At 38.5% G+C, this 110,844-nt stretch overlaps 6 protein-coding genes across 11 annotated transcripts in view; 4 read left to right on the forward strand and 2 right to left on the reverse strand.

The window, feature by feature from the left end:
• The window catches only part of dlx1a (distal-less homeobox 1a), a 3,584-nt gene extending 1,368 nt beyond the window's left edge, over positions 1 to 2,216 (forward strand). For both annotated transcript variants that reach the window (XM_042495163.1, XM_042495164.1), the window contains exons 2-4: positions 1 to 538; positions 828 to 1,027; positions 1,423 to 2,216. The exon at positions 1 to 538 is cut by the window's left edge and continues 55 nt beyond it. In XM_042495163.1, the coding sequence (XP_042351097.1) occupies positions 229 to 538; positions 828 to 1,027; positions 1,423 to 1,674 (762 nt within the window). In that variant the 5' untranslated portion in view covers positions 1 to 228 and the 3' untranslated portion in view covers positions 1,675 to 2,216. The remainder of the gene's footprint in view (positions 539 to 827; positions 1,028 to 1,422) is intronic.
• A 6,486-nt stretch (positions 2,217 to 8,702) lies between these two features.
• On the reverse strand, positions 8,703 to 11,034 carry dlx2a (distal-less homeobox 2a). The gene is made up of 3 exons (XM_042495162.1): positions 10,542 to 11,034; positions 9,938 to 10,122; positions 8,703 to 9,750 (listed from the first exon to the last, which is right to left on the reverse strand). The coding sequence occupies exons 1-3, from the start codon at positions 10,858 to 10,860 to the stop codon at positions 9,424 to 9,426; spliced, it is 831 nt and encodes a 276-aa protein (XP_042351096.1). The 5' UTR covers positions 10,861 to 11,034; the 3' UTR covers positions 8,703 to 9,423.
• Positions 11,035 to 26,811: 15,777 nt separating this feature from the next.
• On the forward strand, positions 26,812 to 51,365 carry itga6a (integrin, alpha 6a). 3 transcript variants are annotated; one of them, XM_042494320.1, is made up of 26 exons: positions 26,812 to 27,059; positions 37,835 to 37,959; positions 38,055 to 38,134; positions 38,246 to 38,507; positions 38,670 to 38,801; positions 40,345 to 40,558; positions 40,772 to 40,965; positions 41,051 to 41,145; positions 42,720 to 42,847; positions 42,928 to 43,017; positions 43,103 to 43,164; positions 43,261 to 43,430; positions 43,932 to 44,075; positions 44,175 to 44,290; positions 44,681 to 44,843; positions 45,696 to 45,782; positions 45,868 to 45,947; positions 46,041 to 46,118; positions 46,210 to 46,312; positions 46,422 to 46,598; positions 47,678 to 47,767; positions 47,909 to 48,016; positions 48,103 to 48,201; positions 48,276 to 48,401; positions 49,453 to 49,580; positions 50,374 to 50,460. In XM_042494320.1, exons 1-25 carry the CDS (start codon positions 26,878 to 26,880, stop codon positions 49,558 to 49,560), a joined length of 3,213 nt encoding a protein of 1,070 aa, XP_042350254.1. In that variant the 5' UTR covers positions 26,812 to 26,877; the 3' UTR covers positions 49,561 to 49,580; positions 50,374 to 50,460. The 3 variants fall into 3 exon arrangements, with proteins under 3 accessions (XP_042350254.1, XP_042350252.1, XP_042350253.1); XM_042494318.1 differs by lacking the exon at positions 49,453 to 49,580 and having other exon boundaries at positions 50,374 to 51,365; XM_042494319.1 differs by lacking the exon at positions 49,453 to 49,580 and having other exon boundaries at positions 38,055 to 38,131; positions 50,374 to 51,365.
• Positions 51,366 to 53,695: 2,330 nt separating this feature from the next.
• nup62l (nucleoporin 62 like) lies at positions 53,696 to 57,370 on the reverse strand. Its single transcript, XM_042494312.1, has 3 exons — positions 56,796 to 57,370; positions 55,210 to 56,450; positions 53,696 to 54,133 (listed from the first exon to the last, which is right to left on the reverse strand). The coding sequence occupies exons 1-3, from the start codon at positions 57,085 to 57,087 to the stop codon at positions 53,975 to 53,977; spliced, it is 1,692 nt and encodes a 563-aa protein (XP_042350246.1). The 5' UTR covers positions 57,088 to 57,370; the 3' UTR covers positions 53,696 to 53,974.
• Positions 57,371 to 59,002: 1,632 nt separating this feature from the next.
• pdk1 (pyruvate dehydrogenase kinase, isozyme 1) lies at positions 59,003 to 65,115 on the forward strand. The gene is made up of 11 exons (XM_042494313.1): positions 59,003 to 59,364; positions 60,040 to 60,181; positions 60,272 to 60,343; positions 60,441 to 60,625; positions 61,253 to 61,348; positions 61,472 to 61,549; positions 62,590 to 62,654; positions 62,771 to 62,869; positions 62,985 to 63,095; positions 64,269 to 64,382; positions 64,490 to 65,115. The coding sequence occupies exons 1-11, from the start codon at positions 59,256 to 59,258 to the stop codon at positions 64,628 to 64,630; spliced, it is 1,212 nt and encodes a 403-aa protein (XP_042350247.1). The 5' UTR covers positions 59,003 to 59,255; the 3' UTR covers positions 64,631 to 65,115.
• Positions 65,116 to 74,655: 9,540 nt separating this feature from the next.
• Positions 74,656 to 104,351, forward strand: ppp1r9ala (protein phosphatase 1 regulatory subunit 9A-like A). 3 transcript variants are annotated; one of them, XM_042494257.1, is made up of 20 exons: positions 74,656 to 74,868; positions 75,943 to 78,024; positions 88,744 to 88,876; positions 89,216 to 89,336; positions 89,743 to 89,847; positions 90,654 to 90,789; positions 92,525 to 92,683; positions 92,825 to 92,878; positions 93,960 to 94,189; positions 94,422 to 94,518; positions 94,610 to 94,736; positions 94,895 to 95,046; positions 96,262 to 96,586; positions 96,673 to 96,730; positions 96,822 to 96,893; positions 97,593 to 97,794; positions 98,414 to 98,458; positions 100,216 to 100,332; positions 101,867 to 102,055; positions 103,090 to 104,351. In XM_042494257.1, the coding sequence occupies exons 2-20, from the start codon at positions 76,096 to 76,098 to the stop codon at positions 103,246 to 103,248; spliced, it is 4,410 nt and encodes a 1,469-aa protein (XP_042350191.1). In that variant the 5' UTR covers positions 74,656 to 74,868; positions 75,943 to 76,095; the 3' UTR covers positions 103,249 to 104,351. The 3 variants fall into 3 exon arrangements, with proteins under 3 accessions (XP_042350191.1, XP_042350193.1, XP_042350192.1); XM_042494258.1 differs by lacking the exon at positions 98,414 to 98,458 and having other exon boundaries at positions 74,657 to 74,868; XM_042494259.1 differs by lacking the exons at positions 98,414 to 98,458; positions 100,216 to 100,332.
• Positions 104,352 to 110,844: the final 6,493 nt, after the last annotated feature.

Here is a 110,844-nt window from a genome sequence, read left to right on the forward strand (position 1 = left end):
ACCAATCAGCGACAGTCTTTGATGAATATTCATGAGTCCGAGATTCAAACCTTTGAGCGAGTTTGTCTTGGTCCACAGCATCATACCTAGGACTTTTCACAGGCACAAACTACATTTTCTTATGAATGGAAAGAGAAAAAATCAGTTCGGCTTAAATTGGGACCCATCCTTCACTGAGATCATAGAAGGAAAACAACAAAAGCAAGACAAGGGGAACCGCCAGAAGAGATGACAATGACTACAATCCCAGAAAGTCTTAATAGCCCTGCCTCAGGAAAAACCGTTTTCATGGAGTTTGGACCCCCGAGTCAACAAATGTCGCCTTCCTCCATGTCTCACGGACACTATCCAATGCACTGTTTACATTCTGCAGGTCATACCCAGCACGACAGCTACAGTCCAGCTTCGTCGTTCCCCAGATCTTTGGGTTATCCATACGTAAACTCCGTCGGCAGCCATTCCACCAGTCCATATCTCAGCACAGTACAGACCTACCAAAACAGCTCGGCACTCACACAGACACGGTTAGAGGAGACAGGTAAGTGTGCAACAGCATCTTTGGATCTTGAAAAATGAACTTTCTGTGCTGGCACGGCTTTCATCTGTATACAGTCGTCGCTGCAGCGCAAAGACGACCCAGATGTTGGAATTAGGCTTGGTAATTATTTATTGCGTAACGCTATAAACAATGTATGCAATTAAGGGTAATTATACCTAAAGTACAGCCTGTAAAACTTGCGCTGGAGTATTCATAGCTGCGCAGCACCGTTGGCTTCAATTGCCTGCTCATTTTTTTCCTTCTCTTTGCTCTTTTCTGTTTCTCTCAGCGCCAGAAGCAGAGAAAAACACAGTGGTCGAAGGTGGAGAGGTTCGATTCAACGGCAAAGGAAAAAAGATTAGAAAACCAAGGACTATCTATTCCAGTTTACAACTTCAAGCTCTGAACAGGAGATTTCAACAAACTCAATATTTGGCGTTACCGGAGAGGGCTGAGCTCGCAGCATCGCTGGGTCTCACTCAGACACAGGCAAGTCCACGAGACACACGCACAAATAGCTTCACTCTGCAGCAGCACCGTTACATTTGTTTACACCTTTTTAATCTCATTTCTGTTTTTTCACAAAATGCATTATTTATATAATTGTCCTATTGCTACAATTATATGGAACATCAAACAATAATAATATGTTAAGCGTTTGACACCAAATCCAGGATTTGATTTTTTTTTCCCTCTGAATATACCCGGACAATAATGTGTTAATATCAATGACATTATAATATAATATCGTAATCAAGGGCAAGATATTAATATTCCATTTGTTTCTCTTTAATTTGTACAATGAAATCTGCTGCGTGCTTAATTCATTCATAACTCCCATTTAGAGAATTTTATAATCCAAACAATTTCCTTTATCTCTCCAGGTGAAGATTTGGTTTCAAAATAAACGCTCTAAATTCAAGAAACTGATGAAGCAAGGCGGTGGCACGATTGACACCAACGCTTTAGCTACCGGCCGTGGACTGTCGAGCGGCTCTCCCTCGGTGGCACCTGTCTGGAGTTCGCCGACCACCGTGAAGACTTCGGTGGGGACAACCGGATCTTACATTCCCAGCTACACCTCATGGTATCCAACCACACACCAAGAGTCTATGCAACAGTCACAGCTCATGTGAACAGAGACCTCAGCCCTCGACTCTGCCATGGCTCGTGTATCAGGATGGTGAAGGGGCCTCAGCGCGGCCCAGCACTGATAATACACAACAACAACAACAACAACAACAACCCCGGAGTTTGCTGCCGCGTGCCGCCAGCTGCAGTGGCCTCCCCATGACGGCACGCAGCGTGAAAGAAGGAGAAGAAGGAGGGCGCCCAGACTAAAAAGGCACGTAATGCGCCCAAGGGCAAGTCTGTGACAGTCAGCGGAAATCGTAGACAAATGGATCCTTTTTTGGCTGCTGTTTATCACTTTTGTGTCAGTTTCTATTTTTTTTTTTAAATCATATTTGTGTGAGTTATTCTGTTCATGAGAAAACACGTGTTTGTTTACACCAGATGTTAGGCCCAAAGTGACCGGAAATCAATCTGCATTAATTAAGAGTTAAAGGTCTATTAGGCCATAGGGGTGTTTCTTTAACCAAATAATGAGAATTAATAAACCATTATGCTTACAGCACATTCAACCACAGGGCATATTGTGCAAAGCCTCAAAACGCTACTATGTTGTTTATATGTGTTTGTTATTTAAGTTAAATTATTCAGACTATGTTTTCTGTTGAGGTCGGTCTGTGTTCATTTTGTAAGTGTGTTTTGAAATAACAACACTGTGTTGTTAATGCTGCACTAACGCAAGCAAAGCTTTTCTATGCCGTGCCCCGATGTTATGTGAAAAAAAGTAAAAGGCCTGACAATTTGCTGCTTTAGAAAAAAAAAAATCCCGAGGGTGAGCAGCTCATTTGTCACTGTATTTTGTACATAATTTTCAGATTTGTTTTTGTGCTGTACTGGATACGCTGTGAAACAGGGTTTTAGGCTTTCTGTATTCGTCGAGATGTGTTTAGTCAACATAGAAAATATTTAGTTTTGTATTGATCACTTTAATTTATTTATCTGTTTCTGAAGTTTATGTACATAATGTGCAAAGTTTCAAAAGCAGTAAAATAATGATTTAAATTATGTCAAGAAAGGTGTCTGATTCAACCACCTCCCCTACCCCTCCACTCCTCAGCCCTCCTCTCACGTGCAAAGAAAGGCTTCAGTATGGTGCAGGTTTAATGTGAGCTGACACAAAGCAGTATCATGTTGGTTATTGTAGCAGACACTGTGTGAGAGCGTTTGTGTGAGCTGCAAAAGGCTCGTCGCTTAGATTTATGGTCGTGTTTAGCATAAAGCCTACATGGGTTCCTGCTGCTGCCGCTCACTGGTTGCAGATGTTGTCAAACCTCTGGAGTGACTTAAGAATAAGAAATCTGACGTTGCATCTAAAAAAAAAATGCGTTAAACAAGACTTTCGATGCATCTGTGAAAATATAATTACCGCTTTATTTTACATAGGCTATTAACTGGAAAATACACAGATCTTAAACTTAAAAAAGGCAGAGACCACTGGCCAATATAAACTTCATCTTTTCTATCACCGCCATTAGCCGTCGCGTCGCGGCAGACCTTTCATTCAACAACATCGCTTATTTCTTTTCAGCTTTTCTTAAAGATAATCTTCCTTCTATTTGTCTTCCGACAATCCCCATTTTCTGCCCTGAATGGGAGAGATCAATTGTGTGTGTTAAGTGAATAATCGCGCCCGAGGCAGGTGCTGCAAAAAGACTGGATGAGCACGCGGGACACAGGGCGGATCAGATGGAGATCAGTGAAAGTGGAAAGTTCAAAGGCCCTCTTGTTAGGGCTTCACACTTTAGTCATTCGCTCTAGTTACGCAATCGTGCGCCTCTTTTAGATCGTAAAATGTGATCACATGCTAGTTTGGTTGGATATTTTTAAAAAAATTTTAAAGGCTTGCATTTTATTTATTATCATTTTTGGAAAATGACAATTGAAACATACTGTCCTTGACACAGGTGGAGTTGGCTGTTAATTTAAACTGCATAAACACGTGGTTACACATGGAGAAAATAATAATAATAATAATAATAATATTAATAATAATAATAATATTAATAATAATAATGTGACACAAAAGAACACCCAACAAAACAGAGAGTGAGGCAAAATATTCGAGAAAGCCATACAATGTATTTGAATCTGAAATGTTACTGTTTGTGCCTGAGAAGAAACATAGAATAAAAGAAAAATTCATTGTAAATGCGTGACTTGTAGCAATACTCGCTCTCCTCCAGCTGCAATGGCTCCATGAATATATACATGTTTTGCAATTATAATGACAAATTTGATGCAATTTGTGCGGTCTGCAGAGCATCCCTTTAAGAGGCGAGTCTATAGAGGTGCATCAAAAACCGAGCACTTAATTCTTTTCTAATTTGTTTCATGTTCCATTTTTTTTTCATTATCAAAAATGCAACCACAATTTATTATTCTTCTTCTTATTTATTATTATTATTATTATTATTATTACTACTACTATTATGTTGTGGATGTTGGCTTTTTTTATTCTTGCAAAACGAATCTGCTTCAGAGGAACTAAAAAGAAACAAAAAGAAATGCTCTGGCCTAGTTTATCTATTGTCTGCTCCTTGTATAACATTTCTGTAACATCCTTGACTATTGTTATTATAATACAAAGCTCAGAGCATACTCGGTCCTTTGTGAGAAATTCTACAGAAGTAAAATAGGCCTATGTATATTTCGATAGCATTAAGAAAGAATATGTATTGTGCTGCTGCTAGTGAACATAAATCTGTCTACCTAGCCGCAGAAAGGCGCAGCTGCACATCCAAGAGGGTCAGCGTTATTTCGCTGTATTCTCCCCTTGATTATACGAGCTGAGCCCATCAAACCCAGCATAATTACAGTAATTTCGCCCTTATTTATTCTAATGCAGTTTCCTATCTCTGAGGTAATTATGAGCATTTTTTTTCGCACGGAGGATCTTTCTGCGTTGACAAAAGAGATGGTGCTCTGAAAGAAATGTGCTGCTGCAATAGAAAAAAAAAATATAGCGAAATAGGTGAGCTGCCATTTCGTCACTGTTCCCTTAGACTTAGCCTATGTGTAAGGCTGGCAAATTGCTTGCAGGTGTACATCAGGGAGTTGTCAATGCGAAGAGGCTTCAAAATTAGCAAAGCACAATGTAAGAGTAATGAGAGCAGCGACTAGATTAAAGAACAACTTGTGTGTCTCCCCTTCCTTACATTTCCTTTCGGTGTGAACAGCTTTCTTTGCTTTGGGACTTTTTTTCCCCACAAAGCAGCACATTGAACACCGGAGACTTTTATTTTTAAAACCAAAGTTACGAGATGAAATAAGATTTTGCTCGTAAAGAATCAGTCTTTTAAATAGTTTTATATCATAAAAGAATATTCACAGATTTGCTGGCATGGAGGGAAAAAAGGATAAATTATGCCTGCAACGAGCCTGTTTCCTGTTTTTGCGCATCTCAAACGCATTCAGTCGTCGCGCTACAGTCAATGAACATTTAAGAAATAGATATTTAATACACACCTTTCGGCTTGAAATGAAGGGACAAGCTCCCTCTTAGGGTTTTGCAGGAATCAGCATGGAGGCAGATGAGCAGCAGCAGCAGCATCCTGCAGCAGACACAAGATAAGCGCTTAAATCCAACAAAATGTGTCCCATGTGCTGGTCTGAGCTATAGCAGCAGAGTTCAGAATATGACTGAAAATGTCTGCTTTATTTCCCCTCTTTATAGCTGATGGGGAAAAAAATGTAGATTATTAGCATAAATGTTTACTCCTCATTACGCTGATGACATTGTGCACTCGAGATCTTGGTAATCTTTGGGGGAAATTATGAGTAATTTTTTTAAAATTTAAAGCAGCAGTTACCATGCAATTCAGGCTAATTCTGCGTAGGCTCCACACGGATATAATTATCATCGAGTCAAGATGTTAGGCTAAAAACTATGCATTGATATTCCCCATTTATTATGTACATACAACTTTGACAATGTTGATGCTTGAAATAGCGGGAAATTGTCTTGTGTAAAAATAACACCCCATATTAGGACATCTAAAATTGCGAAGAATTATATAGTAATTGCAGGCTTTCAGATTTGAAAGCCAGAATGCTCAAACCAGAACAAATGTGGATGAAATTACACATCGGGGTATAAATTAGGATAGGGGGTATGGCATTTACAAGTTGCCTGGAGAAATGCAAAAGTATAAACCACAGCAGCTCTAATCCACGAAGGACGTCACATTAAGATCCAGAAAACATCCACAACCCACATCTATTATTATTATTATTGCAAAATCGATCAATATATTGTTCATACAGTGCTGATTACTTCACTGGCCTACCTTCATAAATAAAGGCACACATGAGTGAATAGTTAAAGGCAAACCAGCTGTATTGTCATCATACACTGTAAAAATACAACTTAAAAATGACAAGTGAAATTGCCTTGTTCTCTCTAAGTGTTAGCAACTTCAGTAAACCAAGTCAGTCTGACTTAACTTGATCATGACAGAGGATTTCGTCAATGATGAAGTTAGGAGATCTGCGAGTTCAGTTTTGTTAACATGGTAAAGAAAACACAAATGTGATTTACTAGTTTGAAACCAGAATACAGATCTATAGCTCAGTAAGCTTGGTTTACTGAAGTTGCTAGAACTTAGAAATATTTATTTAATTTAACTCGTCATTTTTAAAAGTTGCAACAGCTTAGCAAAGTTATGTAAATATAACTACATTTTAAGTAAAATTAACAATAAGGTAAATTAAACATAAATTAAGGCTAAGTTATATTTACTTACATTTTTCAAGGCAACCACTTTCTTAGATTTTTTTAACGTACAATCAACTTGTCAGATTTTACAGTGTATCATGCAGGCCTGTCATGATGCATGCATTTATACTATCTGCACTCTAACAGTATAGTCAAATCAAATCTACAAAGGTCATCACAAAGGTAGGCCATATACTGCCCTCTCTTCATGTAGATGTGTTGGAGCACAGCACAGACCTGCTGCACGCCTGAGATCTGATCCTGTCAGCTCCAGGGAGGAGGCTCCATCATGGAGATATAGCAACCGCTGACAAGCTACAGTCCTAATTATGTACAAGGAAACGATCCTACTTTATGGCCCGTGGTTGTTTGAAGGGAAGCGTGTGGGATAGACAGTGATGATCATGAATGAGAACTAAGTGATGGGACTGTGTATTATTAATACCCCCTCCCCTCTGCCCATCAAAATAGCTCTGATAAAATAGCTACAATAAAACAGACTTTCCTGGCAGCAATAAGTTGAGTTTTTGGACGTGTGCCTCTGTTTACCATTTAGCACACTCACTTTAAAATTTGATGAGTTGATCTGACTTCAAACAGTTTGGAAACCGATTGCCTTGAAAAGGGTAAGTAAATATAAACCTTTACATTATGTTTATCTATTTGTAAGGTTTACTTACATTTTTGATGTAATTATTTCATTTTGCAAAGTGAACTTACAAATGACAAGTGAAAATAACTTGTTCTTTCTAAGTGATGGTAGCTTTATCAAACCAAGTTAGTCTGACTTAACTGAACAGTTGTATAGTATTTGAAACTGATTGCATTTGATAAGTAAGCACAACAAAGAATTATTAGTTCATAGGATTATTTTCATTTTAACAAAATGCCATTCTTAGCATCTTAAGACAAGACCAGTGTTTGCATGAAACACACAAAATTATACAATCAAATTTTATATCCTTATAAAAAATCTTTATGGAATCAAAAGTATTCAGACTAAATATTTCTCTTTGATTTAAGATTTTTACAAGATTCTGTGTCAGTTCTTTTTTTTTTTAAATCACAAACAGATCACAAATCAATACTCAATCTAGCTTCAGCGAACTTGCAAAATACATAAAACGTCTGTTAAGTCACATGCATGGTTTACTTAAAACCTTAAGGTGCTGTTATATCAGTTTTATTTTTATAAAATTAAGATCAGCTTGTGAGTTTACAGTGCAGGCCCCATGAGCCACGTAAATAATGTAGGTCAATCTGCTCCTCTTCGGATATCAGATGCTTTACTTGTGAGACGTGAGAAATGTTTCCATGATGTTGTAGCTCCGGGCTGTCTTGGACCTAGTTCCTCTCTTTTTCTCTTGTTAGGCTGAGTTCATAAAACGTCTGGAAAGCGGCTCTCTGACTCCACAGAGTCTGAGGAGCTTGTGCTCATTCATACCCACCCTCATCTTCCCCTCTCGCACGCCAAGGCGTGTTGTTATGCTGCCTCCCCCCTCCACTGATCCTGCGCCCCGGGCCTCTGCCTCTGCCTCCGCCTGCCTGAATGAGCCCCGGTTCGGCTAATCACCCGCTGACGGAACCGGGTAAAATAACCCAGGACAGCTGAGGACTTACCTTAGCTTACTTGTCCACGTTTGTGATAGCACCTTCTAGTAATTAAAAACAGTATCGTGCTTAAGAAAAAGCTTTTAATCAGTAAAACGTTGGCTAGCGTTAAAAGTAAACGTCCGCCTAGCTTAAAGTTCAGCCGTCCTGACGAACTTAGCTAACGGCTAGCTCTCGTGGAGCAGGGTTGCCAAGCGACACAACTAGAGGTTAGCATAATATGCTAATTTTGTTAGCTACATGTGTGCATTTATCATGCAATTTTCAACGAGTTTCAGCCCCTTACAGCCAGATTACAGGTAACTATAGTTTAAATAAATCACTGTAACATGTTTGTGCCAGCCTGGTTCGACAAAATAAATGGGTGCGTTTCCCACAACAGGCTAAATTTGTTGTGTAGGTAAAGCTAACGTTACGCTAATATTTTACAAATAACAAAGTCATTTGATCTGGGAAGATCATACAGCTCTCAGCAAGCATCAGTTGTATTCTCGAAAAAAATGTTGCAATATTACAAAATAGCTTTAAAATAAAGTAGGATAAAATAACACAAAACCAGGTAAAATAAATGATGTGTTATTTTGGTCTTTGCAGAAGGAATAAGCTAACACAAATTAATCCCATTCATTCATTAAATAGCTGTTAGAAAAGAAAAAAAAAATACGTACGCACTGAAAACGATTTTGGAAAGAAAAGGAGGGATACATATTCACAGAGAACATTTTTATTTAAATAACGTCTGACCATATATGTGGAACATTGCTAAAATAAATAAGACAAAAATACAATTAAGTGTGATACAAGTAAATCAGAGGGTAGGACAATCAGTAGCTTACGGTGGTTAATGGATTTGCACCAATAGCCTAAAAAAAAGAGTCAATGCGACATAGGTTATCAAAAAAGCTGTGGTAAAATATTTACAAACGTGGATTCAGACACTTACCCCCCATGTGGGCCTATATTGAAATCAACTTAGGACATAAGGAATGGATAAAGGTACGCTGTTTTAACGCACAACAAAATGAGGTCATATTGAAAAAGGCACGATACAGTTAATAACTTGTGCTACATTTGATTTGTGACAGCTTGTCCTGCGATGAATGTTTTGTTTTTGCAGAAATGGCAAAAAAAGTGACGTCCGCGTAAAAGCAGGCTTGCGCCCAGGCTGTGATTGCTTTGGGTAATAGTGGTTCATTCATCCCTCGACATAAACAAAATAAATAAATACAAAAATAACTGTAGAAATCTGTGTCTACCATTTACCAGTGCGAATACTGGCAAGGTCCATGAGCCTGTCCGGCTCCATTAATTTCTCCTAGGTGCTTGCGTGTTAAGTTGACGCAAACACGAGGTCTGTAAAATGAAGGTATTGGCATTTTTTTCACCAGTATTGTCCGATTTAAACCCGATTTTTATGTTGTTGTTTGTTTCAGAATATCGTCCCAGCGCTTATGGCGGAGTTGTGGTGGTGCTGGATCAGAGGAGGCTGCAGATGCGTGGTAGAGTTCGTGGTTGAGTACCAGGAGTAGTTTGCCAAAAACGACGAGGGCGCAGTCGTGTTGGGAGGGCTGCTGCTCTGAGGTAAACTGGAGTTGACACTGTTCATTCTTTGAGTCTGTGGAAAGTCCCAGGCAGTAGTTGGCGGAGACGTGCAGGGGGGAGATTCACTAGAAGCAACATGTTGCTCGGGGGGGATTTCTCCACTTTTCCACAATTTCTTGAACTTTGAACGGCGGTTTTGGAACCAGATTTTGACCTGAGAGAGAAATGGATACAAGCAGAAAATTGATTAACATTATTTTCCTCTGGATACAAGCAGAAAATTGATTAACATTATTTTCCTCTGAAATCTCCGCATTTAAAAAATAAATTAAAAATATCTATTTTCACATAAGAGAGTGGATATTTGACATCGCATGAATCCATGTCTTAGATGCACCCACCTGTGTTTGCGTAAGGCCCAGCGACGCTGCCAGCTCGGCCCGCTCCGGTAGAGCCAAATACTGCGTCTTTTGAAACCTCCGTTGAAGTGCAGCCAGTTGGAAGCTGGAATAAATGGTTCGAGGTTTCCTAACCTTCTTTGGTTTTCCATTAACCATCCGGATTTCTGGCTCGCTCTCTTCTTTCTCTGAGGGAACATTCAAAAACAATTCACGTTATACATTAAGGATATTTCAGTTTTTAGCTGCATAGAGCTTTTACGCATTTTGCACGGTCATCTGCTTTGTATAAATATGTGTGCAACTTGTGATTAATTTGTTTTTTTTAAAAAAAATCCGTTTTGTGTATTATTAAGCCAATAGGGAAAAAAAATCAAAAGTATTTTTTTGCTTGAGATTTGTGTCTAAAAATTAACCGAACATCCACTATCAGTGTTTTGTGCGCGTCTGTGATAGACAAGCAGCCTGTGTGTCTAATAATTTAGGACCACATAACTATCTTATCAATTATGTTTTATACATGAATCAGCTCATACATTACAAGTTCAATCTCAAGCAAAAGCATTAAATTCATTGACATATATTTTAAAAGAAGGAGCCTTCTTACCTGTATCGGCTGGAGTAGGAGATGAGTTGGAGCCGTAGGAGCTGTATGCACCATAAGATGAGTTGAAACCGAGATCGTATGACTTTGCGTTGTATGGCACAGTGCTCGTGGCGTTGCCGTGATACTGGTAAGAGCCGAGTTGGCCAAATGGAGACCCTGCGCAATGGCCAGGCTGTTGGCTGTTGTAATAGCTGCTGTCCGTCGCCGTGGACACCGGCAGAGTTGGGGACTCCTGCGACTTGTGCAAGCTGTGGTAATTGCTTGAGGTAATCTGGTTCGAATGCATATCAGTATTTAAGTTCTCAAAAACCCCAGTCATCTTCGAGTTGGGAGCGCAGCAGCTTCGTATAAACCTATGCGCAAAAATCACAAAATTGTTGCGAAACTGCGAGCTGAAAACACGACTCAAATCTTGGACTGATGACACCTTTTCGTGAATCGAAACGCATCCCCCGTGTAAACTGTGGCAAAATCAGCGGAAGGTGTGGCCCTCTCTCTCTCAGTGGCCTGTGATTATCTGCTACGGTCGGTGGTGGGAGCGCATTTATGAGAGGGTGAGAGGGAGAGCTACTGTGTCTGAGGCAACCAATGAGTAAGGGCTGCACGACTGACTACTCCCCACCGCGTCCACCCTCCATTATTTGTGCAGGTCTGTCTGTCCCGGTTGTCTGCAGAGAGGTCTCCATCAAAAGCATCTCAAAAGAATCAGAGAAAGGTACCATGACTAAACCCGCAGGCCCAACAGGGTCTTTATCCTGCAGATTAAGTGTATGTTCCCCGTGCGCCATCGGCTATACATCTATAAAATGCACCTTCAACATATGGATAACATATTCCACACAGCAGCAAAAGGCACCATTAAATCACTGCCGCAATTAGTTTTCACTGGCATTGCGGTTAGCCCTCTTCATTTGAATTTCACGCTTGTCAGTAAAGCAGATTTATGCTCGTTTTTCAGTTAGTTTTGGTGGAACCACAGGAGTTTTTGCTGTACTTAGATCATTGCGTTTTTCTCTTAAACAAACCAAAGAAAACTAAGTGTAAATTAGGTTTTACCACACAGAGAAAGGGAGGGACACTGGGGGCAGGTCAAAGGGGGATCTAAATGTGTTGATACTAAATTAAACTCTGAGTTATGCTGAAGGTGGCGACTTCAGCAGATAGCAACAGCGTCCCCAAGTGTTAGAAATCTGACTTACAGCCATTTTCCCTTTTGCGTTTCCTTTTGTTTGTGTTAACTACACAACAGAAACTTGAACCTCTGTATAAATTACCTCCTCCTGTGTGTAGATGTTCAGATAACTGTGGCTCACCACCAGAACTTCACATGGTGTCCAAAATGGTAGTTGTATTGAAGTCCATGTGATAGAAGAGTTGTTTAGTGGCCTGTGTTTCACCGCCACAAGATGTCAGCATAGTTCCTTTTATCAATAAAGCTGAGTTAATCAATTTTCTGTAGTGGCACTGCATGTATTGGCCAGACTGATCTGCAAATATTGGACACTTGGAAGCCTGAGCAATCAAGCCTGGCTTGATTTCTTTAACAAACAACAAAAAAAAGACAAAAAAAAAAACAAAAAAACCTGTAAGAAGCCAATGAGCAACTCAACAAGAAATGGCCCAAAATTACCAAGAAATTAATTAAAAGTTGCCAGAAAATTACATGAAAATAAGCAGAAATAAATAAATAAAAGTTAAAGAACAAAAGAAAACATGAAAATTACATATAGTATTTTACACATAGTATTTTCTCAGGTTCTATAGGTTTTAATTCTTGAAAGGGGTCTGAAAACAGTACAGCAAAACTGATGTTGATCCAGGTATCTTTATGAAGCTCATCTGTCTGTTAGGAATATGTTGAAGTATGGTGACTTTGAGTGTTTTTGTTTGGTCCAGAATACTATACTTTTTTATATCTAAAATTATGTTTCAGAAAGAAAACAGATTTTTTTTAGCATTTTCTTAAGGTCATCTTCTTTTTTTTTTCTTTTTTTTCTTAATTTTCTTTTTTGTTGCTTTTTTTTAGGTAAATTTTTTGTATCTTTTAAGCAAGTTTTTGGTTTTTTTTTTTGTTGTTTTTTTTTTTTTTTTTTTACCATTTCTTTATAAGCTGACATACATGTCTTCTAACTGATTACTTAAGAGTGACAGGCATAATACAGAAAATATAGTTTAGCTTTTTTGTTTTTTTTTCACCTGCCAATCTACTGCTCCACACCAATGGGTGGCGGTAATGCACAAGGGAAGGGAGAAGGGAGTCACACTTCCCTTTCTGTTCCTCTTAAACTCAAATTAAATGGTAAAACTAGGCTGTACTGATCAAATCAATCATCAAATATAAACCAAAATTACATTACTGTGTTGCCTTTGCCTGATATCAAAAATAACTTATTCTAACTCTGTTTCCATTTTTTTTCAGCCAACTCAAATTTAATGGACAGGGTGGATTCAAAGTTCTGGACCCAGGCAAGTGCTCCCTATTTTACACTTAAAATGTCTTTAAAAACATATTTTACTTCAGTGTTTGTCTATAATAATATTTCGAAAATGTATGAACAAAAATTTGGTGCCATAACGTTACTGTTTTGTGTATTGTAAAAACGAAAGCTGAAAATACTGAGATCAAATTGTAAAACAAAACAGCACTGATGAAATATGAACCAATATAGTGATACTGTATTGCCTTTTCAGTGTCTCAGATATTTTATGAAATACATTAATTTTTCACTAGTAAACTGTAGATCTATAGAATATGATTTAACTATAATTCTTTTAATATTTGTTACAAACAAACCCACTGCCATATTGCTTCCTGTGGATTTTCTTTTGTTTTTTATAACATATATGTAAAATCAAGATGAATTCCAAAAATGCATACAGATACATAAAAGGAAAAAAACAACAACATATAAACACATAAAAAATAAATACAGAAAATGAAAAGACAAAAAACTAACCAAACAAACAAACAAACTAACCAAAATACATTACATTCATAATGCCATGGTTTGTGTTACATGCATGGTATTTTTTCATTAAAAAACTTACATTCCTTATAACCTTTTTGCTCTTAACCTCAGCTAACAGGGTGCTGTATTGCTGGAAATCATTAATAAGGTGCAGGGAAGTTGGCTTAATTTCTGACCATTTTTTAATGATAAAGAGTTTTCAAAAAATAAAAAGTTGCATGATATGTATTTATGCATTTGTTATTTGCCATCTTGTCTTGCCTAAAGTATAGCATTACATCAAGGATATGTATTGCAACATCCTATGTTTCTTTTTTAGAAATATGGCAACATCAGTCCAAAACATCCTGGTGTATATAATGTACAATACAACATACACTGAAAAAATAAATGACAAATACTGTCAAAAATCTCATTTATTATCAATATCTAGCCTGAATCTTTTTATCACAAGCTTTTCTGGAAAAATTCTGTGTAATACCATGAATGATACTTTCTTAAACTTGTCATTTATTCAGTATTTATCACAATTTTCATGCTTTTTCTCACTGTATATCATTAAAGTAGCTGAAGGGACAATAACATAACTTATTGAGTTTGTGATATTTTTTTTTAGATCACTTATTAATTATTATTATTATTATTAATATTTTTTCTGTGGGAAAAATGGCAAATCTCACATTATGTCCTCCATCACCCATCAGTAGGAGCATTGAAGCGCATTGCATTCTGGTAGTTGTAGGTTTTCTACCTCTTGACCAAAAGTGAATGCCATAGCTCAGTCTAGCTTCATAAAAGTCAACCTTTCCTGCAGCGAAACACCTCTTAAACAGAAAACTTTATACAACAGAATAATTATCCTTTTTGATCCATTTCATTGCACATTGTTGTTATTCTCTTTTATTCTGCCCATTTGTTATTGACGGCATGATGAGACCCCTATATCCAGTACAGGGAGGCTTCTATCTCCCCATTGTTTTCCTGAAAGGCAAGCAGTCCTCTCCCACCGTGGGCCAGTGGGGCTACATGTCACTGCTCATTAGTGGAGCACAGTCTCTGTATTCAGCTGCCGGGCATCAGAGCCAGAATGAGAAAAAAAAAAAAAAGATCCAGTCAGAGTCACGTAGAAGCAGGAAAGGACTCTAATTAAGTATTCTCATAGTTAACAATTGAAAATACTGTGAGCAATTATCTTCCATCAAGGTTTAGTTGATGAGGTGGTTCTCTGGTCATAAAATACAAAGCATTATTCATTTCAATAACTTTTAATACTCTTCAATATCGTTTGCACAGGCAAGTTTTCTTTCACTGGAACAAAGGGGCTTTTCTCAAAGCATATGTAACCCATGCCACATTGAGTACCTGTGTGTTTGTATGTTTGAGAGTAAAATATTGAGATATCTCACAGGGAAAATGAAGCTTCAAAGTTGATTGAAATCACAAGGACGTTGCTCTAGGGAATGCACAAGTCATCAGATTTTTAGATAGTGCTCAGGGAGGATTTCATAACATAGTTCCTCAATCTCAGAGCTCACAGTCATCATCAGGATGCGCCAAAACATTCATAGCAGCAGTGTGTTGACAGGGAAACATAGTTCTCATCATACCTTTTCTTTCAGACTTTCATGAAATAGATGGCTGTTGTTGCTACTTTAAGTTCTTGACGGTCACGCCCAGCTGGTTGATTATAATTTCGATCCTCTGCTGCAGAGCAGCTGGTGTAGTGGATCTTCCCAGTGTTCAGTGACATGAAAATGATGCCAAATGACAGGACACAGATGTAAGCGGCTTTTATCATGCATTCCAAATTCACATTTATACACAAGCTTCTCTTGACTTGGCCTGTAGCTCACCAGTCAGACAGCTTTATGTTCAGCTTCCTTTCTGCTTATCGCCTCATATTTGTTTATTCACATATGTATAAAAGGACAAAACATTGTACATAACAGAAACACTCCTCTTTGTCTTTTGCGCTGCTATCAATAATTTAACCTAATTTCACCCATTATTATTATTATTATTATATATTTGTTGGCTGCTAGAAAAAGTTGCCTCGCATTATTAGAGATGACCTAAAAAGGATCATTGCTTATTGTCAGTTTGATTTTAATTACTCAATTCAAAGTACTTGAAAGACACAATACTTGCTGACTATAATACATCTGTTGTATTTGTACATAGACTACAGCAGAGTTGAGACCGAGTTACAGTTTGGAAAGTCAAAATTAGTCTCCAGTTTTTGAACTTAAGTCCTTTGTCAAGTCTGACAAAACCCAAGTCCCAAAGCCAAACTTTGAGTTTCGAGTTCTAAACAAGTCATGATGTGCTATTCATTAATTGTAATGACATTTTAAAACTACAAAAATCTTAAAACAACGGTAGTATTATATTAATTTTTTTTCCTTTTGTGATTTTTGACCTGCACGCTTTGCATTCTGTGATTTATTTTTTTGTTTACTCCTGCATAATTTTTATACATGAACAAAATTATATTTGGTATAATTTTTTTGTCATCTGGCGCTCACTAATGTAACCTTAGTTCTTCATGGTTCTCACAACTGAATGGATTCTGTCAGACTGATTCAAACAAAGTGAAATAAGTGTTGACTTGATAGGAACGAATAGTGTTAACATAGGCTGGTTGAGGAAATTAAGGGAAATTACATTATCTGTGGCACAATTTTCATACTACATACTACATACATACTTTTAAATGTTTGGGTTTTGGGGAGGGCATCATTTTTTTAAAAGTCAAATGGCTTATGGCCATGTGAATCCACATTTCATTGAAGTTAAAGCCCGAGTTAGGTTGCAAATCTCAGTTGATTTTGTCAAGTGAAGTCTAGAGTCATCAACTTTGTCATGTGACTCGAGGTCACACCTGTGGATACAGTATATAAGTACTAATAGAGCAAACAATTCAGTCAAAGTTAGCAAACAAGCGAAATAAAGATTTCACACTCGTGTTGCAGACATTCTTGATATATAGGCTACAGTATATAGTAGACTCTATATAATTATGGCTTATTTCAGTCATCATCAGATTACAGCCCATACATAATTTCAGGCTCTGTGGTCCTATTCGAAAGGCTGTGAGAAAACATGTGATCTCATAAAAAGGCAACACTGGCTGTTATTGACATTTTGTCTTGAGGAATCAAAGTACACAGAACAGGAAGTCATTTTGAAAGATAACAACCCTGACATTCTCAGGAGTTATTGATCCTGAGCATCTGTTATCTTGTTTTTTGTGTGTGTTGCAGAAGCTCAAAAGGTGTCTTTTCAGTGACACACCATTTGCACACTGTGAGTTGAGGCCTTAGAGATGGTATCAAAAGTCAGAGTTCAATAGCAGAAATCAACATCAAGCACTTCATGACCACACCGTCTGTCTACAATGGCAATGACAGTGTTCAGTGCAAAAATTGCAGAACAATAAGCAATACAGAATCCAGAGGGGAGAGTAAACTCTTCCCACTTAGAACGGATCTTACACTGAATTTTGACCTATTTATCTATTTAGGTACAAACTGCTATCAGTTTCAGGACTGTGTGAAATCCTAAATAAACCTGAAGAGATGTTCAGTGTGATCTGCATAATTCATTATGTGCAGAACAATGATAATGATGATGAGGTTTTAATGGTCTTTGCAGGAAACAACACTTCCCAGAGATTTACTGCAAACGTTGTCCTGCAGCTTTTAGTTTTTAGAATGAAAGTCATGTTTGCTTGTGTTCTGTATGGAGGGAGGGTCTATGTGTGGGCGGCCGGACAGATCATGTTCACTTTCTGAGATTAGTGTATCTCAAAAATACAATGCAGGTTCAGAATGTGGATGTTTTTGGCATTTGGTGCCCCATATTTGACCCAGAATACTGACAAATTTTTAGACTTCTTGCTTTGTGAGAATAAGTAAAACAGACATCAGACTTATAAACCCCTCCAACTTTCACTTTTTGTTGTTCAGAAAAGGATTTATTGCCATGTAGGTTTTCACTTGCAAGGAAGTTGCTTTCTTTTCTTTTTTTTTTTTTGGTGCATAAACATACAGTAAACTTTTAAAGAGGAATAAAAACGGGAAAAATATTGCAACACTCAAGGACATAACTATAGAAAAGAAAAATTACAATAAAATATGACAAAGTTACTATAAAGAAGTAATTAACATAAATAATATAACAAAATATAACATTGTAAAATAATTGAATAGTTATTAAAGTTCACAGTTTATGGATTCATTATTTATTATACTTGTATTTATACTTACATTCATGCATCTTTTTTTCCCCAAAAAGTATGATGATGATTATACAAAAGTCAATCTTAATTTAAATGCTAGTTTTTAAAAGTAAATTTACAATAGTGTATTGCATGTAATTTTGCAACATATTTCCAGCAAGCTTAATTGAATTAGTATTTAACCTAAGCTATATACACCAATTGAAAGGGCATTCATTTTGGAAACTTAAAATATGCAAAAATACATGTAAAACATGTCATTACATTTATATTTTACATTTTAGTACAGTTTTCGATAAACTTATACAACTAAAGTGGTTTGAATTTTGCAAAGCTTGAAGCATGCTAATTTTGAATACATAAAATATACAAAATAACACATAATAATAGTCTAAATATATAAAAACGTGGCTATGGTAAATGGATGTAAGGTGTTTTTCATTATCTACTGTACTCGAGGTCAACAGGAGCAGTAATGGTTTCTCGCTCAGCAGAGTGATTTGGCTGTCGGTGGATTCTCTTCGCTGATCTCCTGCTGGGTCTATTGGAGCATTCATCACCTTGGCAACTCACCCTTTTAGTCAAATCACATTACTGCAAGTTTTTCAGCTTTGGCTTAAAAGTTTAAGTACCTCCATGAAATGCTTCCAAACAAACACAATGGGAGGTTTATCCATTGTTTTCAAAATGCTTTTAAGCATTAGAACCAGACACAGAGTCAGCAAATATGAGGTGTCTATACATCCACCTCATGTGCTTCTTGCAAACATGGAAATGATTTACCAAGTGTTTCTTGACCTCTCCGTCTCAAAGGTTGAGCCTGTATACTCATGTCCGCATGGCTGCAGACATGAGTGGGGTTGTTGGAACCTCTCGGCACAGTGTTCATGATTGAGCATGTGTTTCCTAAGAATTAGTCATGGTGGCTTTTCCTCTGAGGATAAGTTATTTTTAACAACAAAGGCTTTAATGACGAGCACGGGCAGAGAATAACAATTGAAAGGAAGTGTTTAGTTTTGAGCCGATAACAGATGTAAGGTTAGAGTTTGATGCTCCAAAATGGGACAGCCTGTTATGTTTGAATTATCCATAGTCCACCAACAAACTATATTTTACACAGCAATCTTTAATATACTCAGAAAAAGAAAGACTGAACATAATTGATCCATTGCTGATGTTGAAAAAAAAAAACCTTAAAGGCATAGTTCACCTCAAAATAACAATATACATATTTTCTCTCTTACCTATAGTGTTATATATCAGTCTATATTATTTTAGTGTGAGTTGCTGAGTGGTGGATGTATTGGAGATAGAGATGTTTGCCTTCTTTCCAATATAATGGAACTAGATGGCAGCATGTTGTGCTCAAAGCACAAAAAAAACAGCAATGTCTCTTTACAGAAATCATGACCCGGTTACTCAAGATAATCCAGAAACCTTGCTGTGAGCAGTTTCATGTTCGAACTATTCTTCTACTGAACTACACATACCAACCGTATCACCGCGCAGTCAATAGTTTCTACACAAAACTGCTAACGACAAGGTCTGTAGATTATCTTGAGTAACCAGGTCATGATTTCTGGAAGGAGACACTGTTGAGCCAAGTGCCATCTAGTTCCATTACATTGGAGAGAAGGTCACCATCTGTACGGCCGATATCTCCAACACTGTCCCTTTAATCCTAATGTTTATGCCTTTGAATGATTTCATGGTCATCAGCAGGTTGAAACAGGTCCACTATCTCTTATTCCTATGATGTAAACGTCAAAACAACCACTGAAATAATTCAAAGACTGCTTTGTGCCTAAAAAAAACCCTCTTACTATCATGAATATCTGATCATTTTAAAAGATTGAGGTAATGGTTTTCAATAAATAAGAAAGTCGCATCTTGATTTAATCCCCCTGCTGTATAACATAATTGTCATGACATGGTGATAATACACCCTACAGGAAATTCCTTCACACTCACACAAAAATGGGTTTGCACTTTGCAGGGCCAACAAAGGAATCTCCAGAATTCCCTGTGTCATCTGCACGGCCTGCCTGAGAAAGAATTCAGAAAGGTCTGCGAGGTCTCGCTCCCTTCATTGTTGATTCAGCGGCACACACCCCCACCCAGCACCCATAAATGGAAGCAGTCCTTTGTGCGAGGGGAGTGGAGCAGATTTACTGTGGATGGTCTCCCTACAAAGGACCACGGCACTGTCACAACAGGACCAGGATCAGCTGCTCCCTCTTTCACACAGTATGATTTAACGCCGTGCTTCACACAGCCACTGATGCAGACACAACTTCTGCTTTCACTCAGCATCCATGCACCTCAGCGGCAGAGCAGAGAGAGGGCTCGCTTCCTTATTTTTGAATACAGCCAACACTAATATGACTTAATTTGCACTTTCTTTTGCTTACAAAACACGATTTCTGGTCTTATTATTGTGCTGTAGTTCCGGAAGTCCAATATTTACCTCCTTATTGCTAGAGTTCCCTGACTGGTCCATGTATTTTAGACACAGCCCAGTTGCCAGAAAAAAAAATGTTGGCAATGTACATTTCTATAAACCATGAATACGTTACATTTGTACATTTCATATGTATCATATAAATGTTTCTAAAATCATCTATTTCTAATAACATGTATGTGAGCTTACTTTTTATCAGTGAGGTGGAGGAGATGGTGGATGGCATGACACCGAGGCAAGAGGCCTACCAAGTTGCAGACCACTGTTTGAGACCAACAAACAACAAATCTGGGTGTTTTTTAGCAAGAAATTGACAGCATTTTCATTGGAGATTGTGCCACCAAACCATTTTTAAGCAAGATATCGGTGGCCTTTTCAGCTTTTACTATGCTACTAAAATGCTTTTTTGAGACATAGGTGATGTTTCCAGCAGTGACTCTGCTGGCAAAACTGGATGTTTTTAGTATTTTCAGCAGTGATTGTGCCAACACACTGTTTTTTTTTTTTGAGACAGGCAGCATTTTCAGCCACAATTGTACCACCATAACTGGGTATTTTTGTTTTACAGAGACATCATTGGCATAGCAGCATCGATTGTGCCACCAATACTAGGTATTTTTTAGTAGGACACTGATGGCATTTCCATCAGTGATTGGGCCACCAAAAGTGAATGTCTTTTTAGAGACATTGCTGGTTTCCAGTGACAATTGTGCCACCAAAACAGTTTCTTTTTAGATATTGGCAGCATTTCCAGTGATGATTATGGCATGACTCTAAAACATGATCTTTACCTAATCTTAACCAAGTGGTTTTTGAACCTCAACACATTACACACAACTTTGTTGAAATGTCAAGTTTCAACCTGTCCACAACCTAATAACATACAAATGAAACATATCCGTGGTTTGCAGAAACATACAATGCCAATGTTTATTCTGACAATTGGGTTGTTTAGACCATGTCATCATAGATTTTTGTGTAGAGACAGAAAAGTAAAACTCTAACCTAAGATGTAGAAAAAAACAGCATGACATGTAATCAGTTTCACTTGCCTCTTATAAGTTTGGGCATTGACTTCAGTCTATCAGAAGTCCTTCATTTAAAGCAACAATAGCCATCTGTTTTAATTTTGCACTGTGATCATTAGTATGTTCTCTTGGCACACCAGCCACAAAAATTCCTAGGCCAACTGTGCATTTTGGGCATGCTCCCTTGTCTCTCCAGTAACTTTTGGGTTTGGTTTCCTCTACCAGTGTCTGTTATGTTGACTTCATTACTGTGAAACAGAAGAAGCTGGCCCTTCTGTCTCACCAGGCTTTGAGTTTCAGAGCTTTTAAAACTTAATCATTTCAGCATGAAGGTGGTAAATGAGTGAAATTCAGCCATTAACACTGGTACCACTCTCAGCAGCTTTAGGAAGGATGGCGTGAGTCGTCCAGATTGCATCAAAGATGTCAAATCCCCACAGCATGGCTAAATGAGCATGAAATGTGATCAAGCCTCTGTGTGCTGTAGAAATTTCATTATCAATAAGACTGGGCCTTAATTTAAGTATTACAGATGTCCTCCGCTTTAAGTAACAACATCCATCTGTTTGCATTGCATTGTAGTCATCACTATGATTTTATGCCCATGCCAGCTGTGCATATTGGGCATGTTTCCGTGCCTCTCTGATAACTTTGGGCTTTGGTTTCCTCCACCAGTCTCTGTTATGTTGACTTCATCGCTGTGAAACTCGAGGAGCTGACCCTCCTGTCTCACCAGATTTCAAAGCTTTTAAAATCTAATAATTTTAGCATGACGGTGGCAAATCGGTGAAATCCTATCAACAATAATTAAGCATTTATCTGTCAACCAAATCCAAACAAAACTTGTGTTCACATATGATATTAAAAGTTTGTACATTACAATGGCTGTAATTTCAGGGCTTTGTCCAACTATGAAACTCCCATCGCAGTAGCTAATGACATAAAATATTCTATTACTTTAAGTATACTTTTTTTTAGACAGACAAAGCCAATTGACAACATGCTGCTATTGTGAAAAATCAATTATTTAGTAAAATATGTTCAGGAAAGAGATTTTTTGTAATTAAAACATTTGACAATAAAATGTTTTAGTCAAAGCATTTCTTCCTAACTTTAAAGTTTAAAGCATACTGTGAAGAAGCCACTGTTGTTAATGTTATTAAGACTTATATAGCATGAGCAATATTTTATAGTAATCAAAGCTGTGGAATATCTTTGTAACAGCATTAGAAAAAGGCTCTGATTCTCTACCCACGAACGAAACTTAATATCTTCACCAGCAATTTGACCAGGGGGCCACACAGACCTTTCTCAAGTCATTTTGTTCGTACAAAAGTGCCGCTAATCTGTGAAGAAAGGCCTCGTCACCTGCAGGGGTCCACCTGTTTGACCTGCATCATCTCTCCGGTTTCTCTATTCCCACTGACCCGAGACAATATGAGGCTGGGCAGCCTCCCCTTCTCTCGCAGCTCGTGTTACACAACCACCCAGGGCAAAAGTGGACATGAAAGTGCTGTTTGTGTGGTTGGGTGAAACCAGGTAAAGGCACCTTTTGGCTCAAAGGGACACGCACAGACCGTACTCTGCAAGCAATTTAAGAAACTGAATGTTTGTTTTTTAGATTTGTTAATATAAGGTTATAGCACTAATAGGTATTTATACTTACTTACATTTGTCTTTTCTCCATACTGTCCTGATAAAAATAAATATAAATGTATTGCAAATTGGCCAAGGCTATATGTGCTATAGCATGCCTTATATGATCTGTGTCTGTCCTTGGGACGGGAATCACCAGAGGCCCCATGATCTGATATCACCAGAAAATTTGAACCACAACACAATATATGTTTTTTTGAAATTTTAATTGTTTTGCAATATGCTGATTATTACAGTGACATATATTGCAAAATTTTACCCTTTTTCAACTGCAATTTATTTTCCAAAAGGAAACTTTTTCAAAATCTGTTTTATCTATATAGTTAAAGTTCTGAGTCTGTTCATCTCTTTTCAGTCATTTTTATTGCAGCAAAGTATATCTAGCGGACTGAGAAAGCAGTTAATTTTATTGTTTTAGTAGACTACAAAAAGTTTACTTGGTATTTGCAATATTAATAGTTTATAGAATAAAAAAATGGTACTTGGGGTCCATGTATCAATACAATATTACCATGCAAAATATTGGAATACTATGGTGTATTGATTTGTTCCCAGTTGCATGAATGAGGCGACGTATCTTTATCAATGAAAGAGTTATTATTATCAGTAGTAGAAGAGGTCACTGGACTGAGTACGTCAGTGAAGAAGCTTGTGATGTGTTAAGATCTCAAGCATCTGTCACCAAACCCACAGCAACAGAGATGCCATTCACATATCTTACACCAGAAACACCCAAGTCATTTGCTGCAATTAGGAATGTGGTTAGGACCCTCAGCCGCTGCCTGCCTGCTTGCCAGCACACACACACACACACACACACACACACACACACACACACACACACACACACACACACACACACACAATGCCCACATTGTGTTGTGTTCTGCTAAGGGATTGTGGCCCAGTCTGGTTCAAACTTCACACCAGCATCAAACACGGACAGATACATTGATAAAAGTGAGCGGGCGATACAATGAAGCTGTTTTATGTTTCCTGCAGGTTTGGACGACAACAAAGCTGCCGGCTCGTATCACTGCTGCTGGTGGGTGGAAACATCAAACACCTTGTATGCTTTTCAGGAACTATGAAGGTGATCCTTAAAGAGAGTTTTTGGAGCCGCTTTGTAAAAGATTTTTTTTTAAAGGAACAGTTCACCCCTAAATTAAAAATGCATTTTTTTTCTTGTGCTATTTATAAATTTAGATTGTTTTAGTGTGAGTTGGATAGTGTTGGAGATATCGGCTATAGAGATGTCTGCATTTTTCAACATTTAAAGAACTCAACAGCAATGTCTCTTTCCAGAAATCATCATCCAGTTACTCAAAATAATCCATAGACCTCGTTGTAAGCAGCTTCATGGAGGAACTATTTTCTTTCTACCAAACTACAGTTACCAACCCTATCACCCAAGCCCCCAGGAAGGGTAATGACATAGTGGACAAACCATTGAATTAAAACCTCCGGATGAGTCACGTTATGCTGTTGGTCCCAAAAAGACTTTTTCCCATAGCCTTATAATGTGAAATAGACTTCTGTAAATCCGTGGATACATGGTTTTGAGCGTCACGACTCCCGAAAAATGGCTAGTTTCACTATCAGGTTTTGATCCATTTGTTGTAAAGTCTGTGGGGGAGAACTAGACCGGAAGTTGGCTGGCGAAAGTCTGGTGTTCTTGCTATATGGGTGTGGAAGATCTGAGTAATTTTATACCCAGGAAATCAATTTTTTTGGCTTCATGCACCATTTAGCTACTTTTACAGGAATGAACGGGGCCCCGCCTCTGATATTATAGCCAATTCTATTTATACATCTATCGTATCACCATGCATATGGAAGCGTGCATCTACTCATGGACAAGAAGCTCATGTTCATAACAGCGCAACAGTAATGGTGTCCTCCTCAGCTGAGTTGTAATGTTAGCTAGCTCAGTGGTGCTAGGTGAGCTAGCAGTAGATGCACGCTTCCTTCTCTGCAGTGATAGGGTTGGCAGGTGTAGTTTGGTAGATAAATAAATGTTTGTACACGAAACTGCTCATAACTAGGTCTGTGTATTATCTTGAGTAATGATTGAGTCATGATTTCTGGAAAGAGGCATTGCTCCTGAGTTTTAGTACTTTTTTTGCTGCTTTGAGCACCGCAGGCCCAGTGCCATCTGGTTCCATTATATTCAAGAGAAGGAAGATATCTCTAAGGCTGATATCTCTAACACTCAGAAACTCACACCTATACAATCTAGACTGATAAATAATGCTACGGGTAACAGGAAATATGTTTCTTTTTTTTGTTAACTTTCCCTTAAAATATGCATGAGCAATAAACATGACATCACCAAAACTACAAAGATAAGCTTTTGACATGAAATCAGTGTTTGGATGTCCTGAGGTGACTGAAGATCTCAGATGTGTTTCATTAACACAAACCCACAAAACCTTTTCTGTATAGTTATTACTTATTAATGAACATGGTCCATAGCAGGTGCTACTAATGAAAGGATGCATTAATATTTTATTATCTTTTTTTCTGCAATCAGCTGATTAGAATATATTGTCCATGTTGTAGTACAGTAAATCAAGGTTTTTCCAGTAAATTCCAACAGTTTCAAAGATAGTTCATCCTCTTAATGACCTGCAGCAGGTTGTCTCCTTGTCTGAATTTGGAAGGTTTGTTTGTCCAGCTGACTGAAACACTTGCTGTTTATCAGCCTCCACCCAACTGAAATAGCAAAACAAACGTTATTACAGTGTCCTTAGCTCTGTCATTTTTCACCTTATATATTACAGGTAAATTCTAAAAATACTGTATAAGAGATCATAGCCTTTATAGCAAAGGTTACTTGATATAATTCAGATTTTATAGGCCTATCATAGCTTAATTTCAGTGGTAAATATTACTGTGTTTTTGACTCTTTGCATAAGGCATTCAAAAGGGAAAAAAGAAAACTGGCCCACGAGTTTAAATTGTCATATATAGTTTGATATACTGGTTGATACTGGGTTGAGACTGGTTCTAATGTATCTCAACCATCTCTGGCAGCATTTGTAGGTAAAAAATCAGCAACTCTGGCATTTAAGAGAACAGTTTGTTTTATCTCCTGAGCTAGCAGAATTTTATATTGATACATGTATCTCATGTGCACAGAAGATTAGGGCTACATGTGAAAAAAATGTATTTTACTAATAAGTTAAAAGTCACAATTCTGCGTTAATCTCAGATTTATGATTTTAAATTCAGAAATCAAATATATTTTTCACATGTGTCCCTGATATTATTTCGTACACCTTTAAGCAGAAAATAATTTGATTGATAAATAAGTCAATGCATTTTAAAAGGCGCATTTCATATTTGTTTAAGTGTTTGAGCAAAATCAAACAAATACAAGTATATCATTCTGTCACCATGTCTGCTGATTGAATGACACCTTTAATGTCCCCAGTCAAAAGTTCTAAACCTATGACCTTTTCAGTAAAGCAAAGTGAGGATATGCAGTTGTGTTTTTGAATTATGATGTGTGATTTATTCTAATATGTTTTTTGTTTGTTTATTTGTAGGAGAATGACCTCAAGTTTTTAAAAGGTGTGTTAGAACTGTTTGTAGCTCCTCCCATAATCCAGATATATGCAAAAAGTATACCTCTATTCAGAATCAAAGTGGAGGGCTGAAACCTGTCATACAAGGATTAAATTATAGAAAACAACTAAATTCACTGCCTTTTTAAAGGCATGTAATCATAGCCCACCTCAAATTTAGATGATCCAAAACAAAAACAAAAACCTGACTGTCCTTTTTTTCTTTAACGGCTTCATATCAGTGGTGCTGTTCGCCCTGGTGACCGGAGGGGGCGCTGTGGAGCGCAGAGCCCGCCGGGTGAAGCTCCAGCAGCGGCCGCCTCCAGTCAAACGGCACCGGGCAGAGCGGAGAGGAGCAGCGGGGTCAGCGGCTCTTAACTTTGGACTACTACACACATCTGGACTGCGCTGCAATGCTGCTGCTGCAGGGAGGACCCTCTGCTGTTTATGCACTTTTATTTTTCCTCCTGGAGCCAACTTTGGTGGTCGCCTTCAACCTGGACACCAGTCATGTCATCAGGAAAGACGGAGAGCCGGGGAGCCTGTTCGGGTTTTCTCTGGCCATGCACCGGCAACTCAACCCAGATAAGCGCATGTGAGCGATATCTTTATTACTGTACACCTTTACTGCTCTGGTTGCTTTCATCTTTCATCTTTCATCTACTGTTTTATCAAAGTGCACCTGACGAGACAGGTTCAAGTCAGTGTTAACTTTTAACTATTAATATCCTGAATTTATTTCTGTCTAAAATAAGTTTATCCTGGGCAGGAAACACCTTGTAATTCGGGGGTGTTGCCTCTGCAATACTAATTAATTTATTTTCAGCCGTTGCTTGCGGTGTCAGGCATTGCTGCAACATATAAAAGTTACTGTAGGATCTATCTACCAAAGCCCTGTTGCTTGTCGTGTTTTGTTCTACTTGTCAATAGAAGTCTCCCTGTGGTGCTTTGAATATAAAACGGTGAGGAGCCTTAAAGACAACAAGTGCATAAACAATGGTTATCGCTGTGATGCAAATGTGGGTCACACTGTAGGGGCACTGAGAGGAGAGGTGTAATGTTGCATCTGTTGGTCGATCAATCAGTTATAATATATTGATAACTGGCTGATCATTGAAGATATTCTCTGGTGATATTTTGTGGATTTGAAGCTTAAATTCTTATATTGACTAAGGGACTGTTCATTATATATCAGAGGAGGGGGTTGGCTGGGGTATGACTTTCTTTTCTTTCTTTTTTAAAAAAATCTTCACACCAAATGTAAAAAAATCATGACCACCCCCTCTACCATTTTTAGAAAAATATTCACACCAAATGTATTGGAGCCAATGCAACAAGCAAATAGCACCGGGGTGAGATTTATCGCCGAAACAGACAGCTATTTTCTTAAGCAAAATGCAAGTCCTCCTTGAAAAAAATATGTGATGTGAAATTTGATGATTCTCGCTATGATAATTGGTGTTATTTTGTCAGTTATTAAAGAAAAAATAATATTTTAAACTTGACAGTGAGATTTGGGGTTCAGTGGGTATTTAAAATACAAAAACCAACAATTTTAAGTTGTATGTCCCTCCCCTAAGCCAAAATAAAAAAACACAGACCCCCCACAGTGCTGAAAATTTTTTTTGACTTGCTTCCCCTGTTTTGCATCACTTCCTACCCCCGTACACAAATATTCATAGACTGAAAATGAAATAGTTGCTATTTAAACTTTCAGTGTACGTGTTACATTTAGATTTTTCCTGTTATTTGCGGGGTGCTGTGTACAACTGTTAAAGTATGGACTAAGCAGGTGTATTTCCACACTGCGGTTTTACCAGTAAAGTGTGACTTATTAACAGTAATGACAACCTAATTGAATGTAGATGTCAAGCTGACTACTGCATCTTGTTCTCACATCAGTTCTCAGAAAGGTTTGCAGCTTGTGTCAAAATAAGAGTAAACACTAAACTGTTAAGTGTTTACTCAATGGAGCATTTCAGAGAATTTTATTTATATTACCGTGCATACACTACAGAAAAGATGTCCTTTGGCCAGGCCTGAGGATGCAGAGAAGTGTGAGTCAGTGTAGTGAGCCGGTTGGACACGCCACACAAAGTATAACAAAGTTAAAACAGGGGGAGGTAGGGGGGGGGGTGGGGGTGGCATGTCAAAGCCTGTGAGGCTGCATACAGGATCTACTGTGATATCCACCAGTAAGCAGGACCCTGCAGCAGCATGCTGAGAAACATAGATCGCGGATAAGAAGCCCTGATAACATGACTTGGAGAGATTTCCCAAAGATCACAGAGATTAGGCTTAACTTGTGGAATTTTATCTAACTAGTGTTTTGGCTATTGTGCAAAGACTCAGCTCATTGTATAGTGAATGTACTGGTCATGCAAACCATCTAAATATATGTTTTTTTTATAAGAATTTATTTATCCACAAAGAAGCTCGCATTTGAAAAAGGGGCATCTCTACATTTAGTGTAAAGAGAGTGAAAGCTATATTTGTTTGGCAAACAGAGGCTCGAAATGTGACACTGGCCTGATAGTTTGTTTTCAGCCAGTAAAAGTAAAAGGCGAGTGAAGATTCACCTCACTTATATGCTGACCTATATAGGAAGCTGCTCCAGTTTTAGCAAACATACCCCACAAAAATGTGTGCATGCAGAAGCTGTTTCTCATGAACACAGACAATCAGCATTATTGCATCTGTTTGGTTTTTTGGCATTTGATTAAGTTAAAACTCAAGATTTAAAAGTAATTGAAGGCACCATTGATTGTTTAATTGAAAGACTTTAAGCGGCGACAATGTTGATAGTAGTTTTTCAGGGAAAATGCTAAAAAATAATGTTGATTCTAACCTCTCAGATGTGACGATTTACTGCCTTTTTGGTCATATTTGATAGTAAACCAAATATTTTGGAATTTTGAACTTTGGTTTGGACAAAACAAGAACTCTGCAGGTGTCATGTTGGGCTCTGTGAATGGGCATTTATAACATTTTATAGGCTTAACAACACTAGCCTTACCTAAAGATAATTTTTTATTACTGTAACAAATCATTTGTTCTATAGAATATTAAAAAATTTGAAAAAAATGACTGTCACAAAGACCTAAGTGACACCATCAGATGCTCTTGTTGTCTGACCAATGGTCCCAAACTTAGAAATACTCAGTTTATGATCCCACTTGACAAAGAAAAGCAACAAATCCTCATGATTAAGAATCTTGAATTAGAGAAGGTTTGGTGCTTTTACTTAAAAAGTGGCTCCAATGATTAATAAATGATTATAAATCGCTTCCAATTAATCCCCTGTTTCTACCAGTTCTCTGACTTATGAATAAATAAGTAATTGTTTTAGCTCCACTGGCAATTAATTGCTTAAAAAACAACGTGGTAATATTATTTTTTTTCCATCATGAACCCTATTTTTACATGTTTTTGTGTCTAAGTGACTCAGGGAGACAACATGTCTTTTAAGTTGGTCTAGTAGTGAGCGATACTGCTGTAGCCACCAGCAGCAAAATGGATGGCAATGTAACCATTTGGGCAATAAGCACTGACAATGTATGTCCACTAAAAGTGGTTGTTTTAGTCACTGACAGACTCACATTGTCCATACAAGTATCTGCCAACATTATGAAAAAGTCTCAACCAGAGATAAATCTTTTTGCTAAATAGTAAGATCCATTTTGTTAAACTAGAAACAACCTTGAAATCGCCAATGCCAAACCCACAAGACTCCTTTTAAACGAACAGTAATGTGTATAGACAGCGTATTTTCACAGATAACTGGGTGATTTAAGGGTTACTTTCAACCAAGCCAGAGCTGGTGATTGTTGGAACAGTTAAAAGATGAACGCAGGCAGTTTTTCTGAGTTTTATTTTGTTGTCGACTTTGAGTGAAGTATGTTTTTTGATGTTAAAATTCATATTTTTATCTAAATGGAGTCTGGTTGGTTTGGCGATGATCTCAGGGCTGTTTCTGGTTAAACAAAAAGGATTTGAACCTTGTACATAAAGATCTGTCTCTGTAGGGATCCTTTCTATAAAATTGATAGACACTTTTAAAAAACTGAGACTATTTCGAGCCTTCACTTTTAGTGGACATACACTGATGGTGGGAAAATGCCTGAGGGATTGAAACCTATTTTGCAGCTGCATCTGCAGCGTTCTTGCTCAATATTGCACCATTCTCAAAAGTTGTTGTTCCCATGACTCACTTAAAAAACAAAAACATGAGAAAATAAGGTTCAGGTTGAAAAGTACCAACGTCAGCCTTTAACAACAAAATATATTGATAATGCAGTCAATCGTTAGTTGCAGCCCTTAATATGATTGTCTGCTTTGTTTTCCTCTCACATCCTGTTTGAAAACAAGGCAACTATAAAAAACTTAAAATTTCCTTTGTTGAAAACGCATTGTGTCTGTGTTACAGTATAGAAAATCTGCACGTTATTGTAACTGACAGCAGCTCCCTTTCCATGCTGGACTATGATCTCAGCTCCAGATCCTCATGTGACCCTGAGATTATCAGACAGACGAGTCAAGTGAAAGCTCAGCGGAGCACACAGAAGTCAGCAACAGCACCTTCCAACTTAAAGCTGAAACATGTTTCTGATGATCACTAGCAGCTGTAAAACTCTACTGGCTGTCACTGCGTACATTAATGTGATTGGAATAAATCATATGTGAAAAGAGGGGCGTAAAAATTTAATATGTTTGCAACCAGTGTGACTAGATAGATTAAATTCTTCTTATGGTAAACCCAAACTGGCCTTTCATCCCGTCAGAACTGAGAGCCAAATCTTCCCCACTTTACTGCAATTAAAAACAAATTAAAGTGATTTGTTAGTCATATTGTTTACAACCATTTATGAAACTCTCTCCATGTTGTTCCCCTAATGGGTTCATTAAAAGCACAACTTAGCTTCCTGCAGTGTTTATGATGTTATAACATATTTATTCTCTCTTTGGTTTATGATGAGCGGAAGAAACAAGGAGATTAATGTTTCAACATAAGACTGAACATAATGTGGCGTCTTGCAAAAAGGCAACTGGATGCCTTGGTCATGAATAATGTGTTGGTTAATGATGGAGGTTATAACATCCTCCGAATGAAACTAGAGAAAAAGGACATTTGACTGGACATGCACGGCCATCTGTGCATATGTAACCTGATAGATTTAACGCATCAGTGAATCATCAGTCGCAACATTCCTGTTGAACTTCACACTGAAGTTTTAAAGAGATTGTGTAGCCCAGAAAAGGGTTAATAAACAGTCAAAACAGGTGACTTATTGTTGGTTTAAATCTTAATTCTTTACTTGAAATTGATCTGAATCTGTATTGAATATTCATCTCTTCTGTAATGCATATCCAGCCAATCACAGGTCAGCACCAATCAAAGTGCGCACGTGTGTGTGTGTGTGTGTGTGTGTGTGTGTGTGTGTGTGTGTGACAGAGAGAGAGAGAGTGTGTAAACTGAAACAGTTAGAACAGCTGCAGTTGTCCTTGTGGCTTTGAGTGCACAGCTGTGAGAACACTGGACCACATCTGTTAACAAAGACCAGTGAGATCACTGTGTAAACCCACACCAGTCACTGTGTGTTCCCATTTACACCACACTGATAGACACGCTGCATGATGGGATGTTTCTAACAGTTGTAGTGCGTGCTGACTGTAAAGAATATAACCTGCAGCTTTAGTTGGGTCCCACTCTTGTCAGGACAACTTGATGTTCCCAGTATAATGTCTCTGATGTTTATCTGTAGCTACATCTCAAGCAAACATTGCATTGATTTCTGCTGCAGAATGCGAGATAAAATAAAAGAACTGAGTCTTTTTCCAAACCGAAAAACTAGTGTCTGCTAGATAGGCGTGTTGCATGTAAATGTCAATGTTAGCCTGCAGTTACTTGCTAAATTCTACAACTGTCACTTTCCAGAGTCGCTGTTGGTGGTGTTTTCCTTTACCTGTGTTACTGAATCTCCAGCAGTGTCCTACGTTAACACCTGTGAAATCTTAATAGGGCTGCAACTGTGCCCCTCGGAAACTGTTGACAGGACACCTCAAACAGCAAACAAGGTCAATTATGAATCTTTGTATCATAAATTTGGGATCCATAGATGTTGTAAAAAAAGCTTTTCAAAATCTGCGATGTCATCACAATGTGAGGTCTGTGAGACATGTCGGAACTCGTGGGCAGAGCAGGACAACTGGCAGGATGGTTGTGATGTTTTGACGATGTGTTAGGCGTGGGAGCCACCGCCTGGGATTTAAAAAGCAGCTGATAAGCGTTAGCAGCTAATCAAAAGAAGAAAAACAGCGGTTTTGTCAGCATATTGAGAAAACAATGTGGTCCGGCAGCTCCTTACCCTCTGAGCAGAGGAGAAGATCGGCGGCTCTGTGTCAGGGACTGTAAATGATTGTTATTGCCGTGTTATGCCGTTGTTACTGTTACGAAAGTGCTGCTGTCACTAGAGGCCAATGCTGTTGTGTTAAACATCTCTTGTGAAAGCTTGACAGGCCTCCTGTGCCGAGTTACAGGTGCTTATGGAAGATCAGACAGTGGCTGTTTTTAGGGAGGAGTTTAGCGAAGGGTCAAATATTTTCATTAAAGATGAATTTCTGATTATCTCAAGTATTCATTTTGTCAATAAGATGTCATTAAATAGTGTGAAATTCCTGTTGAAATATCCCAGCTGAAGATAATCTAGTCCAATAGCTTGTTCTGTCGTATTTGAAACCTGAAGATATTCTGTCTGCTATCATCTATCACACAGAGAGCACCAAATCCTGATACAAGAATCTGGAACCAGCAAATGTTTGGCATTACTGCTTAGAAAATTACTAAAATGATCTGTTGATCATCAAAATGTATACTGATTAGTTTTCTGTGGATCAACTAAATCAATTGCTGCTCTGAATCTAAAGCAATCCCACTGAATGTGTTGGTTTAACACTGAGGCTGTAGATTGCAGTGGAGTTGTGTTGGAAAATGTTATCTAAATGGTATCTAATATAAAATGATAACGTCGTCAGTGTGTCTAGTGTTCTGCAGTTCGTGCAGGGCTAAACCACCGTAGGTCAACAGCTGAAATGTCAAACTGAAGCTGTCCTTGCAGAGGCTCTTGTTTGTATTTGCATGTCACTGCTTTGTTTGAGGAGAAGGCTTGCAGTTTGGTCTTCAGTCTGACATCAGACCTCCTCGGGAGAGTCCTTGTTTAACAAATGAGGAGCCACGGGGCCGTGGTACAGATCAATGACTTACTGAGGGAAGTGAAGAGTCACAGGGAGAAAAAAAGGGTGGAGAGGATTTCCTCTCTGTTCTTTGAGAAATTTCCTTCACAGAAAATAGGCCGGTCAGCTCACATGCTATTGTGCAGCTTACCATTGTGACATGCGTTATGTGCTTTATCTTTTTTCACTCCAAATCACATTAAAGCAAATTTCATACAAAAGATGAAATTTCTTATTTCAGTATTTTTGGCAATAATGCTAATTATACTTAAGACGCAGCACACAGATTTTTTTTTTCTGTGTTGAAAAATTGATTTGCACTAAAGTGATTGATGAATCCATTTGTCTGAAGTTTTCAGGGGGTTACAGCTGACGTTTTCAGAAGTGGCAGAATAGTTATAAGTCTTTTGGCAAAAGCCCAAGTCAAGCTAAAATCTCAAGTCTCAATAAGTACATTGCAAGTCAGTTCAACGTCACATCTCAGAATTGTGTGTTGATAGTTAAGATAAATTTGAGTTGTTAAATAGCCATGACACACGGTCTCTTAATTTAATATACACTATGAAAATAGTCATAGTGTGTTGCTATGTTCTGTCATTTGTTTTATATAACAAGCCAGCTTTATACTTTAAAAAGTCACCTGGAGATGGTGTCTTTAACCAACTGATGGAGCTAAATTACATTTGCTTAATTAGCTAGCCAGCTACAGCTGATAAATCTGCCAGTTTTCATCTCGGCTGACAAATTTGGTGGTCACAAGCTGTAAATGGAAAGCCTGCTTATGTTACTTTCTGTCAGAAATGAAGGACCCATTGTTGAAAAATGACTTAGGAATTTAAGTGTTAAACATGTCTCAATTTTTATTGTAAAGTGCTCGAGTGCTGTTCAAGAATACCTGTTAATTTATTAATAGACTTTAAGTAGTTTAACACCCAAATAAAAGGACAATTTTCCCAGAAATAATTTCTTCTCCTCTCCAGTACCCCACTCAGCATGTTGGACAACCAGTGGCAACTTCTGTCGCTAGAGCAGCAAAGAAGTATTGACCTCTGGTAAAAAGTTTGATGTTAGCCATCAGCAAAATGTCAGCTTAGATAGTAAAAGACAGCTTTATGGCATTCATTCTCTGTATGTATTAATTCACGTTTTACAAAAGGGTTTAACAATAACCAAGCTCCATAAAAAATGATAGCACTTTTTATTTTTAAGTAACAATATTGGTTCTGTACTCTGTAATGGCTGGTGCTCAAGTCGAAATTGGTAGCAAGATCAAGATGTTGTAAAAAGTTCAAAGATTAAATACAAAACTATGAACCAAGTTGTGGAATAAACAGAAATGTTGTATATATGTTGTTTACAGAAGATGGTTTCACTTCATCACCAAGTTCAGTTACGTTTTCTTCTTTGAAGGAAATTCACAAATGATTTTCTGGTCTGACTTCTCTATGCAGGATGATCGCAGCTGCTGCTGACAGGAAGTCTGAGCAGTTTGGGTTTTCAGTCTCCATCTCACTAGCTTGACAGTGTGTAAAAGGTTACAAGTGCCGTCAGCAGGTTGTCAACGTGTGGAAAGTATCGAGATAAGCTCATGCAATACTTCATTTTACAGGTTCCAAATCTGTTGGTACAGGTCTCACTTTTATCCTAGAAGTCCCTAATAATCTTTATTTGAAGTAATGTTAAAGGACATACACAAAAAGGAGCACAATTGTGATTTCTTTGATTTTTGTCTGTATCACATGTTCTTTCTTTAGTTAAGTGCTGCTGATAATATCAATCTTCAAATTAGGATGTCGCTTAGGGGAGAAGCTGTGGTCACTGAACTATGACTGGACTGCTTCAAATTGTCTGCTTCACTGCTCCTTTGCCCGTGTGACAGGACAATAGTCTACTGTCCCGTACTGAAGGTTTGTTTCTTATCACTAAACACAACAGCTCTTTGTACACGACCAGCAGGCTGAACTTCCCAAATTATACTGCCTGTGAAATATGCAATATGTGCATTAGCCAAAAACATGTAGAGAAATAACTTTATGTGTATTATGTTGATATTTATTATTATTATTATTAAGTAATACTACCAGAGGGGACAAAAGACCAAACAACCAAATAACAGCGGCATTTTGCAGCTCCAGTGTGTGATTTTAGACATCATGCCGGTATTGTGTAGAAGTCTGTTTACCCGTCGATATGTTTTTTTCCTTTATCTAATCCTTATCCAAACCTTAGCCCTAACCCTGAACACCAATGTGGCCGCTACGCGTTAACAGACGGGAAACAATATTCAACGAGGGAACACTTTTTTATACAAGACTGGAAAGCAAAAAAGCTGTGACGGATTTAATGTTTAACACAACAGGTAGACGTCTAGTGTGTCACATAAAATACGCAACGGCAGCACTTTCTGAACAGTAACAATGACATAACATGGAATTAACAATCATTTTCCATCTATTTTATAAGACAGCTTGTCTCGTCCTCTGCCCAGAGGATAAGAACTCCTTGACCTTGTGGTTTTCCCAATTTGAGGACATTTAGAGCTGCTGTACTTTCTCTTCATCATCCATCAAACTGGGACTTTGTGAGCTAAACTTACAGATTTAGTCTGTCATCTGTCTGGTTTAAATATACCGCATTCAGTGACATCAACAGTTTTGACACTGCACTACACTACTATACTAAAAATGTGCTTGGAATAAGTATGTATAGTTTGTTTTGATTTTTAGTACTGCATCTCTCTCTTGGGTTTTGGCTTTTTCTGATGCTTAAGACCAAAGCCTGGTCTTTGACACACTGAATCGTGCCATTGACTGGAAGCACTTGGTAGGGTCTCATGCTTTCCTTCATATTCATCCAGGAGATCCTTCACTGTCTCATGGAGGAACTATTTGAGATATTGCAAGTCCTTTTTAAACCTCTTTGAAGATGATCCATATTTGTCCTTAAAATTGTCAACTATTTCTAATGTTATAATGACCGTGATAATGTAGAAAGACAGAAAACAGAGTGATAAAAAGAGGGATGTGGTGGTTTGATGTAACTTGATGTAACATGTTCGGCTATTGATTCATTAATTATAGCTACAATAACATTTAATATTGTGGAGATATTTGTAGCACAGCTATGTTGTAATTAAGTGGTAGACAAATGCTTATCTGAAACAGTAACCCCAGTATCAGCTCTGCAAGACAACAGTTGGACGATATGTTGCATCTTTTTTCTATGTAGACAGGAAATGCTATTGCTGATATATTCACTGCTGATCTGCTCACATGCATGTACTAAATATAACAAGCTGCTGCACTGATGGTGATGACAGGAAGCTAGAAACAAAAAGTAAATCTCTGTACTATCTCCGACATTGCCCAACCACATTCACTGGATTAGCGATGTAATGCTGTTTTTGTAACTAGATAGTTAGATCCACTCAGAGAGGATCTAATGGCAAATTTTTATAAGGCCTGGCAGCCATTCATCTCACATTATCCTAATTTTATAGCTGCAATTTTGCACAAATTTGAGATTTTTCTTCTTAAGGTGGGGTGGGATATCAGGATAATAATGTTTGTTAAATTTTAGGAACTGACGTTTTGTATTTTATTTAATCAAATTCTGTCATTTATGTATTTTTTTATTACACCAACCTGCCCAGGGACTACAGGCGGAAAATAGCAGCTCTGCTATAAGCTGAGTCAATGCATCTCTCCTTGTTTTATATAAGGTTAATGTTTTATTGTGCACTGTCCCTGTCTAAATAAAATTTCATTAAATTACATGTAGAGAACTGTAAACTGGATTTGATATTATAGTTATGTTTGGAGTTGAGTATTGCTGGATTGTGCAACAAATATAATATGGTTTGTACTTTACTTCTTTCTCACTCTCACTCTCCCTTTTTTCTTAAAAAAAGTATTTTATGTATTTATTCACTTGTTTTCTTTTGTGTTGGGAGGTGAGGGCAGGATGTGGGTGTTTGATCTGTTGTTTAGTAACTTTAAATGACACATTCACTGTTGCATCTGTTTTGCATATTGGACTACTAAACGACATCTGTATGTCTTTTTTTGTCTTAAGATAAAAAAAACCTTAAGAAATTAAATGTCAAAAAAAAAAAGTTTGATTATATGTTTCTTTTTTTAGGCTGTTGATTGGAGCCCCCAGAGCCAGAGCGTTGGGGAAACAGACAGCCAACATTACAGGAGGCCTTTATAAATGTGAAATCACTCAGACCAATGATTGTGAGCGCATTGAATTTGACAGTGAAGGTGAGTTATTTATCTGTCTGTCTGCACGCTGTACTGTTTCCAAAAGTCAGGATTGAATCTAAGTGCTTACATCTTTGTGTTACTAAATTTAAAAGAGGACGTACGTGTTGAGAACAAGGAGAATCAGTGGATGGGGGTGACAGTTCAGAGCCAGGGACCCGGGGGAAAGATTGTGGTGAGTCAAACCAAGCATCTGAACCATCGTTCACAGTAACCTTCATACATGGTGTTGTCTTTTCGGCTATCGACGTAGGAACTTTAACTCAGCTGTGTTTTGTAATTTCAGACTTGTGCTCATCGCTATCAGAGGCGCTTGTTTGTGAACACACCTCAGGAGTCCCGGGACATCACTGGGCGCTGTTATGTCCTGAGTCAGGACCTGTCCATCGACTCGTCCTCTGATGAGGACGGAGGTAACTGGAATTTCTGTGAGGGCAGAGCCAGAGGCCACGAGATGTTCGGATCCTGCCAGCAGGGTTTGGCTGCCACCTTCACCAAGGACTACCATTATGTGGTGTTCGGAGCACCAGGAGCTTACAACTGGAAAGGTCACCAGCTACACACACACACACACACACACACACACACACACACACACACACACACACACACACATTTACTCAGATAATCAAGTTTCTCATTCTGTTATAATAAGTAATGTGTTTTTTTGTTTTGTTTTTTTTTTTATGTGGAAATAAACATTTCTGCAGGCATTGTACGAGTGGAGCAGAAGAACAACACTTTGCTGGAGATGGGAATATATGATGATGGCCCATATGAAGTTGGAGATGAGCATCACTTGAACCCTGAACTTGTGCCTGTACCAGCCAATAGCTACCTCGGTGAGTGTTTACCTGCAAAACAAACGTAACTGTATTTGTCACTGTTGGTTCAACGATGCACTGCACTGTGGTTGCTAATAGAGTGCTATCATAGTGTTTTAATAATAAGCCTGACAAAAATGTTAACACATCACTTTTGTTTCTGCTCCCATTTTTACAGGTTTGAGTGAAAGATCTAAGACTTTGTATACACTCAACAGAATAGTTCTTTCAAATTTTGGTCCCAAATTTGTTAAAATCTGTGTTAGTGAGCACTTTCTTTTCCAAGATAATCCATCCACCTGACAGGTGTGGAATATCAAGTTGCTGATTAAACAGCATCTTAACTACACGTGTGACTTGGAATGGTCTTGAGAAAAGACCACTTTGAAATGTGCCATGTGATTCACAAATGTCACAAATGTCAAATTTGCAATGAAAATTTGAGAGAAATATATTTATTTTGTGCGTGCAAGTCTTAGATCTTTGACCTAAACCTGTGGAAAAAATGGGAGCCAAAACAAATTTATTTTTGTTTAGTATATTTTCTAGTCTTTCTTTGGGATTGGTCATTATTATGAGAAAATTTTCGTTAACCAGTAAAGACACAAGATTGGGGCGATCTTAACAGGTGTTAGTTACATAATTAAGTGCTGCATTGCTGGAACTAGGCCTGTCACAATAACTACTTTTATTGGATGATATACTGCTCCAGAAACAATTTCCATAAATGATGGTAATGCCATTGTAAGACCATTTCATGCCACCGATAAAACGATTAATATAGTAGCATAATAATACAACCTTGCAAAGACTGATGAAGAGGGAATATTCAGACTTTGGGGTTGTAATGAGAGAAATAGTCAATATCCTTTATAAATAAAACATAAATAAATGTTTATGCCAGCAAATTATGTCTCAGGATAGTTTTTTTTCCCGTGTTGGCTTAGGTGCTGTGAAAAACGTGACATCCCCATCCTGCTGTCTGTTCTGGCATCATTTGGCTAAAATTTTGGTGACATATTTTTGCCATGGCAGAATCATACAATGCATGGACATAAACCTGACACTTTTTGTTGACCTCGATGAGTCGATAACCTAATTATTGTGACAGGCCGAGCTGGACCTTAGCCATCATTAATGTCATTAGTTCCACCCGTGTGGTTGCTGTTATAACAATTTAAGTTTGTTGTTAAAAAGATCTTTGAATCTGGTTGATTTGGGAAAGATAGAAATACAAAAAAAGTTGTTTTTTTGATATGCAGTGTATGTAGAGGCTTTGAGAGATCTTGTCTTATCTTACTGGTTGTTCAGGGCAACTGCATGCAGATGGGAGAATATTATAAATCTGTGCAGGTGTTTTTCAGCCTCACTGAATCTCCTCACAGGCAGAAAAGGGCTGTGCAGAAGCATGTGGTTTCCTACATCCTCACAATGGGTGTCAGCACTGACAAAAAACATGGGAATTCCCTGTTTCACATTAGGGAGAAAAAGGGGTAAAAATGAACCTTTACCTCATTGTAAAATATGATATTTATGTCCAACAACATTTCTCACACTTTAGGATTCTCCCTCGATTCTGGACACAGCATCACCCACACACGTGGCCTGACGGTAGTGGCTGGAGCACCCCGAGCCAATCACAGTGGAGCGGTGGTCCTTCTGAGGAAGGAGAGCGAAGCCTCCGGCAGACTTTTGGTGGAGCACACTCTGCACGGGCCAGGACTCGCATCCTCATTTGGATACGACGTGGCTGTGGTTGACTTGAATGGTGATGGGTAGGAACATTTTTCTCCCATTTTACAAAGAATTTAATCCTATAACAGAAACATCTGCAAAGCTTTGGGATTTTAGGAAATTATCTGACTTTATTATAATGTTATCTTATCTGTTTCTAATGTATAACATGAATGTTTTTTCATCAATGGGCCTTCTTTATTTAGGAAGGTTATATTCTTTATACTTATATCTGTCTCCTTTCTTTGATCTAGATGGCAAGATGTAGTTGTAGGAGCCCCTCAGTTCTACATGAAGGAGGGAGATGTTGGAGGAGCTGTTTACGTCTACATCAACCAGGCAGGAAGGTGGGACAGAATCACTCCTATTCGTCTAAACGGGACCAAAGACTCGATGTTTGGACTGGCGGTAGAGAACATTGGAGACATCAATCAAGACTTATATGAAGGTAACCGAACTGTCTTTTTGTAGCTTTATTAATGTTTTCTCGATCAGTCTCTGTCTCTAAACTGTTTTTTTTTTTTTTCATGCAGATATTGCCGTAGGAGCACCTTATGATGACGGCGGTGCAGGAAAAGTCTACATTTATCATGGCTCTGCAGGAGGAATCAAAACCAGTCCTGCACAGGTTTGTTTTGTGGGGCTTTGTTTAAAGTGGCTTAATCTTTTTTTATATATTAATCATAGAGCGCTGCTCATATGTGAAAGGAGTTGGTCACACAGAAAGAATGATTATTTGACTCTGCTGTTCTCCTCAGCTTTATGGACCACATAGTGAGTTTCAAGTTGTTGTTTTGGTTTTCCAGCCCGAAATGTACTCTTTTGGTTTCAATTTTATTTATGACAATGCAGGAAACAGCAGCATAAAAACACAACGTGCAAACAGTGAATGCTGAAATGCATCAAACTAAATGTTAATCAAAGAACTGAAGAGACCTCATGGACAGCAGTGCCTCTCTCTGGATATATAAATAATGTAATATATCCACTTATCAGCAAAAAATCGATTGGAATATATGGAGAGTATGGCCAGACCTTTCTTGGCAACCTACCCATCTACCTAGCACACCCACCTCATCAACTACCACTACACCACTGCGCTGCAGCTCCTCAGAAAGGCCTTTTGAACCGGGCTGGAATACTTAACACTGGCACTCTTGTCTTTGAGAGCATTATGTTCAGTGTCATTGTGCTCATCAGTGCTGTTCTCAGCAGCAGCAGGCAGCTGTTTTCAGTGAGAAGCTCAAAAAAACAGCCGTGCACTACCTTCCCTGCACCAAAGAACAGACACATTTAGTGACTAGCAGGTGGAGCTCTAACAGCCAAAGAGAAAAATATTTCCCTCAGGAGTCGGTGGAGACTAAAAACAGCTAAAAGTAAAGTGAATGCTGCACTTACATTTTCTATTTGGCCAGAAGCATTACTCCAATTAAATGTAAAGGTTGCCCTGTAACTGCTGAATGTGTACAGTAAACAGTGATAACAATTGTTAAGACGTTTGCTGTATCAACTTTAAAGGGGCACACGACTGATTTTGCAGATAAAGAACAGTTTACTAGTAACGGGAGAACAAGTCAGCTGTGGCTCTGGAGGAGCTTTGTCAAGACTGAAAAAATAACTCACAGTGATGTCATAAAGGTTATCTCGATTTTGGCTTAGACTTCTCAACAGAAACCTTTCATTACGTGTCCCTGTGGAGTTTAAAGATTTGGCAGAGGAAATATGTATCATATTGTATACAGCTCATTTCTGCTGCCCTCAAGTGGCCTAAAACTGAAAATGAAAACTTTTGGGGCGGCCAGTTGCTCAGTTGGTAGAGTGGGTGCTCCATGTACAGAGGCTACGTCCTCACTGCCGCAGCTGCAGGTCTAATTCTGGCCTTGGCCCTTTGCTGCATGTCATCCCCCTCTCTCCCCCTTTCAGGCTTAAGCTGTCCTATCAAATAAAGTAAAAAAAAGCCCAAATAAACCTGAAAACTTTTAATTTGTTTATATAAAGCAACAATAAAGCATATCATTAATATCAATACATATTGCTCTGTAACCCAGTTACTTAAGTGCTTACTATCAAAAGTCTGTGACTCTTTTTGGCTCCTGCAACTAAAAAAACAACATTTCAATGTTGTTATTTAATGCATTAGCTGACTCAACCTAAGATTTTAAAGCTTTAAATTTGTCTTAAATTGTTCCTCCTATGTTACAGATTCTCTCAGGAAAAAAGCACAACATGCAACTCTTTGGATATTCTCTGGCGGGGAACATGGATCTGGACGGTAACTCCTATCCAGACATTGCTGTCGGCTCTTTGTCGGACACAGCTCTGATCTACCGGTAATTATTACACCTTAATTACGTTAATTTAAACCCAACTGATTTTTATCAGTAACTTCATTTAACAACTTTTCTTCCAGGGCACGGCCAGTCATTAGCATCAGGAGAGATGTCAAAATAACTCCACATGAAATTGACCTTACAATCAAAACATGTGGCAATAGCATTTGGTAGGTTTTCTAATATTTTCACGTTTCAACAGATCTCATAATCAAAACTGTTGCAATTATCTAAAAATCTGTGTCCTGTCCTTAGCCTCACTGTGGATGCGTGCTTCACCTACAAAGCAAACCCTGCATCTTACAACCCAAGACTAAGTAAGAGATATGGTTTCATTTTTTTTTTTTTTTTTTTTTTACAAATCCAACATTTGCTAAGTTGTTCAGTTACACGTGCCTCCCTTTTCACTGCAGCTGTTCGCTATTCTGTTGATGCGGATGGAGTTCGCAGGAAGCAGGGGCTGCCCTCCAGAGTGAGGTTCCTCAACAAAACACGCACTGAAACAGACTACCAGTTTAACGGCACCTTGGACCTCCGCGGCCAAAACCAGAAAACGTGCATTAAGATAGCAGCTGAACTAAAGGTGAAACATATCTGTCATATGTGAGATCTGTTTTCAGACACAATGATTTGTAGCTTAATTAATTAATAATAAAAACAGTCACTGAAATTAGCTCACATCCATTTTTGCTACAATTGCTGCAGTAAATGCGGGATAAATCATCATTGCATATGTCAAAAAAAAATTTAAATGACAGATGACATTTGCGAGTCAGTTTCTGCATCTATGAATTGACACTAAAAAAAAGTATTTCCTCGGGAATTACATATGAATATTTGTATTTTAAAATCTTTTCCACAACAATTTGAAGATAGTAGTCATGACTACTGATATCTTAAAATACTGAGTGAAGAGAGCCAGTCAGGGGCCAGTTTTGTTACAGACTGCAGTTAGTATTTAATAAAATGTCTGTGGGAAAGAATTGATTAATAACGAAACAGAGAAAGATTTCTCCTGTATTACTGAAAACATGTCGAAGTAAATATTCTGCTCAGTACTATGGTGGCTGTTTGTGATTTGCAGGACAACATCAAGGACAAGATGCGTAGCATTCCCATCGAGGTGTCTGCAGAAATTGTGGGTACTAAACGACAGAAGACGAAGAACAGCCTTCCTCAGCTCATGCCCATATTAGACTCCTCTCAACCAAGCAAAGATGTCTTTGAGGTCAATATTCAGACCACGACACTTATCATGAAGTTAATGGCGAACTTTTCACGGTGGAGAAAAGTTTGAATGTGGTTTTGTTATTTGTTTTTGCTGCAGGTCAACTTTGTAAAAGAGGGATGTGGAAGTGATAATGTTTGCCGGAGTAACCTGAAGATGGAGTACAAGTTATACTACAAACAAAGCAACCTAGACGTGTACTCCCCGTTACACACGTGAGTAAAAAGTGATCTTAAAACTGTCTTAAAAGTAGGTAAAAATCATTCATTTAGTCTGCGTTTTAAATATTTTAATATTAACATTCATTCTGCTTGTACATCCAGCTCACTGCTACAAAAACCCACTGATATGAAAGAATAGCCAGAAAACAAGCTCAGACAGGTCAACAGTAAGAAACCTGTGCAGCATATAACATCAGACAAGCCGAGTTTACAAACTAGAGCTAAAATATATAACTTACATTCACTGGAGACATGACTGTAATGATGCACTACGTGTATGTTGCTTTGCATGTGCTGGATGTGCAAGTGCTGGCTGAAAATTCCCCTTTTTTTTCCCGCACGATACCTAACCTGAAGTGAGTGGTTGTGTTTGTGTATTTGCAGCAAAAACAACATCCCTGTGTTCCATCTGAGTTACGAGAGGAAGGACTTGGCTGTGCATGTGACGGTTGACAACATGAACGCAGATGATGCTTATGAGGCAAAGCTGGTTGGGACTTTCCCAGATACACTGTCATATTCTGGAGTCCGCTCACATCAGACCACGGTAAACAAGACCAGATATAGAAAGAATATTTGAATATTTTACTAAAGAAAAAGTAATACTTCTGCAAAGACATTTAACTGAAGTACGAGTAAAATAAGTAAAATAAGTAAAATAATGACTGTTTTACTGTGTTACATTTATGAAAGGGAAAGTGGGACTGGAAGGAGGGCATGTGGATATGTTATTGAATTAAAATAAAACACATTTGAGCTACAAAAAGGTCATTAACATGTTGCCACACCAAAGAGCCCTTATATTCAAATCAACAAATGAATCCTTTTCCATAGACGGCATTTTGCTGCCTGTGTGTTCAACTGATTATTGATAGCCTCACCAGAATTAAACAGAAAACAAGACAAAACTCAGACAATTACACAAAAATGATCGACATTAGATGAGAAGTTTAATGACACTGCAGATAAAGTGAGTATTATTAGGATATATAACCTGACTTTTAACAGGAGAATAATTAATCACCAAGGAAGACAACAATAAGATTTAAAGTCAACAGAAACAGCAGCTGCAGCCTCAAACACACACATTATAGCAAAAAGAGAGATGCACAGTTTTTGCACATCATGTCATGCACAAACACACACACACACACACACCCACACACACACACACACACACACACACACAGAGACACATACAATGCTAGGCTGCTTAGAAAGTGTGTTGTTATGTTCACCTATCTGGATGTAATTCTGTGTTTTGAGCACCTTGAAGTCCTCCTTAATCTGCTCGAGGTTCAGCTGCTCAGCTCCTTTATTCTCAAAGGATAACATAACCAGTCCACTCAGCCTCTCTGTCCCAGTATAACCAGTTCACTTAACAATGTTTTATTTCCAGGCGGAAAAGCCGATCATCTGCACAGCCAATCAGAACGGCTCTCAAGCAGACTGTGAGCTGGGGAATCCTTTTAAGAGAGACTCAAAGGTACGGACTCGTTTCACATGTTCATGCTGACGCTTCGTTTGTGTCCTTCTATGTGAGAGATAATTTTATTTCTTTCTTGCACCAGGCTACATTTTACATCATCCTGAACACTGATGGTATGAGTCTTGACACCACAGAGACTGAAATCGACCTGCAGCTCCAGACGTAAATACTGCTGCTTTTTACTGCGTTTTGAGATAAGTTGCTATTATCATAATAAAATTCTAGCACTAAATTAATGATTTTTCTTTCTTTCAGAACTAGTGTGCAGGACGATCTTGCCCCTGTGAAAGTGAAGGTGAAAGTAATCATTGAACTGCCATTGTCGGTCAGTGGGTAAGTGTATTAAACCATAGTTTGGCTACAGATTAATATGCAGGGCCTCCAGCATAATGTGGAATAAAGATTTTTTACTTGTTTTCATCAGGGAGGCCAGCCCTAATCAGGTTTCTTTTGGAGGTGTTGTGAAGGGTGAAAGTGCCATGAAGACAGAAGAAGAGATTGGAAGTTTGATTGGATATACTTTCAGAGTAAGTTTATTCTTCTCATCTGCTTCTATATTTGATTTTTACATCACAGCTGCCATATAATTAAACAGACTTAGTCTATGAAATGGTAACATATTGCTTTCTCCTTCAGATAAACAACTTGTGGAAGTCTTTGAAGTCTTCTGTCAAAGCCTCACTTCACATTCAGTGGCCCAAATTCAACAAAGACGGTAAATGGCTTCTGTACTTGGTGAAGATCACCTCTACAGGACCGGAGAAAGTCCTCTGCTCTCCTGAGTCTGAGATCAACTCTCTCAAACACATCCAGGTAGTGTTTTTTAAACCTTTATTTTTATGTACGATATGAACTGTATGAGATATCCAGAGCAGATCTATGATTTAGAGTCTGAGCCGGGATTGTCTGCGCACGGCTCTCAACATGGAGGTAGCTGAGCCGACAGGTAGCAGCCAACAGTGCGAATAGCGTGATCAGTGCTAACAACCGACACGTTCTCATTTCGCTGCTTTGTCAGTTCTAATTATGATGCGGGAGGTAACCTCCAGTATCTGTTGTTGACGTTCCAGTTTCCGCTTGCTACACGCTTTGTGTCTTTTCAAGATACACTTCTGTTTTCACAGGAAATATACAGTTCTGCTGGCTAGATGCATACAGTCTTATCTTAAAAGAAACTTACAAAATAGATAAAATTCTTCTTTTTTTTCGTTTAGTTTCTCATGCAACAAAAAAGCAAATGTTTAGGTTCAGAAAAAAACATTGTGATTTGGTTAAACATTCACACAGGAAACAAACAGTGGGCTCTCAGGTGAAAGTCTGGGGTTTGTTGGACTCATTCACCCCCTCATCCAGCCCACCCTATAGGAACTTTGTCGCTCTTTTTATTTCTAGTTGGCAGCAGTGTTACAAAATGTCGCAGCCCGATGTCTATCATATCGCCATGAAAGGTGCCTCTGCTTTGGTGTCTAACGCTGACATCACTAACAAAGTGACGGTGTTTGAACAGCTTGGGAGTGAAAACAGGTTGACAGAGGTGATGGTGTTAACGTGGGGGGCACTGGAGGGTGGGAGTTCTGCTTCCTCACTGACAAAGTTCGACCACCTTAGGTCAGGATGGTGTTGTTAGTGGTAACCAACATATGACTGCAGTGCAGAGCGTTGGGGATGAGCTAGCTAGCGGGACAAAAACATAAAAACTCACTAACATGCACGCATGACTGAGCAGGCTTTCACAACAAAGAACAGAGATGTGGTTCTCACGGACATGGAAAACCAAGGAAAGTGTATTTTTATGCTATGATTGTCATATCTCTTTTCAAGAAAAATCTACATCGACCAAAAGAAGTCTGCTTAATTTTATTTTTAATTCATGTGTTAAAATGTACTTTCAGGAGTCCTCTGCATCCAGGAAAAAACGAGAACTTGGAGAAAGAAAAGCCGTTGGCAAAATGTCTTCACTGTCAGGCAAAAGAAAAGTTTTGGTGAGTCTTTGTGCATATTCACATTTTGTGAAATCTAAATAAATTCATTCACACAAGTACCTCACTTAAGTACAAATTTGAGGTACTTGTAAAGGATGTGTCTAAAAGTATATACTGATGTGATAACTCTCTCCCTCCCAGACGTGTGACAGTGAGATCAGATGCGTGGTGCTCAAGTGCCCCCTGCAGGGTTTGGACGGTACAGCAGTGGAACTGAGGTCTCGTCTCTGGAACTCGACCTTTATTGAGGTAACACATTTTCATCGTGTCCATGAGTCTCATCTGTGATCTGGTGTGACTGTTCCCCCCTGAGCTGCTGTTTCTGTTTTTCCCAGGACTACGCCTCTCTTTCAAACGTGCATATCATCGTGAAGGCCTCGCTCGTCCTCCACACTCAGGCTAAAAACATGATCCTGAGAACTCCTCACAGCGATGTAAGCAACTCTGCAGCCATCAAGGTATAATTCACGTTTCATTTTGTTCCTAACTCGTTTTTTTGTTGTTGCAGGTGATTGTGTCGGTGTCCCCTGAAGGTGCGGTAGCGCAGCACAGTGGAGTTCCCTGGTGGATCATACTGGTTGCTGTTCTTGCAGGCATCTTGATTTTGGCTTTGTTGGTGTATCTGCTGTGGAAGGTGAGATACAGGGATGTTTCACCTTTATGTCACCCACAAATAGTAATTTAGGATGAAGATAGGACAAAAAAACAGAAACTTAACTGAACCATTTATAGATATTAGGTCAGAAAAGGGTCTGTGAGCAGTAAAAAATATGAAAAAGTTGAAAAGATGACTTGAAAAATGAATTTATCCACCTTGTTTTCTAGTTTTATTCACTGGTTACAGGATTAAAAATAAGATTTTCATCTTTTTGTTCTTAAATATTATTATGATGACCTCGTTTTTTACGTGTTTTGGCTCTGGTAACGATAATCTCTGACATTTCTAGACTATTGGATATCAAGAAATGTTTTTGGCAACAAATAAAGGGAAAGTTTGCAGTTGTACATCTGTGATACAAAATATAATAGAGTGTGTTTATTTGTAGATCAGTCTGGAAGTTAGCATCATGATTCCCTCGACAAAAGCCTATGGGATTTTGGATTATTGCAGAAAATAAGCTCTGCAGCAATGAAACACATATGTTTTCTATACGTTTTGTTCAGCAAGATAATCTTCACAAATGAACACCACTTTTCAGATTTTTGAAACGTAAATGCAGTCGCCAGAAGTAAAAAGCTAACGTTGGGCTATAAACGAATTACACCATGGCCGCATGAGCTCAACGTCGCCACCACAACGAGGCGGTAAAGCCATGTTCAAAGTGATGACGTTCTGTAGTCTCATTTAGTCACTTGTTAGCTTTTTTTAAGACGTGTAAATATTTAAGGTACAGAACAGAGAAAATGCTTTGGTCATATGTCTAAAAAAAGAATAGATGAATTCATTCAGTTAGCGTAGGAGATACAATAATCTGTAGACAATCTGCAAATAAACAAGTAACATTTAGTTTTTTTGTCAGGTGATATTTGAGCATCAACGCTGGACTCTCCAGATAGAGAATTATTTTAGTGTTAATAAGATGATTTTTCTCTGGTGTTTCAGTGGAGGAAATCATAGCAGCTATTGACTGTTATTACTGATTTAGTTTGCCTTTAACACTTCGTCACCCTTGCCTCCCCCTCAGTGTGGTTTCTTCAAGAGAGCAACCAAAGACCAATACGATGCTGCGTATCACAAGGCAGAGATCCATGTTCAGCCCTCTGACAAAGACAAACTCTCTGCCGAGGCCTGATTTATTCTCTCTGAACAGGGGTAAAAACAAGCTGTCAGCATGGACTGTGACTTCTGCAGCGACTAACAAACTCACTTTGCAGCCAAATCAGCTGACTTTGTGCAGAGAACACATGATGTACACAAAAACCTTTCAGCATAAAATAAATACTGAGTTAACACAAGGTTTCTGATGTACGTTATGTGTCTCTGAGTTTTGCCAAGAAATTAATGCATTTTCTCACCAACAGGATTAATATTTTTACTTTTTTTATTGGCAGTCGTTCTGCTCTGCAGGTGCTTCTCGCTGACATCGCTTTTACCGCTTTGCTGTTTGAGACAAACCCATTAAAGGAATAGTTCATTGAAAAATGATATTTTTTTGCATGTCTATTACTTAAACCTGTGTTGCATTTAATTTGAGAGAAAAACTGAATTTCTTGGGGGTAGCTCACCTGGTAGGGTATAAACTCCCACGTAACAGTATTGTTGTCATTTTCAAACGCATGTGCTCGCCCAGGTTTACTACTCATCCGTGCATGACACTGTGTTTTAAATATTAAGGTTCAAACAAAAATGTATGTTTAAGAAGAAATGAGTGTACGTGGTTAAATGAGAATGAGATTTTTCTATAGTTTTCATCATGAAGTAAATGCAACACGGGGTGAGTAATTGATATACAAACTATCATTTGGGGTGTTAATTATTCCTTTAAAGACTGCAAAGCATGCTTAAAATCTCTGCACTTCTCTCTTCTTGTTTACACCGTGCATAAATATTTCTGACATTTATCAGTTTTTATAATGCATCATGTTTTTGAAATCTCCCCTCTCAGTGTGGATTCTTTAAACGCTCCAAACAAGAGGACAGCGTCCCTCGTTACCACGCAGTGCGGATAAAGAAGGAAACTCCTGAATATAAAGACGGGAAAGTCAAACTGGATCCTTTTGAAAAGAAGCAGTGGATGACAACTTGGATCGACGATGAAAGTTACTCATGACTTATGTTTCTGTTAAAATGATGTTTGCAAACAGGTATAACCTGATTTTATTTTTTTTTAAGTTTCAAGCCACAAACACACTGAACTTTTGTTTGTTTTTTAATTCATCATCAGTGATTCTCCTTATAAGGAATTAGTCGTATTCATGTCTTTGAATTTTTACACTGTATAGATGATGAAACGTTTTTTGTAAGTTTTGTATATATTTAAATACATCTGCACACTGTATATTTATTTTTTGATAAAAAATAATTTCATGCAGCCAAAGAGTTTTTTTTCAGTCACGTGCGTCTTCGATCAGTTTGACGAAAGGCAAAGTTTACTACTGTTTTTATGGAGTTGTACTGTCTTACTAAAAGCCGAAGGTCTATGCAAGCAAGGTACAGCTCAGTATCATGTGAATGTGAATCAGTCCAGTTTTTTTTAATGCTGTTGTATTTTTCTAGTTTCAGTACTTACCAACAAAAATGCTTCGGCCCTTTTTGGAATGACATTTAGGTACAATATCATCTTAAGGTGCACGTATGACCATAGCAGAGGTCGTTTCTCACTTCTGGTCCCTCAGTTCTTCATGTCTTCTCACTGTTGTGGCATTTAGGTAGCATCCACTGTACTGTAGGTCATCACTGAAGTCAGACTCTTTGCTTCGCGTGAGGAATCCAAAGGGAAGATGCAACTGAAATGTTTGTTTAACAGATTTAATTTGAAGTGAATGTTCAACTTTTTAAATTGTCAAGTATAATAAAATGCTTAAAAACTGATTGCTACTGTGGAATTTCATTACTATTGGAAATATACTCCTCCTATATAACAGTAATGACCTGGTTAGGACCATCCTGAGCTCAACATTGTGTTTTACTCTATAAGTCTGCACTCGGTTGACAGGACAAAATAAATGTAGGATTTTAAAGGAATCTTATTTAATTTTGTTGGTGGCACAATAGTTGTTATTAATATCCTTTAAAATCATACATTTAATTTATCCAGTCAACCAGATAATCACTAAAGGATGGATAAAAATTGTCTTTTGTAATATCGACATCAAAAGTATTTGTCATTTATTTTATGAATGCCTTGGTGTTGAATTACTTTGGATGGAAATTGAACAGTGCTTTAAAACACTGAAAGGCTTCAATTAGAAAAAATAAAATTTCGTATGATAAAAATGGACTTGATACTAAAAATATTGGGAATTCATTTTTTTAAATGGAAAATATTACATTCATGTATGAACTCAAAATAAACCCAAATACAAGAATTCAAAATAGAAATAGAAAATTACATCCAAACATTACATGTACTGACAGACAGCTAAGCTGAGAAAACACTGAACATTTGCTAATCGTCAAATATTTTTCTTTGATGTTTCGGTTGATACTCTTCTGTATGCATGTATACATATAAATTGTATAGAATTTGTCCTGCATGGTTTTGTCCTTGTCTTTTTGTCTTTCTTATGCTGTGTTTGCAGTGTCCTATCCCCTGTTTGTTACATAACTGAATTTTTAAATATGCTTTTTCAACTGGAAAAAAACGAATAAAAAAAGGAAGAAAGTATCAGTCTGCACTCTCTGATTTCACTATAATACATCCATGTAATACATCCATGACCCAAACACTTTCCACAACACAAAATCCAGTCGGGCCAATCAGTGATCCGCCCTGCAGCTAAAAACGTCGGCAGCCAATCAGGGACTGCGCTATAGCTGATGACGCAACACGGAAGCCGCTGCTTTCAAAACAAAACTAATATCAGGTGGCGCAGCAACAAGTGTTAACTTTAGCTTTAGAGGAGTAAACACAGCCATAATTTAAGTTATTGTAGAAATAGAGTCAATTACAACAATTAAAAAAACAAGAGGACACACTTGCAGAATGTCTCGGAGGAAAAGAGGTCGCCGTTTTTCTGACTGGATTTGGGATCTGATTTATTAACCGGCTCTGCTGGTGATGAAGATGTTGTCGACGAGGATTTCTTCACATACACCTGTGCAGGTGATGTACAATTGCACCTTGTTATATTCTCGAGAATCCTTTCTTACTTTGAGGTCTCAATGGTGGCGAGTATGTCCACTCCACCTGACAGAAAGACATTTATACACGTATTTATACACGTATTTATACACGTAGGAGTCATTCTGATAGATATTTGTACCTGACCGAATGACCTACTCTCCATTTAACTACATTTATACAGGAAGTGGTCCACTCTGGTAGATATTTGTCCCTTATACAATGAGCTGCCCCCATACATACAGGCTGTGGTCTTTTCTGAGACATTTATACCTGACAGAAAGACATACTCCACATTTAGCTACATTCATACAGAAGGTAGTCAATTCTGATAGATATTTGTTCCTGAGAGATTGACCTACTTGATATTCAACTACATTTATTAAGGTAGTAGCCCATTCTGATAGATATTCGTACCTGACAGAATGAAGTACTCCACGTCTCATCACATTTATACAGGTGGAAGTCCATTAGAATAGATATTTGTACTTGACAGAATGACCTACTTCACATTTACCCACATTTACCCAGATTGTGGTCTATGTGATAAATATTTGTACCTGACTGAATGACATACTCCGCATATGATTATATTTTAATAGGAGGCACTCCATTCTAGTAGACATTTGACAAAATAACCCGCTCCTTATTTATACAGCGATTAGTCCATTCTGGTAGATATTTATGCCTGAGAGACTGACCTATTGCACATTTAACTACATTTATAAAGGTAGTAGTCCTTGCCCCTGACAGAAATACCCACTGCACCTGAAAGAATGACCTAGTTTACATTTAAATACGTATATATACAGGCTGTGGTCTATTCTGACTAATATTTGTTCCTGAGAGACTGACCTACTTGATATTCAACTACATTTATAAATGCAGTCGTCCATTCTGATATTCGTACCTGACAGAATAAACTCCTCCTGTTGACAAACACTAACCAGCAGTCCTGCACATTATACACCTTAAACAATAACTCAACTGACTGTCGTTTCAGCTCCAAGAAAAAAATGCCATTTTCAATGTATATCTTTAAATGTTACTGAATGTGTACAAAAAAGGTCACTTCAGTGACTAAAACACTGGCACTAGAAGAAATGGCAGGAATGATTATTAATTATGAAATATAAAACACAGCCTTGATCCAGATGTTTATTTAATTATACTATTTAGAACAACCAGAGCATTTACATGGGAACAGATGATCAGTGTCACTTCTCTATATAAAAAGATTTTGCATTAAAAATATCAATCTTTATGCAATCAAATGAAAACAGCTGAAGGAAAAAAGCAAGTGAACAGGAGTTTTGATTCATGTTTTGGCTGCACATTCAACTCATCTCGACCCTTAAAAAGGACTTCCATCTTTACGAGTAGTGAAAAAAAAAACAAATTATGTCAACGTATTTATTTCAGATCAGTCAAATGTTAAACGAAAGGTTTTCTCCTGCTCCTTGCGCTGGTTGTCACACAGTTTGGACACTTCCTCCACTCGCCTCTGCAGAAGAACCGAGTTCTGATCGATCCACTGAAGTGAATCCATGTGGGTGTTGAGAATTTTACAGATCTGCTGAAGCTGAAAAAGAACAAAAAAAGACGCAGTTAATATAATTTTCAAAAATAAACACCAAAGCAACAAAACTGCGTCAAAAAAGGTTTAACTTTAATTTGGAAATTTGAATGTCTTACTGGGTAAACAAAATTCTAAGTTTCAAGTAAATATGCAATTTTTATTTTATTTCATTCACTTTTCTTATGTTATTTTATTTAACTAGTTTGTTCTAACTTTATTTGGGGCCTAATTGATCAAAGTGGGAATCTGATTTTGATTTCAAATATCCTTCACATAATAACGATGTCTGTCTTGATTAGAAATCTGATGGAAATGAACTTGAACCGTGATATTTTCTTTCCCCTGCCTTGTTTTTTTCTTTCTTTATTTGTTTATTTCATTTACATACTTTTTTTTTTAACCTATCCTTGCATCCTTCTGCCTAAACCTGCTAGTCTTTTGGCTTGTACTTTTATTAATTTTGTTGTGATTATCGCCAAAACAGGCTTGAAGTGAAGTTTCTGTAACTGTCTTTTTTGTAAATCTTCTGGCTGCCAAAAAAAAAAAAAATAAAAAAAAAAAAAAAGACATAAGATTTAACCCTTTGAAATCTGGAGCAACATCACTTTTCTGGTGCTGCGTTCAGGTGCCTTTCACAAGAATTTAAACCTTTAAACCCTAAGCGAAGTGGAGCAACTTCTTTAAAAAAACAAAAAACATAGTGAATAAAGGCAAAAAGCAACTTTGTGAGAAATTTTCCACAAATTGCAGGAAATTAGTAGGTTTAGAAAATTATTTCAAAAAGGCAAGGAAAAAAAAATCTAGGTAAAAATGATATTTATAATGATCAGAATTGCATGTTCAAAATTACATTATAAAATTATTATATTTTTTAAGAACACTCTCCAGGTCATCTCCTTGTATTTTTAAATTGTATTTGTTTATCAAATTTTCAGGCAATTTTCAACTACTTTTAACTCATTTCTTGTTAACTTTTGGGTAATTTCTTCTTCTGTTGCTCGTTGCCTTATTCCCATGTTTTAGAAAGAATTCAAGCGAATGTGCTCAGGTTTCAAAGGGTTAACTAGGTCTCCTCTTACTGGGTCGCTGGTATCTGCTGGACCGCTGGATGTGTTCAGGTGCTCGATGATCTCCTTCAGGTCCTGCGACATCCTCTTCAGCTGTGCGTCCACGTTCTCTGCAAGCTTGTACGTTCTTTCACGTTCCTCGTCGGCGTTCTGCATGTAGATGGTTCCGCTCTGCTCTTTCACCGACTCTTCAAGAGGGCACAGTAAGTCCTCCAGCTCCTTCTGCTGGGACAGGATGAAGTCCAGCTCCTGGTTTAGCCTCCTCTGGTCCAGCTTCACCTTCTCCATCTCTTTATGCAGCGCCGTGATCTTCTCGCCGTTCTCCACCAGCATGCGGTCCCAGGCGTTCACCTGAGTCGCCTGCTGGAGGAAATGTCTCTCCTGGTCCTCGAGCTCAAGACTCCACTTGTTGATGAGCCCCTCCAGCTGAGCGTAGGTCATCACCGGAGGAGCAGCGGTTGTAGTGAGCGTGGTGGCTGTAGATGTTGTTGTTGTACTTGTGCCGGATGACGGTTTGAGCCCCAGTGTGAAGCCTGTAGCTACGCCTGTTGTGGCAGCTGCAGCAGTGGCAGTGGAGGCCGGGGTGGAGGTGGAGGTGATGGTGGCTGCCCCCAGAGGTTTGAGCATGAAAGACAGGCCTCCGGCAGCTGCCGCGGTTGTCGCAGGAGCGGCAGTGCTTGCTGCTAAAGTTGGAGCTGCACCCAGAGTGAAGCCTGTAGCTGTTGTAGGTGCAGTGGCAGCAGCAGTGGCAGCAGCAGTGGCGGCAGCTGCAGTGATGGGTGCAGCAAAGAGAGACGGGCCCGGAGCTGCGGCTGCCTGGGTGGATGCAGGAGGAGCTGGGGTCGATGAGGGTTTAATCCCAAAGGTGAATCCCCCACCCTGAGCTGCTGGGGCTGCAGCAGCGGGAGCTGGCTGGGCCTGCGTGCCCAAGGTGAGGTTGGCTGGAGCACTGGTGCCGAAGCTGAAGCCTCCACCCGGCGCAGCAGTGGTGGCAGCTGCAGGGGCGACCGCGGTGGTCGCCTGGACTTTTGTTGCTCCGAAATTGAACCCTCCGAATGTGAGGCCTCCTGCTGCTGTGGTTGCTGTCACCGCGGCTGTTGGTGCTGCTGCAGGTTGGGCCTGAGATGCAGGTTGGGGTTGAGCTTGGGTCCCAAAGGTGAAGCCCCCTCCTGCGGGAGCGGCAGTGGTGGTCTGCGCAGACAAACTCGTGCCCAGGGTGAACCCTGACCCTGCAGCTGGAGCTGGTGTGGAGCCTGAAGACAAGGCAAAGTTATTTATAATGCACAAAGCCAACCAAAAGTGTTTTACAGATTACTCAAAGTTATAGCCGTAGTAATAGTTGTAGTCACAAAACATGCTGTCTTAAAATCCTTGAAACATTTTGAAATCCCAGAAATGTTCTAAAGTCCTATAAATGTCCTAAATTATAAAACTATGCCCTAAAATAACTGAAACATGTATGGGGCTGCTGCTGCTGGCCCCTGGACTCCTGTCATTTGAAAAAGTGGCCCCAAACAAAGCCAGTTGAGCTTCTGCTGTGTGGGGGTTTGGTTTTGAGTAGATGGATATAAAAGTAAGAAAGACCATGAAAGTCAGACCTGCTGCTGCTGTGGTCTGAGGAGCCGCGCTCAGGCCGAAGGAGGCGGTGGAGGTCCCAAAGGAGAAGCCTCCGCCGGCTGCGGTGGTCTTTGCCTGGGTGCCAAAGCTGAAGGAGTTGGTGGGGTTGGTGCCGGCGGTCGGCTGGGCTGAAGTGCCGAAAGAGAAGCCGCCTCCTGGAGCCGCCGGCGCGGTGCTAGCCATCCCGAAGCCCGTGGCAGGGGCCGCGGCGGTGGTCTTGGCTCCGAAAGAGAAGCCCGTGGAGGCTTGCCCAAAGTTAAACCCGCCGCTCATTTTCAGAAAGATAACGCAAAGTAAATGTTACAGAAAACGGCTACCTCTCAAAATGGTCACTTCCTCGCTTTTGGCGGGTCACAAACACGAGCTGATTCAACCGCCGTAACGTTAACAGGAAACAGTTACCCTCCCGCGGTGACACCTTAGCGGTTAATAAACTCAATCACAGGTTTGTTGACGTTATTTTGACCCAGACTGAGAACAGAAACTAACAAAACATCGTCACAAAAACGTGGCTCGCTGTCTCGCTCTTCTCCCAGCAGGCATCTCTGCGGACAACTAAAGGAAGTGACGACAGTTGGGGCCAAAACACGAGCAATGTTCGCCCTGAGTTTTGTCTCACAGCTCACAAATGCCGTCGATACAGCTATTGTCCAATCAGGAGCCTGATCAGACTCGATCTGAAATGTGATTGGTTAGGCTGGCTGCCTAGAAAGCAAACCTCAGGGAAAGCTTACCCAATTGTTATACAAAGAGTACCAAGTCTATGTCAAGATAATAACTTTCTGAAACCATTTAAGTTTTAAGTAGTAATATTGTTTTTGTCTGCTCACATCTGGCTGTCATTAAAAAATAAGAGTATACACAGGCAGTCTGGAGACTTACGTTTAAGACACTGTTAATTTTGTAACTAGTTTGGGTAAATATCAGATTCATAAATGTAAATGGAATAGATTTAGTTCTCCCTTTTTACTACACTTAGAAATAACTTTCCCAACTACTTCAAGTCGCTAAAACAAATGGGATATTTATATAGTAAAGCAAAAAAATTACATGTGTATCTAAGTCATTGCTCTTTTAATGTCTCCTGCACTGCTGTTTTGTGCCTCTATTTGTTCACCTGCTTGTTTCTCTTTTTTGTTGCCATTAAAAAATCCCCTTTCTCTTATGATTTTCCAGTATATAGCTACCTCTACTTTTCCCCCCTCATTTTTATATCTGACCATGTTGTAGCATTATTTTCAGCATCAATGCTAATCTCTATCTTCTGTATTTGTTTATGTATTCCCTGACTCGTTCTGCGCATTTTCTCATGTTAAATAAAGTTAGAAAAGATAATAACCTGTGAAAAATCGTGTGCCAACTCAAAAAAAGAAAAAGTACAGGACTACTTTGCACAAAACCCCACAAAATGACTTTATTTTAACTTTTCTGATACAAATGCCTGGCATATGCAAATTAAAAAGCTACAGGCCAACAGGGAAAACGATTCAAAATGTAAAAGACAAAGTACTTACAAAAGGATTGGTTATCTTAAAGTGAGGAAGTAAAGGATATTATTATTATTATTATTATTATTAATATCATTACTATGAGTAGTGGCAGTAGTGGTAGTAGTAGTACAACTTTTGTGTTCTTGATGGGTAAGGCAATGCAAGTTTATTTATGTAGCACATTTCAGCAACAAGGGAATTCAGTGCTCAACATAAAACATCGAGACATGGCTAAAAGAAACATCATAAAAGGACATTTAAATGCAGTTAAAAACGTAACTAAAGTGGTCGTGAATCAGAAACAAAAACACGCTAAAAAATTAGAGACAGGTATAAAATAGAATAATAAAAGTTACAGTGTTGTGTTAGAAATGAATAAATATTTAATTTAATAAAAATAAGCATTCACAAATGTATTTTTTCTGAAATAATGTACTCAATTTTTCTTTAAGATTATACATACTTTTTATAATAGCGTTAAAACATTTCACATCGTATTATTCTTTAACTTTATTTTATGTACTTTCTTTTTCCTTTTCATGTCTACATAAATGCTTAAATTGTAATTTACCATTGTTTAAAAATACTGATTAAAAATAATCAACAGACGGATATTTGCTCAACAAAGATCTGCTAACATCTCGACAAAGTATAAAGGTATTGGCGGATCATCTCTTGACGCCGCTGTGACTCTTTGGGTCAGCTAGCTGCACATTGAGTACCCGCACAATGTTCTTATCATGTTGACATTTATGCTTCTCAGCTATTTCCAATTAAAGTAAATTGCGACTTAGAAATATTTTACCGGTGACAATGGATACACACATTTTACCAAATAACTCAATAAAAGGACGTTAGTTTTACGATTTCACGAGCGAACTAGCACTGCCGTTAGCATTGAAGCTAATGTCAACATAGATTAGCTGGGGTTTAAACTAACTTCGCGTCACAATGAGGATTTTAAGGTTTCTGAGGAGCAGCGTGTCCGCAGGAAAAGAGATCGACTATTACTCCAAGTTTTCACCCTCTCCCCTGTCAATGAAGCAGTTTCTGGATTTTGGTAAGAGAGTACACTCAGTACAAACATCAAGGGACTCTGTGTCCACATTTGTTGCATTAAAAGCAGCTTTTTTTTGCCTCGCTTTTTTTTTTTTTTTGCTGATGATCATTCAATACAAAATCTTTTATTATTTATTTATTTATTTTTTTTAAAAAATTGTATCTACTTTTGTTATGTAAATATGAAATTCCAATGATTATATATATATATATATATATATATATATATATATATATATATATATATATATATATATATATATATATATATATACATATATATATAGACAGTTTCTGGCTGTGATAAATGCCATAATCTTGGAGATTTTTAAAGAAGACATGCCTTCCAAACCCGCACATTTGGAAGGCAAGTTTCTTTCAAAATTGGTGGTAAAAAAAAATAAAAATACAACAATTTAAAGTTTTATGTCCCTCCAATAAGCCCCATAAATAACAAACTGTCCTTTAAAAGTTGCATATCAGTTACTTATGAGCACTTCAATTTAATAGTGAACGACATAACAGCATAAAAATAATAATTGGGAGCATGGCAGTCCTTGGCCTCCGTACATCACCTAACCCAGATGACAGCACAGGCTGAAAATACAATGTGATAAATCATTGTTGTGACAACTTAAAAACTTCTGATCTTTCTGTTTGTGCTTGCACTCTTCAGGCTCAGAAAATGCATGTGAGAAAACGTCATTCGCCTTCCTGAGACAGGAGTTACCTGTGAGGTTGGCCAACATCATGAAAGAGATCAACTTGTTGCCAGACAACTTACTGCGGACCCCATCAGTGCGGCTGGTCCAGAGCTGGTATGCAGATTTTTTTTTCGCGTTTATCTCCTTCAGATTAAGTGAATATGAGTTGTAAATAGACAGTGATGATTTTTTTAACCTGTGCAGGTACATGCAGAGTTTTCAGGACATTCTTGAGTTCAAAGACAAAAATGCAGATGATGAGAAAGTCACATATGAGTAAGTAAATTAAAGCACTTTAGTTGTATTTCTTCTATTCATGATGATCTCTGGTTTGTTTTTCACACCTTGGCGTAACCGTTTTGTTTTTATGAAGTTTCACAGATGCCGTAATAAAGATCAGAAATCGCCACAATGATGTCATTCCCACCATGGCTCAGGGAGTTGTGGAGTATAAGGAGACGTACGGCACAGACCCGGTCGTCAGCCAAAATGTGCAGTATTTTCTCGATCGTTTCTACATGAGCAGGATATCCATCAGGATGTTGCTCAACCAGCACAGTGAGTACATCCTCGTCCACCTCATAAAAGATGACGACCTTCTGCCAGTCGTGAATAATATAATGTTACAACTAGTTGTACCTGTTTGGTGGTTGGAGGCTCTCCGCAGCAGAGTGCTCATTTTGCGATGATATTATGACATTTCAGTGTAGATTTGTCACAAGGAGCCAAGTTGCTCCTTTACACGTCACTGCCACGGTGAACCAGGAACCAACAGACCGCACTCAGAGACATTTTTAGATTGACCTTGAAATGCAATCTTTAAATAAATAAACTGTTTATTCAGGTGTGAGACGTTAACGGGCAAAGAGATATGAACCTGCCAAAACCTGGATGTTATAATTACTTTTTTTTTTCAAACAAAGTGATATTTAAAAGAGAGTTTCTGCTAAATGCCTGAGAATAAAACATATAGAGGACAAAAGGATGACATAATAATTAAAGAAAATTAGACTTTTTAATTAACAAAACATTTTCCAGCTCAGAAAACCAATTCCTGCAAAAAAAAAATCATCAGAGAGAACGTATTTTCAGGAAATAGTTCCCTGAAAATCACTAGTTGATAGTTAAATTAATTGATCAATCATTTAAAAAATGCACCGTTTATCACTGTTTGTTTAATTCCAGCTCTACTCTTCGGTGGGAAGGTGAAGTTGAACCCAGCTCATCCCAAACAGATCGGCAGTATTGATCCCAACTGTCGTGTCAGCGACGTCATCAGAGGTGAGGACGCAAACATTTTACGAGGAACACGGCAAACTCACTACAAAATGCGACAGATCCGCCGTTGTTCAAGTATTCAAGTGTTGTTCCTGTTCCTCCTGAAAACAAATCTCTTCCTTACAGATGCATATGAAAATGCACGAAACCTCTGCGACCGGTACTACATGAACTCTCCTGAGCTCGTACTGGAAGAGTTCAAAGGTAAATAGTTTGGATGTTAATCAGAAAATAAATACAAACAGTGACACAGACACTTTTATTATTTACAGAGTAAGCGTACATGCAGATTTTTATGCCGCACTTTCTGCCTTGGTTATGTTTCATAGATGGTTTTGACCTTTTGTAGTGGGGTTGTATGAGGTAATAATCCATAGTCAGTATGTTACATACAGTAGATGGCGGTCGGCACGCCACCAGTTTGGAGAAGCAGGCAGAATACTGCCACAGGAGCTGAGAAATGTGCAAGGTAAAGTTGTATTTAAATCCTGCTACATCTTTTGGAGTCAAAGGAGGCGTTTATGAGTCTCACAGCATGCTGTGGACGGCTGCAGCAACAAAACGTATTTTACCCGCCAACGAAAATTAGTGTCAGTCTTAAGTATGCTCTATATTCAGAGTATTTTTTCATACGGCCCTTTCTGACAGGACACTAAAGCAGTTATCTTTGTTCTCTTTAACGCCACCGGTCTCCATTGACAAACAATATTTTTTCTTCACAGAACACGGGAGCTGCTGGTCTGCTGCTGCCTCGATCAGTTCGTTTGTTTGTGTTGTGGGACTTCTGTGCTTTAAAGGCTAGTTCGGATTCACTGATGTCACATAATAACACAAACAAACACTGATCGACGCAGTGGTGGACCAGCAACTACGCGTTCTGTGAGGTAAAATTTATTTATTTTTCAATGGAGTCTGGTAGCTTTGAAGAGGTGAAAATATTTTAAATGTAGCGTACGCTTAAAACGAAATTGATTATTCAAGGTGGTTAAAATGTGTTTTGCTGCTGCCCCCGTCCACATCAGTCCAATGCTTAGTTTCGGTGGCGGTGCACCTGCCCACTTCTCTAAACTGGGGGCATACCAGCTGCCATCTACTGTAGCTAATATACACTGACTATGAGTACCTCACAAAATCCCACTTCAAAAAATCTGAACTTTCCCTTTAACAACAAACACTCAAACCATGAATTGCTTGATTCAAACACATCTGAATCTAAATTTGTGATAATCTGTTTGTCCCAACAGCCTCTCCCATCACTGTGGTCTATGTCCCATCTCATTTGTATCATATGGTGTTTGAACTTTTTAAGGTAGGATTTACTTTTTAATCTTTAGTTGAACACTTGGTTCACATAAAACATTTTTGGATGTTCTCATGTCGCCTTTCCCTCATGATAAACTGCCATATGTGCTTTCATTGTTGCAGAATGCCATGCGGGCCACCATGGAGTTATACGGCGATGCCATGGAGTATCCTCCTATCCACGCACAGGTCGCTCTGGGGATTGAAGATCTTACAGTTAAGGTAAAGATGCCGCACTCTCCACTCTTTACCAGAACGTACTGGTGTGGACTCACATACAAATTGAAAATAGAGTCATGGGATGAGGACGCTGTTCAGACCGTTTCTTCTTCTCCAGGTGAGCGATCGGGGAGGGGGCGTGCCGCTGCGTAAAATCGACAGGTTGTTCACCTACACGTACTCCACAGCTCCTCGACCCAGCCTGGACGGTGCCCGAGCTGCTCCTCTGGTCAGTGTCCCTGATGTGTTAACAGTTAGTGCGAATTCATGTGGATAAATGTACGCTCTCTAATTCGTACTTGACGCCACCGGAAGCTCAAAAAAAAACAAAACAAAAGAACAGTGACTTCCCCTGACATTTTACACTGTTCTTCAAACATAAGAATCAGTGATATAACAACAAGGCGCAGATCTTTTTCACTGCAGACATTTTGACTCGACATCATAGAAAAGCTCAGGTGGAACTAATAACATGTGACATAAAAACTATATAAAACTTGAAGATTTGGAAGAGGAATGTAGCACCCAATTTTTAATTTTTAATTTTTTTTTTAACTTTATTTCACCAGGCAAGTCCTTGAAAATAATTTCTTATTTATAACGGCAGCTTGCCAATAATGTAATCATTTCCTGAAAATGTGATAACATTTGCATTAGCCTGATTGAAAATCCAATAAAAAGCAATAATGTAAAAACCTGATTACTAAAGTAATTAAATGTCCTGACTGACATTGCAATAACTTGTCCACTTATGGTTCGAATCCAGCCTCGGACCTTTGCTGCATGTCTCCCCCTCTCTCTCTCTCCCCCTTTCACACTTACACTGTCCTGTCAATTAAAGGCAATAAAAGCCCCCCCAAAATGTTTTCAAAAAACAAACAAAAAAACAACTAATGATATCATTTTGACTCACAATTTTAAAAATTATGCCTTTTTTATTCTTTAAATTGTAATGTGTGCACGTGCAAAAGAAAATAGAATACTGTTATTGTCGCCTGAGGTTACTGACAGCATTGATATTTGACACATTGGTTTCATATTCGTATATGTGAACAGGGTTCCCACAGTCATGGAAAAACTGTAAAAGTCTTTGAATGTCACAGTCATGTTCTCCAGGCCTGTAAAAAGTCATAATCAGTTAAAATCATTTAATGTCTTGCAAAGATGGTGGAATTTTGTTGCCTGTAATGATGGCGTTACAGCTATTTTCTGTGGACAACCGGAGAGAGAAAGATAGATGTAAGCATTTCTGTTTGTTCCCTTGTGTTCATGTAATACGTACGTGTGTGTAACCATTTTTTCTGGCCCCAGACGAACTTTTCAGTCTGAACTTTAACACACATGACTTGTACTATTTGCTCTTTGCCATAAAACTGCTTTTTTAAAAATGATTTTCCTCCAGGCTGGTTACGGGTACGGCCTGCCCATCTCTCGACTCTATGCCCGCTACTTTCAAGGGGACCTGAAGCTGTACTCTCTGGAGGGTTATGGAACTGATGCTGTCATCTACATTCGGGTAATTGAGTTTTACATTAACAGTATGTGTATGTGTGTTTGTGTGGGTATATTATTTTTACTTTGTGTTTTCATTTCATTTTCTTGTGTTCATGTTCTCTCTGTTAGGCGCTCTCCACAGAGTCCATTGAGAGGCTCCCCGTGTACAACAAATCAGCCTGGAAACACTACAAGACAATCCATGAGGCGGACGACTGGTGCGTCCCGAGCAAAGAGCCAAAAGACATGACGACGTTTCGCAGTTTCTAGGTCCAAATGGTAGCCGTCCTCTAGCAACGTGTACAACAGTGGGGTTTGTGGATGAGTGTGTCTGTGTGTGTGAGATGACAATTAAGCAGTATAGATTTCCTTGTACAGAATGTTTAAAAAAAAGAATAACAAAAACAAATATTTAGTGCCATATGCTTCATATTGGTCAATAGTTTCGTTATGATGATTTTTGAGCGCAGCAGCTACAAGGATCTTTGGTTTTGTGAGTTTGGCGCCTCCTGTGGACAAAAGTGGTAGTGTTTCCATGAGCACCACCGCCTCACGCGGTAAAGATCGTGATGTTGCCAGCGTGTGCATTTGTTTTGGAAGGAAGAGTAAAAAAGACTTAGTTTATTTTTAATACTATTCTTTTTTTAAAGAGCTGTTTGCAGGATGAAGAGGGACGAGGTAATTTATCTGTGATGATTTAAGATTAATGGCTGTATTATGATGCTGAATGACTGACTAAGGCTGACTGCTGTTTACGCCCATGCTCTATCACTGGCGCTTTTATCTTTATTTTATTCTCGGTCAATTCTTATCAGGAGTCCTACACATTGATGTATTTGTGGGGCCCTGCAGCAATAACAACAGCCGCTGCGCATTAATTTTTATGCCTCTGCATCAGTGATAGCAGAGGCCGGAAGCATTATGTTTTTGGGATGTGCATCTGTGTGTCCGTACGTCCATCTGGCCCATTCTCATGAAGGCGATATCTCAAGAACACCTTTAGAGAATTTCATCACATTTAGCACATACATCCACTTGGACACAGGGATGAGCTGGTTAGATTTTGGTGGTCAAAGGTCAAAGTTCAAGGTCCCTGTGACCATCAGTCTCATCCATGTGAACACGATTACTCAAGAACACCTTTAGGGAATTCCCTGAAATTTGACACAAACGTTGGACTCAACGATGAGCTGATGAAAATTTGGTGTTTACAGGTCAAGGTCACGTTGACCTCATAAAACTTGTTTTTGGCCATAATTAAATAATTCATATACTTCAAATTTCACACCAATATAATACAGTATATAATGATAAAGTTCTGGGATTTTTTATGCAAGAGGTCAACTGTGACATCGTAATGTTGTGCAAAAACACTTTTCTGACCATTAGTCATCATAGCTCTGGAACAGAAAGGGAGACATTTGGTCAGATACTGAAATGGTGACACCAATCTTGGTGTCCGAGGGGAAGATGTGTGTGAAGCATCCATGTTTTCACAGACATGGATGTAAACTATATGTGCAACTTGACTGGTGCGTGGATGCATACAACAGTGTGGCTGTATTTCTAGTTTACTTTTGGAGCTGGACTGTTCGTTAGAAGTGCTGTTACAATATATAGTGTATATATATTATAATATATATATATATATATATATATATATATATATATATATATATATATATATATATATATATATATATATATATATATATATATATATAGTGTTTTATAATTCATTGCATCACACTCTCGGAGTGCAGAGCATACTCTGGCCATAGACAGAGTAGCAGAACAGCAGATGCAGTAAAAACGAAACGTAACTGTCCATTGCATTTGGTAGAAAGGTTAACTTTCACTCGCTTCTGCAGCAGCTGGTCCTCTCATACAATTATCCATCCCCCGACTCAAACTCCACAAATTAATCCTGAGGTGGAAAAGACCTCCAGAAGAATTACACCTGTGCTGCCTTCACAGACACACCAAAACCTTCATGTTTTCAGATGGGATACAAAATGAACTTCTTGTAGCTGCTTTAAAAAAACATTTTTCTGTCTTACTCATACTGGTACCTTTAGTGGGAAAAACCAGGACCAGGTTTCTGGAAGCCACCTCGCTGTTGAAAGTAAAGCAGAACCAATGTTGGATTTTTTAGGCTGATACTACTAGTAATGAGTTTTATTGGCCATATAACAAAACCATAACCTTTCAATGAGGATAATTGACACAAATAGTGACAACGTCCTGAGCTGACAGATCTACACAAACTACAGTGTGTAACCACTGTTTTTATATATCATTCATATTTTGGCATTTCTGTACTGCTCTATACTTGATTGTTTGATTATCACATTTCATGACGTCTTATCATCTTAAACTCTAACTGAGAATTTCTGCGTGGTTAAAGCATGAACTGTGTTTATATTGTTGACAGTTTGCTCCACTGGTTTACAGCTTTTTCTGAAATGCTTTGCTGCTTTTATTTCACTGTTACACTTCGTCTGTGTGCAGAGCTTCTTCGACTCCATGTCAAGTTGGATACTTTGCTAAAAAGGAAAACTTGTTACACAATTATTAGTCGCTGCCTGTTTTTAAATCTGTCAGAAGTTTCTGCTGATGAGTTTTAAAATGTTTCCATTTTGGGCATTTCTTCTTTAATTGGATGCTGTATAAAAGCACACATGATCAAAAAAGTGTTGATGTATTATGCAACATTGGAATAACTGAAATTCAGCATATACCAGAGAAAAATATGTAGATATGTGATATGTTTTAATGGATTGGTACCAAATTCAGTTTTCATCTTATTTCATCAGTTTATCTGCAAATAAGGGGCTGCAGATTTTAACAAGGTGTTTTCTCACGGGTAGCAGTATAAGAGTAAAATACATTTGGGTTGCTGTGGTTGTATTATTGAGACTCTTCCTGGTTAATAAGCTATAATCAATATTTTCCATGTCACACTGAAAGCAGTAACGCTGTATGGATCATGTTCAGTGAAAAATAAATATTTCAGACAGATAATTCTTATTTGCGTCGGTAATCTCTGTGAAAATGAAGGTGGGTAGAAATAATGATGGAAACTCAATAGTTATCATGCTACTTAAGGTGAAAGATTTCTGTGTTTAGGGCCGGTTATCGCTGCGTATTGTTTGAAAACGTATGATACCAGTGCCCTTATAGTGACCAACAGTATGTCTTTCGATAGCTATCGTGAATGGAAGCGTTCATGCGCACTCTTCCCCAACCAACTTATTTTTATGCACCCTCTTTACACTAAAAGGACAAAAAATACCAGGGTGAAAGAATTTATTGTCATTGTGAAAAAGAGAATGGTTGGCAGGCCACTCTGCACCCTGGGCTGTACTTTGAAAATCACTTAATTAGAGGCAGATGGTTTCAAACCACAACAGAATCAGCAAAGTACAACTAACATTTTATATGCTTGAAGGTTTACTTAGATACCCCCCCACTTTTTGATTATTTTGTTCTTTTAAAAGTTGTGTGGGCATGAGGATGCAAGCTGCTTTTGATTGTTAGCACTGGGACCAATATTTAAAATCCTGTACTTCTATCTGCCACTGGATGGCAGCATCCTCTCTGTAAAAGGAAAGACGAGGTGCATATCAGGGCAGAGTGTGATTCAACCCCTCATTCAGAACGAAAAAGGAGGATAACTCAGCCTCGACATTGATTTAAGAGATTGTTTAAGAATGTAACCAAAGCCTCAGTCTAAGACTGAAATATTTAGAATTCATTGTCATGAGCAAAAATGAACGCACGCTGTGCAGTTTCCCAGGAATGTTTTGCATCTTATACAGAACTCATTTTGGAAAAAGAAAATTGAACCACAGGACATTTTATACATTTTTAGTGCTGCATTGATACTGTTTCCTTTACCCGGAAATAGTTTTGATGGTTTACGACAAATGCTGTAACTAAAGGTTCATGTACTAGCTTTGTATTTTTCGTAAGTGGAACATGATTTTAAATTGTTTTTCCAGTTAGAATTTTCCAATAGAATACTTTCACATTTTGAAGGTGCACATCTTCATCTTTTTCCCTCAGCCAGCATTTACCCTCCCCATCACACCGTCTGCCCCTCTCTTGCTGAGATACGTAGTGAGGATGCAAGACTGAGCTCAGGCCAGGGCATGCATAACACAAAACACACATTCCTGTAACGCTGCATACCACCAACTCACAGCAGCAACAGACCAACGCATAACAATGTGTAAAGATGTCAACATGCACTGCAGTTCTTTGCTTCTACGCCTTTGTAATTGCAAAGAGAGCACACTACCCCCATTCTGGCTCACTGACACTGGCTACCTGTATGTCTCAAGATTCACCTTAAGATCCTCATGATCAAACCCCTTTATCACATGGCACCCTCTTATATATTTATTTTCCAAATTTTTGTTTAGATTGTCCGTGCAGTAAAATACAGCTTTTTACAGTCATATAATACAAAACATAACATTTACGCTTATATTTAGCGATAAATTGGTTTGATGTCTTCTGAAAACATGGACTAAAAGGCAATGAATAACTTGGCAAGAAATGTCCCACAAAGTGCAAGAATTTTGTAAAAGGTCACAAGAAATTGACCAGAAAATGTGTTGAAAAAAATGAAAGGGAATTACTGGGTATTATTAGAAAATTATCAAAAATTAAAAAAAAGGTTCAGATGTAAAGAAAACTATGTTTATTATTGTTATGATTATATATTTCAAATTATGTTACTGATTTTTTTTTTTCCATTTTAAACTCCTTTTTCTGGTCATTTTCTTTTCTTTCTTTTTTTACTTTGCTTTTTCACTTATTTTCAGGTAACCTTGTAACTTTTAACTAATTTCTTGCTAATTTTTGAGTCACGAGTTGTTAAGCTGCTCATTGCATTCTCCCCATGTTTTTAAAAGAAATCTAACCAATTTTCAAAGGGTTAACTGTAAAGCACTTTGGAACTGCTGTTTTGAAAAGTTATATATCAGTAAAGTTTATTATCAATATTGTTAAAGGTTCAAGTGGGTAATTTATATTTTTTCCATATGCATATAGTAAATGTGCAAATAATCTGGCATCCCAAAAAGACTAAAATTGCTATTCATTCTGAAAAACACTCCACTGACAGCTGCAATAATTAAAGATCGCACCATTTTCAGCAAGAAGGAGCTGCATCAGGTGTGGAGACAGTTTGGTCCTGTTAGTTGTGCTGGGCTGGACTGAGTTTGAGACATTGTCTCAAAGGTTCCACACTGACCTGCTCTTCACCTGCTCCTGTTTCCATTTGGTTTGACTTGTTCATTGGATGTTGTTTGAAGGGTTGCCATGGGGACCACTGGCTTGACTGCGGCGTGCCATGTTACCCCTGGGAGAAAGCCCACTGACTGTGTATATATGGCTTTTCAGACCCACAGTTGCTAGGAGATGATCCGGCAATCTGGAAATGGTAAACATACGGACACATGCAGCCCTTATGTGCACACACAGCATAATTTCAGATGCTGATGAGCATTTGGAAAGATATTTGTTAATGCTGGAACTCTTTTAATAAGTAAGCAAGTAAGCCTATAAATGGTCAGGGGTTCAGTGTATTTGTTTCTTCTTGTCAGATGACATATTTAAGGCCTGTTTTAACAGAGAGCAAAGTACAAATACCAGAGTCAAAGGAAATGATGATAAAATGGTGCACTCCATAATTGACAATGTTCAGATGTTTAGCTCCCAGTCTGAGAGCTCACATCCCCGCACAGAGCCAAATGTCAATGGATTAAAATTTTACAAATAAATTCAGAAGGCATTAGAAAGCCATAAGACACAGTGTAAACAAACATAAATTATGTACGTGTGAGTGGTTTTACAATGCTATATAAAGCATCATATATCAGATAACAAGTCTCAAAAGGAATGTTAGGGCAGATAAGTCCAGAGGAAATGCCGGAGGACTGGACCTTTTCCAGAGACGTCTCTCTGAATGTTTTAAAACACTCATTTACAGCTTTGATATGATGGGCTAAAGTCTCCCAAAACAAAGCCTTTTCATAATATACGTTCAAGAGAAGTCCGTATTTGAAGGTAAAAGGTAATGCTCTCGGGAAGCACACACTCAGTGTTAAGGGTTCAATATTTCATGTTTTGTGGAATTAAAAATGTAAAACGGGATTACACTGTAGGCAAATGACCATGCCTCCTAAATAGATCACCATCTGTTTAGGCCTTTTGCTGCAGTCTGGTTCATATTTATCAATAATTACATCCTTCTTTGCATTTTGTTACATCATTCTCCTCATGTTTAGTTTTATACATGGTCACTTAAAAGAGTATGTATAAAATAAAATAAAATAAAATAAAATAAAATAAAATACAATTAAATGGAACTTTATCTCAGGGAAAATTTCTGTGCAGCAGTTGCAATGCAAATTTAGAGAAGTGCAGATACAAAGTGTGCAATATGCAAGGACTAAAATAACATAGCAGAAAAGCAAATTATAGTGAAAATAAAATACAATCTATAGCAAATATAAACTAAATAGAAGACAAGCTAACAGTAAGGTACAAAATATAAGAACTAATAGTAATGTGCAAAATATCACCAAAAATAGCTAACAGTAAGGTACAAATAAGTGCAAACCAATACATAAAATATATACAATGACATAAACATGTTACCTCTCATAGATATAGTATAAATAGTATAGTATGAATGTAGTATGAATATAGAATTTATGAAGATTTGATCAAACCTAACAAAATGCATTTGTAAAATATATAAAAATGTACTTCAGTCTATGAGGTCTTTCATAATAATGACCTGATAAATGTGTTGTTAAAATTTGGATTTAAAATCGATGCAAAATTATCATCTTGTAAAAAATATTAGAATATTTAGTTGAGATCAGAGAATATCTGCTCCCACATGAACTGGCTGTTATTTCCAAGGTCGGTTTGATTGGATGATATTTTTGCAATGTAGGTTCTCAGCCCCCGAGGAAATCTGCCTTTATTTTCATTCAGTGTCTTTGCAAACGTTCTCAATGGAAACACCATCTCTACATTTTGTGAATTAAGCAGGCGCATACATATTGTAGGAGATGTCAGTTCTGCAAAATAAACGCTAACTTGCAAAGTATTGCTCTCTTGGGAGAAGGCCTGATTTTAAATACTGCTGCAATTAGCTTTGAGAGTTTTTGTGCATATTTACTTCAGGTCTGTGAAATCACTTTAAGAGATACTTGCAACATGATGAATTCTGCATTAAAATTTTATAATTAGAAAATGTCCCAAAACACTTTTGACAGCCAGAGCAAATGTATGCAGGATATATAGGCTCTCTGTTGATGACCTACTTTAATTGAGGCCAAATTTAGTGTTAATAGATTGAAAGCAGACCTTTACTGAATGAATATTGAGTCCCATGGCACAGTGACACATCTGCTGTGACTTCAGAAGTGAGGCTGCAGTCCCACTTCATAACCTGGAGAAATGCTACTGAGATTTTTATAGCGTGAGGAGATATTGGCTTGTTTAGTTATTATGCACAACAGAGCAAACTTTCAGAAGATATGAGGCCTGTATTATATTTTAGTGTATGAGCCATGCTAAACTAAAAAAAAACATGCTTGTGCTTGCACCATACTATCACCTAAAGGTACTCCAATGGATTTCTTTTCTGAATTTTCTCAAATTTGTACTTTTTTAAATGAAATATATCTCTTCAGTACCCCTAAAAATCACTGACATATCTGAGTAAGAGAAATCACTACACTTGTTGAGCTACACTTGTCCACGCTAAGGCCGTAGCCTGTAAGGGGTTTACAAGTAGACATCGTTGCATTTTAGCAAAAAAGTAATCCTCTCCCCAAAGTATGGAGCCTCATAATCAGCCTATCACCAGTAACTGCACCAGTGTGCCAAGTGATGGCCAGATTTTCCAGTCAGGGAGGGGCTAACATTTGGCACTGGGCTCCAGTGGACCCCCCACTGCCACTATCTCTGTACATAGTTTTACCCTGTTGACTCCAAGTTCCCATTATACCCCCTCTCCACCAAAATGAGTGTGTGTGTGTTTATTTTTTACATGAATAAACCCGCCAAGAATAGGCTATAGACTTCTTTCTCATTACCAGTAGAGCCGTGTACATGGCAATGCAGCAGATGAGTGTGCCTTTCTGTGTGTGGGTTTTTTTTTTTTTTTTGGTGTCACGTTCGACATCAACAGCCTGGATAGAGGCCTGTGAAAACTTTATGGTGGCTATTTCTTTATATAGCCATTATCGGTTACTTATTCAGTCTCCCTTTCTAACTCGGTGCAGACTAATTTGGATTGATATTTTAGGGTTGCTGGGATGGAGACGAACAGTAAATTGTGTTGGTATGTCATTACATCTCACCAGTTAAAGGACTAAAATTAACACATCCACCCAGGTGTTGTTTCCATCAATGACTATCAGAGCCAAAAAATACCCTAGACTAGTGCAGAGTGGATTATAACCATTCCTATTGCACTAAAAAGCCAGATATGAATGTTTTTTTTTTTTTTTTTTTTTGCACAGTGGAAAAATGGCTCTAAGTGCAGTGCACACAGAAGTTATGTAGCAGTTTCATTATACATATAGTCTATTTCAGTCACTAACTTTAGTTATTTGGGTGTAAACGTGATATAAGCCAACAATTAAATTTAATGGGATGAATAAGTGCCGTTGTAATGTTTTGTTTTACCATCAAGTGATTTCTTGCAGTGCATTCTGTGTGTCTTTCTGCTAAACCTTTAAAGTCTTAAGTCTAAGCCAAGATAACTGAGATGACATCACCAGTAGGGCCAAAGAAGACATTATGCAATTTTTAGTGTTGTATAAAGAGAGTAGTAGGCTATAGGCTTCCCTTCAATGCTTATATTTTATTGAAGCAGTGAAAACAGTGAAAACAGTGCATAGGCTAGGGTAATAGATTTTTTTTGGTCATAGAATAGAAAAAGTAAACACAATTTAAAGACATTTTCAAAAATACATATTTTTTGGTGTACACTTTTGATCGCATTACCTTATAGCAACACTGTACCATGATAGTAAAACATTTTAAAAAAGGGGACAATGTTAAAATCATAATAAGACCATATAGCTTACAATAATGTATGTATTCAAGATTATTTAAGTTGTCATGGCTAATTTGCAGAAATAAAAAAAAGATGACTGTCATGCCATAAAATACAAAAAAACATCATGTGGGATTCTATAATGGCACGATGCTTCAAGGCAACATTTGCATTATAGTAATTTTCAAATCAAACAATTAAACAATTAAAAATTAAACTTTACCCATCTATTATTGTGATTTTTTTTCTTTCAAGATTTAAAAAGACAGAAAAAGATGTTCCCGGACTATGTTTTTGGGGAGAGTTGATGGGGCTGAACCATGCAAGGAAGGCCTTGACAAAGAGACTCAACACAGCCTCCAGAAATTCATGTTACAATTTATACAGTGCTTGTAGTTTCCCTAGGGTCATGGCTATTTTTTAAGTATTGCGACATAATTGGGGATATATTGAGTGTAACCGGCAAAAAAATGGGCATGTTACCGTGACGCAACAGGGTACCATAGAGGGTTAAGAACAGATGTGGTGTATTATGCTCCGTTTTTTGAGGTTCTTATTTCGGTTAGGCAAGGAGGCCTCGAGGTCAAAGGTCTAGGGATGGTTAGGCCTGGAAGCCAAGTGTGCAGAATACTGGTACCAAGCTAAAAGTAACATGGGATGAGGCTCCTTTCATAAAAGGACATATTTGTGGGTTCTTGTGATTGATCACAGCAGGTGAGAAGTTGCTTTACTGACAAATGTATTGATGCCTGTACCTATATAAAAGACTTGCATGAGCTGTAAGATAGAGAGATTCGCATTGGTCCTGAATCCTCTCCCAGGCAGACCATGGTGCCTGGTGGATGCTGAACTTTGTTGTAATAAATTGATTATTATGCAACCAAGTCAGTGTCAGCAGAGGTTTCTTCATCTTCCACACATCATTGCTACTTAAGAAACAACTACACAGACTCCTTGCCATGTGTACAGTAGAACATTTTACAGCCCTGATTGCAACACGAGTTGTTTTTGTAGTCGAGGTGTGGACTGCTGCCCGTGCAGAGGTCTATAGGTGAGCTCCAACATTCAGTCAGCTCTTTCCCACGCCTTTCTCCTCCAGCTCCTCCAGCTCCTCATGTCTGTGTGCGGTGGAGAAATAAGGGAGGGCAGGGTGGAGCGGGGTGGTGGGTTACAGTCCTGGAATGTGCGCGCGCCGCCGATTCTCTCTGTTCTCGTCGGCCGCGGCGCGCGCCACAGACAGACTCGTGTGCGCGCGCAGCCCGCGACAGGTCTGGAAGTGCAAGGAGGAGGCAGGAAAACGCTGCTGGAGCGGGGAATGATGGCGGTGAGCGAGAAGAAGGGACAAGTTTGATACTGTTAAAACGGGACATTATGGGTCATCTTTCGGCAGCTAACACGATGAAGCAAGTGCGAGGTGAGAGGTTTACAAAGTTGTTTACCTTTGTGTGTGCGGAGCTGAACATTTTCAACGGCTCGTACTTGAAATGCCACAATGAATTGTTCAGACTGAGGCACTAACGCTGGGGCTGCGTTGAACTGTTGGCCCCGGTGAGTTTAACTTTGTTTCGCCTTTTTATCTGTCATCTGGCGTTACTAACAATGCTAACAACGTTTGGTCGGTTTAATTAAGTACAAGTGAAGTTCATAGTTTGTTAAAGTTACTTTCAAATCAAAACAATTTGGGTTTAACGTTAGCTAACGCCAGAAGTCAGACAACCAGTGAAATGAAACGGCTGTGCACGCTAACGTTTTAACTTACCAACAGGCAACGTTAATCCTTATTTACAAGTTTTTCATGTTGTTTTGGTGTCCGTACACGAACAGAAACGGTACTGAGCAAAGGTCTTAGACCACCGTAGATTTGTTGTTTTAGAAAATTTGTAATGGGGATAGATATTTATTTATTTCTCAGTCTCTTTTCGAGGTACAAACAAAGAATACAGAGAACATCTACAATGCATTAAAACACCCCAAAAGTCATAACAAAATGGTTTCTTTAGACTAAAGTCAATATTTAGTGTGAAGACTGGAATTGTACCATAACAAAAGGTACCTAAAACAATCAATATTGAACTTTGGACATTTCTCGAATGCAACTTGATGTAAATTCACCAGAAGATAAGTATTGTTAATCTCATATTATCTGCCCAAGAGAATTCAAGACATGCTAAGTGGAAAGGGAGATGACACTAGGTACTTGCAACTTTAGCCTGTTGAAGTTGTTTTATTCTGAAATGTTTCTGTTTTTAACACTGTACTGTACATATTTCCTGTCCTGTATGTTCTGGTTGTATTTTAGTAAAGCGACTCAGAGAAATAAATATTAACACTATAACCTGGCTAAAATAACAATGTTTAAGGAAGCCTAAGACTCTTTCACATTACTGTTATTATTTAGTAACTAATCTAATGGACCTGTGTTAGGCATAGTGAATAATTGTATGTGGTCTCTGTATTAACAGATTGTGCTATGCGTTTCTTTCTTTAGATGACTTTGCTGTGAGTGTTTAGTTAAGACAACTGTGCTCCAAAGAAGCTCCGCGGGACCCATGGCACCGCTTGTGTAAGGTTGAGGGATATCAGTTCACCAACAAACAATATCAGTCTCTTCAAATCTGGCTTCAATTACAAAAAAGCAAAAATGATCAAAACAGAAAACAAAGGAGGTGAAAGGACCCTGAGGAGCGCATCCCCTCACAGAAATGCATACAAGTCTGACTTCCACGCCATTAAGTGCTCCTTTGATGGGCCAAAGTCTGAGGGCGACTCCAGATCTTATGCAAATGGTTCCAGTGACACCCGCGAGGACTCAAGGGGAAGGCCTTTTGGGAACAGAGTGAACAAGATAAAGAACATATTCCTACAGATGGATGGTCAGCAACAGGAGTGCCAAGAGGCAAAAGTGACTTTAAAGCCTGATGTGTCCCCGGTGTCCCCACAAAAGGTGCAATTTCCAGTCAACTCTCACAGAAACAACCTCAACAGTGCCACAAGTCCAGAATCACACAATTTAGATAAAACACCCAAGGGGGAAGATGTTGAGATTGACAAAGTGGCTTTGGCAGAGAAGTTTTCTGTGACCAGAAAACTCTTTGAAAGGGGCATCAAAGAGCAGCCTGCAGCTGAAAAACAGTCTCCAAACAGAGTAGTAAATCGTTTGTCCCTTGGAAGTGCCTCTGATGAAGGGAAAAGCACAAGGAGAGTATCAGGATCCTCTGAGACCACTGTCAAATCCGAGAAAACCCCTACATCAACAGTTAAATGTCAACCGGACGAGAAGGCTGATAGCGAGAAAAAACATGTGTCTCGAGTGTCATTGAATGCAGGACCCATGTCAAAAAGGTTAGGGAATTACATGGCGCAGAATGACTCAGAAGACAACAACACAGCTGCTACAAAGGGAGGGATGGTGTCTGTTAAACAACACAGTACCACTGAACACTTACTGCCTTCCTCTCAAACAAGGGATGGTGTGCACAAATCTACTTCTCCTGTTAAAGAAGCCACTAACTCCGCCCCTGTGTCTGATACCACTAACAGAAATACATCCCAGACAGCATGTGTTAATAACAAATCGGCTTCTCTGGGATCAGGTGTTAAGTCAACATTCCCAGTTACCAATGCAGCATACAAGTCTCCAACAACTGATGCCACTCAGAAATCACCAGAGCAAACAACCCCAGTTAGCCACAAACTCTCCTCATCGTCTGACGATGGATTTAGTAGGACATCTGTTGGTGGGGATGAAGGCAAGCCACATAGTCCGCCCCCAAGGGATATGAAGCAGCCTCTCCCATCAGCTGGTGGGTTTCAGAACACCAACAGGGCTAAAAACCCAGAAAAAGCCAAGAGTAATGACAGTGTGGTTCATAGTTCTACCAGGGACAAGCCATCCAGCCAGACCTCATCACTGGACTCCAGGAAGGTGGGCATGGTACGGGCAGAACTGGTCGTGGTTCAGAATGAGTCCTCGGAGAGTGAGGAGAATGAGGATGAGAGTGTTGAAGATAATGTGTTTAAGGAACAGAAAGTGCAAAGGCCCAAAGATGACCTGCCAACAGACCTGAAAAGAGTCTCTCCACCAGAAAAACAAAACTGCAGCGCTGCTCGTCATGTCTTAGCGAGAGACGTCTCAAAAGAGACACACAGGATAGCAGAGACTGTGGGTGAAGGTAGAATCTTGGAGGACAACGAGCGATTTGGGTTGAAAAAGGAGAGACGGGAAGACAGTTCTGTTGTTAATCAAGATGGTGACGAAAATGGCGAGGAAGATGATGAGGTAGCAGAGGAGGATAATGAGCTGGAGGAGCAGGTGGGTCAGAGCATCCTGGATAGCGCCTCACCAGTGGTGTACGGGATTGAGAATGCAGCATTTGTGGATGACAGAGATGTAGACCAGGTCCTCAGGGAAGAAGAAGAAGAGGAGGAGGAGGAGGAAGAGGAAGAAGAGGAAGAGGAGGGAGATCAAATGTATAGGGATTATTACGACTGTTACGAGACCACCGGTCTGTCGGATGAGGAAGAGCCTCCCCCAAAGAGGAAAATCAAGTTCTCCACACACCCCATTCAGGTTAGTATCTTTTTATGTGTTGTTCAAATCTAAATTTCAAATTGCTTTATTAGAATGAAAAAAAATATGTTATTGCCAAAGCAGTTCAACAAGACAAAACCAAACAAAAAAAACATTTTAAACATATTACAAATATGTATTAAATTTACAGGTCCATCTTTTTCTCTGTATGTGTCTGTCTGTCTTTCTATACATACAGATCACCAAAGAAACAGTTAACAACAATATATTAGTTCAAAATCAGTAATAAAGTCAGTAAAATCAAGTAAAGTAGTAAATGAAAAGGCTGAGTGTGAGCTGTGAGGAGATGAATTCCAGCTGTTATGTGTTGTTGTGTCGGTTATCTTAGGCTGTGACATGCACTGACATATCTTGCTCTTCTATGGTGCTGACACTATTTTCACCAAGTAGGTTTTGCATTTTATTCTGGTCAGAGAGTGTATCAAAATCTTGGAGTTTACATTTCATTTTACATCAGAGCTGTTGCTGCTCAGCTCAAGCTCCTAAAAACATATGGCATTGCACCGTCATTATAAACCAAACCACTGTCTCACTGATTCAGCAACTGTCTGACCTAGGTGTTTCCCTGCAGACACTAGACAAATTAGTGGAGGCTGAGAATTAATGCTTTTGTGGGGTATGTTGACGTCACAGCTGCTGCACCGTATCATCATCCCAGTTCAGAAAATGTAAACTAGGGTTTATGTAATCTTGGTAACCAGGGAGGCAGGTGACAGCCTCATCACCCGGTGCAATAACCCTGTAAGAGGTCAGGAGAGAGAGAGAGGGGGGAGAAGATAGCAGGCAACATTGTTTGTGGTATTTTTGGAAATATATTGTTGACATTGCATAAGAGCTTGTGAAAGCGGGACCACAGCTGAATGAGGGCAGCAGTGAGGTAGAGACATTTGAAACTTTAGACTGTACAGTAAAAAAAATCCTGGCCACCCCTGAGTCACTGCACTGCATGGATATTTTTGCTCGTTCAGAGTGGTTCCCCTCTGGTAGTGAATCATGTGTTATACTCATGAGGGACTTTTCACTTCTCTCCAACATGGACATGAGGAATTCAGAGATCTTTATTCATCTATATGATCTTTTTTTTTTTAGCTAAGTCATCTTATTACAGCTGGGGAATTCCTTATTTTTAAGAACCCTTGATTTATAAGGATTTTGGCCTTTTTGAAAAGCAGAATGGGGCATAGTTTTTGTTCCTTTTCTCTGAAAGTCCCTCATGTTGTTAGTTTTTATTTGTGGAGGTCTAATATCTCTTTCATTGATGATAGAAGTCCAACAATTGAGTTAGTAGATTTGGGTGATTGATAGAATAACTAGTATTACAATTTACTGACTCTGGCTCTTGAATTGCGGTTGATGCTTTCATCCATAATCTAATCTCAGTTTAAGAGGTGCCAAATGCTCTGTGTACAACTAGCATCACCACTATAAATGCCGATTTGTTTTATTTCTTGAACAAATAGGTTTGAAGAAACAGACTGCAATATTGCAGTAAAGAAAACACCTATACTTTCAAATAATGGTAAACATGGTACATATTTGATGCATCTTCCAGCCACAGTTTTGTCCTCCAGTTATTGTCACACATGTGTTGTTGACATGGCTAGTGAAATTTTAAGGGGTGTGTTGGGGGTGGAGGTATTATCTACGACCATAGATATTCCTCAATCACCATATCTAAACAATATTTTGCCGAAGCAGGGAAAAACAAATCACACCAGTGCATTCCACATAGCTTGTGAACAGCTCAGTGTTTATCCAGGCCTTAAAATGCACTGTTATCTCAGGGTGTGGACCCCCCCCCATCCCAGTCATCCTGGCAGGGGGTCCTGGGAGAGGGGACCAGAAGCTGACCTGGAGTGGACACAAACAACAGTGTTCCTCTTCCACCCAATGTGGAGCCATGAACGAGATGAACACAGCTTTATAGTTCACAACAATATGTTCGACTCTGTCATCTCTGTGCAGCTTTTCACGTAGTCAGTACTCAGAGCTGAGTACGTAGTCAGTACTCAGAAACATTTATGCAAAACAGAAATAGCTGACACAAGGTTGTAATTGTTGATATGTGAGGGCTGGTTGAAAGACTCTAGCTGTATACAAATTTTTCATACTAAATTCATACTAAATATAGGGCTGAAATGAACTTTCATTATCATTTTCAAAATTGTATTATTACCCTTTGACCTGTTTCCTTTTAAGAACATAAAAAGAAGGGCAATGAGTAATTTTAAAAAAACTGACCCAAAATATTGGAAAGAAATTACCTGGAAAATTTGCGAAAAAAGAAAAGTAAAGAACAAAAACAAACAAGGAAATGACCTGAAAATAATAATTATAAATATCTTTGTTTTTTTTTAAAATTTTCTAATAATTTTCTTTGTAAGCTATTTATATCACTGCATGAATGAGTGCATGCAATGGACAGGGTGGAAAGAACACAGAGAGATTTCTCAAAATAATTACATGTGCTTGGATCAAGAACCATGGGGTCAAGATTGTGTGGTATGTGCGTTAGCTAATTAAGTTGCACAAATGTCCCTCGGCCAACCTTTCTACCTGTGGCCTGGGTAACAAAGCCCTCCTGCCAGCACTGCATCATACTCCACAGTCTGCTAGTCAGAGCTGGCACTGGGATAGAGCACACTCAAATCGCAGCTAACTGGGAGAGAGGAAGTGCTTTGTGCCCCTGGCTCACAACGGGATTAGGTCCCTACGTAACCCGAGTCTCCTTGATAGAGAGGAGGTGTCCTGTGTGGAATAAAGGTCCTCTTTGTGGGGAAAAGGAGATGTCCAGTTCCAACATGCATCAGGATTGAAAAGCAAACTTGGTTGAAAAGGGTTTTTCTATGGCAGTCAGTGATAGTTCATAGTTTACTCAGGTGCTTTTCACAAGCTATTTGGCCCTTTGTAACCTGAGCAAATTGGTTTCATTTCTTTAAAAAAAGGCAATGACCAACTTGTCAATAATTGTCTCAGATATTACAAGAAATTAGTGAAAGGGGACAAGAAATTACCTAAAAATGATTTTGCTTACTTTCAGTTAATTTTCCTATACCCGTTTTACTAATTTTTTGCTAATTTTTGGGCCATGTCTTGTGAAAATCCTTGTTGCTTTTTCCCATGTTTTTGAAAGAAACTGATTTCTCTGGTTCCAAGGGGTCATCATTCTAAAAGTGAGAGTCTTGTATCAAGCCAAATGTTGGATGTTTATGGTTGATAAATGCATTTTATGTACTTGGTATTAAGTTGAATTATAATGAAATACCTAAAATGCATAGCGTTAAAAAATAGATGACTACATGGTGTTGTTGAAAAAGCTCTGCAGTTATTTTCAGACGTGTTTTTTGAGAAGATTGTTCTGCATATACGGTAACAGACTCACACTTTAGTAGGGCATTGAAATGCTGCAATCCCATTGCTGCTGTGTCAGTGTATAAGTTTGCTATACCCTCTGGCTGTATGAGCAGTATAAATATTGCACCACTGCTCATACTGATTATATCTTTGGTGTTAGTGAGGAAGCTGTTTTCTCTATAACTGCAAATAAAAAACAGGCATGTAATGTTAGTGTGTCTCTGCATGTCCCTATGCGGAGAAACATTAAAACTAAAAATCATTTTTTAGCAATGTACTGGTTTGAACTCTCTTTCTCTGAATTCTCTAGTTTGAGAAAAAGCCAAGAGTTATTGAATCATTAACGCTCCCCGCTGTAGGCGTGTTATCTGCTTGGAGACAAAGCCTACACAGTCATTTTCAGGGTAGTTATGTGGAATCTTTAGAAATGTTGCTGTCCGGGTTTTGGAGCAGGAGGCACAAACCAGTTCACCCCTAAATGTCTAAAACCAGGATTTGCACCTGCTGCTTTGCCCCACCCTCGCAGAGTTACAGGAAATACCACCAGCAGTTATTGGTCAAGTGACCACATTATGCCCTCATGAACACATTGCACTGTATATAGTTACTGTCCACATTGGTCAATGTTCAGCTTGTTCTTTCGTCATTTTGGCTTCTCATATGCCTGCAGTAAAGCTGTCTTTAGTATCAGGAGACATGAAGGGCTTTTCACCTGTGTCAGGTAGAGTGCAGTTTGTAGACATTAAAGTGGAGCCAGACAACAAGAGTTTTAAGATGCCCTGTGGTACTGACTGCGGACATTTTTAAGGAGGGGATGGGCAGCATAGCACTCTACTGTGTTGTTATTAACATTACAGTGGGGGACAACCTCTCTGCTGCAATGTTAGTATAGGGGACAGCCCACTCTGTCTAAAACACTATGTAGACTTGAATGACGGAAATGAAACTGTGAATGGGGCTATTTACTTCACTGGATCAGAGTTGGCTGTAAGTTTAGTTAGGAGCTGCAGTGACAGTTTTGTTCGTGCTGAAGTTTAGTGCTCTTCGCAGCTAGCATTCGCTTAATAAATGCAGAATATACCTAAATGATAGCCCTTTTGAAGATGAACTACAACTCTAGCATTTGTGCACTGTGTATTGTACAGGCCCTGTACTGAAATCTAATCCGTTTTTTGCATCAACATGACTTTATCAACAACACACAAAAATGTATTTTTCCCTACGTGAATTGGATCTTTTCTCCACGCCTTTATATATGTTGGAAAGTTCATAACAGCAGGACAGAATCTTTGCCTCTTCTGAAAAGGGGCATACCCCTGATTTGGACTTTAGCCTCTGTAGCCAACCCATCCCACAGTGTTATGCTTTCCATTTCCTATCTGAAATGGGTATTCTGCTGGCCAGAGGAATGTGTCTGATGAGACTCCACCCTCATCCAACCAGCAGACAGGCCCTCCCCTTGTAGGATCTGAGTTTCCCCCAGCCACCTGGGCAAGTGGGTGACTATCCGACAAAATGGGGCGGAATACTAATGCAGTCGGCATAATGCTGTTCATTAAACAACTTGGCATGGGATGATTCTCGGGCTGATTGTGATTGCCTTAAACGCTTTCATTATGTGATTACAGACAAACACATTAGCAGATGCTGTGTGTTTTCACTGAAAGTTAGCGGTAATTGTGTGTTAAAGTTTTCAGCAACCCTTGCAGGACAAAAGTAGCTTTTGTAGGCCAGTTATATACAAACCTGTTTAACCTGTTTATGTTTGCATGCCTTTGGAAATGTGGTTCCATTATGACACTGTGCTCTTCTCAGACTCCACCTCTTCCTGCCTTTAGGTCACACGTTTATACTTAAAACATAAATATTGTTGTTTCAGTTGCAGTCAATCATTGTGAACTGCGCAAAGTGTTAATTACTCCGATGGCATGTATATAGGAAGTACTAGGTATCTTTTTTGTTCTTTTTCTGGTGTGTTTAAACAGGATCTAAAAACTGGGCCCCATGCCTCTTTGCCTAATTACTCTATGATCTGCGCCAGGCCGCCACCCCTGCCCCAGCTCACTCTCACAGCATGTTTTGATTTGTTGTCTTTTTGTCAGCCCGCTTACATTACCAGCTCCCCAGTCCAGTGGTCAGCCCTCGTTTTGCACTGGCGAGAGATTTCTCTGGTTTGCTTTTCCTCGCAGCTGCTGACTCATTTCCCACATTGGTATTCTGTTGTGGGAAGGGGTTTAAGTTTGGGTGTAGGCATGTGTACGTCTGTGCATGTGAGCACATGTAAAGAGGGCAGACCACTAAATGTGTTGAAGATGGATGAAAGGTATTGAAAGGAATGGAAATGTGAAGATGGCATTTGATCCACATCACAACCTCAGTAAACGCATTAATATATAAGAAAGAGAAATTGACATTTAAAAAAGATAGATACTTTGTTCTGCTTAAACTTGAATATGAATTGTTAATTGTTCGTTGGTCAGTCTGTCTGGTCAACAGTTGAGAGTAGGGATGTCCTGATCAGATTGAAAGGATTGGTATCAAGCCCGATCTGTGCATTTTTTACGTCCGCTGTCATACAGGCATCATAAATGATGAGCACGATTTGTGGCAGATATACAGGTTTTAATTTAATGCTGCTACTCCATTACTGGATTTCAGAGCAATTTCTGAAGACACATTTTAGTTTGTTTACTTTACTTCATAAAAAAACAAACGCGACATTAAGTGGAATTGTGATAATTGCCATATCACATCTTTTAGTGTGTTTACTTTTTATTTTATAAATATAAAATAAAAACTCCTAATGTACTGTTTGGATGCAGACATTTTTTCTTGTATTGCATTGTAGAACTATTAAACTGCCAAGCATATACACTGGATTGACTTGAATAACTTTGAATTACTTTAAGTGTGCATTGTGTAGCTGTATTATCCAGGTTAATACAAGTATTGGATTGGAATTTGTTATCGGCATATACTCAATATCAAATGAATTGGATCGGGATCAGGGGCAAAAAATACTTGATCGGGGCATTCCTTGTTGAATGTTTTGGTCTAGCAGGTGGTGGACTGGACATGTACTGAACAATAAGGGAAGATGTCTGTTTGGTCTCATGAATGGAGACAGTGATACTAGTGAGCTGTGTGTAAGGCTTGTTTGGGAGGGAGGCTAATAAAGAGATTGATTTCTGTCTTTCTTGCTGAGAAAACAGTGGTTGAGTGATTAAGTTCCAGCAAAGAGCAGAACAGTGTTTGAAAAAGGTCTGGGATTTCATGTCCACAGGAAAGTCAGACTTTGTAGTCCTGTGAAGGAGAGGGGAGAAGCCAGTCTGAACGGCTGCTGCTCAGCTAGTGCCGGGGCCAAGGATGTCATTCGTGCTTCCCTATATTCTATTAGCCTACATATTCAACCCTTGATTACTGAAGTCTAAGTAAAAAGTAGCTTTTTATCCTTAATGGAATTTCTGTCTGCTCTAGTTCTGTGAATCAATTTTTAATGGTCTAAATTAGAAGATGATAAGCTTTGTCAGTCTTATTAACAGAAACACTTTGAAGCTTGTTTTTCAGACATGCAAAATAAGTTTCAAGATGCAAGCAGGACAAAAACTCTCTTGAGTGGCTGGTTGGTTATTTTAGAAAGTCTGCAGTGCTCCTCTATGTTATATGCGCTGGCCTCGCCTTTGTGTGATAAAGATAACGCCTATCCACCACAATATATGGGTCACAGTCACAGATTGTAAACCTACGGCAAAAAGCTTGCTCAAGTATAAGAGTAGGGAGGAGAATTTAGACAGAGGAGGACTCACTTGGGTTGATGGAGGGTCGAGGCCCCATGAATAGCATTCCTGCCTGTACCACAGAGCTGCAGTAGTGTGCATAATCCACAAGTTTCTAATCTTCTTTCATTTGGTTTGGGAGGCTTCATGAGAGAGGTACCCGCAAGTGTACATGTATGCCTTGTTTCCAAGATAACACGATTTGATTCTGCTGTTTTAAATGTGTGTGAAAATCAGCAGGATGGTGTTTAACAGAAATAGCTCTAGTAATTCATGTTAACAAATTGAACAGACTTCAGTAAGGTATCGTGGAAATTTACTATCTGCACTGTTTTGGGCTAGTGTCCAAAGGCTACACAGTGAGGAGACAGAAAGACAGAGGGGAAAAAAGGATTGTTTGTGGTTAATTCCTCAAGTCTTGACATGCTGCAGGATCTAGACCTCAGACTCTGTTGCCCAGAGTGGAAATGTTTACTTGATTACATCATACATCCTCATGGCAAATGTCTCAATTCATCCTGTAGTAAATTGTCACCCTTTGTTGTTAGATTTATTTTGATTGTGTTAACCACAACCTGGGTTGGACTCTATATCATGAGAGCACAACTCAAACATTTGTCACAGATGCCCACTAGAATACAACATGCCAGCTGACAGCTCATTGTTTGTGAGTTTGTGAGCCTGTATCTGTGTTTTGGCATTTATTAAATACACCGTGTTTCCTGAGTATGGCTTTTGTTTACACATGACACGTGCTCTGTCTGTTAACCCTGAGTTTCACCAAAAACAAAATAATTCCACACTGATGATTTATTCCTGAGTAAATAATGTTACCCTCATCGTTTTTCTCTTGGCTGCTTGTCATCATCTGCCTTACACTGTGTGACAATGACACAGGCATTCAAAATAAAGGTGCATCTGAAAGAGGATGAAATGGATAGATTATAGATCACTTTGCATTGATAATACTGGATCACTGCTCATTTAATAGATATAATGATGTAGATCGATGGATCATTACACTCCTGGTAGGTGGGTAGGTAGGCAGGTATGTAGGTATGTGGGTAGGTAAATAGATATTCATTGTGTGCTCTACAGCAATCATCAGATAAATATACAGACAACTATAATAACACCAACAACAACACCAGAAGTAAAAAACATCAACACATTAAAGTGTTCCACATACAAGGTGCCGCATCCTTTCACACAGAGGTTCAATTAGTTTACACAGTTTGTTCACAGTTTGTGCAACAGAGCAATATTGGCAGGCACAAATGATCTGCGAGCCAGGTTGGTTCGGATGGCTGGCACCCTGTGCCGTCTGCCTGATGCTAACAGCTTGTATACACTAAACAGTGCTACAGCAATATACCGGTTTTAAGGTATACCATGATATCAAAGTTACCAATTATCATACAGTAAACATTTTTATATTGAAAAGAATGCAACTAGATGGAGAATCTCACTTTTATTTCAGTTATTTTCAAAAGGGCCACTTTTTACACATTAAAAATGGTTTCAAGTCTTAATTATAGTGATAAAACATTTGTTCAACCAAAAGTGATGTCTGAAAATCCTTTGCAGTGATGCCATTTGAGTCTAACCTTGACCATTATAAAATCCAAATTAAAATCCCAAATTCCAATTCAAAGTTTACGTCCTGTATTCATTGCCACTGTGAGGCTTGAATCTTTTCTATATATATATATATTCATCCCTTTCATAAAACAATATTCAATTGAATAGAATTAAGCTCAGCAAAAGTTTAATAGGAAGGTCTCTTTATTCATATTCTACCTGCTGCCTGTATCCTTTATTCTCATGCTTCTCGTTTTAATTTCCAAAAGGCAACTCTTCCACTTATACTCCATCCAACTAGTAAGCCTGCTGTTAAAAAAAAACTACAACTCATCCTCCAGTACGTACAGTGCAGTCAGGTCATGCTTGTTTTTAACTCCTGGACACTGATGCCAGCGTCCTCCTGCCACCATGACGACCATTAAAGTCATGACTCCACCCAGATTAACATTAATGATGACCAAGCAGGGGGTTTATGTTACAGACCCACTGTTGGGTTCATCCCCGTAATCAGGCATTAGCCCCTGATGCAGTCTGCAAAACTCTAATCTAAACAATGCTTTATATCTATTTACTAGTCTCTCACTCTGGCTCTTTTCTCCTTAGTCTGTTGGGACCATGTTAGGTCCAATGGACAAGAGCCTAACTAGAGCTAAAGCAGCTAGTTAAGTGACAGAAAATTAATTGACAACTTCAAAAAAAAAGAATTGATGAATAACGTTTTAAAATATGAAAATTTGCTGTATTTCTTAGTCCCTTTTTGTTACGTAAAATATGTTTGAGTATTGCCTCCTTGGCCTTTGGGCAACTGTACTGGTTAACTTTTTCACTATTATCTTCCTTTTGGTTGATATGATTACTCAAAAAAAGGGCAGACTAATCAATAATGAAAATAATTATATGTTGTATTCCTGGTGCTAACCTTGTCTTAACATTGAATAGGCTTTATACTCTTAATACACAGTAGTTACAGAGTCACAACAGATGGTCGTCCCCAGTCCATTTTATGCTGTAGTGCTCACTTTAGCTTTACCCCAGGAGTGTTTTTCAGAGTGGATTAGGAATGCCATTTCTGCTTGGTAGCATCAGTAGAGTACAAGGTAAATAGCACATAGTGTTGTTATATGTAATAACCCTTAAGGTTGGTGTTAAGTACTGGGCAATGCCCTTTGACTGAAGCTCAAGGGATTACTTATTTTCGTTGTATTGCTGTTTATGTTTTTTTTTTTACTCTGCTGCTGACAACACTTGTCGCCTCCGAGCATTGATCTTTGGTACATCCACTGCTCAGCTCTCCCCAGCTGTGCCCTACTTTCCACGCTGCTCATGTTCTGCTGTACTGTGTGTATGTGCTTTATAATTCCAACCAGAAAAAGGCCTCTGGGACATTTCCAGCGCTTTGTGAGGCCTGCCTGCAAAGTTCACAACTTCTTAAAATCTGATGAAAGTCCTCAAGAGTATGTCATGGGAATGCATCTTCTGCTTCAGTGTCGTCAACACATGATTTATATCTATTCAAAGGTGGCTGATAAAGTATTTATTAAAGATACAAAAGACCACCAAAAGTTGATGTTGCGGTCTATACAGTTAGAAAACTAAAGATCATTCAGTTTCTCAGTCTCTGTCAGACACAATTTTAAGAACAATGGAACAATGCAAGTGGTTCAAATTATCAAAGAGCTCTGCTGTCCCTCAGCAGCTGTTAAAGTGTGCTTCAGTTGTGTGCTGGCACTTTAATTTCCCTAGTAGCGCTACACAGTAAACGGTCCAAAGTATGAGTGTAATTCTCCCTCGCTCTGCAATTTCTCCCAAATGAAAAATGTGTCCTTGTTCAGCCTGCCAAGATAAAAAAGAAGTGAAAATAATATGCCTATGTCTGTGTAGATCCTGTAGGAGCCCCTCAACATAAATCTGTCTGATGATTAACTACTTGGGAAGGACATAAAGTGTGGTATACTGAAGCTATGCACTATTTTGATCAACACAGGTCTTCACTACCTTCTCCAATGAGGAATATGATCGCCGCAATGACGATGTGGATCCGGTCGCGGCATCTGCAGAATATGAGCTGGAGAAGAGAGTGGAGAAAATGGATGTGTTCCCTGTAGAGATTGAGAAAGGTGAGTGTCATAGCACTAAAGGTAAATTTCTACATGTCATGAGCAACTGTTCAGAATCATTTCATAAGGGGGGAAACCTGTTTTCATACAGCTGTGCACAGAGCACAGCCCTACAAAGGCAAACAGTTGTGACTTTGACTTGTGTATTCAAACAATTTAGCGCTCTGAGAAATGCTGTGTAGTCTAAACATTTACTGATTTTAATCCCTTTACAGAATCTTTATTATATCTTTATAAACCAGAGTGTCTCAAGCATTATGTGTAAATGAGCCTATTTAGATACAGTTCTTTCTACCCTAAAATCTAAAATCTCTAAAATCTTAATTTCCCTGCACTCAGGAGACAATGGGCTTGGCATCAGTATCATAGGAATGGGAGTGGGAGCTGACCAGGGTCTGGAGAAGCTGGGCATTTTTGTGAAAACCATAACAGAGCGAGGAGCAGCTGAGAATGATGGACGGTGAGTTCAATCATTAAAAACTTTTTTGCATAACCCTACATTTAAGTCTTGTTACAAAACAGTCACTTGTGATGTTTTGTTTACAACAGGACACATGGTACACACTCAGTGTACACACTGCACCACCACAACAGTTTTTAATGTTGCACTCTAGGAATTGCTCGTTCCCCCAGTCCCCAGTGACACACAAGACATAAATAATCTGATTTATTTATAACTGCATGAGGAAGCTAAAGAAAAAAGTCACTACTTGTATTTCCCAGGCATTTTTAGATTTGTTTCATTGCCAGCTGCTTTGAGCATACTGTTTTTTTTATCTTTATTACTATGCTGAAGGCGATGCATAACTGTTCTGTGAAAATGCTTCAAAATCTGTCCTTATAATAACCATCCTCTGTGTCCCTAGCATACAGGTGAATGACCAGATAGTCGAGGTGGATGGTATCAGTCTGGTGGGCGTCACCCAACTGTTTGCTGCAACAGTCCTGAAGAACACAAAAGGCACAGTGAGGTCAGCTCAGAGTCCTTCTTTTTGACCCCTAAAATCAACCTTATTGGAAAGATCTTGTTGGTGACAAGACTGAGCCACTGTTACAGGGTTTTCACACTCATGGAAACCTGAAAGATTTATGGAATTTCCCAATCAAGTTTTCCAGGCCTATAAAAGTCATGGAATTTGTAAAACACATTTAAAGTTTTGGAATTTTGTTGTGTTTAATGACATTGTTACAGCAGCCTTCCATGGATAACCCTCCATGTGATGTAACATAACAGCATTTAATTTTTCTGACGCTGTCGACGTAACAGAGCTCTAATATGCGTCAGTGTGTGACAGAGTTTATTTACCATCACAAAAGTTTCTTTGTTTTTTTCCTGTGTGTCATCTTCCCCTCCATTCATGCCAGTTTTCTAAAATTACAATTATGGACAAGTGGGGCAAGGAAAAAATATTATAGGTCCTTGAAAATTCCTGAAAAAATTTAGAAATTTTATCCATGAAAGAGTGAGAACCCTGCTGTTAGTACAACAAGAAATAGGTGGTAAACAGTTGGGTCTTTTTTTAACTCCAGTGAGTCCAAAAGCCATGAATGAATACTGAGAAATGAAAAGTGGAATAGGCAACACAACATACTGTAGCAAGGTAATGATTTGAAATGAAACGCCCACACATGAAGAGATCAAGCCTTAACTGCATCTTAGAATTTGCATTTTCCAGTAGCAAGTAAGCCATGACAGAAGCTGCTCTGAGTTGTTTTCAGGCAACATGTAAAATATCCTATTTTATGGCGCACTAATGCATGGCATTGTAAAAAACAGGTTCCTGATTGGTCGAGAGAAGCCAGGGACGCAAAGTGAGGTAGCCCGCCTCATAAGTGAGACACTAGAGCAGGAGAAGAACCAGCAGCAACAGCAACAACACCTGGATGATCCCTACGAACACTCTACGGAGGAGGTGAGTCAGCTGGTCAGGACTTCAAACAGAAAGTTCAGTCGGTGCTCAACCTTAATGCCATGTTCATGTCATATGTGATGGATGGTAGAAAAGGGAACAGTGAATCGTAAACCCCCAAATAAATATGTTTTTAACATTTACTGCATTAGTGATGTGTAAATATGGGGGTGGGGTAAAGGTATACACAATATTAACAGCATCAGTATCAGCAAATATTGGCTATTAAAATGAAATCTAGCAGTCAACAAACATGCTGAATTTGCTAATATCACAAAATGTGATGAGTGAACATGTACAAAACATAAACCCTAAGTTGAAGTATTTTTCTTATTTTTAGCATGGTATTTCATGTCTCCATCTGCTGGGGGGGCATCACAGTTACAGTATGCATAATATGTTATCAATTCCACTACAGAAGAGACCTGATGATCACTAAAATTATGTGGGGAAAATAGGGTATGTATTAATATTGTTATCGGGTATTGGCCAAGTGAGTTGTCATATTTTGGCATATTGGATCTTGTCAAAAAAATCCAGTATAGTGCATCCCAAATTGCTGTTATTGTCATAACAGGAAACAGACAAAACTGCATGTGACTGCTGCATGTGCACTGGTGCATTTACATGCATGTGTAAAGGCACCTATTTTATAGGCAGTGGGTAAGCATATTAGGTTATTTGACTAAATAATTTGTGAAATGATGCAACTGACAAAGAACCAGGTCTACCTAAAGCACTGATAGCATCAGATCAAATACAAACTACAAAGAATCTTCTTCAGTTACTGTAATAAAGCTTTTATACAGTCTTCTTTTTTGATCACTTTTTTATTAATAAGCCGACCCGATATGTGAGTTTCTAAAAAAAATGAGGGGACTAAAATAAGGAAACCATATTTTCAGTTTCAGCAGCCAAAAGCTAATGCCTGGCAACCACTGTTAAAAGTTAGTGTTGAGCCCTGCTTAATTGGCTGATGTAAGGTGTCTCATGTTTTTGTGTTTTTATGATCAAGTGCCCAGTTGAAAATATCTGAACATCCGGAAAAATTGGAGTTTTCCCATTTTAAATTATGACTTGGATGTTGATGTGAATGCTATTAACAAGTTGGACACTCATAATCAAGATGACTGTGACATGACATGAACACGGCATTGGTCCCCTTGCCACGCCCAGTCCAATCCCACTCAGCTGAACCAGGAAATGAGCAGCTGGCTGTGAGTAAGCCATGTGTCAACCATTCTGCTGTGTTGGGAGGTGTTCAGTCGACCGCCTCCTGTCTGCCAGAGTTGTGAAATGTTTGCTCTCTGAAGTTCAAGCAGCCACAAGCCCCTGTTTTACGACAGAGAGACTGGGAAGATAATACATGGGGGATTTACTGAAGCAAAGACTTAAAAGGAATGTTGCGTAACTTTCAGTGAGGAAGTGGACACCATCTTGAGTAGCTCTGTGGTTATGCAAAGTGCATGTAGGTGTGTTGACTGTCTTGTTATCTATTGAGAATATTGTTGTTCAGTTTTTTCAGTGTTGCAGATGTGCCACAGACATGTCGCCAAACTTCTGCAGTACCTTCCCGTGACCCAGCCCAGTGCTTATGATGTATTGATTAATGTGCCCTCCAGACTGTGGTGAACTGCGCTGCTGGGAGTGTTGTTGACACATGCCGAGTATGTCCGTGGGCATGCAGGGTGTGTCAGTTTTTGCAGTATGTGATGCTATGTGTGATGTCATATTTCAGGAGGAGCGCTATGAGGACGAGGACGGAGTGGATGAGAGGATTCTGTGCTCCAATTTCTCCCCAGGACAGAACGTAGAGCTGTTTGAGCTGCCTGATTCAGAAGCTTTGTTTATGCCGACCAACATGGACAGTTCTCAGATGGTCTTCAAGTTCAAAGAGGTATCACCCGAACCACAAAGTCTCATGTGTTTTAAAATAGATATCAAAGTTTCAGTATTCTGTTTAAACATCTAAACATTATGATTAACATATAAAAATGGGTGTAACCAAGTCTTCTGTTTTCCTATTTTTGTTCCTTAGCTGCAGCTCAAACACAGCATTGCCACAGCTGAAATTAATCAACTAAAGGAAAAGGTATGATGAAGATGAAATCAACATTTTCTTTTCTTTTTCTTTTTTTAAGATATTCACATAATATGAAATTAATATTCAGTACAGTAAATACAAATACATTATTGTACCATTAAATAAACATGCAACAGAAAAATGATTTTTTAATAAACTTTACAAGTTTCTTTTACACTGTCACATTTGACAAGTTGATATTACTAAAAACATCTAGAAAACTGATTGACTTGAAAAATGTAAGTAAATATAACTGTTTATCTAATTTATGTTTACTTTATATGTAACTGTTAAGTTTACTTCAAATTTAGTTACTGTTACTTAACGTTTCAAATGTTTCAAAGTTTTAGTAACTTTAGTAAACCAAGTTTACTGAGCTATATATCTGTATTCTGCTGGTTGCAAACTAGTCAGTCATATTTGTATATTCTTAAACATGTTAACAAAATAGAACTTGCAGATCTCCTAACTTCATCATTGGCTAAAGTTAAGTCAGACTAACTTGGTTTACTGAGGTTGCTAACACTTTGACAGAACTAGTTAAATCCACTTGTCATTCTTAAGTTGCAACAACAATTAAGTACAGCTAAATTTTAAGTGAACATAACAATTAGCTATTAACATAACTTAAGATTTGTATTTATATTTACTTTCATTTTTCATTGCTTTCCAAGATAATTCTTAGTAAGATCAACTTGTCAGATTTTACAGTGTATCAGTAATTATAAAGTTAGTTTTTTGAGAATGATGGTTTATACCAGCCTTTTTGTTTCTGAACTTTTAACTTTGATGTACTAACAATGAGCGATTAATATTCTGAAGATGCTTTTCGAAATTATCTTTTGATTGCCTCCTGGCAGGCTGCAAACTTTAAGTCTATAGAGAGGTCTGAAATGTTGATGCATTTGCAGTAGGTTATTGAAGAAAACCAGGTCAAACAACAATCAGACAGAATGTGTGAACTGGTTCTTTTAAATTACTGTTTAACACTACAAGTAACCCAGAAGCTGTCCCAGGCCAGTGGCCCACCTACAATTCATTTTACAGGTGGGCCACTGTTTCAAAACAACATGTCACCATCTCTTTACAGCTAAGGGTGTCCGAGGAGGACAGATCGTTGTGGGAAGCCAGAGAGTCTGCACTGGAGCAAAAGATTGACGATGGCAACGACAAAATCCTGAAGTTGGAAAGTTACTGGCTGGAAGCTCAGGAACTGTGTAAGACTGTGAATGAACAATTAGCTGAGACTCAGGCCCAACATGAGACTCTGGACAAGAAGTACAACAAGGCCAAGAAACTCCTCAAGGACTACCAGCAGAAGTAAGTTTATCTTGAGTAACACAATTCAGTGCTGTTGGATTTGTACATTTAAAAACAATACATTTTGACAAAAAAAAAATTTACAAAGAAATATTGTTAAAAAAAATATTGTTTAACTTCAAGCTCTGATTTAAGATTTTGTGGAATTTATGTAGTTATGTGATAATCACAAAAAACGTGTTTACAAGCTAAAGGGCTGATGGGAAACCAAATCTCCTTGTTTACTCCCCAGAGAGATAGACTTTGTGAAGAAAGAGGAGGAGCTGAAAAAAATTCTAGATGAAAAAGACAAGTGGTACAAGGACCAGCTGGAGAGCTTGCAGGACAGGGTAAGACCCCAGCTTAAGAAAAAAAATGCCTATACACAATAGCAGACTTGCTAGAGACACTGACATGACCTGAGTGTTGTTTTATCCACAGATATCTGTCCTGGAGTCCAGAGGGGCCTCAGGTGTGGAGCGCCAGGGTGGCCAGGACTCGGCAGCAGATGAGAGATTAATCGGACAAGAACCAGTAACCAACACACAATCAGTCGACTCACTACTAGGTACAAAGGGTTACTAGAATTAAAATGAATTTAATTGGAAGTCCACACTTTTATTGTGTGATCTGTAAATCATTCAACACATTGTAAACTCCAGTGACCCTGGTAAATCATTAAAACTATGCTTTATGACTTATTTGTTTTTTTTTTCTCCTGTGTAGAAGAAGACTGGAGTGAGTTGGTCCCTGAGACTGAACGCTTGGACACCAGTGCACACAGAGCGAAAGGCCTGCTGGCTCAGAAGGCCAAACGTCAGCCTCCATCTCGGACCAAACTGAAGGAAAGCCTCGCAGTGGCTTCAAGTCATTCTCAGGTCAGCCAGGAACAGCTGAACATGATACATTACTGTGTTGTATGAGCATGTAATTGGATTGAACAGTCCGCCACCTGAGGCCAGATGTAAGGTATGACATGAAACCTTAAACCCCATCCAGTCCCCTCATGCTCAAAATGCCATCTTGGAGGTGAAACTAATGGTGAGAAGAGCACTTACTAACTTGAGTAATATATAACTTTGTGTAGATGTGCTGACCAATCACAGTGAAAACATTCTGCAGTGATGGTATCTGACAATTTCACTGCCATATATTCTGTGGTTGTTTTGCTGTTGAGGCAGCACTTTTCCTAAACAACTGAATTGCCCGGAGATACTCGCAGCTGTTCTAGAATACAATAGGGAACATCCTTGAGTATCTTTTAAAAACAAAACAAACAAAAACAATAACGCACCAAGATGGCAGCGTATGTAGATGCAGCAGCCAGTAGCTCCTCAAATCCTTGCTACTTTTTTGCAGTATTTTGCTCTATTTTTCAAATTTTTTTCTACACCATGGCCCCCTCCTGCTGAGGCATAACTTTTGTATGATAGAGAAACACCTTTCAACATCAGGAAAAGTGATGTGGGGCTTGGGCTGAATGCAGCAGACTGTGAGAGGATCCCGACAACCGGCATACGCCGAGCGGCCAGTCAGGCCATAGGTCAGAAACCAAACTGAAAGGGAGGAGAGCCGGCATCAGGCTGACCCGACTTGGACCGGGAGCTGTTCCTCTACTAAGCCTTCTTCTGGCTAATGTCCGGTCGCAGGAGAATAAAGTGGATGAGATGTGATTGAGGCTCACTCAGCAACAGGAGATCAGGGACTGCTCTGCGCACATCTTCATAGAGACGTGGTTAACCCCTAACATCCTGGATCAAGCTGTTGCACTGGATGGGCGAACCTTATTGGGAGCCAGAAAGACACATAACTCTGATGCAAATTTAAAAAAATGCACTGCAGGAATTGAAAGATGCCACCAGCAGCAACATGCACGAACAGCCGGATAGAATCTTCATATTAGCTGCTGATTTTAAGTTTAAAAAATGACTAATAAATCCTTCCTACCTTCTACCTTCTTTATAATGTGTGTGACAAAAAAATACATGACTCAGACAATCAGGACTGGAGAGCTGAACTTTCTGTTATATAAATAAGCTTTTATCTCCTCTTCCTTGCATTGTGCTTCTGGATAATTAGCTTTGTCTCCACAGGAAACTGAAGAAGAGGAGGACCAGGAGGAGCAGGAATCTCCCAGGAGGAGGAGGTCTATCCAGGAGAGCCTCGCCCTCCCAGTGCCTGTCTGCTATCCTGGGAATTCACAGAGAGCTGATTCAGGAGAGACTAGAGATGGATCCAGGAGTAAGGCAGAGCTCACCAGCAGCCCGTCTTTGTCACCATCACAGGGAGACAGTATTGAAAGTGGTGGAAGTCCTTCTTTGTCCCCTCCCAAAGACACCTTGTCACCGCAGTCCCCCTCTGGATTCATGCGCAGTGCCAAAAAAAGGGAGTCCAAAGGGAAGGGCAAAGAGCTTAAAGGTATGTGAGACCAAAATGTGGTGGCTGTGAATTACAGTTGTTGCAGTTGTTGTTGAGTTGTTACTGAGTCTGTTGTGTCATTTCAGAGGAGCTAAATGAGGCCTCATCAGCAGGAAAATCTAAAAGACGATTCCCAGACTTTGGGTAAGTCTCCATAGTGATTACTGTCATTTATTTCCATCACTTTACCATCATTCTACCATTAATGAAAAAAAATGTCACCATTCATCAACAGTGGCCTGCGCAAATCAGGTGGCAAAGGAAAAAAACATGACAAGGAGGTGATGAGAGCATCTTTGGACAGCAGGTACGTTATCTTTCCATTTTTAACAGTTAAATATTGCAAATATCTGCTGAGTTGTTGGGGATAGTCATTTGTGTCACATTTGTTGAAGCTTCCCATTGTTAAACATGTTGCTGTAAACACTTATAGCAGTGCATGTGCTACAATTATAAATATATTTTATTGGATAAGGATATCACAGTAGCATTAAAAATGCACATTTATGCACAAGAAACAGATACAAATACATCCACAAAGATGCTTCCACAAATAAATGCAGAAAATGCATTCCCAAATTCATACAGAGAAAAACAGCCACTCAATTTACAATTTTTATGATTATGATTATGAATGAACCGATTTACATATGCAGGGCATTTGACTTTGTGTTCTGGTGCAAAACAATTAATGTAAATGAAGAGTAAAAATAGTGAATTTAAATAGTGTAAGACATAAGATAAAAATATAGAAGCAATTCAAAAATGTAAAATGAAAAATAGAATATAAAGAACACAAAAGGTATGTACAAAAGGTGCAATGGGGAAATTGTACAGTTTTATAGATAGATAGATAGATAGATAGATAGATAAGAGTTTTCCTCTTATATTTTATATTTTTAATTATTTGATTAAGTATTTTCTTATGCAACACATCATGTATTGAGCTGTCGTGTATGTAATGCGAGTGTGGATAATTGTATCTTCCTGTTTCTCCAATGCCCAGGGGATCAGCAGAGTTACTGGAGGAGTCTGGAGGGAACCTGTCTCCGGCAGAGTCAATGACCTCCATCCCCACCTGTATGCCCTTCTCCTGGTTTGGAGACAAAGACAAGGACAGAGACAGAGAGCCCTCGTCCTCCAGCAGCAGTCTGCCGTACGCTGCAACTGAGACCAGCAGTGAACAAAGCCAGGATCGCAAGAATAAGGTATGTAACTTTTTTTTAATATAAATATCAGCCACAGACTTAGCATCCAGTACAAACTTAATAACCTATTAGCTATACAGTATTTAATCCTTCATAAATTAGACTGAGATATAAAATCAGTGTGGTTACAAACTTGATCCTTCTCAGTCATTCTGCTCTCACCGTGGATGACACTCCTCGTCTCTCCCCCACCATCACGATAGATTTGTTTCTTCATGGAAACAGTAAAATAAGTAGAAAAAGAAACAGGAGGCTGTTTCCAGACATGTGCCATCGTTAACTAGTTCTGCAAACAAGCTGCATCATGCAAAGGCTACAGAAACTGGATCCAGATGTTAGCCAGAGAGCAGGGAAGGACTGAGTGGCTTTTCAATGAGTCTGCATATAGTGACAGTTCAAACGCATCCAGTGAAACGCGTGGCTAACTGTCACACAGGCTGCGGTCGGGCTGGTGTTCCCACGATGCCGTTTAATGAGTTCAAGACACGGGCTGAACCAAGCAGAAAATGATTACTGAGAGAAAAGTTTTGGTTTCTGTTGCTGTGTGCATTATGGTAGTTTTTGTCAGTGCTTTGCTGCCTGGACATTTATCTCACTGAACCGTGTTTCCTTTAAACAGACAAATCTCTCCTGGTCCTCTTTATTCAGTCGCTCATTAGATTTGGTACAGTATACATATCCTTGTTTTACTTTCTGATTGTAGATGTCACGTTAGAGCATTACTAACAAATAGAGTTCTGCGATTTGTAATTTCTCACCTCAATACTTTCTATGAATAATTCACAGCTTCTTTTGAACTGGGTATGTGGTAGTGTTATAGGAAACTGATGTTCTAAAATTTTCCATTTGTCCGCTTTCGGAAAGCCGCGTGGCTTGTATTAGAGGAAACAAATGATGCCAAAAGCAGTTTCTGGGGCTTTTTGCGCCAGCTAATCGAAAGTTCGATTGCAGATTTGTGTGTAACATCAACGCTAACTCCTACGTTGTAACTAACTTGTGTTGTGCAACCAGTTTTTTAGAGTGTGATTCTTATGCTATATTCAATTAAACTGCATATGAACTTGCACATAGCTGGTGCTTTAGCCCACAGGTCTGGATAGTTCCTTGATTTTAAATTTAACCCACATTCATGTCTGAAAAACAAGCCACACAACTTTTAGACTGCATAAAAAACCAAAAAGAAGCACTTTCCTAATCAAATAGTCTAAATAGTTCTGGAAGCCGAGAACAGCCGTGCTTGCAATTATTTTTTTAATGCCATTGTCATGAGATTACATGGTAATTATTTTATCTTAAAAAAATGAGATATCAACTTGTTATCACAAGACAAAAGGCTGTTTTCTCTTATTACTTCTAATGTTTATCAGAGATCAGGAGTGCCATGCCAGCATGCATAGGCGTCACTACAACTGTAGCAACTAGTTTTTTATGAATCAGATCAAGGAGTACCCATTACTGAACCAGATAGTAATGTTACTTTACTCACCAGACGGTCACAACAGTGATCATAAAGGCGGAAATCAGGTGTGATCAAATGAATCACTCGCTCATTTTCGATATAAATTATCTTGAGAAATCTGCATTTTGTTATGTAAAGAATTTACATTAATTAACCAGTTGTCACAAGAAAATGAGCTTTATTATCTTGGTAAAAAATATTGAACTTTTGATCAAGCATTACTGGAGTTTCTAACTTTAATACAATACTTTAAAAAAAATATTGATATTTGATACAGTGGGGAGAAATGGACATACAGAGCATGTAAGTTTATATTTCAAGACTTTAACAAGGCTATAAGTTGATGGAAACTTTTCTTTACTTGATGAGTAGTAGAGGACAGCAAAATGACTGTAGTTCACATTAACAATCAGAGAGAGTAAGAAAGAGCAGCTGGTAGCAGTGTGTTGAAACAGTTTCAAATATTCAGAATCCTTATGCACCAATAAATCGATATTTTTCACAACACTTTTGATCTTGAGACAACAGCATTAAATAAAAAAAAAATTGCAAGCAGGGCCGCTCTCTGCGTCTGTAAGTTGTTAATTTCACAGTAACTACTCAACTAAATAGAAAACATTACCCCATACCTTGCTTTTTGTGTGTTTGTGTTTTTCACTAGAAGTAGTTTAGTTAGTTGTTGTAGTTTAGAGGTTGTTGCTGTAGTTCTGGTGGTGGATTAGCTTTAATATAATATAATATTTGTGCTACATTTTGTGTTGAAGATCACAGTCACTTATTGCTCAAATCAATGACTTGGATTGCTGCCACTGAAATCAGTTTTAATCAATTATAATAATTTTAGTCCTTATGGAAACAGCACTGCACTCACCCCTCACACCTGCAGTCTTTGTATTTGTTTGCTTGTCATGGTGAAGAACTGTTGCCTTAGTAAATGCGTTCCTTGTTTCCACTTGTTCCAGAGTTTTTCAGTCATAGATGATTCTAACCCTGCCAGCCCCAGTTCAGACATCTCTGGGTTAGTTGCTGAACCCAATCTGTCTGGGCGCTCACACACTTTAATCTTCTCTTCCAGCGAGGTGAGTGCTCTCCTTGTTGCGCCGTCACAAAAGCCGTGTGGGACGCCTTGATGCAGCTGAAAGGGGACATTCTCAAGCATGCTCTTTGAGCCTCCCCCCTTTCATAGCTGAGATTAAATCATGAATGCAGAGAGGATAGAAGAGAGCTGCATGTGTGTATCAATGCTGTTTTGTTTGTTAAAGCAAGTCTTGTAGCTAAGCTATTCTTAAGTCAGCTGCAATGTTAATAGTTAGTACTTTTGCCTCTGTTAAAGCGTCAACCAGTGCTTCATGTTCTTTACAAGCTTTGGCAGACCACAGGATGGCGTTGACTGCTCTACTGCCTGTTCAGTGGCGTTTCAGCAGCTGTTTTCTCTGAAATTCTAGTTTTCAGTGTCTCAGTCTCTCTCAGTAAAACATGCAGTATGAAGACACACGTAGGCCTGCATCCGAGAATGTTTTGGTATTTCGCTGTCATTGCACGCTCGTTTTCTTGGTGCTAGCTTGGGGAATTTGTACACTGCACACAGTTTTGTTCAACAGAACTTGCACTACATGTTGTCTTTGTTTATTGTATACATGCTGCAGTTAGCTTTACTTATTATTTTTGATCACTCAGCCTCACCCCTCTCCAACAGCCTTTCAGCAATTACTCCATCTTTAGAAATAACAAATGTACCTAAATTAAAATAATTACAAACAGCATTATTTATGTGATTTTATGAATGAAGTGGGAAACATGATTAACCTTTTGAAACCTAAGCATATTGGCATGATTTCTTTCAAAAGCATGGGAAAAAGGCCATGAGTAACAAAATAATAAACGGCAAAAAAATTAGTAAGAACTAATTTCTAGTACTTGGAAATTAGTAAGGAGCAAGAAAATTACCTAAAAAATTAGTTTTTAAAAACAGGAAGGAGGTTAAAAATTTTTTTAAAGAAAAAGACCTGGCAAAATTGCTTGAAAAATTATAATAACTTTGCAACTTAATCTTAGGTATGTAATTATGGTAATTCTAAATATAGTTTTTCCCTAGTTTTTTTTTCGTTTTCGCAACACATTTCTCCCTAGCTATATCTACTAATTTACTTGCAATTTATGGAACTTTTCTTACCAAGTTGTATCGTACCTTTTCCCCCATGTTTTTGAAAGAAATCCCAAATTTACTCAGTTTCAAAGGTTACAAAACTTGAAAGATGCACAATAAAATTGATGTCACCCCACGTTTCAAATTGCCACTAAAGAATATTGATCAGACACATACAGTACAATTCATGGCATATGATGGCTGTTGCATGCTGTTGGCATCTATATATATATGTATTTTTGTGCAAGTCTTTATAGTCTTTTTTTTCTTGCATAAGACATGAGTAATCTCTTCTCTATGAGTGAACAGTTAAATGATGAAAGGCTACACCGGCGGTTGAACTCATTCAGACTTTAAGAGCACTGCTCGGAAAAATGTATTTGAACAAAAAATATAAAATGATGATGCTCTTGCAAATGTAACAGTATTATTCTAGCATCTGTTTCTGTTATCTGTGTCTTCTTTAGACTTTGGATGATGAACCAGTAGCAACAGGAAAAGAGTATCAGTGGCAAAACCGGCCTGTCTCTGAATGGACCAATCAACAGGTCTGTCACTGGTTGATGGGCATGAATATGGACCAATACACACCAGAATTCACAGCAAAGGGAGTGGACGGCCAGCAGCTCTTGTACTTGGACAGTGACAAGTTGAAGGTAAAAAAATAAAAAAATCATGATGATGATAATTAACTTTGATTTACTTGTATGGTAATGGAATGATGATGATGATGTTTTATTGCAATGAAAGTCACTTTTCACAGGATTCCCACGGATTTTTAAAAAGCCTTAAAAGGCATCGAATTTATTAATCTCAAAACAATTCCTAAATAAAAATGTATTTAATCAATCATTCAAAAGTCTTAAAAATACTAAGACACTGGAAGTATAATATGACATTTTTGATGCTCCATTGTAAAATCTCAAAATAATTGGTAACATCTTTTTTTTCCTAAATAATTTACCAAATGCCTCTCACATTAATGTTTCACAGATCAGGATAGTGGAACCAACAGCACTCAATGAAACAATTAAAAGACATAGGAACAAGCATTTTTAAAGGCCAACCAAATTATTTTTGTATTTGTTTATTTGCATGTACATATGTATAGAAAAGACAAAAAGAAAATTAAAAAGTTTAAACATGTAAGATGTTAGATCAAAATTTCAGAACTAAGCAGAAATACAAAGTTGATAAAAATGTAAAAATGACAAAGTTTGTATTTTCAAAGTGAAGTGGCTCACAAACTGATAAATGATGTGCAGTGAGTGTTTGCTTTGCTTCCTTTTTTAAAAAAAAAAAAAGAGAATGAAGAAGATGATTGTAGTGATTAAAGTAAGATATTTGCACTGTTGAACGTGTTTTTTTTTCCAGCATTTGAATTAGACTTTTTAACTTTATAACTTGACCCCAAAAAAGTAAAGTTTTATGTAACAATAAACATTTGGGTAAAATTGCCCCTTACCCTAAGAAATTGAGTTAATCAGTTCATGTTTTTTTCCTTCAGCTTTGGTTAAGATAAAATTAGTCTTAAATTTATTCCCATATGGCTTTAAAAAGTCTTAAAAATCTAAAAACTAACCTGCCTGAAGTGGTGGGAACCCTGTATTAGTCGCCTTTGACTGCCACCTTGTGGCCAGAATATATTGTAGCATTATTTTGCCCTGAATCTGTTCGCTTTTCACTTCAGGCTCTCGGTGTGTCCAGTCAGAGCGACCGCTCAACTATCAAGAAAAAGCTGAAGGACATGCGTAAGGCCCAGGAGAAGCTGGAGAAACAGAGAGAGAAAAGAGAGAAGGAGGTCCGCCGCAGTGGGAAGCTGCCGGCCAGCACGGACTCTGTCTGCTGAGGTAGCAGCTCTGTTCTCTGAATACATGCAGATCATAAAGTTGATCACTAAGCAGAACCCTGAGCAACCCTCTTTTTTATGTGCTTTTGGTGCCATGATGTTCATGTCACACAGTGTTTATGCCAACAAACACAGAACATGACTGCCAGGAGCGTAACCTGTGCCGACTGAGGTGCCAGTAATGATTTATCTTCATACTGTAGCTCCTGATTTATGTTTTAACAAACTTCAGCTCAAACCATTGTAACTAAAGATGGGGAATGTCAACAAAAAAAAAAAAAGTTTGGTAAGTGACCAAAAAGGAATCCTAACATTTTTTACCACTAAAAGCTAGAAGCTACAATTATTATATTAAAAAAAAGTCTGTTTTCAGATTTAATGTAGTTGTTGCAGATCCTGCACATATTTACCTATGGAAGTCAAATGTATACTGCTTTTTCAGCATTTTATATTTTTGCTAGTATAACTTGCCTGTTTTCTGTGTACCACTCCTCTGCAGGAACGGTTATTGTACAGATCAGATAAAAGCACTATATTTGTCTTTTAAGCTTCAATGGGCAACAAGGTTTTAAATGTATAAATGAGTTTTATACATGTGCTTATTAACTGCATATCCTTTTTTTTTTTTACTTAAATACCATTGTTCATTTTATACTATCTAAATTTTTCTACTAAGTAGAATAGTGAGGCCATCATTTTTGCTGAATAAAAAGCAACAAAGAAATTAAGGAGGGACAAGGTGAATGCTGCTTCTGCTGTCCCTGACTCTGGCTGTGTGTCGCTGAGATGGTACCGTGATGCTCCATGTAAATACACACAGCATGCAGGTCTGCTACACGCACACCTCACCGGTCTGTTAGACGGTAAGATGTGCCTACGACAAGGACTTATTTGAGTCGGGAGCACAGCATTTTGTATGAATGTGAGGCTGAACAACAGACAGCCAAACCCAAGTGCTTCCTTTCTTCTTCTTCTTACGCATGACTCCATGTTCTGTATACAATACGACATGTTGGACTGCAAGAAAATCATGTTTTTTCACGTCTTCAGTTGAAGAAACATTTCTTGGTACATATAGCATCAATAAACTAATTTTCACTTTATGTGGTGTGTTTGTTTTAAGCTCGAGTCTCACAACAACTTTGATTAAAATCCATTAACAGTTAGCACCAGATAACTGCGAACTGGTAATGTTATATATTAATACACAAAAAAACTACTTGAGGGAAATGACATAATCCTATACAGTAATCCTGTAATACAACACTGATTCAAAAACATTTGGGTAACTCTGTAAACTGTGAATAAAAGCTGAATGCAATGATTTGCAAATCCTTTTTGACTTAAATTGAATACAGTACAAAGACAAGATAATTAATGTCAAAATTGAGAAACTTTTCTTTTTTTTTGTATATGCCCTCAATCTGGACTTGACACCTGCAACACATTTTTAAAAAGTTTCGGTAGGGGTGTGTTTAGCACTGTAACATCCCATTTTCTTTTAACTGGCTGCATGTCATTTTAAGCACATGATATAAATTTACCTTCTGCAACAGCATTGCTTTGAACAAATCACTATTACAGACTAAAACATACTGAGGTGGATGGGTTAACAGTAGATGAATTATGAGCTAGGATGGTGGATGTAAATGGTGCATTTCTCAGCTTGCAGCCTATATGATGCACATTCACTGGATGTTTTGAAAGATTGTTTATGCTTCTTCGCTCACATGTGAGAGAATTGTTGCACTTGTAGTAATGAGCAATGTTGGCATCAACTCTTGTGAAGTATGACCAGACTTTGGAGCATATTGTCACTGAGCGCAGGGCTCCTGTGTATGTGTGTTTTGTTTTTCTACTTTTGATAATGTAACACGTGACAACACATTTACTAAGGTCCTTAGGGATAGGGCTGGTGGTAGTTGTTATTGACTTTGTTCAGAAACTGTCAATTATGAACAATTTTATGGCTTATTGTGGTTTCGTAGATTTAGCTGAACTAATATAGACTCAGTTGCCTTTTTTGTCATAGTGACTCCAGACATTCAGGTTGTGGGCTGAAGGAACATAAACACTGTGATCAAGCTAAATTGTAAATATGGATATAAAACAATAATGCATTTAATAATACATTTTATATATAAAACGCTTTTCATACACTCAAAGACACTGTACAATAGTTAGAAAATTTAGAGAACAATGAACAAGTATATAGAATGAGAAACAATAATACCTTTAAATATGCTAAAATCCAATTTTTAGTATTATACAAAAGCCTATTGTACGTTGTATGTTTATTGAGATCCCGATTTTGAATGGAAATGATTAATGAATACTTGTTATTAAGAGTTATATTATTATTGTTTTGAGAAAGTGTGATTTGTTTTTTATATGTTTTATTGTTGCAAATAAAGTCAGTTGGCAGCTAGCACCTAATACCAGTAAAACCACTAAAGACCAGCCAACTCACTGATCAGTTCTCATTTGTTCTTTTAGAATAAATTATTTCTTAGATATGTCACCCTATGGGTAGGATTACACTCTAAGGGTATAACACTTTTTTAATTTAAAAAAGCACAGGAGCATGTAAGCAACATTTCAATATAATATATAAAAATATATATGATATATTTTATTAACTTAAACTTTAAGGTGCCTGGTCCATGGCAAGTTGTTTTGTCGTGAAGAACAATTAACATGATCAAGATGGATTTAAAGAATAATTTAAATAGTATACAGCAATTACACTGGTCTTTTTAAATAACTTAAGTAGCAAAGCTTGTAAATTACCCTTAAAACGTTAAGAATTTCCGTAATTAAGGTTAAAAAAAAAAGAAGAAAAAAAAACACCTAAAGTTGAATTCACTTCCTGTACCGTCTTATTTTGAAAGTCCCATTTCCTATTGATCTTTTGGGACCTTTATTTTGAAGTCGTCAGGGCGGAAACAGTACTTACGTCACAAACATTTGAGCAATATGGAGGGAAACACTGAAATGTTTGTATTTAAGTTTCTAGTTATTTCTTGCTGTAAAGCGCCAGGTTGGGATGGAAACAAGGTATGATGTAGTTTAACATGTTTCTTTTGTTTTCGTGTGTGTGTTTTTAACTGACATTGTGGTAAATTAGTGTAAATTTAAGTGTTTAGCTGTCGCAGTCTCCGTGCTAAAAATAGCTGCTGACGTACTTTGGTTACGCTAACATCACTGACGCTGATTGTTTCGCTCGTGTAAATAGTAGTCTCATTTGCTTGTGTTTATTTATATGGTTTATGGTTATGTTTCTCTCATGTACGAGCTGAAATATTTACTGCTGTGTGTGTGCTTTCAGCTCTTATGGGTGGTTTGGAAAGTGTGTTTGTGTACGGCTGTAAGTAAACCAGTGATGGCGAAAGAAAATAATAGCATTTTAAAATGCTACGCTCTACTTTTGCAACCCTAATGGCCTATAATACACAACTACACTCGCTTCTCTTACGGTTAAATCCGGTTGATACTAAAACATGTAGGGGCAATCTCACCATTGTGTTGCATTTTAATTTATTTATCATTGCCTTACATTGTATTTAAGGGCTTGGGGGTGGTCAAAGTGTTTGATACTCGGTACCAGTAACAGTTAGCAGTCATGGTCAACAGAATGCAAATCTGCGAAGGCCCAATATTCAGATTTCCTTTAAATATATTAGGCTATGTATGTACCAAATGCTTTTATCACAAAATAAACAATATTGTTGGCTATGCTGCACCACTAAAAGTGACCTCAGGCAAAGCAAGTTGAGTATCCCCGCTCTAAACCATCGCTGACAATCATTATATCAGTGGTTTAATTGATTTTCTGAAGACTCAAAAGTATGCATTGTGTAGTGTTGGAAAGATTACAGGATGCTTCAAGTCAAGAGGTAGGGAAGCTTTTTTCATCTGCCCCCCCATTCTGAGAAGACCATCCTGCATTACTGAGTCGAGCTGGAACAGCTGATGGCTGTGTGGCAGTTTGCATTGACTCAGTATTTGCATTTCCTCCTTTAAAGCATCATTTTGTTTTACTAGTGTAAGACTTGCCTCCCTTCTGTCTTCCACATTTCAAGGTTCTGCTGTTTTGGCTCTTTTTGTTAGCTGCTGGATTCAAACAACAACATTGCTGCCTTGTTCCACTGTGAGAACCGTTTGAACCTCTCCAAAATATTGTCCTCTTTTACATTTCTTTGTAGTTCTTGTGTCGACCTGACTTCTGGATCACTCACCTGAAGCTCTGGAGTTGATTTTGGTGTGACAATCTCTCTTTCCAACAGGAATTTGGGTCCAGTGAGCCATTTAGAACAGATCAACTCTGCCACTGCCCGCAAACCTGATCTGCCGGATTTTGATCGGTGTCGACATGGCACCACTGTGCTGGGTCAGTTGTTTCTCTGATTGTCTGGTCTCTATTTGCAACAAAGATGTAAAACATGAGGGATTCATCATTAATGTAGCCCAAGAACACCTGTGAGTATGTTTAAAGTAGTCTTGGTTGATTTTGAGCTCCAGCTCCTTCTTTAACATGCTGCTGACTGCCGAGAGGACCACTATAGACCAGCCTTGGGATAGTTAACTGGGAGCTCATTTCGACTGAGATCCACATCCTGAGCTTCACTGGCTCGCTCACTGTCGGGCATTGACTCCAAGACTTCTCTGTTGTTAGAAATGAGCTTACGGAGGTGCAGCCTCCCTTCAGCACACACTTTTTATGCTTCTGTCACTAGTTTGATGGCTGTGTCCACAGACTCTTCACTGATCAGGCCATCATCAAAGTAAAACTTGCAGGATAGTCCTTCTTATTCTGGCTTGTGGGACACTTCATTCCATAATTTGCGCAGCCAGGGGAGGATGCTGTTCCAAAAAGATGGACTTTCATGCGATACTCTTGGCTCTGAATCTGCGTCGCCATTGTCAGACCACATGAACTGTAAGTAATCTCTTTCCTCTTGACTTTCATAAAATCTGTGGAACATTTTCTCCACATGACAAGTCACTGCGACTGGATTTTTGCAGAAAATGCAGAGCACTAGTGTGAGGAATGTACCATATGTTCCCTGTTTTGTGATGATTTTCAACTTTCTCTGCATCACCACCTTTGAAGACACCTTCTGTGAACTTAACATAGTCATCCTTGAATTTTTGATTTTTCTTGAGTTTTCCTTCCAGGTGCTTTAGCCTAACCAGAGCCAGCTTCTTGTTTTCTGGCAGTTGTGGGCATGTCTTAAAGGATGGGGGCATCTCCAGGTGCCCATCTGTCATCTGGTGTACTCCGTCATTCAGTAAATGCACGAACTGTGTGTCATCTTGCGATATGCTCTTTTCCCCTGAGTTTGTCTTTGCAGTTAAATTCAAGGACTCTAATGACAGTTGCTGGCGTCAGTGGTGGAAGTTCTTTGAGAGACATACAATGGCAAAACCCCTTTCACTTCTGTTGACTTTGCGGCCTATGGTGAGCTGCCAGCAATGCTCCAACCCAGGTAAGTCCTGACTGCATATGGATTATCGTTATGTGCTGTGATGACATGATGTGGTGCAAAGGCTCTGGAGCAGTCATAACCTATGAGGAGTCCGACCCTACAATCCATCAACTCTGGGATTTCCTTTGCTATTCCCCTCAGATGTTTCCACCTTTTGGCGGTTTCAGGGGTAGGAATGTGGGAACGTTCAAGTGTGATGAAGTCTCTGGTATAGGCCGGTGGCAAGTGAATAAAGCTTTGTGAGGTAAACCCTCTAACTCTAAGCCCACTGACTCTCTCCGAATAATGTAATCTTTTCCTTTTTCATAGTGGTAAGCTTTAACTTGACTGGCTATAAATCTGCCCCCCTTTTCTGACATACTTCTCTGTCTACAAAGGAGTTACTACTCTGTGTGTTTAGTAGATCATACATTAAAGTCTCTGTTTCAGGTGTGATGGTTGATGAAATCCACACTGGCACAATCATGGATGTACTCTCACCATTGTCTCTATCTATGCAGCGGGAAAGAGATGATGTGTTTTCTTCAGCTTGCGTACCAGGAGCAGATGGGTCTGTAGCAGTAGGAGGGCGGTCTTCATGAAGTGGTGTTGGATGATGTTTCTTGAATGTTCCACAAGTAGTTTTGTTCTTATGGTCTTTTGAATTGTGTGAGATGAGAGTGAGATGGTCAAAAAACTAATTAAACAAACTACTGATGGGGCTTTTAATATGTCAATTCATAATGAAAAACTCTACATTTTCACTTTAGTTATCTATTGTGGTTACATGGTAGATTAAATTTCTTTTAACGATTTAATGTATTGTTTTATATTATTGTTTTGCAATGTTGTGGTTACATCTATATTTATGGAAAATACAAAGAAAATTCTTAATTGTAACCTCAAAAAATGAGTTCTCAGTTTAAAGAGAAGAGAAAGAAAGAACAAACAGTTTGCCTCACACCTCCATCAGCACAGAAGGCATTGTGGAGCTGCTCCACAGAGTCTCGTTACTTCTGTCTCTGTGGCGGTTTGTTGCCAAGGTAACTGAGGGAGACCAATGACCCTTTCATTATGTGGCCTCTTATTACAAAACATAATTTTCTCAGGGCCATTGTGAACATGTCCCATTTTGATAGAAGGAAAGCCATCAGTCCCCACAGAAGGTGCTGCAGGAATCAGTTATGCAAGCAGATTAATGCAACGAGGAGTTGATGTAATTTCCCTGGACGCTACCGATGAGCTCTCATGTGGATGCTCATCATGATAATGTGGATGTTATTCTATAGGACCCATAAGGTCACCCCTTCGCAACAGCATGCAGATATCCTGCAGTGGAGAAGTCACCCATTGTGCTGACCGGCCACTTTATTCAAGGCACATGTACCCATGCCCTCTACCTGCAGACAGCTGCCCATTGCTTCATGGTCAATGTCATGCACGGGGCAACATGATCTTCCTCCTGCCATCACAAGGCTGCCCCAACGAGAGTCACTTCAGTCACGTTTTTAATATCAGTGAGCTGAGGGAGCGAGCAGAGTAAAGACATTAGCTGGTATGAGCAACAAACTGATGTGTGCTACATTTCACAAAAGTTTAGTCATTGTTTTTATTTTACAACTTATGTTCTATTAGTTAACCCTTTAAACCCTTCATGTTGGACGTATTTCAAAAACTTGGGTAGAAAGCAATGAGTAACTTAACGAGACAAAATCATTTTCTTTTCTGAGCTCCTGTGATTGGATGTGCAATAAGGGATGCAATTGTTAGAAACTACTTTTAATTTCAGCATTGTAATTATTGTAAGCTGATAAATGAAAGATGAAATCAAATACATTTTGTTTTTTATTGTTTGCTGTTTGTGGACAAATTCCTCTATTATTTTTCTTTACTGTACTGAAAGGCTTATTGGTTAGCCTTATGTCTAATGTCTACTTTATTACTAAACAAAACATGTGCAAATTCTAGATAAATATATATATTACATAATTATACCGACCAATTTAAAAGTTTTATCACATTTGTTGCTGAAATCCAACCTGAATTCACCCTTCTGCTGGGATCAGGATAATTCATATTTTGTGGATCAAAGGTATCCTAATCCCACTAAAAAGGTTTAAACACAAAC

The sequence above is a fragment of the Plectropomus leopardus genome, chromosome 10 (genome assembly GCF_008729295.1).
Source record: "Plectropomus leopardus isolate mb chromosome 10, YSFRI_Pleo_2.0, whole genome shotgun sequence".
Lineage (NCBI taxonomy): Eukaryota > Metazoa > Chordata > Actinopteri > Perciformes > Serranidae > Plectropomus > Plectropomus leopardus.

What these genes read in the sequence shown, in the direction of transcription:
- dlx2a (XM_042495162.1), bottom strand. Translation starts at nt 10,860, where the DNA reads ATGACTGGGGTTTTTGAGAACTTAAATACTGATATGCATTCGAACCAG. An exon ending in TCCTACTCCAGCCGATACAG is followed by an intron (nt 10,123 to 10,541) that starts GTAAGAAGGCTC and finishes ATGTTCCCTCAG; the next exon opens with AGAAAGAAGAGAGCGAGCCA. An exon ending in TGGGCCTTACGCAAACACAG is followed by an intron (nt 9,751 to 9,937) that starts GTGGGTGCATCT and finishes TTTCTCTCTCAG; the next exon opens with GTCAAAATCTGGTTCCAAAA.
- itga6a (XM_042494318.1), top strand. Translation starts at nt 26,878, where the DNA reads ATGCTGCTGCTGCAGGGAGGACCCTCTGCTGTTTATGCACTTTTATTT. An exon ending in ACCAGCCAATAGCTACCTCG is followed by an intron (nt 38,802 to 40,344) that starts GTGAGTGTTTAC and finishes CTCACACTTTAG; the next exon opens with GATTCTCCCTCGATTCTGGA. An exon ending in TGATTGGATATACTTTCAGA is followed by an intron (nt 46,313 to 46,421) that starts GTAAGTTTATTC and finishes TTTCTCCTTCAG; the next exon opens with ATAAACAACTTGTGGAAGTC.
- nup62l (XM_042494312.1), bottom strand. Translation starts at nt 57,087, where the DNA reads ATGAGCGGCGGGTTTAACTTTGGGCAAGCCTCCACGGGCTTCTCTTTC. An exon ending in TCAGACCACAGCAGCAGCAG is followed by an intron (nt 56,451 to 56,795) that starts GTCTGACTTTCA and finishes CCTTGTCTTCAG; the next exon opens with GCTCCACACCAGCTCCAGCT. An exon ending in CAGCAGATACCAGCGACCCA is followed by an intron (nt 54,134 to 55,209) that starts GTAAGAGGAGAC and finishes GTTCTTTTTCAG; the next exon opens with CTTCAGCAGATCTGTAAAAT.
- pdk1 (XM_042494313.1), top strand. Translation starts at nt 59,256, where the DNA reads ATGAGGATTTTAAGGTTTCTGAGGAGCAGCGTGTCCGCAGGAAAAGAG. An exon ending in CGTACTGGAAGAGTTCAAAG is followed by an intron (nt 61,550 to 62,589) that starts GTAAATAGTTTG and finishes TTGTCCCAACAG; the next exon opens with CCTCTCCCATCACTGTGGTC. An exon ending in ATGCTGTCATCTACATTCGG is followed by an intron (nt 64,383 to 64,489) that starts GTAATTGAGTTT and finishes TCTCTCTGTTAG; the next exon opens with GCGCTCTCCACAGAGTCCAT.
- ppp1r9ala (XM_042494257.1), top strand. Translation starts at nt 76,096, where the DNA reads ATGATCAAAACAGAAAACAAAGGAGGTGAAAGGACCCTGAGGAGCGCA. An exon ending in TGGAGAGCTTGCAGGACAGG is followed by an intron (nt 94,519 to 94,609) that starts GTAAGACCCCAG and finishes TTTTATCCACAG; the next exon opens with ATATCTGTCCTGGAGTCCAG. An exon ending in TAATCTTCTCTTCCAGCGAG is followed by an intron (nt 100,333 to 101,866) that starts GTGAGTGCTCTC and finishes TGTCTTCTTTAG; the next exon opens with ACTTTGGATGATGAACCAGT.